The sequence below is a fragment of the Chamaea fasciata genome, unplaced genomic scaffold, assembly GCF_029207755.1.
Source record: "Chamaea fasciata isolate MVZ Bird 193981 ecotype frontalis unplaced genomic scaffold, bChaFas1.0.hap1 SCAF_25, whole genome shotgun sequence".
NCBI classification, from domain to species: domain Eukaryota; kingdom Metazoa; phylum Chordata; class Aves; order Passeriformes; family Sylviidae; genus Chamaea; species Chamaea fasciata.
Genome location: NW_027094110.1, coordinates 4894436 through 5021790, shown reverse-complemented (window position 1 = coordinate 5021790; position 127355 = coordinate 4894436). Strand labels below are relative to the sequence as shown.

The following is a 127355-nucleotide window of genomic DNA, read 5'->3' as shown; positions in this document are numbered from 1 at the left end:
TTAGGAATGGAAAGTGTTTGACCTTCCCTATTGTTTGGCTCCCGTGGGAAGCTGAGCAGGAGGAGGAACTCATCCAATTCCAGTCAGTGCAGCTTCTGCTGGACATCAGGAGGGTCGTGCCCTTGGATGATGTGAATACCCAGGCCCACTTTCTGTCCAGGAATGTCCAGGTCCTGAAATTGGTCCAAAATGGGAATTTTTGAAGAAGATTATCCAGCCCCTGGAGTCACGGACACTCACTCTGGCTTTGTCCATAGTTTGCCAGCCACAGGCAGCATCTCCAGCCTGAATCCAGCCCAAATCAGGAGACTTTTCATCCTGGTTTGGAAGATGCTGGATGTCTGTGCCAGCAGCAGACACGGCAAAGGAAGAGCAAAGGCAGGTGATTCACGGGTGCTTTGAGAAACAGCTCATCCCTGGAACTGCCTGTTCCCTGGTCAGGAGGGGCCAGAGGAATCTGCATCCCTGGGGGGAAATTTGTCACCTGGGCATCCCACAGTTCTCAAAGTGGCTTTTAAGGGACAGGGGAGATGGAAGGCCAAGGTCCATCTGGAGCTGGGATGTGGCTGATGCCTCCTGAGATGCTCCCAGCAGCTTCCCAGGGGGATCCTTGTTACTTCTGCAGGGTGTGGGTGGTTCTGGGGGAAAACGAGACCCAAGCTGGTGCCTCCTCTTCCTCAACCCTGCAGCTGCTCTGCTCGGAGATGCCTTGGCCAAGGCTGGGCCAGGAGAGGGCTGAGGGTCCCTGAGCCACGCCAGGGTCTGGAACTGGAGGAGGGAGTGAGGAGGTGGGATTGGAACCAAGATTCAGCCCCTGCAGGTGCAGGATTCTCGTGGGGCCCTTCAGTGAAGGCCTGAGGGCAGCAGCCAGGATGGTCTGGACTCGGAGAGACCCCAGCCCTGAAAAAGGGAATTTCCAGATCTTGATGCTGAAACTGAGCAATTGCTGCCGTTCAAATAAGATGAAATGGTAGAAAATGAAGGAAATTAAATAAAGAAAGATAAAATTAAGCAAACGAAATAAAAAAAGAAATTAGACAAGTAAGATTAAATGAAATAAATAACGTAATGGAATTAAATTTAATAAATAAAATAAACAGAATAAAATTAAATAAAAGATAAAAAACTTGGAGTGGAGCAGAACAGAACAGAACAGAATTAAAATAAAATAAAATAAAATAAAATAAAATAAAATAAAATAAAATAAAATAAAATAAAATAAAATAAAATAAAATAAAATAAAATAAAAGCAACCTGTTTCTAGCTTCCAGGGTGGTGGAACTACAAGGACCCAGGTCCATGGGGCAGAGGGAGAGGAGATCCCTTCCCCACGGCATCCCAAACCCCATCCCGTGTGGATGCTCCATGCAGCACCGTCCCTGCTGTCACCCTTAGAGCTGTTTTCTTTTGGTTTGTTATTTTGCTGATTTTTTTTCCCCCTCCTCTTTTTCCAGTTCTCCAGCAGCATCCCATCGCTCCCGGGAGGAGCGGGAGCCAGGCGGCTCCAGCGTTGGCATCGGGATCGCAGGTCCCGGCGTGCCCAGGACCAGCAGCACCCGCCCAGCGAGGGAAAAAGGCTCCGGGAAGATGGATTGGAGCCGGAGCGACGGACTGGAACCGGAGCTCCAATGGATTTGATGGAGTGGAGCCGGAGGCCGGCCGGCCGGAGGGGTGAGGACTCTGCCCCGGGAAGAGCCGGCTCACTTCCAGACTGAGTAAGCGGCTGCTCCTGCCAAACTCCAGCGCCGACGGCCGTGGTGGGAATTTCGGGGCTGCGAAGAGCGTCACTGGAGGTGGCGCACGGCCCCCGCGCGGGAGGTGTTTTAATGATTCCTTAATTAGGAAGCTGGGAGAGGCGCTGCCCAGATGTTGGCTCGGGATCCAGCGGTGGAGGCGGCCCCGGGGTCACTCGGCAGAGCCCGCCCAGGGACCGTGGGGTTTGTGGTGGCGGTGAGGATGAGGAGCAGCGCCGGGCAGTGTGTCTGGCCAAGCCACGCTGGCTGTTCCCAAATCCGTGCCGGGACCACCCGCCCGCGGCGTTCCTGGCCCGGGGAAGTGTCCGGGTGCATTGAGCTGAGCGGGAAGGTTGAGCGGGCACCCGGGATGGGCACGGCCAGGGGACACGAAGGGTTAAATCTCGCCGAATCCCGGGAGGAGCGGGCTCCTTTCCAGCCTGAGTAAACCCAGCACCCTGCCAAAGTCCTGCTCTGGGATCCAAACTCCTGGATTATTAACTGTAACCCGGGCAGGGTACTCGCCTTGAGGAGCGACACTCCTCAAAGTGTGCCTGAGCCATGGCCTGCAGGGACATGCAGCAGGGAATGCAGCAGGGAATGCAGCAGGGAATGCAGCCCAGCATCACCCAGCCTCGGGCCCCCAAATCCCTCAGGACCTGTCCTGAACACCACCCAGCTCTCGGGGTTCCAGCCTCTGCAGCTCCATCCAGCAGCTCCGGCATTTATTTACAAGCGGGGTGGGAGTTGTGCCTTTGCTTCCCTTTATTTTTAAACTTATTTATCTTTATTTTGGATTTCTGACTCATCTCCACCCGTTGCCGGGAGGAAACCAGAATCAAAAAGGTCCCAGATATCGTTTGTGTCAACTGAATAAAATCCTTCCCCAGAGAGGAAAGTCCACCAACAGCTCCAGGACCCAGAGCCATTTCTCCTTGCCCCAGTTTCATTCTTACGGAGCAGGAAAACTCCAGTTGTCCTCCTCTTTTCCAAACCGCAGCTGGTTCCCGGCTCTGCAAGCACAGAGCCAGGCCTGGAGCTCACAGAATGAGGGGGCAGAGAGGTGATGGGTGCCCCCCACTCCCTTGCACTCCCTGCCTGCCTTTGGGGTACCCAGTCCCATTCCCACGGGATGCTCTGTGGGGCTGCCAAGACAGGGGGGGATGCCAAGGGAGGGCTGGGTGTCCTGGAAGGTGTCACACAATGGGGCTGCCCTATTAATAAGGGTGCCTGGTTTAAATGGGTGCCCCGAAATGGGGGATGCCCCGTTAATGGGGGTGTCTTGGAGACTAGGGGGCACTCCAGAAGTGAGGCCCCACAATTAACGTGGCTGCCCCAGTAATGAGGGTGCCCCAGAGATGAGGGTACTCCATTAATAAGGACACCTTGAAAACCAGGGTACCCCAGAATTGAAGGTCCCCAATTCATGGTGCTGGCCCATTAATGAGGGTGCCCTGTTAATGAGGGTGTCATGGAGGTGGGATGCCCCTAAAAACAAGGGGGCCCCTTTAATGAGGGTGCCTGAAAGATGAGGGCATCCCAAGGAGGAGGTGCCTTATTAATGTGGATGCCCCGTTAATGAGGATGCCCTGAGACTGGGGTGTCCCATTAATGAGGGTGCCCCATTAACAAAGATGCTTTGGGATTGGGGCTGCTCCCCCCGGGGGAGGCTCCACGGGTGGAGGGGCAGGAGGCCAGAAGGTCCCGAGACCCCTGGCAGGTCCCAGGTCCCTCCTTCAGCCAAACATTCCAGGCCCAGCTGGAATGTGTGAAGATCGGGAGAAAACAAGCCAAAAGCAGCATCCTGGGGCTGTGAGGGTGGGCTGTGACTCTGGCACGTGAAGCACCTGCCTGGACACCTCCAAATCCAGCCCCTTCCTGGGGAAGAACACAAATTCATCCCCCTGGATCTGCTTTTCCCTTTCCAAGGGAGAAGTGCTTTGGTGATTCCTGGCTGTGTCCTGCCCAGCCACCCTGGGATCCCAGGAGCTGAGAGGATCCCGCTGCCAAGTGTTAGTCCTGATACCAGGGAGGACAGAATTGTCCCCCTAGCTCAGCAGGAAGGTTTTGGAGGCTGTTGGATTCTTACCCCAATCCTAATCCAAATCCCAGTTGTAATCCATCTCTCTACTGCAATGAGCTCAGGTCCTGCTCCTTCCCTGCACGTGGAGGACGCATCAGCTCATTCTCCTGCTCCTGGGTACGCATTAAATTTGTTCTTTTGTGAATCTGTATCCTGGGGGTGATCCTGCTGCCAATGTCTCCTGCTTTCCTGGGATTTGGCTTGTTTTTCCTCATGCCAAAGCAAAGGTGCCGCTTTGGGATCAGGTACCTCAGTGACACGAAGGGCTGCCAGGGAAGGGCTGTTGTGCAGCCAAACCACCCTGGGATGTCCTGGCTGGGAGAGCTGGTCCTGGGCAGCAGGAACTAGCAGCTCTGAGTGGTTTGGGTTTTTCCCAGGGGCTGGATCCCAGCTCATATCCTGCTTTTTCACAACTATTCCATCTGCTTGGGATAACCAAGAGGTCTCAGCTCCAAATCCCATGCTGGTCTCTGCTGCAGCCAGGTGGAAATTTTACATCCTGGGGTTGGAGGTGGGATCCAGCCCTAGAGTTGGAGCTGTGCTGCGTCCCTGGGGTGGGCTCCATTCCAGGCCTGTGCCCTTCTAAATATTTTCATTATTTTTAACTCCCATTTCCCTTCCTGGCCTGTATCCTGGTGGCTCCAGCCCTGGGGAGGGATGGGGATCCAGCCAACGGCTCTGACCCCTGGGGATATCACACAGGGGTGGGAGAAGGAGGATGTGGAAACCACAGACAGTTTTGATGTGTTTATGAGCCTGGGCACAACTTCCTCTGCCCGAGTTTCGCAGCGAAGGGCTCAAGCTCTCCACAGGCACCCAGGATGTGCAATGGGTGGGGGGTTGCAGCACCCGTGGGTGACAACCCCTACCATGACAAGGGCGGCTCTGCTGCTGGCACAAGGCAGAGGGGCATTTGGGGGGGCGGATTGCAGCTCTTCATGTCCATCCCCGCATCCTGGGGTGTGTGTGGGCTGGGAGGCTCGGCCGTCACCCCAGGGTGATGCTCTTGTGGAAAGGGTGAGTGGTGCTGGCCACGGGTCACACTCTCACCCCCAGGAAAAGCTCGGGCAAAAGTTATTCTCGAAAAAAAGCAGAGTTTCCTCTTTTCCTTCCTCGTCGCAGGCACGTGGTGGTGAGGTCATGGAGCACTGGGCTCGCCGCAGGACATGCCTCCGGCTCGGCGTAATCCCGTCCCCAGGGCCACAGCCGGTTCTGGCCAGTGCAGCGGGGGGAGTTTCGGGGCGCCACTGCCCCTCCAGCCCCACTTTCCTCCCGGTCAAGCCACCACATCCTGGGCCAGCCCTCGGGCTGCTGCCCTGCTCCCGCCGGCGTTCCCGGCGCGGTTTCAGCCTCCCAGAGGCGAACGCGGCTTTGCGCTGAAAATCAGCCCCAGATGTGGCGGAGCAGCCGCGGCTGGAGGGGCATGAGCGGGGATGGGCAGGGCTTGGGGACACGGGGACAGCAGAAGGGACCTGTTAGTGAGAGTCGGGAGCTCCTGGGGCTTTTATCCCACCTGCTGGGTGACAGTGTCCTCCCTGCAGGGCGGTGCCCCCAAGGAAGGGGTGACAGGGACACGCAGGGGCTCCGCAGCCATCGGGCCTGCTGTGTGGCGCAGCCTCAGAGGACATGGGGCAATTCCCACTGCCCAGTGCCATCCCGGGGCTGTTTTTTGGGAAGCGGGATCGCTTGCTGACAGGAGCCAGGTCCCCATTGCTGTGCCACCACCCTCCAGCAGGAGCTGAGCTGTCCCCGGTGGGTGGCACAGCCCAACCAAGGGGACATCGTGAATTTTAATAGCCCACCATTGCTCGGGGACCTCTCAGGCCCGAGGTCCCTGCCTGAGTGTGGGGCTGCTGGCCCTGCTTGGGGCTCTGGGGCGGGAACCACATGCTAATCAAAAGAGGATGGAAAACCCCTGTCTTTCCTTGGAAAAACCACACAGCTACGAGCAGCCCACTCCAGCTTCCAGACGTGGCAGGAGCAGCAGCCATGGGATGAAATTCTGCTGGATTATCCCTAATTACGAGTGCTGAAGTGGGAGTGGCAGCAGCAGATCCACCCTGCGGCAGGGCTGGGCGGGGCAGCGCTGTGGAGCCCCTTCCCCACGGCTGGCAAAGGGTCTGGGCTGGCATGGCTCTGCCTCACGCTTTCCTTGTTGAGCTGCGACTTGTCTGGCTCATCTTAGGCCCTACATTTGAACCTTTCCAAGATCCTTGGGGATCCTTGATTCATTACATTCCTCTGGGTGTGAGGAATAGTTCAGGGAGCTGCTGACTCTCCACGGCTTGGATGCCCTCAGCGCCCCAGCCCCAGTCCTGCATCCTCCCCCTGCCAGCACGTGGAAGATGCCCCATACTCAGGGTCCAGGTGAGGGGTCCCCTGGGCATTGCCCACTCTCTGGGGCCACAAGAGGTTTTTTTTATCATGTTTTTGTGCCCTTCAGCCTCTCTGGGCACCCTTTCCTCCCCGCTGGGATGGTGTGTTGCTCCGAGGATTCCGAGGGGCCGGAGGAGCCGTTCCGCCGGCAATCCCGGGGGCTGCAGGGCGGGATGATGGGCGGAGGTGCAGCAGCACATGCCAAGATGCATCAGCCTGTGTTTTTCTGGTGGTGGCTGAAGGTTGTTTGTGCTGTCCCGGAGATGATCCAATGCTCTTGGCGTAGGTGCAAGAGCGGCCTCCGGGCACACGCACTGCTATCAAACTGATGCCTCGGGAAGGCTGACCTGGAACAGAGACTGCACCGAGCCAGAGATTAAAGTGGGTGTTTATTGAAAGGTCTTTAGGGTACACCTTGGACAGGACAGGGCCCGACCAGGGCTACACCCAAGGTGGACTAAGAATGGTCACAAAATGGCTGGCCACTCACGAGATCTTACGCTTTTAGAAGTTTTGGTCCATTTGCATTATCGGGGTTTAATTGTCCAATTCCAGCTTCAGGTTGTGAAGTCTCACCCTTCTCATTCCTCCCTTCAGCCCACTGCTGTTTGTGCTTTTGGGCCTGAAAGTTGTCCTTGGTCTCCAGCAGGAAAAGGATTTGTTTTGTGTCCCTGCTCTATGCAGAGCTGAGTGACACTGACTGTGAGCTCAGAGCTGCACCCCTGGGCAGCACAGTCTGAAATATATAAAAGCTGAGACTTAAGCCATCAGGCCGGGAGCAGGGCGATCCTGGTTATCCTGGCACACCTCCTGCCCTAAACATGACTGCAGCACCCCCAAACCACTGTGGAACCCTATTTCTTACCAATTTTGCATGAGCAGAACTGTTCAGCAAACCTCAAGCCACCCCTTTGCAGCCACAGCACCAACGCTGCCCAGAGCTGGGCGGGGCTTTTGATCCCTGGATGAGCAGGGAACCCGCTCACCTGCTGGAAGGACCATTCCTTTTCTTGGTGAAAGGAGCAAATACACCAAAATTTGAGCCTCACATGCAAGAAGCTGGAGCCATTTCACCCATCCCTGCGATCTGCTCAGCTCCATTCTGGCACGGGACGGAATTGTGACGAGTGGGGGGAAGAGGATGGGGAATGTCCCCTGGGAGTGAAGATGAGGCCACTGGGATGGAGGCAGGGGCTCCTCATCCAGCTGTGACGGAGATGGGAAAGGCCAGATTTAGCCTCGGCGCTGGCCGGGAGCGTGGGAGCAGCAGGAGCAGCGGGAGCAGCGGGAGCAGCGGGAGCGAGATGCGGCTGCTGGATTTGCACTCGGAGATGCCGGCACAGCTCTGTCTGTGCTCCATCCTGATGTGTCCCTTCCCGTGATACTGATATTTGTATCACATTCATTTGGCTTTCCAGAGCCGAAAAGATGCTTTTAATAAAAGGGTTCCAGACCCTTCCCAAGTGCAGAGTTGAGCTGGAGAAGTGCGAGGCTGGAGAGAGCTTTGTGAGTCCCCAAACACCTCTTCACCCCCTAATCACCACCCTCCCCCCAGCAGCCTTTGCAAATTCAAAATCTCCTGTTTTCAGCCCAAAATGAACCACTTGGCCCCAGCCAGGGCTGCCAGCATAGCTGAGGGAGCAGCGTGTGTGTCCTGGGGCAGTGACAGCTCCCCCAGGAGCTCCATCGCTTCAAAAGCCAGCCTGAACTTCATCCCTGTGTTGGGAAAGGGATGGATCCAGGTATGGAGCAACTGCTGGCTCCCCTATGAGTTCCTGTCCTCCAAAAACCAACCTTAACTTCATCTCTCTCACGGGAACGGGATGAGTCCAGGTGTGCAGCCACAACCAGCTTCCTCAGAATCACCATCCCTCCAAAAACCTGCCTGAACTTCAATCCCTGCCATGGGAAAGGGCTGGATTCAGGTGAGCTCCCACAGCCAAGGCTTATCAGGGATAAACCACTCCTGGATCCTTGACCTGCCATCACATCCCACCTGCCAGGTAGGGCTTTGGCTCTCCAGGGCCATCCTGGAGCTCTTGGCAGGAGGGAGGAGGCAGCTCTGCGGTGCTAAAACCACTGCTGCTAATGAAAAACAGCCTCCAAGCAGCCAAACAGCTGATCCACGGCCGCGAGCTGAGTAATGCCTGGAATTCCTGGCAGGAGCTGCTTCCTTTTGGGAGGCGAGGGCTCCTTCCCCGGCAAGCAAGGCACTGCTGTCCCCCCCGTCCCCATTAGCCCCCAGCTGCCCTTCAGGGACCAGGGAATGGAATGATGGAGATCACACACTGCTGGGGGGCTGTCCAATCCTCTGTCTGTCTGTCCACCTTTGTCCCCCTCCATCCGCAGTGAGGAAGATGATGGGCCTGAGCCCCACCACGCCCTGTGAGAGCAGCCCTTGTTCCCCAGGGTGTCCCTTTGGCTGGCAGGGATGTCCCTTAGGGCTCGGGGTCCTCCAGATTTCGAGGATGGGGGCAAGCAGGGAAAGGAGCTCAGCAGCACCCGGGGCCGGATTCTGCTGTCGGGTGTGGAGCAAGATAAGGCCGTGACTCAACCTCAGCCCTCAGCCCTCAGCCCTCAGCCCTCAGCCTCAGCCTCAGCCCCACTTCCCCTCCTACCCAGCAAAGCCCCGCCGGCACCTGGGGACCGCGGGGTGCAGCCGGGCTGGGCCCCGCGTCTGGGTGTCCGTGGGACATCGGGGCCAGTGGCTGATGTAAACAGCTCCGGCTGCCGATAAACAACCGGCCCCGGTGGGAGCACAAACAGCTCCTCTGTTCTGGCTCTGGGCTCTCCCTGCGACGCCCCGGCAGCCGCTCCACGGCCCGGGCGGGATGGCTCCAAACACCCCCTCCAGACCCGTGTCGGGGGGTGGCACCGGGCTGCCACCCCATTAGCCTGCAGCCGGACATGTGTGGGGATCACATTCCCAGTTTGGGGGGTGAAAGGGGGATTTAGTCCCTCGGATACCTGCTGAGGTCAGGGACAGTGCTGGCTCTGCCCATCACACGATCTGATTGGGTTTGGCACGTTTGGATATCACCTTGTTCCTGGCCATGGTGACACACAGGAACCCCCCCAGCTGGTGCTGAGGCCTGGCTTCCCTTGGGGAATTCCCAGGCTGTTTCCCAAGCTGCCCCCACTTGTGCCCAGCAGCCCCCTGGACACCCCTGCCATGGGTCAGGACCCTCTTGGCTCCAGCCAGGCTGAGCTGAGGGTGCCAGGGCTGCCCCCGCACTGCTGTGCCCTGAGCTGTGGGCGATGCCAAGCAGGGAATGGGGAACACTGTGAGCTGTGGCCCCCAGCACCTTTGTTCAGGATACAGCGGGGATGCCGTGGAGTCCCTCGGAGCACAAGCACATGGACATTGCCACAGGGTGGGCACTGTCCTGTTGCCACCCTGAAACCACTGCTGGTGGCACCTCCTGCCCCTCTCCCCTGCATCTCCCCCAGAGTCTGTGGGTGCCGGTGGGCAGCTGCCTGGGAAGGGTTTTGGCTCTGGCTCCGGCCGCATTCCTCAGTGGAGGGAGGAGTGGAGCTGGAGCCTGACATGACTCAGCCACAGCCACGAGGGCTGGGGACATACCGGTGACCCACGTGCGGCTGTCACCCGTCCTTGGTCCCTCCTCACCACCTGGCACCCCCCCACCCCCGGGATGGGCGCCGCTCCCTGATACCAGGGCTGGGCTTCCTCTGTGCCCAAGGACCCCCGAACACGTGCTGGGGATGGTGGGAGGCCTCCCGAGAGCCTCTGTGGTTGAGGACAGCAGGACCCCGGGTTATGATAACTCTGAGAAGGGACTTTCTCCGCAGGCGCCGGACACAGCCTGACCCTGCGGTTCCCTCGCTCCCAGCCTGGCTGAATTCCCTGTGCCTGCATCCAGCCGTGCTCTGCTCCCGTGCGTGCTGACCCTGTGGCGAGGGGGCTGCTGCCAGGGGAACCCCGAGATTCCCCCGGTGATAGGAGCTGGGTGGGATGTTCCAGAGTGTCCCGGTGTGGAGCAAGCAGCACGAGAGGGATGGGGGAGAAGAAGGGAGGGATTTGCTGTGGGATGAAGGCTCCAGCCTCATCACGACATCCTGAGTCCTCCCCTCCCACTGGCAGAGGGCTAGGGGGAAGTGCCTTCCAACCCACATTCCTCCACTCCTGAAGGAACTGGCTCGGGACCTTCCCACGGGGATTTCCAGCCTGGGCACACATCGCTCCGGCTCGGATCGTGCTGGCAGCGTCCTGGCTCAGCTGCAGCACCCAGGAGACTGTGGGAGAGCATCCTGGCCCTATGGTGAATCACCGGGAAGGAACTGATTAAGACCTTGCAACACTTTCCTGCTGGAAATAACTTTCTCCAGAGAGGCAGCCCGAGGCTGGTCTTAAGATGCAGCTGGGGGGATTTGATGTGCTACAGGTTTTATCCCGGCTTTAGGGCTTACTGGCCAGAAAAAGCCTCCCAAAATGAGGGATCGATTGGGATGTGCTCTCACTCCCATGGGAAGGTGGGAAGAGAGGGAATTGCTGCAACAAGGGAACTGAGGTCCAGGGATGCTCTAACCTTGGCCACGGTGGACAAGTGGCTGCATGGGGGTGGTTCTGGTGTCTGCTCCAGGCCCTTCGGAACAGGAACCATTCTGCACTGCCTTACTCCAGCCCTGCATCCTCTGCGTTGGGACCAGCAGATGTGGGGACCCCCAGGATGCCCAGGAAGCCCCCCAGCCTCATCCCACCCTTCCCCCTTGGCTGACAGTGGCTGTGGGGGGAGAGGGGCAACTCCTGCACAGCACCAGCATGGTGACAATACCACTGGTCCCAGTTTGCAACTGGGAGAGGGACAACCGCCCCAAATTTTGCCTCCCCCAGTTTTTCCAGCTGCGGTGTGGGCACGGAGCTGCTGCCACCTCTGCCACCTACCACCAGCCCCGTTTCTGCCCTGTGACTCAGGGATTTCGGCAGGTTTGGGAAGGGAGGAGGGGCAAAAGCCACTTCCCTGCCAAAAAAAAAGAGGCGGATGCTGCTCTCGCCCTCTGTCATGCATGAGGCAGATTAATATTAACCCGTCCCTCCATCCTGCTGTCCCTCCGTCCTGCTCTCCTTCTGTCCCCCCGTCCTGCTGCCCCATAGCTTGTCCCATGACCCAGCATATGACACTTTTCTGGTCCCTTTAAAGCAGAGGGGAATGAGTGTGCAGGAGATGAGCAGCCCATGGGCTCAGCCGGTGTGAAAGGGCCTCACGCGCTGCCACGGGGTCCCCGTGAGTCACCCCCGGTGCTGGCGTCACCCGCTGTGTCCCTTGGTGTTCACCCTGGTGTCCTCCCCACCGTGGGGGCTGTGAGGCTCCCGGAAAAGCTTGTGATGAAAAATGCAGATAATGTCTCAGTGTTTTGGGGAGAGAGGGGTTATTTTGGGAGGATGGCTGGCTTGTAATCCAGCGCCCTCCCCCTCTGGCCCTGTCACCCTCAGCACCCTCAGATGTTTATCTGCTGCTGTTGCTAAGGGACGCTGTGGGTGACAAGACCTGTGGCACCCATGAGCTGGTGCAAATCTGATACTATCTGTCACTGCTGTCCCCAACTCCAGCTGGTTCCCAGCTTTTCCCCAGCTCCTCCACCAGGTCCCTGATTCCAGCTCTCCGCTACTGGGGTCAGCTCTCAGCTCCGAGAAAACCCCTCAGCAGCTTCTGCAACCCCAGCAGCGTTTCCGGCACTGGGGAGCAGATCCCGCCGGTCCATCGAAGCTCGGATGTGGTGGCTGTCACCCACACGTGGCCCCGCTGTCACCATCCCCTGTTGCAGCTGCATCCCACTGTGCTTGTGGAGCAGTTTGCTTTCTGTTTCCCGTCAGAATGCCGAGTGCTTGGCACTGCCATGGATCACCTCGTGGCCACTAATCACTTCCAGTCGCCTGGAAAAGAGACAGGCAGCCAAGAGGAAAATCCCAAAGCTGGGAATGGGGCTTGTTGCATGGCTCTGCTGGCCCTGGATCCAGCCCCTCACAGATCCCTGTGCACGGATCTACCCAGGCACTCACAGGTCCCTTCTGCACATCCTGCAAATGGATCTGCTTGTGCACATGTGCATCCATCTGTGCACAAATGCACCCATCCATGTACACGTGGATCCATCCATGTACCCATGGATCTGTCCATGCAAACATGGATCTGTCCATGCACATGGACCCACCCATGCACTCGGATCTGACTGTGCTCATGTGGGTCTGTCCATGCACACAGATTTGTCCATGTTTGTGCAGATCTAACATGCAGACATCTGTCCATACACATCCTTACAAATGCATCTGCCTGTGCAAATGTGAATCCATCCGTGCAGATGGATCTGTCCATGCACATGTGGGCTGATCAATGCTCATGGATCTGTCCGTGCACACCCTTGCTGGTGCATCCATCCCTGCATGCTCTGAGGGGTGTCCATCATACATGCTTGTCTGTGTGCGCGCCCAGGGATGAGCAAGCACACACATGTGCAAGGCCCAGAGCTCTGTGTGTGTGTGCACACACATGGACATGTCCTGAGGGGTGTCCATGCACATCCAGTGGGGTTGTGTGTCTGTCCACACGGACAAAAGTGCCCAGGGGTGCCCATACACATACACGAGGGTGTGTGTGCGCATGTGCACGCTCTGAGGGGTTCCTGTGTGTGCACACCTGCATATCTGTGTGTGTATGTGTGCTCAGCAGAGAGCACACACACACACATACGTGTGCCAGGCTCAGGGCTGTGTGTGTGCCCATGGCTACCAGTGCCCGGGGTGACCGTGGGCGTGCAGGGGTGGTGTGTGTCCCTGGCGTGTGCACACCTATGCAGACACGTGTGGATGTGCGTGCCCAGGCGCGTGTGCGCGGTAACGGGGCTCACACTCACGGTGCCCGAGCGCTGCCGAGCCGATCGATCCCAGCAGAGCCGACCCAATCCGATCGTACCCGAGCGGCTCCAGCCCGGCCCGAACGGTGCCGATTCCACCCCAGCGGTGCCGAGTCGAACCGACTGAACGACCCGAGCGGTGCCGATGGGACCCGAGCGGTGCACAAGGGAGCCACCGGTGCCGCCCGGTGCCGCCCGGTGCCCTCCCGGTGCCGGCCCGGCCCGGGCCCCGCGGGGCCTGGCCGCCCGCCAGCGCTTTCTCATAAACCACATGCTGCCGCGGCGCTATAAAGGGGAGCGCGGCCGCGGCGGCGGCTCAGCCCGGCCCCGCTCGGCCCCGCCGCTGCTGCCGTCTCGCCCGCTCCGCCCGGCCCTGCTCCCACGGCAGCCCCCATGCCCCACCTCGGAGCCAAGGTACGGCGGCCCCTCCCGCTACCCACGGCCGCGGAGACCCCCCTCAGCCCGGCGCCCGCTGCCACCTGTGCGGGATCCCCGCGGGAGCGGCAGCCCCGGTTGTCCCCGTGTCCCCGTGCTGGGTCCCTTCCTCGGGAAGTCCCGGCTCCCGGCGGGGGATGCTCCAGCCCCGCCTCGGTTGGCGGTGGCAGCCCCGGACCCGCGGGTTGAAGCCGCGGCTCCGGCCCCGGTTCCCGGCTCCGGCCCCGTTACGATTCCCGGATCCGGCGTGGGGAGGCCCCGGCTTCAGCCCCGGCCGGTCCCCGGCTGCAGCCCCGTTCCCGGCGGGGGGATGCTGCAGCCCCGGCTCCATTCCTGGACCTGCGCGATGAGGCTCCAACCTCGTCTCGGTCCTCGGTTCCAACCCCGGACCGGCGGGGTGAAGCCCCGTCCCGCTCCCCGGCTCCAGCCCCGTTCCCGCTTCCAGCCTCGGCTCCTGCCCCGTCCCCAGCCCGTTCCCGGCGGGGTGAGGCTCCGTTCAGCCGTGGCCACATCTCGGCGGTGGCCCGGGCGGCATCTTGGAGTTTCACAAGAGGGGAGGATTTCTGGACATCATCCAAGGGAAATTCCCCCCCACCCATCACCCAGGCACCCTCTCCCTGCCGGTGCTCCGGGAGACGGGGGTGCACACCCACCCGAGGGTCTCCTCCACCCCCACCTCGGCACTCTTGGCTCTGGGACAAGCCCCGTTTCTCACCGGGGTCCCGCCACGAATCGGGGCCTCCCCGCTTCTTTGCAGGGGGATTGGGAGGGAAATTTGGGACGAGGCCAGAGCTGCTGCATGGAAAGAGCCCGGCGGGTGCAGCTGGGGGGGTCTGGAGGGTGGGAAGAGGATTTTTGGGGATGGGTGGGTCAGTGTGTCAGATGGGCTCTGGAGAGCCAGGGCGGAGGAGGAGATTTGCAGGAGAGACGGAGAAATGGTGCGGGAGAGGGGAGAGAGGCTGGATCGGGAATGTGGAGGTGGCCAAGAGCCACATACAGGCTTGTGTCACCGGGCCCTGGGAAATTCCCTGATGACCTGGTGCTCCTAAAAATAGCAGGATGGGGATAGGCACGGGGTTGGAGGACCACAGTGGGATTATCCTGCTGGACCGTGGCCAAGCCCCGGCTACCACAGAGGTGGTCACGCCGGGGGGTGGTGGAGAGGGGCAGGGGGCTTGGCGTGTGTTTGGGTTATCCCTGCTTCAAACTTTTCCTGTGTCGTGCTCAGGTGTGTCTGCTCCGCTGCTCCCTGCTGTCGTCCCTCCTCCTCCTCCTCCTGCTCCGCATCCATGAGACGGAGCAGAACAGCTACTGCCAGCAGATCATCACAGAGAGGCACCTGGCCGAGCTGGAGGAGCTGGTGAGTGCCCTCCCGGGGCCGTGCGGTGGGATGGGGGCTCGTTTGGGGCCAGCTCACTGGATGGGCAGTTCCAGCCCTTATTTAGTGCTGAAATAAGGAAACGGGGTGATTTTCAGCTCCTCTGGTGAAGTGATGGTACCCGGGAGCTGAGCATCCATGGGCACGAGGGACGAGTGGGCGCCGGGGGGTGACACATGTTGCGCCTTTATCGAGGGTGGCCATGGAAAAGTGGCGACAGGAGGAACGAGAAAAGACGGAAGGAGGAGCGAGGCCGGGAAGGGGACAGGAGCGAGGCTGGCTGGGTGCAGGGGCGCTGGGGAAGCGGTGGAGGGGCCCGCGCTGCGGGCTGTGGTGCTTTCTGGGCGGCTGCGCAGGGGTTAAGCGGAGGAATCCGACTGCATTCCTGAGCCCAGCTGCTTGCCTGGAAGCTGGGCTGGCAACAGGACTGTGGGTGGGTGGCAGGCAGCGAGGGGGGCCCGGCCGGGCGACGGAGCCGACCGGGCTGAGCGATGGGGCCGTCATCCCGTGTGGCCCGTGGGCAGCTCCGGGTGCTGGCAGCCGCCCCGGAGCACGGCCACCCCTGGCCCCGCCGGATACAGCTGCCGGGGCCCTATCTCTCTCTCCGTGGCCCTTGGCTCACCTCCGAGCGGGGAATCACGCGGATGTTCAGGGGAGAAGAGGGAATCGGGGGCACGCAGGGATTTGCAGGGTTGTCGCAGATTAAATTCTGCCTGCGGCAAGAGGGGTGTGCGGGCGAGAGACGGGAACGGCGCCTCCGAGTCCCCGAGAGCTTCGCTCCGAGCTCTGTGTAACCGCCGCGTCCGGGCTCGCTTCACTTCTTCCTCTTTAACCACCGAGCTGCGGGGCAGGAGCCGCTCTGTGCGAGCTCGGCTTCCTCTGCCCGAGCCCTCTCCGCGCACCACATCCCTGGAGCCTTTGCTCTCCGCCCAGGGATTAAAATTGTGCCCGCGGCTGTGGGAGAAAGCGGATGGAGCAGGTTTGAATGGAAGATGTGGTGTTCCTGCCGGGGATTGTAGCCCTCTCCTCGCTGATGTAGGAGCTGGCCTTCGCTCCAGCGCCTGCAGGATAATGGAGCAATTGTTTCCGGGACGGCATCCCAGGCTAGGAGGAGAATTGCCGGCCGGCAATTCTGCCAGCCCTCGCCCTCCCAGCCTGGGATGACAGCCTGAAGGGACAGCACTTGGTTCGGGCGGGTTTTTACTGCCATTGGGAAGGGTCGTGGCATGGGCGGCCGGCAGCGCTGCGTGTGGGACCCCGGCGTTGTGTGATCCCGGGGAATGTGTGACCCTGGTGTCACGGCCACCTCCTGCACAGCAGGATGCTCTTTTGCAGCCTGGATTTAGAGGAGAGAGTGCTGCGGGGGAGACCCGAGGAGAATTAAGCAGGGCTGGGCTCTGCTGTGGCGCTGGCAGGAAGAGGAGGAGGAGGAGGAGGAAGAGAGGCGGGGTGGGAGCAGGCAGGGAAAGGCAGGAGCAGGTCTGTGGTTCGGGGAGTACAACATCCTGATGGGAGCAGGAATCCTGAGCTCATTCCCGCCACTGCATCGACCTTAGGGATGTGCCTGTGTGAGGAGGAGGAGTGTGGGATGAGATGAAGCAGGAATGGGAGCAAAGTCCTCGTAGCCCTGTGGATCTGGGGGTCTCAGACACCCCTTTGTGCCCAGAGCATGGCATGTCTGGGGCTGCTCAGCCCCAGTGCTGTCCCTGGGGATCTGGGGTGACATCCAGCTTTGTCCTTCCAGGCTGACACCCAGATGCAGCACCCGGGCAGAGTCTCCTTCAAGTTCATTGACAAGATGCAGTTGGTGAGTGGTTTCTTGCTGGGGACAGTAGGGGACGGGGAGCAGGGCAGGCTGGTGCATGGTGGGAGGTCCCCAGATCCCCAGTCTCCCCTCTTGTCTCCCTTTGCAGGAGACTACCCAGGAGGGACCCATCCTGCTTGGCCAGGTGGCTTCCAAGCCCCAGTTTGGGCATCCTGTGGGATTGTGAAAATAGCCCAAATCCAACCTACAGATGGCAGCCAGCCCCTGAACAAACTTTGTGCCTCTGTGCCTCAGTTTCCCCCAGGCAGAGCAGGATGCCCATCCAGTAACCGCTGCCACTTTTTGACGGGTCTGTGTCCTTGCAGAACGACTCTGTCTGCTATGTGAAAGCTGCCTTTCCCCTGATGGGCAAGATCCTGGAGCGAACAGAGTTCAAGGAGAACTCGTCCAACGCCCGGAAGATGCAGACGGTGCGCAGGATGTACAACCGCATCGACGAGAACGTGGACCCCTGCATCAGGGAGGAGGATGATGAGGAAAGAATGGTACAGTGTCCCCAGCCTCGTGGGGGTGTGGGCCTGGGACCTCATCCTGGAGTGAAATGGGGTGTCCAGAACATCCTGGGGTGGGTGCATGGGCAGGGCCATGCAGGAGAGCAGAGGTGGGGTGTGGATGGACACAGAGCCACAAGGAGCCAGCAAATCCTGCCTTGGGAGCACTGTGTTATCTATGGGGGTGACACTGGGTCACTCATGGAGCTGACGCTGAGCCTGGCACTTTCTCCAGCTCTCACAGATGTGCTTCAAGGAGTTCACCACCTCCCCCTACGAGATGCTGGTGCTGGTGAAGGATTTCTTCCAGGACATCAAGCGTCTGCTGCAGAACCAGGAGACTTTTGAGAAGGATTGCAGCCAAGTCTACCGCAGGGCCTGCCCGGGACCCAAGAAGGCTGGATCCTCACCAGGTGAGATGCCAAGGCTTGGCCTCTGCCCAGTAAACCTGTGCCAGTCTGGGGGGCTTGGGCTCGCCTGCATGGAGCACCTTAAGAGTCGTGTGTCTGTGGATGTGGCACGTGTCCACCTTGGTCCCTTTCCCTGTGTCGGCGAGCTCTGCATCAGTGTCAGGGCAGAAGGGGCTGGCTGCCGTTTGTAGGTGGGATTTGGGCTAAATCCTGCTGGAAGCAAGGCAAGGGAGAGATGCTGAGGGGGGACCAAGGAGGCATCAGGCTCGGCTCTGTCTCAAAGCCCTGATGCCAGGTGGAGCACAACACGGAGAAATGGAGGGACTGCTGTGCCACCAACACGCTGCATGACCTTGGCCGTGTCACTTCAGCTGCCTCGTGCCTCAGTTTCCCCTGGCCAAGCCTTCAGGGAGAGTGTTGCTGCCAGGGTGGAAGAGCCCTGTGTTGCCCGTGCTGTGTTTGCATGGAGGAGGTGTCTCGCTGCCATCCTCGTGTCGGAGCTGTGCCATGTCCTTGTGCCGTGGGGGACGTTAAACGTGGCTGTCTGGCTCCTGCAAGTTGTGAATAACCCACTGCCATCAGCTCAGGGGACCCGGAGACTCGGGTTTGCTTCGTCCCACCCGCTGCTTGTCACCTTCGTGCTGCCCTGCCTGCTCCTGCCTGTTCCCTGCCTCTCCCTTGCCCTCCCATTTTTTGAGGGGCTGTTTGACCCGCTTGCCTGGGGCTGCAGGAAGGGATGGGGGCAGTACCCCTGACCTCAGATCTGCTGCCTGTGCCCCTCTTGGAGGCTGGTGACCCCACGGCTGTCTCTTCTCTCTCCTTCTTTCAGGTGTGGGGACAGATCCTGACTGCAATTGCCTGTCCCCTGCCCTCCCTTCTGCCACCCAGCCCTCCCTCTCTGCTGCCACTGGCAGGGACATGGCACCCGCTAGCACCCAGGTCCCTTCCAGCCTCCTCCATGCCACCCTCGCTGACTTAGAGGCCCCATCTCAGCCCCCCAGTAGCACGGACGGGGGCTCAGGGACCGAGGAGGTCCTGGGTGCCGGGGTAGGTGACACAGCGCTGCCGTTGGCCCCCGGGATGAAGCAGACAGCTCCAGCCAGCAGTGCCGAAGCCCTCAAGGATCCGGCCGGGACGCTGAGCCTGGCACTGGGTGACATCCCCGTCCTCCGTGGGGATGGAGAGCTGGTGGAGTGGGGCACCGGCCACCTGCCACAGGATCCAGGCCAGCAGTGGGGAGGCTCCGTCCTCCCGGACCAGCCCGGCGGGCTCAGGACCACCCCTCCGACAGCATCGCCCAGCGCCGGCTCAACGGGCGGCGGAGCCAGGATCCGTCCCGCGGCGGCGCCGGAGCCCGTCACACAGCTCCGCTTCTCCAGGATGGCCCCAGAGCTGCCAGCCCCGGGCAGCCCCAGGGACAGGGCCAGGGCGTGGGGCTGGGGGCTGAGCCAGCTGCGGGGCCCCGAGGATGGCGGCGGGGCCGGCCCCAGCTTTGACTCTGGCTTTGTTCTGGGCGCAGAGCAGCGCAGGAAGGAGCCGCCCGTCAGGGAGGGCCGCCAGGAGCCCCTCATCTACATTACGGTGGCCAGTGTTGTGGCTGTCCTGCTGGCCACGGGAGGCCTGCTCTTCTACAAGTACAAATCCAGGGTAAGACCCCTGCCTCGTCTCCTCCCCGGGCACCAAGATTCTCTCCTGCCTCAGTTTCCCCACTTGTCTTTTGGCCAGTGTGGGTTGAGCCCCATTTTCCCCATAATTTTGAGGCTGGGGGGACAATTGGTGCTGTTGAGTATGGCGGGAGGATGTTGTTTGGGAGATTTGCCACCCTGCCGCTGCAGCCTCCTCCCCTTCCCCAGGGCTCATCTCCCCATTTCCCGCCCTCCACGCAGGTCCTGGAGCGGCCGCTGGAAGAGGGAGGCTGTGACCCCGAGGAGCCGGAGAGGAGGTGGGTGTGACAGCATCCTGCGTGGGGGGCTTTGGGGACCTCACCCTGCGTGACCCTGCTCTAAACCCCCCATCCTTCTGTCACAGGGCGCTGCAGGGAGCAAGGGAATGTTCAGAGCTGGAGACTCAGGATCTCTGAGGTGATCAGGGGCTGGGTGGGACCTTGAAGGGCTCCGGTCCAAACCGTGAGGACAATATTGTGTTCCTGGAGTGTGGGTGCTGACCTTGGCCATGGGCAGGGAAATTCTGGGTGGGAAGACACGGACAGGAGCAGGTCTGTGCCCCACCGCTGCCAGCATGTGGTTTCGCAGCTCGTTAATCCATTACTGGCACTTTCTTAATATACATAGTATTTTTTCCTGTGGTTTTCGTGTGTTTCTCCCCATGCTGCCCTCCCTGGCAGAGCCCCAGCTCCTGCTCATCTCTCTCCTCCTTTTCCCAGGGCCCCAGGCAGGATGTGAAGCTGCTCGGGGGATGGATCCGGATGGAAGAAGGGTTGGCACGTGCCAGCCTTGCCACGATCCTACCGTGATTCTGACACTCCCTCTTCCCTTGCCCCACGCCGGTGGCCAGAGACGGCAAAAAACTCCCTGGCAGGGACAAAAGGATGGGGGGATGTGCCCTGACTGGGACCCCTGGGCACCAGGAAGTGAAGGGCTGGAAGGTGTTGGGACCGTGACTGCGGCATTGCCGGGACGGCAGCAGTGGCTGATGTGACGCTGCGGTGCTGAGCAGGACGATGGAGACGCTGGATATGGGATGACAGATCCCGCTCGAACACGGCCAGCGCTGGATGGAGATGGAAGGGATTGGCTCCCCAAATCCTCTGGCTCTTCTCCCGTCGCAGCAGACTGGGTTTGGCACAGCTCCCATCGCCCCCTTCACCCTGCCTTTCCTGAGGCTTCAGCTGGAGCATCCTGAATTCTGGGAGGGCCAGTCCTGAGACGCCCAGCCCTGACTCGCAACTCAAACCCTCACACTGTGAATATTTAAAGCCACCCGTGCCCGTATCCCTGCATGGGGCTGGGTTTGGGGTGACCCTTGGCACCATTCCAGTCCCTCCCCATCCTCCTGTTGTTAGGGCTTGGTTGTTTTTTTTTTTAATAGAGTGGATGAAAGTCTTTATCCTGCACAAGCGTTCTCGGGGGGCTGTGTGCCCCTCGCAGGGTCCTCGCCGCGAGCTGGCCTCGCCGGGATTCCATTTCTTTGGTGACTGCGCTTTGGAGAAGGGAATAGGGCTGGGAAGGATGGGATCCACGTGGGTGCAAGAGCTGGAACGGCCCCAGCTGGGCACCCTGGGGCTTCTTGGCACAGCTCCACTCCTGGGCTTTGGGAAGGGTCCGGTTTGGGATGCACCAGCCCTGGAGATGCCCCAAAATCCAATGGCTCCTTCCAGCCCTGGATGAAGCGTGGCCCGCGCTGCTCTGGGAGTTTCAAGTATTATTTTTATATGAAGGATGAAAGTATGGACAAACCCAACTGTTTTTAAAGAAAGCATCACTATTAATTTGGGGGGTTTATATATATATATATATATATGTGTGTGTGTATTTATGACTGGCAGAAGGAGGGAAGGAGGGGGGATTCCTGGGCAAGGGACTGGTGTAAATGAGGATAAAAGCCCTGATGCAGCAGGAAGTCTGGGGCCAAACTCCTGGTGGTGTAGGTCACCAGTTTACACTGTGGAGGAGCTGCTCCTGGGGGAGAAAACTTGCCTTTACCCATGTTGGATTAATTTTGCCTTTTTTTTGTTGTTGTTGTTGTTTGGTTGGGTTTTTTTGTTGGTTTTGGGGTGGGTTTTTTTTTTTATACAATGAAATCCTGAGATATTTTATACAAAGGCATTTAAAAGTCTATTTAAAGAAAATAATGGAAAACAACCTGTATATTTAATATTATTAATAAACAGAGAAGTGTAACTTTGTGTAAGTCTGGGATGCAAGGGGGGGCTGGAGCTTGTGACTCCCCTGTCCCAGTCCTGGGGTCCCTGAGGGGGCTGACTCCTGGTGCTGTCACGCTGACCTGCTTCCCTGTGGATTCATGTGGCAGTTCATGGCCACTGGAATGAGGGCAGAGGGGTGCATCCACCCTTCCTGCTCCTGCCCACATCGCTGGGAACTCCAGGCACCAGCCCCCCAAAATCTGTGTGAACGGTTGGGAAGCAGCTGCTTAAAGCAAACACACTTAAGGCAAAGTTTCCTGGAGCACTTTGCTTAGAGTGACAGCACTGGAAGAGGCATTTCCTTCCCTTCAACTCCCCCGCTCCCCTTCCTTCTCTCCAGGATTAGGGCAGCCCCACATCCCGCTCCCCCTGCACAGATCCAGCATCTCCAGGGGGCTGCTAGGGGGGCTCCCACACTGTCCTGGCTCCCTACCAGCCGACGGGGTGTGCAGGGTGAGCAGCCCCATCGCTCATCCAAGGGGCTGGCAGGGGCAGGAGGGGATGCGGGAGCGTTTGGTGAATGCCGGGCTTGAGCTGCTGCCCTGTTTGCTGACAAACAGGATTCCTCGAGGGGAGCTGACTCAGCCCAGCCCTTCCTCTCCCCAGCAGCAGCCGGGGGTTTCCCAGGTCCACATCCCCTTCCCAGGGAAGTGGGACCTATAAATATCCTGCTGGATCTGTGCCACCATCATTATGGTCACATTTGGGGGGTATTTGAGGCCGGAGGCTGCTCTTAGGGGTGGGCACCGTGCCCGGGTTGGGGAGTGCTGAGGGCAGTGAGTCCCTGCCCTGCTCCAGGATGCTCCAGGATGCTCCAGGATGCTCCAAGCAGCTCCACAGCTGCACAAGAGAGGGTGACTGGAGCTGAATGATGGCAGCTTGAACCTATGGCAGAGGTGGGGGGCAGAGGTGGGAGCATCCCAGGCTGCTGGGGGGAGGGGAGGGTTATGAGGAACACCAGTATCCACCCCCTCTGTGCTTACACCCCACAGTCCCTCACCCCTGACTTTTTCTGGCTGCTCTGTGTGCTGTAAAAACACCTGGAAAATGCAGGAAGAAAGCCAAACTCTGTCTCCCTGCCCTCGGGTTTGGGCCAGGAAGCTCCCTCTGCTCCTCATGTTCCCAGCTGGTGGCCTTTTCCCCACCCTGTTACTGGCCTGTGTGAGAGCAGGGATGTGATTCCCTGTCCTGGACAGCCTCCACCCCCAGCCCCTGCAATCTGGGGGGGGGGGGGGGGGGGGGGGCAAAACCTGCTCTCAGCTCCCCACTCAGGAATCCCAAAGCTGGGAAGGACACGGAGCTACATCCCTGTCCCTCAGCACTTGTAGGGGAGGGTAGAAAAGAACCCCCCACTCCAGGACTGTATGGGGCACAGAGGGTGCTGGCACCCTGGGGTCCCTCCTGGGGTCCCAAATGGGTGTTTGTACTGCAAAAAGCTGCTTGGATGGGATGAGAACAGGGGATTTGAGGGGAAAGGATGGATGGTGAGAGGGGAAAGCAGCAGCAAGAGGCTCCTGGGACCTGAAGCACAGGCTGGCACGGTGTGGCACAGGCTATGGTCACCAGAACGCACACCGGGGTCCTGAGGGTCCCCACATCCCTGCTGCTTGTGGCATTGGCAGGGTTGGGACATCTCAGGCTCATCCTGCTGCCCCAAAACCTCCCAAGAACTCGGAGACACCACCAGATGTCCTGAGACCCCTCCCAAGAGCCCCCAGAGAGCTCTGCCAACCCTGGGAACCCTCCCCAGCGCGGCCGCGGGCACCGCAGAGCTGCTGACGGGGCAGAAGCAGCGGAAAGGCCCCGAGGCTGCGGCTCCTGGGGCACGGCGGGTCCAGGACACGGTTTTGGCCGAGGAACTGCTGCAGGATTTAGGTGGCCAGAGGCCGTTTTGTGGCCAGACAAAGTGATTTTGGTTAAAAAACCGTTATCTGCACTTTTCCCTGGGGTTTTAACCCACATACCGATGTTTTCCTGGCTTGTATTTTAAGGGAACGCCCCCGGGAAAAGTGAAGGCAGAACGAACGGGGCTCAGACCCCTGCCAGCTGCCTGGGGGGCGTTTGGGGATGGGGTCGGGGTGGCCCGGGATCGCAGCCCCGCCTTTCTGCCTGTCCTAGAATGGTCCCTAGAGGCCATGTGCGGACTATGTGGAGCTGGGGACCACGGTCCGTGGTGCGGATGGGGCCCCTTAGTGTCCCTGGCCCTGGGGACAGGTTGGTTGTGTCCCCGCCTGGAATGCAGACCCCAGTGCAGGAGGGTGCGGAGGAAGAGTGGGGGAGGGAGGAAGCCCTGGCCAGGCTCAGCACCCCCAAAAAGCGCTCGGCACCCCCACGCTGGGCTGGGGATGTGGGCGGGTGACCGGTGACCCGGCGGCTCCGCTCGCCTCGTTAATGGGTAATGAGGGCCGGGAGGGCACTGCCCTGACCCCGGGCTGGCGCTGAGGCGGGGCGGCGGTGCCAGCACGGCTGAGCCTGCCCGGCGTCCCCGGGAGCTGGCACCCGGGGCGGGTCAGACACCCCCGGGGCTGGACACACACACATCTGGGGCTGGACACACACACATCTGGGGCTGGACACACATCTGGGGCTGGACATACATCTGGGGCTGGACACACTGCCGGGGCTGGACACGCACACATCTGGGGCTGGACACACACACACATCTGGGGCTGGACACACATCTGGGGCTGGACACACTGCCGGGGCTGGACACGCACACATCTGGGGCTGGACACACACACATCTGGGGCTGGACACACACACATCTGGGGCTGGACACACTGCCGGGGCTGGACACACACACATCTGGGACTGGACACCCACACATCTGGGACCGGACACCCACATATCTGGGACCGGACACACACACATCTGGGGCTGGACACACACATCTGGGACCGGTCACACACACATCTGGGGCTGGACACATTGCCAGGGCTGGACACACACACATCTGGGGCTGGACACACACGCATCTGGGACCGGACACCCACACATCTGGGGCTGGACACGCACACATCTGGGGCCGGACACGCACACATCTGGGGCTGGACACACACATCTGGGACTGGACACACACCCAGGGCTCGTCTGGGGCTGGACACCCATAGAGAGCTGGACACCCACCCGAGGTCGGGCACTCACCTGGGTTTGGGAACCCACCCCTGATGGGGTATGGGGGCACCCGCTCCCCCTGCCCACCGTGGAGCTGCCTCCACCCCGTCCCCGATGCCATCCTGCCTCATTTGATTTTCTCCGTGATTTCTCCACTTCCTTGATGTTTTATTTTTTCACTGATTTACTTTGTACCCATGTTTTATTTAAACTATTTTCCTGGTTAATCGTATTTTTTCTCCTGCTTTACTTCTTACCTCTGAAAAAACACATTTTCTTACCCTGAAAACCCTCATTCTTTAGTTTCATAATTTATTTCCCAATTAATTAATCAATTAATTTAATTTATGTAACTTGTTTAGTTTCTATATTTATTTAGAAAAACACTATAAAAATTATTTAACTTATGTATTAAATCTATAGAATTAATTTATTTAACATATAATTTTATGCATAATACATATGTGCATAAAATTATTTATATAAATGTTATAGTTTTATAATCACTTAAAATATAAATGTATGTAACATTATATAACGTACTTATCTTACACATTTATATATGATTAATAATTAATGTATATTGTTGCTATTTAATATAGAAAATGAATCTTCATAATTATTTCATTTAGTCTGCGTATTAATACATATATACATATATGTATTAATATATATATTAATATATATAATATATATTAATATATATACATATATACATATACATATAATGCATATATAGACATTTTTATAAAATTTATTAAACTTTGGTATTATTATACATAATAATAATAATAATACAAGGAATTATAATCATGTAATTATATAAAAATTTATTTAAAATAAATTATAATTGAAATATAAATTATAACTTAAATATAATGATTTTAGTTAACTGGGATTTGGCCCGCGCGGAGGTTCCTGACCACGCCCCACTCCGACCACGCCCCACACTATGGTCACGCCTACACGCGTGACCCCGCCCCTGACGTGACCACGCCCCCGTTTCCGCCCCCTCCGCGCCGTCCCCTCTTTGTCCGCCAGGGGGCGCCCTGCCCGTCGCGCGCTCCCCCCCGGCGGCGCCGCGCGGCCTCAGCTGCCCGGCTGGTGCGCTGTGACGTCACCGCGACGTGACGTCACGAGACCCCGCCCCTGGCGCGGCGGCCGCAGACCCGCCGCAGCCAGCGCGCCGGCGGCGCCGCAGCGAGCGTGAGGGACCGGCGGGGCCGCGCCGGGCTAAACCCGCCCCGAGGGTTCCCCCCGTCCGCCCCGCCGTACCCTGTCCCGGTTTGTCCCGCCGGCGGCCGCGGCCCGCCCCGCGTTCCCCGCCGCATCAGGATGTCGGTGCCGGAGCCCGCCGGCGGCGAGGAGAAGCAGGCCAAGGAGGTGGAGGACGCCGAGAAATATTCCTTCATGGCCACCGTCACCAAGGCCCCCAAGAAGGTAGCGGGGCCGGCGGGGGACCGGCTCGGTGCGGGGGATCAGATCCCGGTTCGGGGAGCAGCCCCGGTTGTGGGGCGGACAGTTCGGGGAGCAGCTCCCGGCTGTGGGGCGGACAGTTCCGGGGAGCAGCTCCCGGCTGTGGGGCGGACAGTTCGGGGAGCAGCTCCCGGCTGTGGGGCGGACAGTTCGGGGAGCAGCTCCCGGCTGTGGGGCGGACAGTTCGGGGGAGCAGCTCCCGGCTGTGGGGCGGACAGTTCGGGGGAGCAGCTCCCGGCTGTGGGGCGGACAGTTCGGGGGAGCAGCTCCCGGCTGTGGGGCGGACAGTTCGGGGAGCAGCTCCCGGCTGTGGGGCGGACAGTTCGGGGGAGCAGCTCCCGGCTGTGGGGCGGACAGTTCGGGGGAGCAGCTCCCGGCTGTGGGGCGGACAGTTCGGGGAGCAGCTCCCGGCTGTGGGGCGGACAGTTCGGGGGAGCAGCTCCCGGCCGTGGGGGTGAGTCCCCGCTCTGGGGGCGGGAGGAGCCCCCGGTTGGGCGGACCAGCCCCGGTTGGAGTCGGGGATGCAGCCTGGGGGTCGGGAGCTGCCCTCGGCTCGGGGGAGAAGCCCTCGGTTGTGGAGCGGGGGGACCGTGACCTGGCTCTGGGACGAGCAGCCCCACAGATGGGGGGTTGTTCTGGGAAAGCTGCACCTGATCCAGTTTGGCGGTAACTGGGAAGCGGGGCTTGTCCCCATTTAGTGGTGGAGAGGGAAGTTGGTACCGGCGAGGGGGCTGGGCCGGGCTGGGGTGGCAGGTCCGAGCCAGGGAGCTGCTGGCCCGGTCTGGGGTGGGAGGGAAGGGCTCGGGTGCTGGGGACAGAGGGGTCTGTACTGGGGAACAGCCCTGGCCCGCCTGCGGGTGAGGGGAGGACCGGTACATGCAGGGCAGGTTCCGGGGGCTGGGGTCAGAGCAGGGGCCTCTGCTGTGGCATAGGAGTGCAGGGGGACAGGGCGACCCTGGGAAGGGGACAGGCAGGGTGGGGCCCGTGTGTGGGACTGTGGGGTGACAGGGCTTTATTCTGGGGGTAAAGCAGGGGAGACCTGTTACATGGGAAGAGCCAGAAGCAGCAACCTGGAATCCAGCTGTGAGTTACTCAGAAGGGTGCCCGAGAGATTTCAGTGTGTTGGGTTTTTTGGGGACAGGGGTTCTGTTGGAGGTGTGGGTGGGAGCACATTTGGGCTTGGGAACAGTCACCTCAGTACCCCTCCATCCTTGAAGGCCTCACGGGAGCTGTGAGATCTCCCAGTGCTGCTCCCACAACCCTGTGGGGTGATCAGAGGGCACTGAAGCACTGGCCTTGCCACTGTAGCAGGGTGCAGGGCCCCAGTGACCTGGGGAACGGGCCCTGTGCTCCGGGCTCAGTGCTGAAGTTTCAGTCCTGCCAGGGAGGCAGATCCGTGTTCCAGGCACTGCACAGATCTGTGCAGCTGAACATTGTGTTCCCCTCGGGGCTGCAGCCGGCTGGAAGCGGTGGATGCGAAGGCAGAGCAGGCACAGAGAATGGGAACATCCTCATTCTCCGGGGGAATCTCTCCTGCCTGCTCTGGCCATGGGTGGGATTGGGGTGCGTCTGACCCTTGGGGAAGGTCAGCTGGATTTAAGGCATCTTCTCTCCCAGGGAGCAGGGGTTGGAGACTTGGCTCTGTTTATCTGGGCTGTGGACATAGCCTGGAGGAAGGAGCAGAGGAATGTGGGGCTGGTATCTGCCTCTTCCAGCAGTGGCTCAGCACAGCTCGAACTCAGGGATTGTTTTTACCTTTTCGTAACCATCATCCCTGTCAGAGCGAACAGCACCAGGCTGCAGCCGACTGCTCCAAGGGGACAGCAGGCTGCTAATCCCAGAGCATCGCATGGAACCAAAATACCTGTGGTGAAAAGAAATCCATCGAGCATCCTCGGAGGCAAGTTTGCCAGCCTCTCAGAGGGATGAGATGATGTATCCCCAGAATTTTCTGCTGCAGACGTGGCTGGTTGTGCAGCTTGAAGAGCCTTGGTTGGACTCAGTGGCTGCTGCAGCTCTTCCTGGCTGGGTGAGGATATTGAAGGTGCCCAGAGCGACACACGACATTTGAGGCTGATAACATCAGAGATGGGAGCTCGCTGAGCTGAGCTCAGGGAACAAATTGCTCCGGGCTCCTGTTTTCCTTGCCTGGCTAGTTCCTGCAAATAGTGCTGGGGAATGGCAGAGGCCTTGGCAGGAGGATGAAGGGAGGGAGAATTGCTCTCCTGAGATAAGCTGTTGAGTGCCCCCAGCTCTGATGCCTCAGAGCAGGATTGCAATTAAACCATTAAAACGCCCTTCTGATTCCCTGCAAGTCGAAGTGACTTTTGTGCCAGCTGCCCTGGAGCTCCTGGCATGGTCAGAGGCCAGCAGATATGGTGGAGAGAGATGACTTACCAGCATGGAGGTGGGCAAGATGGTGCTGTGCTGCTGAAGCACATCCCTCCTGGGTTTTTGGGCTCCCTGAACTTTGCTGATGCAGTTTGCGTGAGGCGTTTGGAGATGGGGAGGGTGGGAACGTGGCCAGGCTCAGCGCAGGCTCCGTCTCTGTGAGTGGCTTTTCAGAGGAGCCTGGACTTGTGCTGGAGCTTGGGGAAAGTGCCAGTGTGAGCCCACCAGCATCCAGCTCAGGACCTGCAGGAGCATTTGGGATGCGACTGGACGCACGTTGGACCCATAGGTGCTGCTGAGAAGTTGGTGTCTCCTTGTTGGGGTCACCTGGAGCTGGGAGTCAGCCCCGGCATTGCTGTTTTCTCTCGTCAGGGACTTGTTTCAGGCGAAAAAGTGAAACAAGCAGGAGGTAAGAGATTAAATGTGATCAGCTCCGGGCTGAAGTAGGAGCTGAGTCAGTGGAGGTGGAAGGAGGAATGGGGATGTTTTCCCCCAAGAGCTGGGATTTCCTGGCTCTGCCAGAGCTCCCTGTTCACTGCAGTTTGTGGGGATTTGTCTGTCAGCATAATGACCCCAGTTTGGTCTGAGCAAGATGGTTCTTTGGCCAGGAGTGGTTTGCAGGCAGAGGTGAACGATGCTGAGCTTTGCGCCTTCTCCAGCCACCGCTGTGGTGTTACTGGGGAAGATTGGGAATGCTGAGGCTGGTGGCTTATCCGGGTTCAGCGAACATGGATGTGGAGATGATGACGGGAGAGCTCAAGGGCAGGTTGTGCTCCTCCAGATCCTTGTGTGCCATCACTGCTGCGTCTGGGCATCTGCTCTCCTGCCTCCCTGGAGACTGCAGGTGCCCTTGGCAGCCGTCGCTTTCCCAGTCCACGTCAGCCAGTCGGTGGAGCCTTAAACTCCCAGCCCAGCCGAGCTGGGGGTGCCCTGGAGTGGGAAGGACACGGCGAGCGGCACCGTGCTCGCGGCAGGGCAGGGGGCTCGGCACCGTCCCTGTCTGTCACCTCACCCCGCTTGTCCTTGTCCCGCTGGCATCGCTGTCTGCTGGGCCCCTCCACACCTGGGTGCTGGCAAGCAGATGGACCCTGCAGCCAGATCTTTCTCCTGCAGCATTCCCGGGCTCTGAGATGGGCTGAAGGCACCGGTTCGGTTCTGGGGAGGTGAGCTGGGTGCCCCTGGGGCCGCTGTGGGTGCGCTGGGGTGCTGCTGTGCCCTGCGGATGGATGCCGGCTCCGGCGGGATCCCGCGGGCTGTGGCAGGGAATGCTAATGCTGCGCTGCAGCTTTGCGGTGGCAGCCAGCCCGGTGCTGCCTGCTGTGGGGGTGGCAGAGATGGAGCAGGGAAAAGCTGGGGAGAGGGGGATGGAGCCTGTGGGGAGCTGCTGGCCCCTGGGGAGTGTCCTCTCTGGATCATCATTCCTGTCTGCAGTGGCCTGCGGACCGCTGACCTTGCTGCAGCCGGGTGCATCCCTGCCCTGCACAGCCTGTTCCCAAAGACCTGTTCCTGCCTCACTTGGCTGTCGTGACTTATCCCAGGTCCCTGCAGCTCTGCCAGGCCAGGTGATAAACTGCCTTCCCCTTCAGGCTGTCAGGGGGACGAGACTGCCCTTGTTTGTCCTGACAGAGCTCCTGTAGCCATTCGTTTTTCCTGTCCCTTTAATTTAATTCCTTGAAGTGGCTGCTCATAAATCCTCAGTGCCTTTGTGAGCCTGTCTGGGGCCATGGCTACCACCTCCTGTCCTGCTGTTCTGCAGGCACTGCGCACCTGGCTCTGCTCATTCCTTTGCCCAGATCTTCACTGCTTTGGTGCCTTGCTCTGTCGCTGCAGTTTTTCTTTCTCGTAATGAGGTGCCTGGGCTGGGATGAGTTGAACAACTCATTGTCCTCTGGAAGTCCTGAGATGAGTATGACCTTCCCTGGGGTGCATAAAAACCCTATTAAGTGGGGGGGAAAAAGCCCAGGGGTATTTGGAGTGGAGATGAATTACTGGGGCTTGAGGGCAGCCAGTTCACTCCTGGTGTTGTGTTAAATGGTAGAATCCTAATTTTTTTCTAAGTTGCTTTTGGGCCCATCGTGTTGTTTTGGTGTTTTGGACCCTGATGTCCAGAGGGGAGGCTTGTCCCAGTGCCCTGGCACTGGGCAAGGTCAGAAGACATTTAATTGATTTGTTGAACCAGAGAGGGGGAAGAAATGAGGTTTTGGGGATTTGATGGGCACAAACCTTCAAAATGATGTGCCAGAGCCTGTGGCTTTTGCTTACCCCCTTTCCTCCTGCATCCCTGAAGGAGGCTGGGTTTCCACTCTTATGTCAGTCCTTTGGAGATGGGAGAAGAGTTGGATATTCATTCTTCCCAGTCTTCAGAAGCATCTCTTGTCATCTTTTGATGGTGTGGGGGTGGAGACCACCCATCCTGGGACCCGCTTCCCATGTGAGCAGCCACGTCTGGAGTGTGGGAAGAGTGCTGGAGGCAGGGGCACAGTGTTTTGTTTTGACCTTCCCCAGAATGCCAGGTTATCATCTGCTGGAGACCGGCCTACCGCAATACTTTCTTTGGGAACAGTTTTCTCTGTGCTTTCCAGCCTGTGCAAGTGTTGGAGTGGGTTCCTGTGCTCCCTGCTAAATGTTGAGGCTGGGGTATTTTGCTCTGGAAATCAGGTTTTCAAGGTCAGGTTGGAGTTAATCCTTTGCAAGTGAAGATCCCGTCTGTGTTGCATCTCTGAGGAGTTGGTGAGTGCCTCATCTCAGATTTTGGAGCAGGAGATGTGGGGGACTTCAGCACTCAGCCTGAGGGATTTGCTTGTGCCTGGCTGTGTTTTATCACCAGGAGCTTCCTGTGGGTGACGGTCGCATTTGCAGAGGGCTCGTTATGTTTCCTGCTGAGCCCTTTGATCAGAGCTGCTTATCTGGGGCCTCTGGCTCACCTTCACTCAGCACACGGTGGTGACGTTCCAGGTGACTGTCCTGGGACGTGCTGGTGGCCCTGAGGGCCTGCAGTGCAAAGGACTTTGTGCCAGAACTTCTCCCAGAGTGAGACTTGGTGAAACCAAGCCTTGGATCTGTAAGGGGCTGGGAGAAGGGTCAGGGAGCCCCACCAAGGAGGAGCATCATGGTGCCACCTCAGCAGGTTGTGTAGAGCCCCTTCCCAGGGAACTGGGCAGGGCTTGGGCACCCTGAGCAGTGCTGGAATCCACTCTGCACCATCCCCCTCTGCCCACATCATCCCTGCAGGCTTCCTTGGTGTGGTGAGCCCTTGGGAATGGGTGCTCTGGGGCATCTTGGTTGATGGCCCAAAGATCCAAAGAGGAAGCTGCCGTTGTTTGGAAATGGTGTGGTTGGAAGGGACCTTAAAGATCACCCAGTTCCACCCCCTGCCATGGGCAGGGGCACCTTCCACTATCCCAGGTTGCTCCAAGCCCCGTCCAACCTGGCCTTGGACATTTCCAGATATGGGGCAGCCACAGCTTCTCTGGGCCCCCTGTGCCAGGCCCTCCCCGCTGTCACAGGGAAGAATTTGGGCAGGTTTTTTGGCAGCTGATCTCCCCCCAAGGGTTCTGTGCCCCTGAGAAAGCAGGATGCGGAAGCTGAGGCCAGTCCTGCCTTTCGGAGCTGCCCCCATTGCCCTGCTGAGTTGGGCTGCTTGAACTGTGAATTTTAATTACACTTTGGGATCAATACGGTGGCCTTGGTAACGAGCTTATTGCTGCTGCAGAATCTGTTTACTTCAGGTTGGTGACAGCCAAAGGACTGAGGTGGCCGAGGACATGATGTTCCAGCTCCTTGAACAGGCTCCATTGTAATTGGGGTGAGGCTCCCGCAGCCCTTGGAGTTGGGTGCAGCTTCCCCTTGGCTGCCCCCACAGACCTGGAGCTGGCTGGCAGCACCCGTTCCTGCCTGGCTGAGGAGCTGCCTGCCTTCAGGAGCCAGGGTTTGGGTGGGAGCTGCTGGAGCCTGGTTTATCTGTGTGGTGTGGGTGGAGGGGATCACTCCTTCCACCCTTTTGCAGTGAGAAGAAGTAGGCAGCCTGGAAAAGGAGGCTCCTTGGGGCTTTGCCTTCCTGAAATTCATGTTTTAGTGCCCTCCTTCCAGATGAGGGTGAGGTTCAGCCTGTGTCTGCTGTTTTGTGCCTCTCCTCCTGTCGCCTCCCAACTGGGAGCCCCAGATTTCACACATTCCTGCACTGTGGGGAGAGTTTTGCATCCAACCTGGGCATGTTTTGGAGCGAGAACATCTGGCTGATCCCTGTTGACCTTGGAGCTGTCAGCATCTTGCAGGCAGCAGAGTGTCTCCTACATCCCTTCTCCAAATATTCACTGAGCTTGCCGTCTCCACGAGGAAATCACTTTCATCCCTCCTGCCTCCTTTAAAAGAAAGGGGCTTCATGGAATCAGCCCTGCTTGCAGTTTTGCTCTGACATGAGTCACTGTCCAGGAGGGTGATGTTTGTCCGTCCTGGTGGTGATTCCTCAGACTCCTGAGCAGGGAGAGGCTCATGCTGAAGCCTGAGGTTTCTCCTGCTTTGCCCCTCGCCAGGGCTGAAGGTGGTCCATTGGTAAATGAGGAAGGGGCAGCTCTAGTGGAAATAGCACAGTGAGAGGCTTTGGGAGTCAGGACAGCAGGAGGATGGGTTCCCAGTTTTCCAGAATAGACTGCTTCTGTTTCCATGCTGATCCTGCGGGGTGTTTTTCCTTAAAGCTGTGACATAGGGATGCAGGGTCAGCTAAGGGTACCTGAGAGTACCTGGAGCCTCTCCTGGGATTTGCTGTTTTGGTTTTTTTGACAGAGCAGTAGAAGTCTTGGAATGCTGAGATTGCCCAAGGCAGTTTGTGGGGAGAAGAGGAGGCAGGTGGGGTGCCCAGAGTGCCAAGGGGAGTGATTCCTCCCCCAAAACACAGGGGTTGCTTTAGGATTACAGAGCAGAAGTTTGGGCTTCTCTATTTGGTTTTTTGGGTTTTTTGTGGTGAACCCTCCCTTCAAACCATGAGGTGTTGCTGAACGAGCCATTTGACAGTGCTTCCAAGTGTTCTCATGGTCTCATACAACTGTGCTTGGAGAGGCATTTTCTAATTAGTTTAAAAATTGATGCTAATTAGAGCTGATTCCCTCTCAGCTCTGACACACAAACACATTTCCATGGGCTCCCAGCTCTGCCAGCTGGCCTGTTGGAGGCCAGCAGTCCTTGGATTGCCCCATAAGCTGCTGGAAGTGATTTAACCCACAGTCCTGGAATAGGGGGATGGTTTGGGTTGGAAGGGTCCTTAAAGCTCACCCAGGTCCTCCCTCTGCCATGGCTCCCAATCCCCCTCCAGCCTGGCCTTGGACACTCCCAGGGATCCAGGGTCAGCCCCAGCTGCTCCAGGGCCTCAGCACCCTCACAGGGAAGGATTCCTTCCCAATATCCCATCCAACCCTGCCCTCTGGCAGTGGGAAGCAATTCCCTTTGTCCTTGCAAGGACATGACCTTGTCTTGCCTGTGCAGTTCTTCCAGCATGATAACTCCAATTCATACTAATTTTCCTACTGCCCAAACACGTGCTAGGCCGCAGGCTGGGTGGGCACTGGGGGTGAATCCCCAGGTGGGAAATCCGGGATGGCTTTAGACCAGTTGCTGTTTGCCTGTTCGTGGGGGTTATGGGGTTAACCTGTGAGACATGGCTGGAGTTCACTGCCCTTAGGGATCCCAGACATTGGACTTTTGCTGTTCCTGTCAGGAAGGAGATATCCCTCTGTGTTTCAGGAGATATCCCCGTCCATCAAAGCCGGGCCCAAAGACTTCGTCTCGATTCCTGCAGGCCAAGGACTAGATGTCTCCTTATCTGCTGGTGGGAAGTTTTCCCTCTGCTCCTGCTGGAGCACACCTTTGACCTCCAGGTGTTTATGAGGCAGGATTTATCCCCAGTTACTATTTAACACTCAAAATCACATTTCTTTTATTGAATCCTTCCTTCTGTTTATTTTTCCTTTAACTGGCATTTACGGTGATTCCCATCAGGATTGAAGTCCTGTGGTGATTTCCAGCCTATTAACCTTTGGAATGGGTCTCTTTCTTTCCTGGTGTTTTTTTTTTTTTTTTTTTTTTTTTCTCTTTCAAGTTTCGGGATTCATGTGGAAGTTCTTAATTCTCCTCTTGGAATCACAGAAAATTGGTTTGTTTGTTTTTTTGTTTGTTTGTTTGTTTTTTTCCCTCGGTGCTTTACCCAACCATCCTTTCCCTGGCAGTGGAGGATGGAGGTTGGGATCAGGGCTTGGCTGGTTTGCTTTGCCAGAACCTCAGTGCCCTTTTATTTCTTCACTGGGAGCAGTGTAAAGGTTTCCAGGCAGAGATTTGGCTGGGATTCCTGCACTGGGAGTTGGTGGGGAGAGAGTGCCAGGCAGCTCTGTGTCTCTAGAGAGAACAGCCTGCCCTGTGAACCCTCTGGGAGTGAGAGGTACAGACCCAGAAGCACCAAATTCCACATGGCTGTGCCTCCATTCACAGAGCAGCACCCTCGGGAAGCTCCTGCAGCTGCGATGTCTGAATGGAGCACTTGGGGTTTCTTCTAAAAGTTGGGGGAACCACCAGGAGAAAGTTCTCCTCTTGCAAAGGCCACACCTGGAGCAGAAGCAGGTCCTTTTTCCTGAGGGTTGTTCCACTTCCAGCTCTCACAGAGCCCTTGGTGCTCAGGCTGTGGAGGACCAGGAGATGCTTGCTGAGCAGCTCTCCTGCTCTTCCAGCATCCCTGTGGAATGAAGCAGTGGGCACTGCTGGGGAAAATGCCCCCTTCACCTGGCCCTGTGCTCTGGCTGGGGATTCATCTGCTGCTGGGAGGATTTGAACTGGGAAACTGGTGGTTCTTCCATGGGCTTGGCCGTAGTTTCATGTGAATTTGTGCAGCCCTTTGCCATCCAAGTTTGCACTGGCGTGCATGACCAGAGCTTGGAGGTGGGAAAATGGGATAGTTTGAGTCACAGGGCCAAATCTGCTTCCAAACCCTCCCCTCTGCAGTGGTTTGGGGATGAGGATGGGGAGTCGTCAGGGTGGGAATCTCACTGGTCCTGATTCCCCATCCCCCTTTTCCGAGTACCTCATTTTGCCCTTCCTTCTGTCCTTTAGGAGTGCTGTGATCCAGAAATACCCTTCCAGGCTGGATAAACTCACATGAAAAGAACCCTAAAACCATCCCTGTCTGCCTTGCTGATTCCCACCCCAAAAATCCGTGTCCTGTTGTATTGTGGAGCAGGAGCTCTGTCCCCCTGTGTGTCCCCTGTTTCCAGCCTCATGTCTAGACACTGTCCTGTGGGAACAGGGGCTGGCTCTTCCAGCCTGGAAGCGGAGCAGAGGGGGCCTGAGGACAGGGCAGCCACGTCCTCTAAACAAACCCAGAGCCCTGGCATGGCCACAGTGGGCATGGGGCCAGCTCCAGAGGCCAGCACAGGGACACACACTGGGAGCACTGGGAACCTGCAGCCACTGGGTTTGGGATGGTCTCAGGGAAGCAGGAGCTCTTTTCTCCTGGTCAGGAAGCTTGGGGTCCCCTCTAGGATCTGGGTGGCTCTGAAAACACCTTGGAAGAGTTCTGTCCCTTCCCTGAGGAGGTGGCTCAAGCAGAGCTGCTTCTCTCTTCTTTTTAACCTGGAATGAAGAGCACTGGTTTGTCTGACTTTTTTCCCCTCTGCTGATGAGGCTGAAGGGCCTCATTCCCTGGGATGCCTCTGCCCTCCCTGGATGCTGTGTTGAGTTGCTTCTGCAAATCAGTGGATTGAAACAAGTTGTCCTTTAGGAATGCCTGACCCAGCTCCTCCTCGGGGAAAACCAGTAGCTTTCTGTCCTTCTGCAGATAAGGAATCCTTGGAGACTGAACCCTGAAGGTGCCCATCTCCAGGTGGGTGAAACCCAGCCCTCCTCTGAGCTGCTGCTCCTGTCTCATGTGGGAGCAGGGCTGGTGAGGAGGAAGATGCTTGTTTGAGCTGTAAAACATTCCTTGTCTGGCTGAATTTCCAGGAATTACAAAGAAATGATAAACTTAAAGGACAGGTCATGCCAGGGCTGCCTTGGCAGCGTGGGCATCCAGCAGTGCCCTCCCAGCCTCTGCCAGGGAGTTTTTGTTTGAGAGAACGTATTAAATAACGGGAACTGGCCACACTGAATAGTCCTGATCCCTGCTGCTGGTTTTCTGCAGCCAAAGGAAAGGTCCCAGGACTCTGGATCCTTCCAGGCTTTCTCCTGGGAGGACAGAAATGGGTTGCAGAGACTTTTCTGCTTTAGAGGTGGTTGTGTGACTGTAGGAATGTGCTCTCCTCCCATTTTGCTGTTTCTCCCTGGGCAACTGTGCTGTGTCCTCACATCCACGGATGTCAGACTCAGAAGTCTGGAGGGTTTTAGATGGTTCACTGCTCCCTGCTTATCTTGGGTGATGTGTGGAGCCTGCTCCTGTCCTCCCTCCACTTATCCAGGACAGAAGTGGTTGGGAGAACACTTTTCCCACGGCTGCGCGTGTGCCGACGATCACGTTGTCCCTAATAATAACTAATAATAGTAAAAAAAGGATTGCTGAAGCAAACCTGGGGGTGCTAGGAGTAGAGCCTGGAGCTGCTTCCCATGTCCTTTCCCCTGTGGAGCCTGTGCATTGATGAGCCATGTCAGCTGTGAGTTGGTGGATGCTTTCCAAAATCTCTGTTCTTCCACAACCTGCTCCTGCTCTCCCCCAGGGCTGCATGGGATGCAATCAGGGATGTGTAGCACAGCAAAGGAGCTTAAGCGACCTCTCTGGAGCTGTTCTGGGAATGGAAGAAGTGGTAAAATGAAAAGTGGGATTGTCCTGTGTGAGAGGGACATGCTGGACTTGTCTGTGCCTGGGGTAAATCCAGCTCCATCTACAACTGCCTCTCTCTGGAGTCAGGCAGTGGAATTTTCTTACTCTGTCAGCTCCAAAAGCTGCTCTCCTGGCTGACCACTGGGAATGTGCTTGGGATCAGCCATGGAGGATGGCACAGCCTGCAGTCATGAGCTGCCAGTTTGTTGAGATGGTTCCAATCCAGACCTGCAATCTGTTTGCCCTCCCTGTGTCACAATAATTAAACAAATGAGGCTGTGTGTGCTGGGGACACTTGAGCTGCTGGGTTTGGCTCTGCCCTGCCAGTGCTCTCACTGGATTTATCCTTATAACCTGGAGAGAAGCTTGTTCAGGCTGATACTCCAGCTTCCTGCTGGTTTGGGATGCTCTAGGCAGTGTGGCCAAACAGGGTGGACGGTGCTCCCTCAGCTCCAGCTCCAGCCGTGGAAAGGGTGGTTTGAACATGAGCAGCTGTTGTTGGGCAGTGTCAGATCTGTCTGGGAATGGGCACAGTGGCAGTAGATTTCCCACAGGGAGAAAATGCCCTCGTGGCTTGGCTGGTGTGACCGGGAGCAGGCAGTGCCCGACAATGCTCTGGTAGAACTTGGCAGAAGATGGTGGATCCTGCTGTTTTCCTGCAGAACACATCCCCACATCCCTGCTGTTCCAAGTGAGGAGCTGCTCATTTGGCCCCTTAGGTCTCCAGCCCCATCTCCTCCTTCTCCAGGGCAGTGGTGCTGAAAACCCCTGGCTTCATTCCCGTGCAGGGAAATGGGTGCTGCCTTGTTTTCCCTCCTTGATGATGAATTTCTGGGATGAAAAAATATTTTCCTTGCTCTTAAACCCTTGCGCTCCACCCGGCTGGAAAAGCCGCTTCCAGCGGGATGAGGTTTGGGATGCGACTCGTGGCCGTGCTCTTGGGAGCTGAACTGCCCCAGGGTGCTGACCCGCAGCCCCCGGCCGGGAATGCCATGACAGGCAGAGGGATTAGGAGATTTTCTCTGTCTCCTTAATGCAGCTCGAGCGCCTGGCACGTGGGGAGCACTGGTCACGCACCTCTGCTCCAGTGCCTTGCCCGACCTCCCTCGGCTCCCGCCTCGCGCTGCCGGACACTGCGGTAATTTCCCGGGCTCCGAGGGGTTGGATGTTCCCACGGTTCCTTGGATTTGGGGGCTCTTCATGGTGTTTGATGATAATTTTAGCCAGGGCAGATTTTGCTAAGCTGGGGAGTTCAGCTGAGCCCTGGTAAAGCCACGGTAGGGATTACTGGGGTAATTCAGCACTTGGTTTGTTTCGCACTTGCTTTTTCTCTCCCCTTGGATTCGATCCCCTTATTCCCGTGTTTCTAGATCTGCTGTTTCTCTTGCAGCGTGGGGTTGTGCCTCAGAGCTGGCTCAGCACTCACAGCTGGAGCCCTGAAGGGGAGGTGGATTGTGGTGTGGGACTGGGCAGTGCAGCATCCCTCCATCCCTTCCTCTCCCACGGCATCCCAAAGGAGCTGTGCTCCATGAGACCATCCAGGCAGCACATTTCCCTGAAGGCAATTGCCTTGTCCTGGAGCTCACACATCCTGGATGCTGCAAGCCAGGACAGACCTGCACCCTGGGCTGGAGCACTGCACCTTATGTTTTTTTTTTCCTCCTGGGTCACCTTTTCCCTGGAAACCTTTCCCTGAGATACAGAAAATTCCTCAGCTAACACTTTAAGCTGTTCTAATGCCAGCAGCTGTTTTATGCGGAATGATTTTTATACCCTCTGGTTTGATGAGCTGCCAGAGGAAGAGCTTGATGTGAAGGCGTGGAAATCTTGTGTCCTGAAATTGCTGATACTTTTTCCTCCTTAGCAATACAGCAGCATGGAAGCAGCACAAGCCTATCCCAGGCTGTGTGGGGAAGATTGATCCAAGCAATAGACCTTGAACAGATTCCAGCAACATCATTCCTTGTAGGGAAACCTGCCAGCCCCTGCCACACGCCCTGAGCACAATGCTGGCACCTTGCTTGGAAGTGCTTCTGCCCCTCTTCTCCCTGGAATCACCTTTCCTGTGGGGATGGGGGTTGTGGTGGCCTCTGGATCCTCCCTCCGCTCTTCCCTGGGGGTGGAGGTTTCAATGCCCTCCAGGTCTTCCCTCTGATTTCCCATGGGGATGAGGGTTGTAGTCTCCTCCACATCCTCCCTCTGCTCTCCTGTGGGGATAGGGTTGTGATGCCCTCTGGATCCTGCCCTCCACAACCTCCCTCTGCTCTCCCGTGGGGATGGAGGTTGTGGTGCCCTCTGGATCCTCCCTCTGCACCAAATGACCTCCAACAATTGCAAAACCAAACCTTCTGTCTCCATTTATCATTCCTATTCCTTCCACTAATACAAACTAAAGTAGTTCACATCAGAATCCAGCTGGAGTCTGCTGGGAAGTCTGGTTGGGGGAGCAGATACTGGGCTGTGATGTGTCCAGGATGGAGGAGCTGGCTGGAAACCTTGCAGCAGCAGCAGCACCCACAGGAATGCCTGGGATGCTTGGCTGGGTGTGGTAATGGTTCTGATCTGTGCCAGTCAGTTCCTGGAAGGGATGCTGGAGTCCCACATCGTCTCTCCTGGCCTCCCTTGGAGAGAGCCATGGCTTTCATGCCCCCTTGTCCCTTCCCAAGTGGAATAACATGCTGGTTTTGGACCATCTGCTGGGATTCTGTAGAACTGTTACCTTTTCCAGCCCAAAAAGCTGTACTGGTGCTGCAGCCAACCCAGCTCCAGCTTGTGCAGATTCCTCCTTTCTGGAATGGATCATTTCAACTAAATAGTTTCATTCTTCTCCCCTCCAAAGGCAGTTTCATGCATCAAAGCTTTCAGGGAGCTTTTGGGATGGCCGTGGCACGGGAAACCCCTCCTTGAGGCTGCTCTGGGCTGTCTCTTTCCATCATCTTGATTTCTCCAGGACTCCTCTTGAGGTCCCCTGGGTCTGGGGAATGCTTTGTTAATCCCACTCCCTGCCATGACGTCTCATCCCTGTTAAATGGCAAAATTAAATCCTGCAGCGACGTGATCTGAGCGAAGGGGCCGTGCTGGGGCTCTTTGTCAGGGTCTCCTGCATGGCAGCGGGGAGGGGGCTGCAGGCTGGATTTGCTGGTGCTTTCCCTAATTCCCTTTCATCTCTCCTTTCCCTGGCAGGAGCAGCAATAAAGCCCTTGGCTGGATGCTCGCTTGGGGCGAGAGCAGCAGCTGAGCAGTTTTGGGTTATTTTTCCTCTCTTTTTGGCCCAACACAGTTGAATTTGATGATCTGGTGGAAGGTGCTGGAGCCTTGAGTTGCCTCTGGCTGAGAGAGGTGGCTGTTTTGGGGGTTCTCTTCCAATGGAAACATCTTGTCCTGCAGAGGAGGCTGAAAGCCAATGCAATGTCAACTTCTTTTTGTTGAAATGTTCTCTCTTGCTGAGGCTTTTTCCTGTGCTTTTAGTGTCAGTTTTGGAAGGATGAGTGGTGTTTTTAACCTGCGGGATGCTCTGCTCCTGGGAAAGAGCCTGGAAGCACCAGGGATCTGTTGGGACCACCCCAGCTTTCTTGCTGCGGCATTTTTGGGCAGAAATCTGCCAGGATTGGTTGGGGCTGGGGGAGCAGGAGCTCTGCCTCCACATGGGATGTGGGTTGTACAAGAAGTGTGATTCGTGAAAGAGCCTTAGGGAGCTGGGAGTGGGTTAACGGGGATGTTTCAGGGTGGTCTTTTTATCTTCAGGTGTTGTGACAAAGACCTGGTGGCAGTTGTTCAGGTAGAGGAAGGGATTTAATTTTTGCCATCTGTAGCCTCGTATTTGGTGATGTTAACTTTTGTGGACTGAAGGGATCTGTGTGTCCCTGTAGCTCGGGGATGTGTCATGCCCTAAGGATCACCTCCTGATTTAGCACTTCTTTCCTTTGCTCCCAGCAAATCCAATTTGCAGATGACATGCAGGAGTTCACCAAATTCCCGACCAAGACGGGCCGTCGGTCCCTGTCCCGCTCCATCTCCCAGTCTTCCACCGACAGCTACAGCTCTGGTAGGTGCCAGGTCCTGTCCTCGTGTGTTCCTCTCCCAAACCCAGGGCGGGTGCTGCAGTGAATGTGCTGCTCACACCCTGTGGCAGGATTTGTGCTGCTGTGTGCACTTGGATGCTGAGGGAATGATTCCAGGCGTTCCCGAAGCTCAGGCATTGATTGCCAGTTGATGATCCTGTCACCTCTAGGTTGTTTTAGAGAGAAAGTGCAAAATTCCTTCAGGGTGTTGGCTTTCCTTAGGAGATTGGTAGTTTGAGCCAGGAGTGAAAGCTGGGAAAGGAAACAGAGCAGAAACCTGAAGGGTAGCAGGTTCCTGGGTTCATAAGGCCTGGCATAACACTCATTCCTCTTCTGGTTTAGCTGCCTCGTACACAGACAGCTCTGATGACGAGGTGTCCCCCCGAGAGAAACAGCAAACCAACTCCAAGGGCAGCAGCAATTTCTGTGTGAAGAACATCAAACAGGCAGAGTTTGGGCGCCGGGAGATTGAGATCGCCGAGCAAGGTACGAAGTGGAGTGTGGACCTTCTGGGGCTTGGGGCAGCTTCTGGACACCAGGAGCTGAGGAGTGGCAGTTCCCACTCCTGCTGCAGCCTTGGATATCCTGTTTTCCCTCCCAGATCAGTTAGGGAAGAGCAAGATGTGCCAGCAAACTGATGCTGTGTCCCTTCCCTTTTCTAGCAGGAGCACAGCTCTTGCAGGGTTTAATGTTTTGTTGGCTTTGGATGGACAAGGATCTTGTAACACCTTCAGAGACGTGAAAGCTGAAAATCCCAGCCCCTTCCTCTGGGGGTGACAGGAAGCTGAATTACCATTTCCAGTGTGGTGATTTGATAACTCTCCTCTCCTTTTAGAAGGGGAAGATAATCCAGGCACATTTAGAGCAGCTCTTCTGAGATGTGGCAGCTCTGTTTTCAAGTTCAGGTGCTTCACCTGCTGCCACAGGGCTGGTGACTGTCCTTAGGAGCCTTCTCCAGGCAGTGCCAGTCCCAGACCCCTCCTTGCCTCTCTCCTTGTCCCTTGGTCAGGTGACAAATGATCGTGGTGTTTTGGTCCTGTTTTGCACAGACCTGCCAGGCCAGGGCTGAGGAGTTTTCTCCCTGCCTGTGTAACAGCTACAGCAGAAATTTTGGGGCTGGAGGTATCCTGGGAGGCCCTGAAAGGAGGGGAGCTGTGGAAGAGAGGGGACCTCATGGACTGAACCCGCATTAAAACCTCTCTTCCTTTTGCAGACATGTCTGCTCTGATTTCGCTCAGGAAACGAGCCCAGGGGGAGAAGCCTTTGGCTGGAGCTAAAATCGTGGGCTGTACCCACATCACAGCACAGACTGCCGTGAGTGGCTGCTTATCTGGGGGCCTGGGGTGGGACATCAGCTTTTCCCTGGGGAAGAAAGTTCTTTATCTCTCCGGAGTGGGAGAAGGCACGTTCAGTAGAGTCTGGAAGCATTTTGGAAAGGTTGTGCTGGTGGCATTTCCCCAGGGCAGCGTTTGGTTCCTGTGCCCATCACTGCTGCCTGAGGCCTGCCCTTGTGCTGGGGGCATCCCTGTCCCCCAGGGCAACACTGATCCCTGGGTTATCCCTGACCCCCGGGACATCCCTGACCCTGGGATTATCCCTGACCCCCAGGGCAACACTGACCCTGGGGCATCCTTGACCTTCGGGGTCCTCCCTGACCCCCGGGGTCCTCCCTGACCCCCGGGGTTATCCCTGACCCCCGGGTTATCCCTGACCCCCGGGGTCCTCCCTGACCCCCGGGTCCTCCCTGACCCCCCGGGGTCCTCCCTGACCCCCGGGGTCCTCCCTGACCCCCCGGGGTCATCCCTGACCCCCCAGGTCATCCCTGACCCCCGGGTCATCCCTGACCCCCCGGGTCATCCCTGACCCCCCGGGTTATCCCTGACCCCCAGGGTTATCCCTGACCCCCGGGTCCTCCCTGACCCCCCGGGGTTATCCCTGACCCCTGGGTCATCCCTGACCCGGGCCGTGCCCTGTCCCCAGGTGCTGATCGAGACGCTGTGTGCGCTGGGGGCGCAGTGCCGCTGGTCCGCCTGCAACATCTACTCCACCCAGAACGAAGTGGCCGCCGCCTTGGCCGAGGCTGGTGAGTGCGGCCCGGCCCGGGCAGCCCCTCCTGCCTCCCTGGCCTCATCCCCGGGGAAATCTTCTAGGGAACTGCACATTTCATTTGTATCTATTTCGATTTATATTTATGTATGTTTTATTCTATATTTATACATTTAAAATATTTAATATAATAATATAATAATAGAAATTAAAATATTTATTACAATATATAATAATAAAATAATAGAGATTATAATATAAATTTAAGTATATATAATAGTATAAATTTTATGTTATAAAATTGTCATTTATATTTAGAAGCATTTTATACTAGGTATGTATATATATACACATTAACATAAAATATACAACATAAACATATGGATACACATATAGATATTTATAAAATGCATGTAGATATATTTTATATAGAATATAAATATACACATTAACATAAAATGTACAATATAAACATATGAATACATGTATAGGTATTTATAAAATGCATATAAATGCATTCTATAAAGAATAACATAAAATGGATATTATATATAAAAGAATAAAAGAAATAGGAATAAATATAAAATTATAAAAAATAAAATATATTTTAATTTTATATTTAACCATGTTTTTAAAATTATATTTTATTTGTTTTTATACTTTTTTTGTTAGTAGTATTGTTTTCTTATTATTTATTTATTATTATTTATTTTTTGGGTTTTTTTGCAGATTTTTTTAGATTTTTTTTGTTTTTTCCCCACTTTAGGGAATTAGTATTTTTGGGGAATATCTTCTAGGGAGGGATGGCCAGGTCTGATCCTGGTGTGGGCTGTGATGAGATCTCTGCATGGCCCCTTGGCTCTTGTGTCCGTGTGTTTGTGGAGTTGGCCAAGCAGGAGAGAGCTCTGCCAAGCCCAGCAAACTCCAAGGATGCTCCGGTTCTTTCAGGTGTTGCTGTGTTTGCCTGGAAAGGGGAGTCAGAGGATGATTTCTGGTGGTGCATTGACCGCTGTGTTAACGTAGATGGCTGGCAGGCCAACATGGTGAGGAGCCTTCTCCAGCCCTTCCTCTTCCTCCTTTCCACCCTGGGGCTGTTCCTGGGAACCTGCTGGCCTCGAAAGGGCCTCAGACCCCCATTAAAGGGAGGCTCTTGGAGAGCGGCAGCTGGAGATGAGCTGGGAACAGCCATGGGAATGTCAGGAGCTGCAGAGATGATGTCCAGAGTTGGCACATCCCTATGGCACGGGAACAGCTCCTGGTGGAGTCGCCACAAGCCAAGAAATGGCTTCTGTTTCCCCCTGCAGGAACTGCCCCAACCACTCCTTTCTCAGCACAGATCCCTCTCCCTCCCGAGGCTGGGATCATAGTGGGGACCTTTCCCTTGTCAAAGCCAGTATCCCCCCTTGGTGCGTAGTCTGGGGTCACCAGTGATGTGTCTGTGGGCCATGACACCTCCCACAGCCTCTCCTCTCCCATTTGCTTTCAGGGCATGAATGTTGTGGCGTCCTGAGCTCAGCCTAGTTAGTTAGTGCTGCCTGTGGTCACCTTTCCAGGCTGCAGAGCAATAGCAGAGGCAGGAAATCCTGTTAGGATCCAGCAGCTCCACACAGGGGTAAGGAATTTCAGTGTTTTGGAGGAGACCCTGAGTTGCAGGCACTTAGGGGAACCCAGGAGTCCTGGCCCCCAGGCCTCTGCCCAAACAGCCCCTCCAGCAGTGCCTCAAGATGCTCCTCCAAATCATTTTCCCCATCCTGTCCTCAGCCAGTGTGTTTCCCAGTGGGAGGCCTGACTGCTCCCTGTTCTTCCTGTGCCCGTTCCATAGATCCTGGATGATGGTGGGGACCTGACCCACTGGGTTTATAAGAAATACCCCAGCGTGTTCAAGAAGATCCGGGGGATTGTGGAGGAGAGCGTGACCGGCGTGCACAGGTGGGAGCTTTGGGAAGGCAGAGCCAGAGATCTCAGGGAGTTGCTGCTGTGTGCTCTGACCTGCCTCTGCCCTCTCCCAGGCTGTACCAGCTCTCCAAGGCTGGGAAGCTCTGTGTCCCAGCCATGAACGTGAATGACTCCGTCACCAAGCAGAAGTTTGATAACCTGTACTGCTGCCGGGAATCCATCCTGGATGGGTGAGTCCAGCTCTTTTCCCCACTGGCACTTCCACACGGGTGGGTTTGGCTCCGGCTGCTCTGAAGCAGAGATCAGGCTCTGCTGCTTTGACCTGGTTTTGGGCTTGACTGATCCCAACACAGGTCTCTCTCTGTCCCCCAGCCTGAAGAGGACCACGGATGTGATGTTTGGAGGGAAGCAAGTGGTGGTTTGTGGTTATGGGGAGGTGAGTTCTGTGAGCTGTGCTGGCCTCCCCCAAGCTCAGCATCCTGCAATCCCCTGTGCAAAGGCCAGTCGCCCTTGCTCTGAGGAGTAGATCCAACCTGGTGAGCGGTAACCAGGGAAATCTTGCTGGAATCTGCTGGGAGGATGGAGATCAAGAATCAGATTTCCCACTTTGCTGCAAATGAACTGGGCTGCACAGCTGACAGTTGCTGGGAACACTGGCCTGAATTATAACTACCCACGGGTGCTCCCATCTGCTGTCCCTGGCCCAGGTTCAGCATCCAGCCTGGCTGTCACTGAGCGGGGCAGGCGGCTTCTCCCTGGGAATAATACTCTGGCAGAGGGAAATTGTATCATGAACCTGTAACTGATTCTACCCTGGAAGAGCTGGAGCTGGGGGCTGCCACCTTCCCTCCATCTGTGCATGTCCCTGTGGGTGTTTATCTTCCAGTACTGTGCAGGGACTGGCAGGAGCTGCAAAGGCTCTTCCCAGCAGGAATTTGCTCCCTAATTCATCTAGGCACCAGTGGAGCCCAGCTTTGCTTGACCAAGAGACTGTGCTGGCTCTCACCGAGCACGCTGGGCTGGTGCCTGATTCTCCAAGCAGGAGTTGTGCTGGGTGTTGTCTCCAGGGTCTGTCCCAAGCTTTACTGGACTTCTTCACTACAGGAAAGTCAGAAAACCGCAGACTTCCAACCCGTATTTGGCTTGGAAGGGAGCTTCAAGCTCATCCAGTTCCACTCCCTGCCATGGACAGGGACACCTTCCACCAGACCAGGTTGCTCCAAACCCCATCCAAACTTGGACACTTCCAGGGATGGGGAGCCACGGCTTTTCTGAGAAGTCCATTCCAGTGCCTCATCACCCCCACAGGGAACAATTCCTTCCCACTATCCCATCTAACCCTGCTCTCTGGCAGTGGGAAGTCATTCCCCCTTGTCCTGTCCCTCCATCCCTTGTCCACAGTCCCTCTTCAGCTCTCCAGGAGCCCCTTTAGGCACTGGAAGTGGCTCTAAGGTCTTGCTGTAGCCTGCTCTCCTCCAAGAGAGTAGAACACCCTTAGCTCTCCCAGACTGTTCACCCTGAAGGGTTTCCCCTTTGGATGTGAGTTGAGTCCCAGCTGGTCCTGCCTGGGTGTGCTCAGTAGACCCGAGGTTGGAGCTGGGTGATAAATGAGGGTCTCTCTGGAAATGTTTTTGGTCCAGCACGATACTGGTCACAAAATGGGGCTGAGTAGAGTCGATGCAGCAGAGCCAGGTGTTGGTGTGGGTTGGTGATGTGGAGAGCTGGACTTTGTTTTCATTTTCTACTGAGAAGAGGGAACAAGTCCAAGATGCTGTTGCGGGAGCCCTGTGCTCCCTATGCTGATGTGGGCAGCATGGGATGGAGGATCTGCCCTGTGAGGAGTGCAGGATGGCTCTGAAATCCTGTAGCTTAAAGGCAAGGGGGCAGTGTGTGCTCCTCTAGTCTGTCTTTAATTCCTGCTTGGAGAGAAGCTCCTGCAGTGCTGGAGCTGCACAAACTGTGAGAGTGTTGGGTTGGGAAAGCTCCTGCTGTGGATATTTCCAGATGGGGCAGCCACAGCTTCTCTGGACAGCCTGTGCCCCTTCCACAGGGGAGAATTCCTTCCCAATATCCTGTCTAATCCTGCCTTCTGGCAGTGGGAAGCTGGTGGCCTTGGAGGGGGAGCTGGGCTTGTGGCAGTTGTGCCATTCACCAGGTAGATCCTGAGCTGCTCCTGGCCTTGGGCAGGTGGCTGGGATGAGGATCTTCCAGCCTAGGATGGGTTGGGCTGTTCAGGGCAGGGACTGTAGCACTGGTGTGTCTGTCCCACCTCACTGGGATCCTTTTGCCTCGGCAGGTGGGGAAGGGATGCTGTGCTGCCCTGAAAGCCCTGGGAGCCATCGTGTACGTCACGGAGATTGACCCCATCTGCGCTCTCCAAGCCTGGTAAGGTGTTCCCATCTGCGTGGGACTGTCTCTGCTCTTCCAAAGCCTGCCAGAGGCTAGAGTGAAGCCAGGGCGATCTGTGGCTCATTTTGGAGAACATGCACCTTGTTGGGGTGCATGGGATAGGGAAGGGCTCAGGCAGGTTTCAGGGATGGGCTACTGGGCAGAAGGTGTTCACTGGCTGGTTTGGGGAGGCTGCTCAAGCTTCTATGCCACACATTCCTGGCTCATCCAACATTTCCAAGAGTGGGTTGGACATCCGAACTCTTGCACAGCCCTCCCTCGTGGCACCGGTGTCCCTGGAGGAGTAGAGGAGAACCTGGGCTGCTGCCAGAGCAGTTTGAAGCTGCTGAGATCCCTCATGGTCTGGGGCAGAGAAGGAACAAGCTTCTCCTTCTCATCATGGTCCCTACTCCCCTTTTTTTGCCAGCATGGATGGATTTCGGGTGGTGAAGCTGAGCGAAGTAATCCGTCAGGTGGATGTCGTCATCACCTGCACAGGTAGGGATAGACAAGGTTGGAGCAGGCTGAGGAGCATCATTCCCAAGTGGGGTCTCAAGGCAGCTGGGAATGGAGGGCATTTCACTGCTCTGTGCTCCTAATTTTCCACAGTAGCTGGCCTCTGCCAGGAGCTTTTCCTCCTGATTTGCTATTTGCCCACAGACCTGGCCCAGAGCAGAGGGACATCTTGGCCACGTGTTCTCAGGGTATTTTGGGATCTCCTAGAGCCTGGTTAATTCAATTCATGGGAGCAAAGATCAAAGATTTGGGCACCGAACAGGCTCCCCAGGGAATGGTCACAGTCCCAGTCCTGCCAGAGCTTAAGGGATGTTTGGACAATGCTCTCAGGCACAGGGTGGGATTGTTGAAAGTGTCCTATGCAAGGTCCAGGAGTTGGACTTGATGACTCTTGTGGATCCCTTCCAGCTCAGGATATTCCATGACAGCACTTGTCCCTCATGTTCTCTGCTGTCACAGCCAGAAGGGCTCATGTCCCGGGGGAGTTCATCTGATGTTGCTCCAAGCTGAGCTTCTCTGACTCAAATTCAGGGAAGGAGAAACCAGAAGGGTTGTGTTCGCACTGCTGTGGGATCAGCTGTGCCCTCTGTGCCTGCAGGGAACAAGAACGTGGTGACCAGGGAGCACCTGGACCGGATGAAGAACAGCTGCATCGTGTGCAACATGGGCCACTCCAACACCGAGATTGACGTGGTGAGTGCCGGCCCCTCCGGCCGTGTGTGCCTGCCTGAGCCCAGCCTGAGCCCAGCCTGAGCCCAGCCTGAGCCCAGCCTCTCCCTCTTCCCCTTGCAGACCAGCCTGCGTACGCCGGAGCTCACCTGGGAGCGGGTGCGCTCCCAAGTGGACCACGTCATCTGGCCGGACGGGAAGCGGGTGGTGCTGCTGGCCGAGGTGTGTGTGGAGAGCTGGCCCACGTGATGCTTTGGGCCTTCCTCAGGAAATCACAGATTTAGCCAGGTGGAAAAGTGCTGGGAGGAGCTTCAGGGCTCAAAAAAGGGGTTTTTGATTTATTTGATTTGTTTTATTTTATTTTTTATTTCCTTTTCTTGAGGGTGCGTGTGTCATATCCCACATGCAGCCACAGAGGTGCCATCTGGCTCCGTTCTTCCGTGCTGAGATTCATCCCACTCAGGCAAACCCCATCTGTGCAGGGTTTCCCAGGTGCTGGGTGGCTCCTCTTCCCACAGGAGCTGTTCTGGCAGGAGGAGGGATTGGCTTTTCTAGGGTCCAAAACATTCCCCTGCCTTGAAATGAAGGGTTAAAGTGGAAACTGGAGCAGACTTGAAATGCTCTGGTTCTCTGTGCCCCTGTTCCCTGGTCCCCTGTGCAGGGAGGGGTGGAGGTGAAGCCCATCTGGGAACTCAGTTTGGTTTGGATTTGGGAGCATGTCCAGCTCTGTGCTGACTCCTGCTTTCTCCCAGGGCCGTCTGCTCAACCTAAGCTGCTCCACAGTTCCCACCTTCGTTCTCTCCATCACAGCCACCACGCAGGTCCGTACATGGGTGGGGCCCTGCACGAGCCTCGGGGGTGGGGATGGTTTGGAAGGAGCTGGGAACACGCTGGGATTGGTCCTTGAGGTGGCACCACTGCCAGAAATACCATTTAGTCTGGGCTGGAATTACTGCTGGCGTGGACCCAGTGTTTTGGGTACAGCAGGTTTTGGGAGGGCTTTTAAATAAGTGGTTTTATGGCACAGATCCTGCTGGGCTGAAAGAAAGGTTTAAGCTTCCCCCAGGCAGGTTAGAGCCCTCCTAGGACAGATTTGAGACCCCCTAGCATGGGTTTAACCTTCCCCAGCACAGGTTTAAGCCCCTCTAGCACGGATTTAAGCTCTCCCAGCTTTGGTTTAAGCCCACCCGGCACAGGTTTGAGCTTACCTCAAAGCAAGGCTTTGTTTGGGCTGGGAACACAGAGGGGGCTGGTGGCACTGGTGCTCACGGGGAAGGACAGCCAGACTGACAGTGGGGAATTGGCTTATCCTCACTCCTGTAAGCCCAAGTGGACAGGGAACAGGCCTGTGTTTTAGACTTGGTTCCCAGCACTGGAAGCCAGCACTCTGGGGATGCAGTTTCATCTGTCCTGAAGGAATGACCCTGGTTTTTGGATGCTGCCAGTTTCTGAGGAGCAGCCCCTCCACAGCCCACCACAGCAGCTTGCTGGTTTAAAAGGAGATGAGCTGCTAACCCTAAACCATCTTTGTGTTTTTCCCTGGGGTGTTGAGCCCAGGTGCTGCAAACCAGCTGGGAGGCATCTGATCCCTGATCTCTGATCCCTCCAGTGGGATTATGGAGACCCGGACAGGGATATACCCGGGGTGGGAGCCTTTCCCTCAAGGCATGTTGGAAATGGCTGCACTGTCCCTTCAGCTCCCAGATCCTATTCTGGCTCTGTGAGCTTTGTGCTGCCCAAGCTGGTGGCCGTTCCTGACTGTTCCCAGCTTGTCCCTGTGCTCTCCACAGGCTCTGGCTCTGATTGAGCTCTACAATGCTCCTGAGGGCCGGTACAAGCAGGACGTTTACCTGCTGCCAAAGAAGATGGGTGAGTGAAGGAACTGACTTTTCCCTGGGGAATCCGTGTGCCAGCAGTGTCAGGCGAGCTCAAACCTGGGCTGGGAAATGCTTCCAGAGGGACTGTGAGTTCAGGGAAATCACCAGAGGCAGTGACCTTAAAATACATGGGGGTTATTTATTTTCATTAGTGTTCTGCAGCCGGGGAGGCATCCCACATGCTGCAGCCTCCCTTCTCTGGGGTTTTCCGTGCCCTCCTTGTGCCTTTAGGGGCACATCCAGCCCAGGCTTGGCCTCAGCTCTGCTTTGGGTGATGGTGAACCTGGGCTGCTGCCCAGCCAGACCTCGCAATCATCACCTCCCCATGTTCTGGTGGGGGACGTGGACCCCCTGATTCCGTTTTCCCTGTTCCATTCCCAGATGAGTATGTGGCCAGTTTGCACCTGCCATCGTTCGACGCCCACCTGACGGAGCTGACGGACGACCAGGCCAAATACCTGGGACTCAACAAAAATGGGCCTTTCAAACCCAACTACTACAGGTGAGAACTGCTGGGCCAGGAGCTCCCAGCTCCCCCTTGGTTTGGAGTTCTGCCTCCAGCTCTAGGGTCTCCGACAGCAGAAGGATGTGGAGCTGCTAGAGCGTGTCCAAAGGAGGCCACGGAGGTGCTTTGAGGGCTGGAGCCCTTCTGGGAGAGCTGGAAGGTTCCCAAGGCAGCTTAGAGCCCTTTCCAGTGCCTAAAGGGGCTCCAGGAGAGGGACTTTGGACAAGGAGCTGGAGGGACAGGACAAGGGGGGTTGGCTTCCCACTGCCAGAGGACAGGGTTAGATGGGATAGTGGGAAGGAATTGTTCCCTGGGAGGGTGGGGAGACCCTGGCACAGGGGGCCCAGAGCAGCTGTGGCTGCCCCTGGATCCCTGGAGGTGTCCAAGGCCAGGCTGGACAGGGCTTGGAGCAACCTGGGCTAGTGGAAGGGTCCCTGCCTGTGGAATGAGATAAGCTTTCAAGTCCCTGCAGCCCGGTCTGGAATCCCATGCCTGGGGGATCCCCTTGCTCTGGCACAGCAGCACCTCCCATGTCCCTCACTGTCCCATCTTTCTCTCCTAGATACTGACGGGACCATTTCCATGAAGGACCAGACCACACAAGGCAACATTTGAGAGATTATTTTTAAAAATAATTCTTGTTTTGGTTTACCTTTTTTTTTTTTTTCTTTCTTTTCTTAACCACCATCAGAACCTGTTTTTACATTTTATCTGTGATTTTAAGGTCAGGTTTTCTTTTCTCCCCCTTTTCCACGACTGCATCCCTGTCTGATCTTGCCAGACAATCTGGGATTTGCTTCTTGCTTTCATGTGGCTGAAGCCGCTGATTCCCAGCCCTGGCTCCAGGAGGGGCTTTCCCTTCCCTGCTGTGCCAAGGGCACTTCATTCCTGCAGCAATGGTTCATTTTGGCTTTTATTTTGTATTTTTTCCCACCTTTCCAGCCCACGTCGGTCTCAGCCGGGCTCCCTGCGGATCCGGAGATGCTCTTCTACTTTATCTTCTATTTCTTTGTGTGGATTATCTGCAACTTCTAAATTGCCTTAAAGAGCCCAGTTTTAGCTGCTAGATCCCTGCTCCGGGTGCTTCCTGGGAGCAGAGTGGCCTGCGGGACACCTGGCAAAGGGGGTGACTGTGCCCAAGCCCGGCCCAGGGCCCTGCGCTGAGGTGGCCCAGGTTTGGTGGCCACTGGCCTGGGTTTGCTGGCCACCTGGGTCCAGGGGAGTTCAGTGTTTCAGGGTGCTAATCTGAATCCGGATGGGGGTCGCTTTCCCAGCATTATCCTCATCTCTCCTTGTTTTTTTTTTTAGCCAAACTGCACCTTAATTGAGTTTTAGACATTTTTTTTTTTCCGTTTGTTTGTTTTTTTCTTCCTCTTTTCCTTTCTGATCCTTACAGAGATGTTTTAAAGAGGAAGCACTCTTTAAAGGACGTGGCCGCCTTCCCATCTCCCCCTGGGAAGTGCTGGGTGGTGTTGAGGGTGTCTGGGGTGGGTTTTGGGGGTGTTTTCACTATTTCTTTTTTGAGCTGGATGCAGAGATGAGCCTTCCCCATACCCCAGCCTGGCCCTTCTGCTCCCTGTTTCTGTTTTCCTCACCCTCTCATGTGTCCCAGCTGCTCCCATCACCTCCTCCGTGCCCAGCCTGCTGACATTTCCCTTTCCCAGCTTGTGCTGGGGTGTGGGGAAGCTCCTTCCAACCCACTGAGGTTCCTCTTGGCTTTTTTTCATCCTTCCCAAATCTCCTGTTCCTTTCCCCCCACCCAAGGGAGGGAAGGAGCAGCTGGCACCTCCCAGCTCGTGGAGCTGCTCCTTCCCCCCTTTGCAGGGATCCACCCGCCTGGGTCCTTCCAGGGGAATTTGCAGGTCTGGGAGTGCAAAGCTCCTTGGGGAGCCGGGAGATGGGAGGGGTGCTGAGATCATCCCCCTCTCCTCCCCTCTTCCGTGTCCTCTGACTGTTCCCCTCTCCCACCCTGCCTGATCTCCTGGACGCTCGCTCCGTAGATTTTGGGGATCAGCTGCCTCACTCCCCTGCAGATCCCGGGGATCACCTGGGCCCCCTCCACCATCCCCCAGACCTCCCTGTGGACGGCTTAGCGAGCTGGGATGGGCGTTCGTGGGAAGGATGGGGAGCATCCCCCCTTCCCTGTGAGCCCCCCGCGTCCCGGGGGTCCCGGCCCCCCGTTCCCGCCCATCCCGGCTGGAATCTCGGCGCGAGGGCTCCGGGTCTGGAAAAGCCACGTGGGGGGAGCCTGCGGGTGATGGCAGCGGCAGCGTTGGGCCGGGAGCGAGAGGTTTATTTTGTATATGAATGATTTTTAATGAATGCAATATTAATCCTTGCAGATGAGCAATAAATCATTAAAGTCTAATTAAACTATTAGGAAAAAAGGAACTTCTTTTGCTTGTGGGTGGTTTCTTTGGCGCCTTGGGGGACTTGGGAGTTCTTTCTGAGCCCAAGGGCGGGGCTGGAATCTCCCTTTGGCCACCTCGGGGCGGGGATTGGGTCCCGCCAGGATTTTCTGAGCGTTGCCACAACTCTGGATTTTGGGGTCTCACCCTCTTTTAAAACCCCCCCTTAGCTTGGGGTTTAAACCCTGTCAGGTTCGTCAGTCGGGGTCCGACCCCCTTCTGAGCCCCACCACGTCCCCCTCTTTGGGGTCAGAGTCCCCCCAGCCCCTTCACTGGGCCATTCCTTTGTTCCGGGCCCTGCAATTTGGGATCTGCCTGTTCCTGCCACTCTCAACATGGCAGCCTCCGGTGCCCGGGACCGCCCTGGGGTGAGGGCGGAAGTGCCACACCCAGCATGGCCGCGCCCGAGACCGCGCCGCACCCAAGATGGCCGAGCGGGGGCGGAGCCCGCCGCCCGGCCGTGTGTGGCGCCGTCCGTGGCCACCGGGGGCGGGCGGCGCCGGCCGTGACGCGGCCGCCACGGCGGAGCGGCGGCACCGGCGGGCGGAGCTGCATCGCACCCACCGGAGACACCGGCGCTCCCTCAGGTGCCACTCCCAACATGGCGGCGGCGCTGCCCCGGCTCTCCCTGCCGCTCCCGCGAGAGGAGGGGGTGAGTCCTCGCGAGAGCTCGGCGCGGCGGAGCGGCCGACATGGAGCCGAGTGGCGGCCCCGGGCCGGGCCCTGTCCCGGTCCCGGGGAACAACAAGGGCCGCGGTGGGGCGGCCGCGCCCGGGAGGGGCCGCGACTTGGCCCGGCCGCCGCGCAAGGACTCCGAGGTCAGCGCCGCCGGGAGCGGGGCGGCCTTCCCGGGCGGGGCGGGCCGCGCCGGGCCTCGTCCCGGGCCTGCCCATGGGTGCCGGTGCCCGGGGGCGGTGCCCGGTGGTGCCGGTGTTCGTGGATCCCTGTGGGTATCGGTGTCCAGGGGCGCCAGTGTCCGGCTCTCCCAGCCCTGCTGGGCACCGCCTTCCCCGGGACCGGCCCGGGACCAGCCCGTCCGCGGCTCTGCTGCTCCAGCCGTGGTCCCGGGGCCGGCCCTGCAGCGGCCGCTCCCTCGGTCCCGGTTCCCTGGCGCAGTGCCCCGGGCTGCGGAGCCGAGAGGCCTCTCCCTGCCCGGCCTGCCCGGACCCTGCCTGGGCTCGGTCGGGGCCGGTTTCCCCTCCATCCATCCCTTCCCCAGGCCCGGCCGGCTGTGACCGGGCTGGGCCGCGGGGGTGGCTCTGTCCGCCGGCCCCGAACGGAGTGACAGGGCCGGCCCGGGGCTCTCACGGCCCGTGCGGGGGTTTCTCGGTGTTACCGGTCGGTACCAGCCCAGGGTGGGGTGTCGGGTCCGGCTGCCGTGCTCGGACCGGGGATGGATCCAGCGAGAGGTGACCAACCCCCCCCAGGGACACCCCGCCGTGCTGGGCTCACCCCGAGCCTGGGGGGAGTCAGAAGGGTTGTGTGGAGCTGAGGTATCCCGGGGCTTTTCCAAAGCTTTTAGTTCCTGGGATGGCCGCAGAGCCGTTTGCACCCAGGGGTTCCTCGGAAAGGTCCCAGGAATGCCAGGGGAGGGATGTGAGGGGGAATCTTGGGGTCCTGGGGTGCTGGCAGGGCTCCCAGCAGAGCAGAGCCAGCACGAGGCAGGGCTTGGAGCTGCCCCTCTCAGAGTCCTGGAATTCGGGATTGTTCTGATGTGGATCTGCTCCTCTGTCAGGAGTGGAGGCCCCCAAATTTAGGAGAGCTCTGCTGTGGATTTGCAGCTCGTGTCGGGGAGTGCCCCAAAATTTGTGTGGATTTGGTTCTGGGTGTGCCCCTTCTTCAGGAATATGTGCCCCAAAATAAGGGAATGTTCTGCTGTGGCTCTGCTCCTCACCCAGGGGTGGGTGTCCCTGCCCTATGGTCAGGAATTTGTGTCCCAAAAATCTGCTCAGGGTCTGCCCCTCACTCAGAAGTGGGTGCCCCAAAATTTGGGTGAGTTCTGGTGTGGATCTGCCCCTCACTCAGGAGTGGGTGTCCCAAAATTTGGGATGGTTCTTGTATGGGTTTGCCCTTCACTCAGGAGTGGGTGAGGATTCTGTTCTGGATCCTCCCCGTGCTCAGGAGTGGGAGCCTCATAATTCAGGAGAGTTCTGGCGTGGATTTGCCCCATGCTCAGGATCCCAAAATGCGTGAGGGTCTTGCTGTGCGTCTGCCCCACTCAGGGCTGGGTGCCCTGAAATGTTGTGGGTCGATGTCCATGACTTCTGTAAAGGGAGCTGATATTTTGTTCTCTTAAGGTTCTCCTGGATGTTTTTGCAGCCTCTCCAAAGCTGTTTGGAGTTGTTTCATCCTCTCTAATCCCATCTGCTGGGATGGCACAGGGGGATAGCCCAAATTTTCCCAATTTTGTGCAGAGTGGGTGAGCTCTGAGAGCTCCCTGATCTCCCAGACCCCTCTCCCTGTCTCCTGCCGTGTTTTTGTTGTGCCTTGGGGGCTCCCCCCGTGCTCTGGGGGTGCTGCAGTGGCTCCACGTGGCACAGCCATGGAGACGCAGGAGGTGGGCTGGAGTTGCCTCGGTAACGTTTGTGCTGCTGCAGGAATGTTTTTGGTCCCTAAAGCAGGAAAACCAGCCCTGGATTTGCAGGAGGATGAGGTGAATTGTGAGTGTTCTCGGGGGTTTTGGTTTTCCTGAAATGGGATGTAATGGAATTGATTTTTCCCCCCCCGTGTTTTCAGGGCTATTCGGAGTCGCCAGACCTGGAGTTTGAGTATGCAGACACGGATAAATGGACAGCAGAGCTGTCGGGTAAGGAATTCTTCTGTGATGGATCAATTAATCAGCCGTGATTTCCTCTCCTGGTAGAATTGAAGGAACTCTGTCAGTTCCAGTATCGCTTTATTATTATATTTAAACGCTGCATTGATGTTAAAAGGGACAGAATATGTGTAATTAATATTTTTGGCCTTTATTACGTTTTGATATTTTGGCTAAAACTGCAGTTCCCAGGACTGAATTGCAGCTTGGTGCAGGCTTTTGGAGCTTCTCCTCTTTTGGCAGAGCTGTACAGCTACACGGAGGGACCAGAGTTCCTGCTCAACCGAAAATGCTTTGAGGAGGACTTCAGGATCCACAGTAAGAGCCTTTTTCTGGACTCTTCTCCCCCTGGGGAGGGACAGGGATTTCTCTTCCTGGAGAAGAGGAGCCTGATGCTGGAGCTCACTGGGGTCTGCAGCTGCTCCCGAAGGCCAGCTCCAATCTCTGCTCCCTGTGAGCAGGGACAGGAGTCAAGGGAATGGAGCTGTGTCAGGGGAGGGTCAGCCTGGATATCAGGGAAAGGTTCTTCCCCCAGAGGGTGCTGGGCACTGCCCAGGCTCCCCAGGGAATGGGCACGGCCCCGAGGCTGCCAGAGCTCCAGGAGCCTTTGGACAGCGCTCTCAGGTGTTGGATTATACCCTTTTCTGACCCATCGATGGGTCAACTAAGAGGCATTTTAAAACCTTTTCTTCTATTTTCAGTCTCATGTGAAGGGTGAGACAGTACAGATGTTATAATTCCAAATCAGAAGCCAAACTGTTTCATAATTACGATCCATTACCAGCATTTCTTGGCCTATCGGCGTTTGCCACTCAATGCCGTTAATGTCTCAAAGCCAATCTTCTAAAACTACCCTTCGTGGGTCTCTACAAAATTCTCTGCAAATCCATTTTCCACACTCAGGGACCCGGTAAGATTTTGGGATGTCCTGGGCGGGGCCAGGAGGTGGCCTCTATGATCCTTGGGGGACATTCCATGATGCCATGACTGATCTAATCACCCGCCAGACGGTTCAGACATCCCTGAGCCGCCACACACCCCGGGAGTCCTTCCCCCAGCAGCGCCACGTTCCCTGGCTCCGTTGGCCGAGTCGCCGTGAGCGTGGCCAAAGCCGTGCCTTGGTTTGCAGTGAGGGACAAGAAGTGGCCGGAGCTGGAGCGGACGCAGCACCGCACCCACGCCATGCGCCTGCTGGACGGGCTGGAGGTGACGGCGCGCGAGAAGAGGCTGCGCGTGGCCCGCGCCATCCTCTACGTGGCACAAGGTGACACCCGCCTCTGCCCCCCTGCTCAGCCCGTAGAACGGGTTATAGTGCGATGTAGTTAGTCTATATGTGATATATACATTGTACAATATGGGAATGGATTGTAGGATAGTTAATTTTATAGTGATAGTTATATAGTGATAGATAGTTATATTGTGATATTGTGCCTCTGCCCCACTGCTCAGCCCATAAAACAGGTTATAGTGGGATGTAGTTAGTCTATATATGTTATATATATTGTACAATATAGTAGGGGATTATGTTGGGATAGTTAATTTTTTAGTGATAGTTATATGGTGATAGTTATAGTGATAGTTAGATAGTAATAAATAGATATAGTGATAGATAGTTGTACTGTGGTACTGTGCCTCTGCCCCGGGTCAGCCCCACTGCTCAGCCCATGAAATGGGTTATGTTGGGATGTAGTTAGTATATATATGGTATGTATATTGTGCAATATAGTAATGGATTATGTTGGGATAGTTAATTTTATAGTGATAGATAGTTATAGTGATAGTTATATTGTGATACTGTGCCTCTGCCCCGGGTCTGCCCCACTGCTCAGCCCGTGAAATGGGTTATGTTGGGATGTAGTTAGTCTAGATATGTTATATGTATTGTACAGTATAGGAATGGATTATATTGGGAGAGTTAATTTTATGGTGATAGCTATATAGTGATAGTTATAGTGATAGTTATATTGTGATATTGTGCCTCTGCCCCTGGTCTGCCCCGCTGCTCAGTCCATAAAACAGGTTATATTGTGATTTAGTTAATCTATATATATTATATATGTTGTACAATATAGTAATGGATTATATTGTGATAGTTAATTTTATGATGATAGATAGTTGTAGTGATAGATAGTTGTATTGTGATATTGTGCCTCTGCCCCTTGTCTGCCCCACTAAGGCCATAAAACAGGTTATATTGTGATTTAGTTAATATATTTAAGTTTATATTATATATATTGTACAATATAGTAAGGGATTATGTTGTGATAGTTAATTTTATAGTGATAGATAGTTACAGTGATAGTTATATAGTGATATATATGTGTTAGATAGATATAAGTATATATGATATATCATACAATATAGCTATACAATTAGATATACAATTGTATGTGCTATGTTGTGTAGATTATCTGTTTTGCATATAGTGCGTTTTATATCTTATATATATTTAATGCATTAGATATAGTATGTTGACTATATGATATACATGTAATATATAGTTTTGTACTATATATAGTATAATAGATATTGTATTATATAACATATGTGTTGTAGATGGTATTGTACTGTGTATTGCATATAGTATACATATTATAATTATATATTTGATGTATATATTATATAGTGGAGACATAGTAAATATAGTCTCATATATAATACATATACTATACATGTAATTATATATTTTGATGTATGTAGTAATTTTATGTATATACTGTAAAGGTGAGACAGTACAATATAATTTCATATGTATAGTATATACATAAAAATATTTAATTATAATAAGTATACTACAAGTAATACATAATACAATATAATCTACAATACATATTATATGTAATATACTGTATATTATATATTAAAGATATTACATGTTGTGTCATAGATATAATACATTGTGTATATATTTAGACATTATATAATAAATGCTATATTTATTTTATATATTACAGAGATTATATAGTCTATATTATTCATATTATGTATTGTAAATTATACACAATATGTTATATATTGTATGTAATATATCAATATATAATATAATTAATATATACGATAATTACTAATTATTTTAATTCATAATTTGAAGAATTTTCATTCCTTGGGGATTTCACTGGCCTGATATGTCTGGAACAAAGCTGAATCTCATGGGCCCGGATAGTTTAGAGCAGTTGGGCCCCAAATTAGTCTGATTTCCCTGTGTTACCCCAGTTCTGCAGACCTGGAATGCAGGTTACCCAAATGCAGAGTTCCATGCTCTGCATCCCAGTTTCTCCTCAGTTTGAGGGGTGTGTTTTCCACAGGAATGCTGTGGTACTGTGGGAGCTGGGATCAGCAGGGTCTCTTTGCAGGCACCTTCGGGGAGTGCAGCTCCGAGGCCGAGGTGCAGGCCTGGATGAGGTACAACATCTTCCTCCTGCTGGAAGTGGGAACCTTCAACGCCTTGGTGGAGCTGCTGAACATGGAGATTGAGTGAGTACTGCAGGAAAACACTTCAGGAGGGCCTCTGGAGCTCCTTGGTAGGAGCTTTTCTGCTTTATGGCACAAAAGCTTATGGTACAAAAGCTTGCCTATCCATCTGTTCCTAATCTGATTCCCGCATCCACCAGTGACTCCTGCTGTCCTGGGTGGATGTGTAATGTAGGATTATAGCTGATTTCTCCTGAAATTCCTGATGAGTCAAAGTCCCTGGCAGCAAACAGGCAGCTCTGCTCCTCCTCCTGCAGCTGCGCTGGGAGCAGGGAGTTCATGGCAGCAGTGTCTGTCTCAGGGTTTGGAGCCAGGGAGTTCATGGCAGCAGTGTCTGTCTCAGGGTTTGGAGCCAGGGAGTTCATGGCAGCAGTGTCTGTCTCAGGGTTTGGAGCTGGCACAGGAAGTGCCCATGGCAGAGTTTGAATTCCCCCAAATTCCCTCTGAGCTGTTCTCCCTCTGCAGCAACAGCGCAGCCTGTTCCAGTGCCGTGAGGAAACCGGCCATTTCCCTGGCTGACAGCACCGACCTCAGGTATGGAGTGGGAATGGAGGGAACAGGAGGGGGGCCAGGGTTTTCTGGGAGCTTTGGGAGGCTGAGACAGGCACTTGAAGGGGTCCCAGAGCTGTCCCAGCTCTGAGTTTCCATGGGTGTCTGTCGTGCTCAGCCTGCACAGCAGGGATGGCACAGATTGGGAATATGAAAGCAGTCATTTGGGAAAGCAGATATTTTTCCTGTTTGGACTTGCAGAGACTTTTTCCCCCAGTGCCCGTGTGCTGGTGTGGAGCAGGTACATGAATTCTGGATGTGGTCTGGGTTGCTCCAGCTTCTCCCTGAGCCCTGGGTGCTGACAGTGCTTCCATAACTGCTCCCAGCCCCCGGGATTCAGCTGCCCTGGTTCTTGCAGGGTGCTGCTGAACATCATGTACCTGATTGTGGAGACTGTGCGCCAGGAGGCCGAGGGGGACAAGCCCGAGTGGAAGAGCATGAGGCAAACCTTCCGAGCGGAGCTGGGTGAGGAGCAGGAGCTGGGATGGAGCTGCCAGGGCTGCAGACAGTGATGTGGGATTTGGCTCTCAGAGTTGGATAATAGCGGCTGGCAGCACTGGGTTGGTTTCTGCTCAGCTTGTGGGCAGAGGGAAGTGAGCAGAGGAAGCCATCCAGCCTTTGCTGCTGCTGGGTGTTCTCTCCTGGGAAAACCCCAGAATACTGGAGTTGTTGTTTCCTCTCAATATAGAGGTAAGAAATTACGGAGTTTATGAGGCCTTGGAAGGGGAGAGGGAGCTGTCTGGGGTGAGGTGAGGATCTTGGAGCTGATGGGGAGGAGGGTGCAGGAGCTGGTGATGCTGGTGATTGGGGTGAGACCAGGAATGAGGAATTCCTGGCTAATGGTGCTGTGTGGTTGCAGGAGCCCCCCTGTACAACAATGAACCCTTCTCTGTCATGCTCTTTGGGATGGTGACCAAATTCTGCAGTGGCCATGCTCCGCATTTCCCCATGAAGAAGGTGCTGCTTCTGCTCTGGAAGACTGTGCTGGTAAGGAGAGGCTGTGGGGTGTGGGATGTGTAGTTTGATACTTTGCAGAGGAGGGAATTCTGCCCTCGGAGTTGGCTGTAATTGCTCCATTCTTTTGTTCTGGTGTTCAGTTTTCCTTTAAACCCAGTGGCAGGTTTTCCCCCATAGGGAAGCATTGGATATTGGTGTCTGGAGCTGGATGCCAAGGATAGACCCAAAGCAAGGTCCCTGGCTGGGGAAAGGAAAGCTCTGAATGCTGCAGTTGTGGATGCCTGGGCATCCTCCTGTCCCTCCTGCCTCTTCCAATGACAAGAGGAGCACAGGACAGGCAACTCCTACTTGAAACCCTGGGGAAGGATTTGGGCCCCTCAGGACGAGAGAGACTTTGAGGGGCTGGAGCGTGTCCAGGGAAGGGAACTTTGCTGGGGAAGGGTCTGGAGTGGCTGAGGGAGCTGGGGAAGGGGCTCAGCCTGGAGAAAAGTAGGCTCAAGGGGGATCTTCTGGCTCTGCACAACTCTCTGACAGGAGGAGGCAGCCAGGTTGGGGTCAGGCTCTGGTCCCAGGGAACAAGGGACAGGGCAAGAGGAAGTAACATCAAGCTGTGCCAGGGGAGGCTTAGATTGGATATTGGGAAATTTCTTTTCATGGAAAGAGTGGTCAGGCACTGGCACAGGCTGCCCAGGACAGTGTTGGAGTAACCATCCCCAGGGGCATTTAAAGGACACGTAGCTGTGGCACCTGGGGACATGGATTAGTGGTGGCCTTGGCAGTGCTGGAGGGGCAGTTGGACTCGATGATCTCAGGGGGCTTTTCCAGCCTGAATGGTTCTGTGACCCTGCTAGGTGGGTTTGGGAAGGGCAGGTGTAGATGCCCCTGGAGCCCCCCGTGCTCAGCACGCCGTGGTGTCCCTTGCAGTGCACCCTGGGAGGGTTTGAGGAGCTGCAGAGCATGAAGGCAGAGAAGAGGGAGATGCTGGGGCTGCCGCCACTGCCCGAGGACAGCATCCAGGTGATCCGCAACATGCGGGCGGCCTCCCCGCCCGCCTCCGCCTCCGACCTCATCGAGCAGCAGCAGAAACGCGGCCGGAGGGACCACAAGGTGGGAACAGGGGCACTGGGGAGGGCACTGCCAGGCTCTGGGCTTGGTTTTGGGATATTCCCTTCCCTCTCTCCCCGCTCCAGGCCCTCATTAAGCAGGATAACCTCGATGCCTTCAACGAGCGGGATCCGTACAAAGCTGACGATTCCCGTGAGGAAGAAGAGGAAAATGATGATGACAACAGCCTGGAGGGAGAGACCTTCCCCCTGGAACGGGATGAAGTGATGCCCCCCCCAACCCAGCACCCTCCCAGCGACCGCATCACCTGCCCCAAGGGGCTGCCCTGGGCCCCCAAGGTCCGGTGAGTCCTGGGGGCTCCGTGTTTGGAGAACTGGAGCAGGGTCAGGGAAGCAGAGGCTGTTGGATGGTGGGAATCTCAGCAGGGATGCAGAGAAGGTGTTTGGGATGGGGTGGTCACTTTGGTGGCTGTTTACTTGTGGGGCTGGCTGGGTGCCCTTTAGCTGACCACAAGGCTTTTCCCTGTGCCTGGCTGGGCGTCTTCCAGATGCTCAGGAAGATGTGACTCTTCCTTTCTCTCTTTGCTGCAGAGAGAAGGACATTGAGATGTTCCTGGAATCCAGCCGCAGCAAATTCATCGGCTACACGCTGGGCAGGTGAGTGCAGAGCCAGCCCAGCGCTGCCATCATGAGGGGCCTGTGGTGGAGGCCAGTTTGGGGGCTGCTTTTGTCTCTACGTGGCAGCCGGGAAGGCCTTGTCTGGCTGGTCTGTGGCTTTATCCCTGGGTGGTCTCTGCCCCACCCCTGGGTGCTCAGCCCTGCTCCCAGCCTGGCTCTTTCCCTCCTGCAGTGACACCAACACCGTGGTGGGCTTGCCCAGGCCCATCCATGAGAGCATCCGCACCCTGAAGCTGGTGAGTTAAGGAATTCCTCCAGCCCCTGCTGCTCTATGGGTGCCCCTTGCCCATCTCCCTGCTCCCATCACAGCTCAGAGTGGATTTTCCTGTCCATTTTCCCCTTCTTCCACCCAGTGATGGGAGAGCAGCCTTAAGCTTTCATCTCATCCTGGACTCACAGGTTGTCTGAGCCCCTTCCTTAGGGGGCTCCGTCCCTTCCTTAGGAGGATTCATCCCTTCCTTAGGGGGCTCTATCCCTTCCTTAAAGGGTTTTATCCCTTTCTTCATGTCTTCATCCCTTTCCTACTGGCCTTGTCCCACACCCAAGCCCAGCAGCTCCCACCCTGCACATCCGCACAGGTCACCCCTGGGACAGGGATCCAGGAGGGATGGAACAGGAGGGTGGGGGCAGGCTGGGGCAGGGGTCAGCACTGGGGGACCGTGGTGACCCTGCCCTGTCCCCCTGCAGCACAAGTACACGTCCATTGCTGAGGTGCAGGTGCACATGGAAGAAGAGTACCTGCGCTCCCCGCTCTCCGGAGTGAGTGTGGGATTGGGCTGGGATGGACATCCTGGGCTGGGAGCTGGGGGCACTTGGTCCTTGCCAGGTTTTTTGGCAGGGCTGAGGGGTTTGTTTTGCTGGGGAGGGGTTTCTCTGGGGCAGAGGGGCTTGGGGCAGGAGTTTGGGGGTATCCTGCCCTTGGGTCCGTGCTCCGTGGTGCTGGTGGCAGATCCTGGGATGAGGTTTTCTGGTCTCTCCTGGCACCAGGGGGAAGAGGAAGTGGAGCAAGTCCCTGCTGAGATCCTGTACCAGGGCCTGCTGCCCAGCCTGCCCCAGTACATGGTGAGCTGGGGAGCACTGGGATCCCCTGGATCAGTCCCTTTCCAGTGATGCATCCCAAGATTTCACCCCCTGCCCCTGCTCTGTTCCTCCCTCCTGCAGTTGGGGAAAGGGTGTGTGGGCAGTCCCCTGCAGCTCCCATTCCCCCTCCATCTCTCCCTTCTTCCCAGATTGCTCTTCTGAAGATCCTCCTGGCTGCAGCCCCCACCTCCAAAGCCAAGACAGACTCCATCAACATCCTGGCAGATGTCCTGCCCGAGGAGATGCCGTGAGTGGCCGTGGAGCAGAGGAGCTGGCTGGGGCTGGGAAGGGAAGGAGGGAGCTGGGGGACTGACCTGCTGGGGGCTGGGGCTCCTTGGGGGATGTCACCCTGCTCCGCCCTGGATTGCACCCTGCAGGAACTGGGAGGGGCAGACCCTGCCCCAGCCCAAGGACTGTGGAATCATGGAATGTTTTGGGTGGTAAGGGACCTGAAAGCTCATCCAGTTCCAGCCCCTGCCATTGGCAGGGACACGTTCCACTAGACCAAGTCGGACTTGGACACTCCAGGGCTGGGGCAGCCACAGCTTCCCTGGACAACCCGTGCCACCCTGGGAGGGAAGAATTCCCCTGATACAACCCCTGTGTCCTCAGGACCACTGTGCTGCAGAGCATGAAGCTGGGCGTGGATGTCAATCGGCACAAGGAGATCATTGTCAAGGCCATCTCTGCCGTGCTGCTCCTCCTGCTCAAACACTTCAAGCTCAACCACATCTACCAGGTGAGGTGGGCTGAGGTCCAGCCGTGCCCGTGGGTCTTTGGGCATGGCAGGACCCTGAGTGGGTCCCTGTTCACCCACGTTTCTCCTCCCCAGTTTGAGTACATGGCCCAGCACCTGGTCTTTGCCAACTGCATCCCGCTCATCCTCAAGTTCTTCAACCAGAACATCATGTCCTACATCACTGCCAAGAACAGGTGAGGGAGGAGGCTGCCCACCTGCGTTTCTGGGGGATGTGGGGAGGGGTCCCTGTTTCTTTGGCCCCTCTGCAGTCCCTCCCTGGCTCAGGCTGACCTGGGAAGTTCCCACCACAGCCCATCTGCAGTGGGTGGGAAGTGGGGCTGCGTTGCAGTCTGGGGGAACAGCACGAGCGCCCCTGTCCTTCCTGCAGCATCTCCGTGCTGGACTATCCCTACTGTGTTGTGCACGAGCTGCCGGAACTGACGGCAGAGAGCCTGGTGAGTCCTCCTGCTGACACTCCTGGCACCTGAGGGACTTCCCAGGGGAATTTGGGATGCAGGGAGGTAGCAGGGCTCCAGCACACAGCCCTTGCACCCTCACGTCTCCTGTGCTCGGCCCCTGGTGCCACTGGAATTTTGGGGAGGAGGATGGGGATGGCAGGTGTTGGCTGGGGTGGAATGTATCCAGAGAAGGGAATGGAGCTGGGGAAGGGGCTGGAGCTCCAGAAGTGGCTGAGGGAGCTGGGAAAGGGGCTCAGCCTGGAGAAAAGAAGGCTCAAGGGGGATCTTCTGGCTCTGCACAACTCCCTGACAGGAGGAGGCAGTCAGGTGAGGATCAGGTTCTGGTCCCAGGGAACAAGGGACAGGGCAAGAGAAAATGGCCTCAAGCTGTGCCAGAGGAAGTTCAGGTTGGATATTGGAGAAGATATTTCATTTATGAAAAGGATGGTCAGGCACTGGTACAGGCTGGCCTGGGCAGTGTTGGAGTCACCATCTCTGGAAGTGTTCAAAAAATGTGTGGGTGTGGATGTGGCACTTGGGGACAGGGATTACTGGTGGCCTTGGCAGTGCTGGGGGAACAGTTGGGCTTGATGACCTCAGAGGGCTTTTCCAATCTTAACAATTCCGTGACTGGACGATTCCATGCCCACGTGCTGTGCTGTGCCCTTTGGACGTGGCTCCTCAGATCACCACAGCCTCTCCCCATCCCCAGTCCAATCCCTTGCCTGACCCTGCGTCTCCTTCCCCACAGGAAGCTGGAGACAACAACCAGTTCTGCTGGCGGAACCTCTTCTCCTGCATAAACCTCCTGCGCATCCTGAACAAGCTGACCAAGTGGAAGCATTCCCGCACCATGGTGAGCGCTGGCGGTGTTCAGGCTGGGAATGTTCTGGAGCTCAGCCCGGCCAGCCACCTGCACTGGGGATAACTTGGGACGACCCAGTGCTTGGTGGGGAGTGAGGAGCGAGCAGGGGAGCGGAGGAGGGATTGGCACAGGAATCCATCCCAGCTGGGATCGGGGGCTGTTCTGGCAGATGCTGGTGGTGTTCAAGTCGGCGCCGATCCTGAAGCGGGCCCTGAAGGTGAAGCAGGCCATGATGCAGCTCTACGTGCTGAAGCTGCTCAAGGTGCAGACCAAGTACCTGGGCCGGCAGTGGAGGAAGAGCAACATGAAAACCATGTCAGCCATTTACCAGAAAGTGCGGCACCGCCTCAACGACGACTGGGCCTATGGCAATGGTACATCCTGGCATTCCCGGCACTCCCAGCCCTCCCTAGTTTTCCCGGCATTCCCAGCCGTCCTGCTCCAGGCTCTGTGCCCCGAGTTCACCCTGTGCTGCCTGGGGCTTGGGCAGGTGCACTGGGTTGGCCTTGGTGGGCCTTGGCTGGTTGGGCTCGACCAGGTGCCCACCAGGCTGCTCTGTCATTCCCTTTCCCAGCTGGACAGGGCAGAGAAAACCAGATGGGAAATAACTTGTAGGTTGAGATAAGGTAGTTTAGTACAGCAGGAGCAGAAAGATACCGGTTTGTTCTCTACTTCCCATCAGCATGGGATGTTCAGCCACTTCTGGGAAGCTGGGCTCCAGCACGTGGAGTGCTGCTCTGGGAGGCACATGTTTTAAATAACAAATGCCCCATCATTCCTCCTCCTTTCCTTGGCTTTTATAGCTGATCCGACATCACTGAGTCTGGAATATTCCCTTGGCTAATTTGGGTCAGCTGGCCTGTGTCCCCTCCCAGGATCTTGCCTGCTTCCATGGACTTGATGGGGTGGGAGTGTTGGGAGATAGTGCTGGTGCTGTGCCTGTGGTGGTGGAGCTGTTGGTGGCTCCAGGCTCTTTGCTTTGTTGGAAGTACCTACAAAGACCTTTCCCAGGTGTGAGGGGCCTGGGGGTGTAGGGCTTGTTGGGAGGAGGGAGAACCAAAGGATATTCCCGACCTAGGACATCATGCTCAGAATATAAAGTGCAGGGGAAAAAGGAGGAGCTGGGGGATGTTGGGAGTGACGCTGTTTGTTGTCCAAATCACCGTTCCCTGGGATGGGGCCCCGTTCTCCTGAAGGTGCTGAACACCTGCCTGCTTGTGGGAAGCAGGAAATTATTTCCTTGTTTTTCTTTCCTTGTGTGCACAGCTTTTGTTTTCTTTATTCAGCTGCCTTCATCCTAACCCACCACTTTTCCAGCTTTTACCCTCGTGGTTCTTTGCTCTGGCTGGTGGGGGAATGAGCAAGCGGCTGCCTTAGGCTCAGTCTGGCTGGGGTTAAACCACACCACCGAGGGGTTTGGGCTGGCTGAGGGGTCCCCAGCTCCTCCCTGACCCATCTCATCCCTGTTCCCAGACCTGGACGCCCGTCCGTGGGATTTCCAGGCGGAGGAGTGTGCCCTGCGTGCCAGCATCGAGCGCTTCAACTCGCGGCGCTACGACCGCGCCCACGGCAACCCCGACTTCCTGCCGGTGGACAACTGCCTGCAGAGCGTGCTGGGCCAGCGCGTGGACCTGCCCGAGGATTTCCAGGTCAACTACGACCTGTGGCTGGAGAGGGAGGTCTTCTCCCGGCCCATCTCCTGGGAGGAGCTGCTGCAGTGATGGACACGGGGAGGCAGGATGGGTTGCTTGGAGAGCTCGAGGCTGAGCTGCTGCCACGGGGCAGGGCAGCGAGGTTTTGGGGGGGGGTCTGTGGGTGGCTGCACTGTTGTGGTGGGCTTGGGAAGAGGATGGAGCTGGGGGATCCTCGCTGAGACCACATCCTGCCCCTCTGCCTCTGTCCAGGCTCGTCCCAAAGCTAGGGGGTTTCCTGTTGGGTGGGGGATCTCTGCCCACCCCATGCAATGCTTTCAGAGGCACCACCCTGCTCGTGCCCCCCCAGCCAGGAAGGGGGAGCGGGTGGCAGTGTGGCAGTGGGGTCTTTGGGTGGGACACCAGGCTGGCCCTGCCCAGCCCCTCTGGGGGGTTGTGGGGGCTTGAGGGGCCAGGGCAGCCTCCCCTCGGCCCACGAGGGGTGCAGGAGCTGTACATATATTATATATATTTGGTGATACCTCTGCCCTGAGCGTGGCTGGGCTCTGTCCGTGTCCCTGTCTCTCCTGCCTGGAGCTGGGCTGGGATGAGAGTTCCTCATCCTGTGTCCTTGTCCCCGCTCGTCCCTCAAACCCCAGCGGGGTGCATGGCCCCTCACCAGAAGGTTTAGTCTTATCTTGCACCCAGGTCTGTTGGTTTGGGGGGGCTGGTGGCCTGGGGGGGAGCAGGTTCTTGAAGGCATTTGCCTGTCCCATTTGCTGAACCCGCCCCCAGCTCCGTCCCGGGATTTCTGACAGCAGTGTGGTGTTAACACTCGGATTTTCTTTGGTCCCTGCTCCCAGGAGGATCCTGTCACCAAATCCTGCCATAGCTCAGCCTTGCACATTGCCTGGCCTCAGTTTCCCTGGCAGAGGGGCAGCAGCAGCCCTGGGGATGAAATCCGGGGGAATTCCCCCTGATGTGAGGCAGGGATTTGCAGGGATGGCTGTGGGCAGAGGGAGCCTGGGACAATCCCAGTTCCACCCCATCACGTGCTGGGATTCTGAGCCTGTGGAGCTCCAGGAGTGAATCCAGCTGTGGGGATGCTCAGCCCCAGGCCTGGAAGCAGCAAACTCAGCCTTATGAGACATCAGAGAAGTTCTGTGGGCTCAGCATCGATGGTAACATGTCCTTAATTCCTGCCTGGAGCTGTCCCCATCCTGCCCTCTTCCCCCTCAGCCAGGGCTGACATGGAGCCCCAGGTCCCTCTGGATTCCCAGTGCTGCACCCTGACCTCGTCCCCTGTGGGCAGCACAGAGGTCTGGATGTGCCCCCAGGGTCCTGCAGGGCTGCACCCACCCCTGGCACCCCCCTGGGTGCCTCCAGCACCATCCTGCCCCCCAAACCCCTTTCCCAGTGCCAGAACAGGCCTGAGGAGCCCCTTGGGAGTCTCCATCCTCAGCCCCCCTGGCTTTATGGGGCTGCTGGAGCCGTAATTAACTTATGAAAAATGTGGTTTATTGTTTCGAAACGAATAACAAGGTCCCCGCCGGTGGGAGGGGGTGTGAGATGTCCTGGGTGGGGTGGGCAGCCCCGGGCTGCCTGCTGGGGGCACCCACTGTGCCAGGCTGTGCCCAGGGCGCCAAGCTCGGCTGAAAACCTTGGCCTTTGGCCCCCGTGGGGCTGGAACAGCAGGTTTGGTGCCTCCCCGAGGGGATCCGGGTGCCCCACAGGGGTGTCCCCCCATCAGAGCTGGGGCAGGGGGGCATTGCAGGGTTTGCAGGGAGGGGGGCTTGGCCCGAGAGGGTCCCTGGGGGTGTGCCAGCATCTCCTGGTGCTGGGGTGAGCAGGGTTGTTCCTGGCTTCATTTTTTGGTGTTTCCCTGCAGTGGGGGAGGTCACAGTGGGTGACCTCAACGGGGTGCCCCCCTCCCCCAAGACTGGCCTTGCAGGTACCACCAGTAACATGCAGACCCCTGCAAAATGCAGAACCGCACCCCAAATCGAGCAGTTGTGCCCCCAACACCCCACCTGGAGCGCCTGGGAGGGCTCCCACTTGCTAGCGTTAAAACACCTTCCTGAGGGGTAACAGCATCCCTTTAATTTGGGATGCTTTATCCTTGTAGTCTCCTCCTCACGGATTTGTTGCCCATGCCAGGGGGCTCCAGGAGCTGTGCCAGGGCCTGATTTCCCCTCCAGGAGGGAGCAGAAGGAGCTGCGATGCTCTGGGGGGGCTTTGGGGCTCCTTGGCCCTGTCCCCAGTAACCCCCGAGCACCAGCAGCTGTCCCAGCCCAGTCTTCCCAGTCTGGCACTGGGAGAGGAACAGCCCAGTTTCTGCCATTGCGGGTGGCACTGGGCAGGGGGTGAGCGGCCAAATTCCAGCTGGGGAGGGGAGAATCGGCCCCGAAAGTCCCCTGCCCTGGTGCTCCCCCAGGGGCACGGTCCCCTCGCAGCCACACCCACGGCTGGCAGTGCCCGGGGCGGGGGGAAACCCTCGGGAATCTCCGTCAATCCCCCGTCGCTGAAGGTGCTGGAAGGGCTCAGGGATTTGGGGCAGCCGTTTCTGGGGCCCCGAGCTGCCAGTGCCAGCCCCGCTGGGGCAGCCTGGGTTTGGGGGCTCCTCTTTTTCCTCCCCGCAGCCCCCCTTTGGCCCCCTCTCAGCGGGGCTGGAGGGGCAGCGGCATCGTGGCGGGTGCGGGAAAGCTCGGGGTGTGCAGAGAGGGGGTGAAGGTGTCCCCACCACCCTGACCCCGCTCCGGGGTGCGGGGTGGGTGGGGGATACGCTCCGGGGGGGTGAGGGCTCCGTGTCCATCCCGCGGGGGGATCATGTGGCCCAATTCAGGAGGCTCCCGGCCCCCTCTTTGCTCTTCATCCTCAGTGGCATCAGGGTGGGCGCCTTGTAGTCGTGTTGGGGAGGCGGCTCGAACGGGTGGGGGGCCAGGGCCGGGGGGGGCAGCCCGTGCAGGGAGTAGAGGCTGTTGATGCCGGGATGGGGGCCCGGGGAAGCGGGAATGCCCACGAAGCCGTTGCTGGGAGCGGGGGGGAACGGGGACATGCAGGGGGCCGGGATGCTCTCGGGGGGCAGCAGCCCCGGGGGGCTCCCAGGGCTCGGCCACAGGTTGTTCTGCAGCTGAAATAACAACAGCAACAACAACAAAAACCCAAAATGAAGGTGGGGACATTACACCCCGCTCAGTTTCCCCCCATTCTGCGTTAGATCCCGCTCCCCCCTTCAGGATTCCTCTTATCCCACCTATGATCCCTCTCTCCCCTGTTGGATTCCCTTCATCCCCCCTTCCAATCCCCCCCACCCACAGGGTGCAAAGGGAGCGATGCCTTCGCTCTATTTTCTGCCCTGGGGGGGGGGGGGGGGGTTTGAATCCTGGTTGAAATATTCCCCCCGGGAGAGTCTGGCTTCAGGGATGTGGGTGAAGCTGAGTTTTAAACTATTTTTATGCTTTTCAGTTCTGGGGGGGCAAAGTTTTGCAGAAAAGGGGGGACAGGAAGCACCGATAGATGTGGGAGAGCCGAAGGGGATCCTCCGGAGAAACACCCCAGAACCTGCCCCAGAGGGCGTGTTCCCGTGGGAGATGGAGTGCGACATTGAGCAGCATCTTCTGCATGTGGCAAAATGTCATCCTCCCTCCTCTCCATCCCGGGCCGCGCTCTTCCCAAGGGTGGGTGCAGCCGTGGGGGAGGAGGGGCAGGAATGGGTGACGTGGGGCACCCACAGGTGCGGTGGGACGGGACCCCTCCCCTGGGAGCGGGGGGACACGGGGCTGGAGCAGCTCCCGTGCCGTCTCTCACCTCCTGGATTTTCCCGTAACGTTCCCGTTTCCGCCACTTGGCCCGGCGGTTCTGGAACCAAACCTGGGGGATGGAGGAGGGGGCTGAGGTGCGGGGACCCTTCCCCTGCCCACTGCAGCCTCCCGCCGAGGTCCGCGCTCGTCCCCTGCAGGAAGAGGGGCCGGACACGGTGCCCCAGCATCCCGGAGAGCCGGAGCCGAGCAAAGGAAGCTGCTCTGTGCTCTGTTGGAGCCCTGCCCTTTACCAACAGCAGGAATGTCTTGTCCCGCACCAAAAACGATCCGTCCTGCTCCGTGCACGATCCTTTCCCCTCCCTGGTGCTTCTGGGACTTGTTTATGCCAGATTTTGCTGCAGAATGAGGTTCTTTGGGTGCTGATGTCTCATCTGCATGTTCCCCCCCCCACCCCGTGCTGGGGTGGAGACTGGTGCTCCCTGGGGCGGGGACAACTCCAGCAGCCCCTCCCGGAGAGGAGGATGCGCTACCGGGATCCTTGGCCTGAGGCTCTGGTGGCTCCGGGTGGTTTCATCTCAGTCCACCCCAAATCTGGGTTCGGACGCTCGGGTGGGCGCTGGGTGGGTGCAGGCTCGGGGGACACTTCCCCTGCCTGTGCCTTGTCCCCATTCCTGCTCCTGGGGGTGGCAGCTCCCAGCGGGTGCTCCCCGCTCACTTCCTTACCCTGCACCCTCATTTCCTCCCTGCTGGGAGCACCCTCCAGCCGCAGCCTCACACCGCACGGAGACACCTCTGGAAGCAGCTCCCTGCGATGCCGCTGGAGGCGGGGAGTGAGGGTCGGTGCCGTCCCGCCTCACCTCCCAGGACGTGCCACCCCAGCCCCATCCGCGCTGAGCTCCCGGGGATTCCTCTCCTGAGCCGGGGAGGGTGGCTGGGAATGATGGATGCACGGGGGGATCACCATTAGGGCATTCTGGGGGGTTGGTTGACACCGACCTCCCAAATTTTTGACTCTTTCCCCCCTTTGGGTGCTTGTCCGGGGGGGAATGCAGAGGGTTCGGAGGCAACCAACACCCACACCATGGCAGTGGACGCATGGGCTGAGATTTTCCATCTGGGATTTAACACACTTCGTGGGAAAACCAGCTTCCATCTCTTACAGACGGGGGAGCCCCCCCTCTCCTGGCAGCCCCAGGGTGTCCCTGCCCATCCCTCCGTGCCCGTACCTGCACCCTGGCCTCGGTCAGGTCTGTGCGCAGTGCCAGCTGCTCCCGGGCATAGACGTCGGGATAATGAGTCTTCTGGAAAACCTTCTCCAGCTCCTCCAGCTGGAACGTGCTGAAGGTCGTCCTGTTCCTCCTCTTCTTGCTCTTGCTCTTGCCCAGGGGCTCGGGGAGCTCGGGGATCCCGTGGTCCCGGAGGCTGCCCAGGGGTGCTGCCAGTGGGCACCCCAAATCCTCCGGGGCTTTTGGGGGCACCCTGCAGGCTGCAGGAATTGCCTGGAACCCACCTTTGCAGCCCTTCTCACCTGGTGGGGGACAGACACAGGACCAGGGGGTGTTAGCAGTGCCAAGGAAGCCCAGAACTGCCCAGCCCATATCCCGGGGGATGCTGAGGTACTGCCCCAGCACAGAGGGCTCAGCATGGACACACAGCAGGCAGATCCATCCCTGAGGAGGGCAAGATCCGTGCTCGCTGTGGGCAGGAAAAGCTGCTGCAGGGTGGGGAAAGCCTGGCTGGAGCAGCGGGTGCTCAGGGTCCCCCTGGGATGCTGTGACTGGGCAGGGAGGGGGCAGAGGAGGTGGGTGCAGGGTTTTTGCTGAGAGTTTTGCTCCACTCTCCTCATCCCTCTCCTCCCACTCCCTTCCCGCACAGGCTGGTGCCTCTGCCCGGCTCAGAGCCCGGAACAGCCACAGGGCCGCCAGTGACCCCAAACCCACCCCGGCTCTGGGCCGTATCCAGACCCTGCGCCCCAGATAATTCAGGGGGAGCTCTGTGCCCCTGAGCCAGCACTTCCCTGGAGCTGCAGCTCCCAGGAAAACACTTGGAAAGGAGTAAAAAATACTACCCTGCTTTGTTTTTTTCTTTTCTGAAGAAGAGCTCCCTGTCCTCACCCTCCTCTGGCACCAGAGCAAGAAATCTGGGGGCTCCCCCCTTCCCTTCAACACTGCTGCATCACTGGGACAGATGATGGAATGGGATCAAGGAGGAAAATCCCTGCCAGGCATTTTGGGGGCCACCTCTGTCCCCCAGGAGTGTTGTTTGTCCCCACATGGGGACACACAGAGCTTGGCAGCTCCAAATGATTCTGGTGCTGTTGGGACCCCAATAGGCTGAGCCAGGGAAAAGAGAAGTGAGCGGGGAATTAGCAGACGGGGAGGGGTGAAAGTGAAAAAGAAGGACTTAGATAACACCCAAAATCCTCCATCTTGACTCACATACATCACTATATACTAAAATCACAAATCTAAGTTTCCAAAATTCCAATACCTTGGAATTCCCCGTCTGCTGAGGGGACACAGGAAGTGTCACCTGGGAAGGGACAACCTAAAATTCCTGGGTTTGCCCTGATCGCACCCCAGTCACCGGCTCCAGAGATCCGTGGTTTCTGCAGGTGGGGACTGCTGGCTCCCTTGGAGGGGCAGGATCAGGCCCACGGCGAGGAGGAGGAAATTCCTCCTTTGGGATGAATCCTCCTTCCCAGCCCATTAACCACCACATCCCAACGGAGTGGGGAAATGGGGTCCCCATCCCCAGCGGGGCTCTGCACCCCCAAACCAGCCCCCAGCACGGCCTTTTCCGGCCTTTCGGTTTTGATTTTTGGTTGTTTTCTAATTAAGGCAATTTGGGGGCTATGGAGCCGCCAAGCCCAGATCCAGCTGCTTTGAATTAATGAGAAATTGTATTTTGGGGGAGGTTTGGGGGGCGATTGCTCCTCGCCCCTCTCAGCACCGACCTGTCTGGTCATGGATAAGGGCAAAGGAATGAGGCCAAATTGCCGTTTCCTCCCTGCTTTGGCCTCCAAAGGGCTCAGCTGCTGGGCCGGAGGGTTTGAATAATTCAAAACCAAATCTCCCCATAGAGCAGACCCAAATATAACCAAAATTAAGGGAAAAAAAGAAAAAAACCCAGAATAAAACTCTGTCACATAAAGCATCGAGTTTGGGTTTTTTCCTCCCCTTTTTTCAAAAGCAACGCGGTGCATTTCCGAGTGACCCGTGGGTTTTGGCGTTGGAGACAAATAAATAAATATCCAGAAAGAAGGGAAAGGCAGGAAGGAGCGGGACACAGGCACGGAGCTAAACAAACACAGCGGCACAGGGGGACAAAGGGAAGATACAGATATTTTTCCTCCACTCCTTCCTAAACTGACACCCCCCTAAAGATTTGGCGGCGCTGGGGAAGGCGGCAGCTGGGAAACAGCTGCACAATTCCTGGGATAATGGGGAGGGGAAGGAACTCAGAAGGATCATTAGTGAAGGGATGGGGGCATGGAAAGGACTCCCAGGAACCGGGGGAAACACCCGTGGAACGGCAGCATCCCCCCGCCGCAGCTGGAGCAGGTAAGCGCCGCGGCGGGGACGCTCCCGGCTTTCCCTGACGGCTTTTCCCGGCTGTTCCCGGGGCTTTTTCTACCTGTTCCCCGAGGCGCCTTTGCCGGGTCCCACCTGGTTCCCACTGCCCCCGCGGCGCTGCCTTTTGCTTCTTCTATTAAAGCAGAAGTGGGGGGATGATATTAAAGCGAAAGCGGGAGTCCCGGAGGAGCCCCCGACGGGCCCGGCTGGGAAAGCGCAAAGGAACGGCGGGAGAAGCCCGGGAACGAGCCTGGTCCTGTCCGAGCCCGGACACGGCTGCGGAGCCCCGGGACGTGCGGGCCAAGGGGAACCGGCTGCTCTGGAGCTCCCGAGATGGTACCGGGGAGAACCGGGAGCGCCGGAGCCCGGAGTCGGGTACCGAGGAACGAGAGCGTTATCGCCCCGCAGCGAGGCACCGCGGAGTCCCAGGGAACCGGGAGCCCCGGACCCCCGGGCACGGGGAGCTGCCAGCCCCGCAGTCCGGCCTCCCGATCCCCGGGCCCGTCCGTGCGGCCGCCCCGCGGTTACTGCCGCCGGTCCTGCCCGGTGGGCTCCGGGGAGCGCGGCCCTTCTCCGTCCCCAGGAACGGGGACCCGCCGTTCCCCACCCCGGGCCGGTCCCCGCCGTCGCGGCTGCGGGGCCGGGTCTCTCCCGCCGCCTTTTCTCCCGGTTCCCCCCTTGTTTCTGGAGAACGGAACCATCCCCGAGACCCCGGTGTCTGTCGCGACACAGTCCCAGCTTCCGACGCTCGGCAGCTGCGGCCCCGGCTCCCGTCGGGGGACGCCCCGGTGGTCCCCCACGGGGCCATATCGCGACATTGGCCGCGTCGGAGAAGCCCGGGAGAGCGTGTCGGCGAAATGACGCTCTTGGGGGGGTCAGGGATGGGGCTCCGGCAGAACCCGAGGCCGCGGGGCAGAGAGGGGGGGAAGAGAAGCAGAAGGGGCCGGGAGGGGTCGGCGGCCCCGCTCCCCCATCCACCCGCCGCTCCCCTGGTACCTGCAGCCCCGGCCGGGTACGGGGGCTTCCCATGCACGGCCACGGCGGGGGGGCCCGGGCTGCCGACCCGCAGGTACCGGGGCTCTGCCCGGAGCGGCGGGCAGCGGCCGGGGCGGGGGCTGAGCGGCGGCGGCCGCCGGTGGGGCCCCGGTGCACCGAGCGCGAAGGCGGTGGGAGGCCGGGGGAGTCCCGGGGGACCCCCGGCCCGGCGAGGCGGGGGGAAGGCCGGGCAGCCCGGTGTCTCCATGGCTCAGGTTGGAGGGGACGGGGATGGTCCGGGGAGCGGATTTTGTGCGGGGGACCGGGAGGAGGGGGACGGGGGGGGCATGGGGAGGGAGGGATCGGCCCGCAGCCCCCCCAGCCCCCACACCCCCACCCGCCCCCCCAGTCCACAGCCAGTCACGTGCGTCCTCCCAGCCGCTCCGTTAACCCTCTAATCCCAAATCCTGCCCCGCCGGGGACACTTTCCCGAGTGGGTCAGTTCCCTTCGTCCTCAAGGCAGGGGCCGCGGGGGGAGCCGTGCTCCCCTCTCCCAGCGTCTCCCAGCTACAGGAAATGCTCAGGGCACTTCTTTGATTCCAAACTTCATCCCCCACTGCTGGTAGCAGCAAGAAATACCAGGCAGGGGAGAAACTTCCATTTCCCTGCCACTCTCTGGGTTCATTTTCCCCTTCACGAGCTCCACAGAGCCCGTTTGTGGCCCTTCCCTCCCCAAAGCCCTGAGGCCCGGGACAAGTTGGTTCAGGGATGGTGGCGACCCTGGGACGAGGGATGCAGGGACAATGGTGACCCCAGGCCGTGGGATCCAGGACCCCGCAGTGTCCCTGCTGCAGGCCGTGCTGTGGGTGCTGCTTGCTCCCAGCCCCGAGGGGATCCTGTCCTGCTCCCCACGTGTCCCTCTCGACGCCTCCACACCCCAGGGTTTGGATCCCCTCATCCTGAGCCTGGCTTTGGCCCCAGGCACTGGTGTGGGACAAAGTGGATCAGAGCTTGCCTCGACCTCTTTATTTCCCCTTTTTCCATCATTTTGCTCCTCTGCTCCCCAGGGCTGGGAGAGGATACAGCTTTGGGGGTGTTTGTGCGCAAAATGAGGGGAAAGATCTGGAGTTCAAAGGCTTGGAGACGGCCCTGAGAACTAAGTGGAGATGTGGGCTGAGGGAGGAAGTTTTACCCCTGCATTTGCTGTTTTTCCCTGTGCACACTTCGAGTTCATTCTTGGGCTTTACTCCTTGCTCCAGGTCCATGAAAAAAATAACCTGCAGGTGTGGGGGTTGAAGGGAGGGGATGAGCTGCATGTGAGCAGCAAAAAGAGGTGGAGAGGAGCCCGGCAGATCCCAGATGTGTGATGTTAGAGAGCGGAACAAGGGGATAACACCCACTATAAATAACATTATCGCTTTTATTGGCGGTGCCGGTGCAGGACTTTGTTACCCAGGCACAGAGAAAATGTGGAACCGCAAGGAAAAATCTCATTTCAAAGAGTTTGCGATATAAATATGTCACCTCTGTGTCTTGGCAGGGGTTGAGGATTGATGCGTTGTTTGGTCACTGGAAACACTGCTGTTACTGCAGGAGTGGTGGATTCGTGGTGTAAATCACGGCTGGATTTTCCAGCCCCTGCCCAGGGAAACTGAGAGAAAACGCCGTGGGTTGTGATCCTGGGCTCAAAATCCTTCTTTCAGAATCCTGTGAGGGGCTGGCTCTGCACAGAGGGGTCTGAGCCTGCCATGCTCCCTCCTTGCCCACCCTTTCAATGCCCACGATGCTCCCCGTGCATGCCCCAGCCCTCCCTGATCCTTTCCCTCTGCAGCAGCTGGAACTGCCGGGATTTCCCCTGCTCGACTGTCCACAGCTCGCAGGATGCTGTAAATTATGGGCCAACAGGGGCTGGGAGGCCTCTGGCTCACAACAGGTCATTAAATATTATTAAACATAACATAACTCCTGGAAAGGCTGATTAGTTTTAAGGTTGCTCTCCCAGTTTTACTGCTGGCATTTAAAGGAGTTTAATAGCAGAGGGATGAGTCTCTCCCCGTGTCCCGGGATACTCGGGCTGGTTTAGGATATGCTGGTTTTCCAGCAATCGCTGGGACCCTGCTGGGCAAGGGGAGAGGTCTTGGGCAGGTGGGATTTGGGGTGTTTGGAGCTGAAGGCAGCATGAGGTCTGTGAGATTTCGGGGCGTTTGAGTTGGTTCCTGGAGCTGCCGAGGAATTTGGTTCTTCCAGTGGGCAGGGATGAGGACCAGGACCCCCGGGATCTCCTTCTGAGCCTGCCACCAACCCTCTGCCCTGTTCTTTCCCGTGTGCAGGGCCAGAGCAGGGTGCCTCGTCCTCCTGGATTTGGGAATGTGTGTGTTGGGTGCTTTGGGATCAGGGAAAAGGCAGAGAAGTGGCTGCCCCATGCTGGGGCGCAGTGTGGGACTGACTGGAGTGGGGGAGTCCCTGTGCTGCTCCTGACACTCGCTGCGGTTCATTTTCCACGGATCAGCTTATTTTTGGGCAGAGAATGATCCCGCCAGCTTGAAAAGCTTCCAGGAGAAACTTTTCACAATGTCACATTGTCCGACTCCATCTCCGTAGGGGGAAGAGCTGCTGGGTCCGCTCTTGGGTTGAAATGACCTTTTTGTGGCCCATTTTTAAATGGATCTTCCACCAAATGAGCCTCACCAGAGAGCCACCAGGAGTGGCAGGAGGACTCTGACGGGATCCTCTGTAGGAAAAGGCTGGTTTTGCTTTGTCTCTGGCTTGCTGGGAGGATTTTTTTCCTTTCTCTTCACATCCCATTTGCTTTCCCGTCCGTCTCCAGCCGTCCCAGAGCTGCCTCTCCTCCCCTGGGACAGCGGGATGTCGAAGAAGAGCCCTGCAGGGGGCCGGGAGGGTTTGCAGAGCTCTGTGGTTTGTAGGAACATCCCTTCACAGCCAAGACTTTGCAGCATTACCCAGAGCCTTGGGAATGCTGGCGGGGGCTGGAGCAGTGCCTGGGGCACAGGGAATGGGCTTCTCCTTCCCCAGGGCCACATTTTCCCTCCCAGCCTGAGGGTCAGGCAGTGTGGATGAGGACCAGCAGCTGACATCCAGGTCCAGGTCCAGCTTTTCCTCAAGGGCACTTGGGTTTTATTATTTTTGGCAGTTTGGGAAGAAAGCCCATTCCTGGGAGCCTGTGGAGGGAAAGCTATGGATTCCTCTGGAGGGAGGGAGGCAGCTCAGCTCAGCTCAGCTCAGCTCAGCTCAGCGTGGCTGTGGCACAGGAGCTCCAGGGTCATGGCAGGAGGGACAGTCTGGGGACAACTGTCCAATGGGTGACCAGGCACTGACAGCCTCTCCTGCCTGCAGCATTCCCGGCTCTCTCGGGTGTTTCCTGACCGAGCTTGGAGCAGGGTTTGAAGGATGATCCCCAGCTCTGCTGCTCCTCTCAATCCCAGGCAAAAAAATTCCTGTTTCCTCTCAGCCTGGGGAAGCACCAGAAGGATCTGGAAGAGCGAAACAAAGGCCATTCCCTCTGTCCTTTAAGAGACGGACATTTTGGGGACGCCCCCGGGGTCCTTCCCCTGCCTGAGGAAGGTGTGGGATTCAGCCAGGATTCAGCGGGCCACACTCCTGCTCTCCTGCTGGTCCTTCCCCTGCTCCCCGAGGGATCCATCCCAGGGAGATCCATCCCAGGGAGATCCATCCCTGGGGGCATGCAGCCCCCGGGGGTGCCAGGGGGATCCTCTGCTTTGTCCGGGCACATCCCTGCCCCTCCCATCCCGGCCCCAGGCACTGGAGGGAATCTCTGCCCTTCCTTAGGTTTGGTTTTCCCTAAACCTGCAGCCTCACCCTCGGTCTTTGTCCGTCTGCTCATCCCTCTCCGCCTCCCAAATATCCCCAAACCCTCTGATTCCTCATGTCCAACTCACTGCAGAGCTTCATCCCCAGCTACCCTTGGATTTTGTTCAGGAATGTGCACACTGGTGGCAGGAAAAATTACTTAATTCCCCCGGGGAAATAATAAAGTAATTTTTATAAATATTTTATATAGAGAGAAATAAAAATCCCTTGCTGGTCACAGGCCTGTTTTGTGTGAGGGAGTGGGAGCTGGAAGCAGAAACCCATCGGGATCAGGGAGCCGGGGCTGGGTTTGTTGTTTTCCGAGGCTGACGATGCAGGGAATGATCCTGACTCCAGAACTCACAAAAGCCAAAATACAAACACGAATATCCACCCGCGTGGAATCACGATGCCCCTGGGTCACACACGTGTTTTACAGGCATGTGAATAGATTTAGAGATGGAATTTTGACATAAATTAGATATTAATATCATGTTATAAAACACATTAATACAGTATAGTAATATTAATAATACCATGTATTAATATTAGCTATAATGGTATATATTTGATATAGATCTGTGTAGATTTCATATTATTATACATACATATATCAGTATAAATACTGGTTTATGTTGCATTAATTATAAAAAAATTATGCAATATTCTATTATATAAATATTTAATATTTTTCTATCCCGGGAAATATTTAAGGCCAGGCTGGACAGAGCTTGGAGCAACCTGGGATAACGGAAGGTGTCCCTGCCATGGCAGGAGGTGGAGTGAGATGAGCTTTAAACCATCCCATGATTCCATAATTCTGTAATTCCATATTAATAAATGCATAATTATACAGAATAATATTTAAGTACTAACTCATATTTATATAAATATTTATTTATTTATATTTATAGTTATTCTGACATATTCCCCAAGAAGTCAATCCTATGCAAATATAATTATAATTTTGCCCCCAAACCAGTGTATTTCCATGTTAGTTCATGTTACAGCACCCGGACACTAAAATCAGGGAATTTCACGTCCGGATGAAAGGAAGATGAGGATGAGCATGTGGAAATCACATGCAAAGAACAGCATAAATCCCTAAATTTGTATAAATGCATGATGATTGTGTAGTTTATACGTACAAAGCACGTGGCTGCAGCAAGGAGGGATAACAGATGGACACTGAGCACTGGCAAGGAGGGAAATTTTCCAGGAAAACGGTGAATTTTGTAACAATTCAATTTTTAGCAGTTTTCCTTCGTTGCTTTCTGTGCTGTTGAAAGCTCGATGTTCCTGTTTTGGTCCCGGTGCTGGCTCCGGAGCAGCTTTCGGTGTCAAACCGTGCCGTGAATGAACGATGGCAGGAACAATCGAGGGACCGAATCCCGTGAAAACAAACGGCAGGGACGGGATTCACCCCGGCGGGAACGCCGAGCTCGGCGCTTTCGTTTTCTGCCGCATTTCAAGGAGTCCTCCTTTGATTTTCGAGGACTTTTCCTTTATATTTCAAGGAGAAAGATTCGGAGGAAATCAAAGAAAATACAATAAAAATTAACATTATTTTAGCCCGATTCAAACCAGTATCAAAACAAACTTTTTTTTTTCTTTTTTTTGGCCGCTGCTGGATAAAATTCCAAGCTTTTATAAATTAATGTAGCGGCCTTTCGAGGAGCTGCAGGAATAAAAGAGTTTAAATCCCTTGGGCTGCTTTAAAAGATGATCCGGCTCCCTCCTTGCAGTCAGAGAATTCCACCCCTGGATAATTTGGGTCGGTAAACTCAGTTTTACACCGGGAAGCAGAGGGGACTCCGTGGATCCCTTCTCCCATCGCCATCCCGATGCTGTGCTGGATTTTCGCTTTAATAAGGAAAGATTTGTGCTTCACCCCTGTGGGGAATTTCCAGGCTGCTTTGGGAAAGTATTTCAGGATGGTAAATTCAGGCTTGTTTTCCTTCCAGCTGCTCCAAAAATATATATTATATATATAAAAATAAAAGGGTGGAAGTGAAGCCTGGAAGCGGCCGCGAGCCGAGCCGGCAGTGGGTGGGATTCAGCAGGGATGCTGGGCTGGGAGAGTATTTATGCCTTTAATCCCAGTAAAAGCTGTGGAACTGGGAGCAAAATGGTTCTTTTGACTCCTAAAAAACCGGATAGTGCTTGGGAAATCAGGAGAACAACAAAGGATTAAAGGGAATTTATTCCATCCATGATTGAAAGGAATTCATTGCAATATTTGCTCTGCTGGGACGTGGTAGGATTTGAATCCTTTTGAGTTTAATTTTAACCTGTTATGAGTTGTAAGTCTCACACGTTGGTGTTAAATGAGTGGGATCACTTTGGATTTAAGGTCTACAGAACCAGGAGCAGGATGTGGCCTCTGGATTAACGCGGCAGCTGGAGAAATGGGTGTAAATCAGAGTAATTTGGGTGTTATGTGGATTAATGCTTCCTATAGGATGTACAACAGCCTGGCTTGGGGGAATTAATTCCCGCAGACTGGGGGAGAATTTATTCCCTGAGGGGAATAAATTAATTTATAATTAATAAATCAACTTATTCCCATCATTAGTGCAGGGCTGGGCTGAGCCTCTTGCTCTGGGCTCCATTATTCTGGGTTTCCTTGCGATTACCCTGGGCAGAGTTTATCTGGAAAATGGCTGGAAAATGGTGGAAATGGGGGAAAAAAACAAAAGGGGAGGTGATGATTTGGGAGGGCTGGGGGAAGTTCAGCTCCTGGCTGAAAAGGACTGAAACAACCCCGTGCTGCCGGGAGGGATCAGGAATAAATCCGAGCCGTTCCAGAAATCAGCTTTGTAGGAGCAAACACGTCTGGCTCCAGCCTCCCCTGCTGGTTTGGGGTCCGTGGAGCCGGGGGTTCAGCACCCCCTGACCCCACCTGTGGGGGAGCAGGACCTGCCCCGTGCCTGGGGATATTCCAGGGTGATTCCCCCACCTCCGGGGCTCCTTTTCCCCGGAGTCGATGCCGTGCTGTGCCGGGGATGCCGAACGGCTCCGCCGAGGGCCCCAACCCCAACCCAGCCACCACCGAGGAAAAACCCAATTCCCCCTGAGATTTGCAGAGCTGGACAAAGCCCTTCCCCTCCCCGGGGGATTGATGGATTTATTCACCCCGTTCCCTAATGAGCCACTTCCAGATCCCAGTAAATTATACGCACCGGGACGGATGAAATCTTGCTCCATAAATCAGATCTGAGGCTGACAAGCTCTGCCTGCATCATTATCCCGGCGAGTTCCGAAGATCCCAGGTAACGCTGCCTCCTTTGCAAATCCCAATAAATCTGGGAGTAATCATTCCTGACAGAGAGGCAGCAAAAGCACCGGAAAACATTTCCTTCCCTTAAAAATGTAAGTGGAAAATTTATTGCAAGTAAAGAAAAAGTTTTCTCTGGAAAGTCTGTAACAAACGGCAACGTGAGGAGCTCCCCGGGGCCAAGCTGGTGAGATTGGCGTCACCGTGGGATTCCTGGGATGAATTCGCAGCAGCTCCTAAAAATTCAGGAAGATTTTTTTCTTGGGGTGAAACAAGAGGGAAGAAATTTAGCCGAGTGTCTCCAAGTGTGTCCCGAAAGGACAGTGGAGCCGGCGCTCTGCGCTCTGCTGCCTTCTGGTTTGTGTTTAGCCCTTGGAAAAAAAAAAAAAATCCCCCCCTGCACACCTCCTTTTTCCTAGAGGGAAGATTGATTTTATTAACCGGCCGACACCTGAAAGTAATCGGGATTTTTTTGGTGGCGGGGGAAGGAGCCGTCCCGGGGCTCTGCAGGGGCAGAGCTGCGTTTTCCCACTGCTCTTGCTTCCAGTCAGCCGTGGCATGGAGCACACCCGGATTCCCCGTCACTTCAGGCTGGTGGGTGGGTGGTGGGTGCTGGATGTGTCTTTATCCTCACGGCCCCATCATGGAGTCAACACCAGGGGGAAAAACGCTCCTCTTTCCAAGGGGAAACTGAGGCACGTGGCTGTGGCACGGGTGTTAGGGGTTGCAAATAACCCCTCAGTTCTCCCTTGGCTGGTTTATTGGTGGATTGGGAATGTTTGGCTGGCTTTACACCTGGAGGAAAACAGGGAAAGGGGAGGTTGACCCCAAGGAACCCCTTTAAGCATCCCAGGGAGTGTTTCCCCCCCTTCCCATATGCTTCCCACTCCTCCCAGCTTTGCTGAGCACTCCGCTTTCCCCACAGGCACATCAGCAGGAGCTCTTGTTTTTCCATAACAGGATTGTTCACATCAGGACTTCAAGGGATCAGGCTGGTGGCGATGCCTGTGCCTGTCAGGATGGATGGGAGGTGACAGCACTGAGAGCACCACGGGAGCTGTGCAAAATGCAGGTGGGCTGCCAGGGGCTCCTCCTTCCCACGGACTGGTCTCACCTGCCCCAGATCCCAGCGTGGACGGGTCGGCTCTGCCAAGGTGGGTGAGGGCCAGGGAAGAGCAGGAAGGAGCAGGGGAAGGGGGGACTGAAGTGTCCAACCACACAGAGCACTGGATGGATGGATGGATGGATGGATGGATGGATGGATGGATGGATGGATGGATGGATGGATGGATGGAAAGAGGGGGATGAAGGCTGTGAACAAGACAGGGTTGGGCAAGAGCTGAGCTCAGAAGCATTTCAGCTTTGCTGGGTCTGAGGATGGTTCTGCTCTGAGTTATTTGGGTTGAAGGCATCGTGTGCAGAACTTGTCCCTCAGGACTGGCCAAGCTCAGGAGGCCTTGGTCCTGCAAAGCCAACACTGCTTCTGGCCCTCTCAGGGGGAACTGAGCCCAGCCAGCTCCGTGTTCCTGCAGAGCCCTGGAGGAGTCCCCAGATCCAGCAGGGATCCTCATCCGTGTCCATGGATGAGCCAAACCAAACCCAGCAGTGCTGGGAGGGACCTAGAACAGGCCCAGAGAGAAGAGTGGCCACCCCTGGGGACAACTCTGTACCTGCAGTGCCCAAGTCCACGTTGGGCCGTGGTGTCCCCAGGGCTCGGTGTCCCACCATCCCTGCACAGATGGGTCTGGGGGCTGCCTTCCCCTGCCCGGCCTGGCTGCAGGGACAGCCAGAATTCCTGACTCCTGGCTTTCTCTCCACACCTTCTGCCACCAGTGCCTCGTCTCCACATCCCGGTGCCCCCCTGCTCTGTCCCCGCCGTGACCCCCCTGACCCGACCCAAAGGTTTCCTTCGCTTCCTCCGTGCTCGGCCAAGGCTGATAAGGGGAACCAGAAACAGCTTTGACCTTTCAACCACAAATCCCCCTGCGAGGAGCCCGAGCTGTTCCGCGTCTCAAAGGCTCCTTGATGGGAAACAAAACCCCTGTGCTGCTGAACTCGTAAGGAATTTCACCCCCCAAAAGCCTCTAAAAGCACCCAAAGAAAGGCCCCCCCGAGGAGCGTGGGGTGGGTTTAACCCTGCTGAGGAGCGGGGCCAGCACGTGGCGTGTGTGAGAGGGGCCGTGGGCTGATCCGTTGTCTGGAGTGTTGGTGTTGTGCTGCCTTCCCTTTTCCTTCCCACCTCTCCTTCCCTTCGGGCTGCTGTGCTCACCCCTGGACACCCACTGATGGGGAACAAAGGTTTTGGGGACATTTGGCACTTCCTTTGCTCTTCTCTGAGAGTGAAGAGAGTTCAATGATGCCGAGGCCTTTACCTCTGCCAGCCGCAGGCCTGGGGACAGACAGACCCCTCGGTGTCCCTACCCAAGGCGTAGAGGTGGAGCCAGGTGATCTTTGATGTCCCTTCCAACCCCAACCACGGTGTGATTCTGTCATTTCAGCAGATACACAACGTGCCTACGGAAGCAAAGTTCCTTCCTCTCTTTCTTTCCCATCCCAAAGCGGCACGGTCCAGCCCCGGGACATTCCCTGCTCCCTGCTCACACCCTCCGGATCACGCTGTGAGAGGAAGGTGATGGCTGGAGGTGTTGGAGCTCCTTAATTGCTTTGAGCAAGCTAATTGGTAGAAACACAACAGCAGGAGACGTGGTGGCTCGGCAAAGGGGTTGTGCTCCCTCCGAGGGGATCGGGCAGCGTTCCCATGTCCCAGAGGATGTTTGGCCCTTGCAAAGTGGATTGGGGCTCTTGGGACCACGTACCCCTCACTCGGTGTGGGTGTGGGCCGTGTGTGAGCCCCTGGGGTGGGGGAGAACTGCGTGCCCTGAAGCTTTCCCCAAACACACGCCGTTGGGATTCCATGACTTGATCTTTTTCCAGGGTGTTTATCAAGAGCAACCCCACGGGGTTGTCGCAGGTGGTGGAAAGCCCGAAACCGACAGGATCAGGCCCTAAACACCAGCAGGTTCCCTATATTGCCTCTGTTACTAACTCTGTGTTTTCCCTGCTCTTGCTTAACCCCATTAATGTGATCTGAGCTGGTTCAAAGCCTCCGGAGCAGCGGGAGGGAAAGCTCCGAGCAATAAGCGGAGGCGACCTCTGCCAAATTGGAGCAAGACTTGCCTTCCTCCTGCTGCCCAAACAGCCCACAGCATTTTCCCATTAAACCTCGGTGCCCAGAGTTATTGGGGAAGAAGAAAGAGCCAAGACCAGCCCTTCCTGCATGGAACCAGGGTGAAAATCCTCTGGATCTGGGGGTGAGGACTCAGCAGCCAAGCCTATGCCTGGGAGAGGATGCTCCTGGAGGGATTGCTTAGAGAACCCAGATCCCAGGGTGTGAAGCCTATTGAAGGTTGTCAGCTCAGGTAACTTGGGGGAAATTGAGTGTTTTAGAGAGGTGGGTCTGGGAAAAAAAATTACTCTGTGGTCTGGGCACCACGTTCCTCACGGGAAATGGGCAGAATGGGCCATTCCGGGTGAAAAGTGTTGATTTGTGATTTTCCTTTTTGTTGCTGCTCCTTCTGAGCATCTTCAGTGGGGGCTCCCTAGCCCAGCTCGGGGTGCAGTACCCAAAATCTGGGGGAGGAGCTGGAACAGGGACCCACGTGGTGGGGGGAGCTGGGGACGGAGCCCCTCGTGTGGGCACTCAGGAGGGACACAGGACTCTGGGTTTGGGGTCTTGGGGGATCCTGTGGGGTGAGGGGGGCTCTGTAACAGGTGTTTTCATTGGGGCAGAGGTTCTCAGAGCACAGACACTAAATTTTAGCCTTTAGGGAGCACCGTGTTTGGCCCTGACACCGCTAATTCGGGTAACAGAGATCCCAGCACATCTGCTCCGGGGCTGATGGGATTACTCCATGAGCAGGATCTGACCTGCACCAACAACCCTCCTTCCCTCCCAGCAGCATCTCTGCCTGGCCCCCCATCCTCCCCTGCTGCCGGGGTTTTCTCCTGGCCCTCTTTTCGGGAGGACATTGCCTGGGGAAGAGGAAGCAGAGTCCCCCCCTGCTGCCGGGGCCACGTGTGATGCTGGGATGGGGTTTAATGGGTCCCAGGCGCGGCTCCCGCTGCCCCTTCCCTTCAGCTCAGGGGAGAACTTAATCCGACAACCTTGCCCGGGGCATGAGCTCAGCGAGGCTTTCCCGGCGCTGCTCCCCCTTCCTCTGCCGCCCGAGGAGTCACGGCTGTTAGGGCAGCAGAACATCCCAGTGTGTGCCCGCGCTCCCCGAGGGGCTGGGGAGGGTTATCCCGTCCTCTCAGCCCGGCTGGAGCCACGCCTGGGGACGGGGAAAAGGATAAAGTTGCACGAGGAAGGTTAATCGGCAGCAGGAGTGAGGAGGTTGCTGCAGCATCTTTGTTCTGCTCTCCGTCCCTGGGGCACTGCCCAGCAGGGGCGGGGTGCTGGCAGTGGATGCTCAGGAGGGGATTTTGGAGCAATGCCCTCACGCCTGCCCTGCAGAGCATCCCCTGGGAACGCTCTCCTGAGGAGGAGGGCGCTGGGATGGCTCTGTGTCCTTCCAGCTCGCAGTAATTTCCTTAACCCCTTTAATCCAGTGGAGGCTCCACACCAGGATCCGGTGGCCCTGTGGAGGCTGTAGGGTCTCCCAGGCTGAGATCCATTCCAGCAGGGCTGGCTCCCAGCCCAGCCCGTTCCCTGGATTCACCCATTCCCTTTTTCCCATGAAAACAACCAGCTCCAAATTTTGCTGTCTTCACAGCTCACAGCTGGGCAGGTATTTCCTAGGAAGGAGGGAAGGTTCTGTCCAGCCCCAAAAGGGGGATTTGCCCTCCCTGGGTGGGAGAGAGAGCGTTTGCTACAGGAAGAACAATTCACCTGGAATCAGGAGCCGTGAACCGCTGTGAGATCCTTCACCCCACTGCCTTTGCTTCCTGCTGGGACACCCCCACCTTGATGGGCCTCCACGTGCTGCAGCCCCCTCCTCCCGTGGGGAGCCCCATCCCAAAGCCTGGCTCTTTGCTCCTCACCGCACTGTTGGCTCTGGGATGGTGCTTTTTTTTCATAGGCTCCTCCTGGCACCGAGGGAATGCGGGAGGGAACCTGGAGGCAGAGCCCAGTTTGTTGTTTTAATAAACATGGAGCAGACAGATCCTGTGGGGAGCAGCTCTCTCTGGAGGGGCTGGATGGGCTGGAGACACCCCAACAGAAGGGGCTCAACTCCATCCTGAGGCGCTGCCACCCCCTGGCTCCTGGAAAGTTGCTGTTCCTCCTGCTTGGTTCTTGGGTCAGAACAGAGGATATGGGGCTGTGGCTTTGGGGGTTCTTTTCTTGGATGCTCTTACAAACATCTTTCCTTCCTTTCTGTCATAGCAGCCTGGAGAAGAGGATGAGGATGAGGATTTCTCCCGGCCACAGCTCCAGAGCCCAGCAGAGGCTCATGTTCTCCCCACTACCCTTTTCCGTGTGCCCATCCCAGGAGCTGTGTGCTGATGGCAGAAGGGAGGAGGTGAGTTCTGTGCCCTTCCCAAACCAGCAATGCCTGGGGTAACCCCCACAATCCCCCTCTGGAGTGCACCCCAATATGTCCTGCCCAGGTGGGTGACCCCAGAGGGACCTGGGCTCTGTGGCTGTCCTGGCAGCCGCTGATCCAACCTCCCAACCCCATCCCGGCTCCCAGGGCCTCCCATCAGCCCCAATTTCCTGCAGAGCCCGGTGATAAGAGGCTGATCCTCAGCCGTGGAAATCCGATGCCCCAGTGTCAGGGAACACGGGTCCTGGGGGACTGTGGAAATCCGGCTGAGAATGAGCAGATCTCGCTGCTTTCCCTCCTTCCCATCGCAAAAAAAAATCCCTTTGGAGGGTGGATGGGATCTTAGCGCAGCTCACCGGTCTTGTCCTGGGCTTCATCCCCCTGATCTGTGCTGGCAGTGCTGGGTTCTGTGGGTTAAAACTTCCAGGTGCACCAGCACCCACTGGAGCACCCCCAAAATCACTGGGTGCTCACTGTGAATTGTCAGCTCTTCTTTTAGGCTTTGCTGTGGTTGCTGAATCCCAGGGACTCGTGGATGCTGTCTGGGAAGGTGCGGGTCAGGGCTGTTCCCATCCCTCTTCTCCCTTCTTTTGGGGTCTGGGTGTTCAAAAGGAGGAAGTGAACCCCAAAATCTCTCTCCCAAGCTGGTCTGGGGGCACCTGCTGGGCAGGTGGTGGGTGCTGTGGGTTTTCCTGATGAAGGGACTGGTGGGATACTGGTTTCACTGGACTTGGAGGGGATGTCTCTTATCACAGCAGCCCTGCAGCAGTGCTCTCTGCCCAGCAAGGACCGCGGTAATTCCAGCTCATTTATTGCCCTGTTTTCTTAACCTGGGTGTCCTCTGCCATCCCTCTGCTCTGCTGGCCCTGGGGACTTTGTCCTCCCAGCTAGTCTTGAATTCGGGGTGGATTTCTCACTTTTCAGGTGTCCCCGGGCATCCCAAGCAGGAATTTCAGCCTCCAGCTGCACATCCCAGACCTGACCACATTGGGGTGAAACCAGCTCCAAATTTTGCTGTCTCTTTCCCAAGCAGGAATTGATTCAGCTCCAGGACTGCTGGTCCTGGAGGGCAGAGGGAAGGTCCTGAGGTAAGAGAACCAGACCTCTCTGCAAATCTACTCTGTAAATCCCGAGCTGATCCGCGCCCAGAAATTATAGTAATTTCATGGAGCCGATTTCTAGATTGGTTCATCCCTGTGCAAGCCGCTGCAAACGATTGAACTAAACTGATTTTCTTTGTGAATTCCCTGTTTGGGAGTGCCGGAATCCCCTGCTCTGGGGGACTCAGTTTAATTGTCCTGGGGTGGTTGTTCCCGTGTGGTTGTGCCAGGGTTAAAGAGCTGGGTTCCATCCAGAGGAACTCCAGGGTTTGTCTTGTCTCTCTCCTTCATAGCTTGGAGAACCTGGTGTCCCTGCGCTTGGCCCTATCCCCATTCCGAGGGGTCTGCACAAGGTCTGGAGGGTTATTTGCAGCCCCGGGATATTTGGGATATTTGGGATCTGCATCCCGCTGGTGCTGCCGCCCGACAGAGCCCGGACGTGGGCAGGGCACGTGAGCCCAGAACCGAGCCCGCTGCGGGAGAAACCCTGGCTGAGCAGCCAAAATCCTCCGTTTGTCCGCCCGAATAAAGCCTCAGGCGGACAACCGGCGGTATCCAGGGCAACGGCGATGCCTCGGAGCTCGGCCGCGCCGGGATCGCAGCTGGGATCCCTGGGATCAGCCCCGGGCTGGGCTGGGCGAGGCTCGGAGGGTCTCCCGAGGCCGCGGCCGCCCCCCGAGCCGCACCGAGATGCTCCGCTGCCATCTAGTGACAACGGGCCGGGACACGGGCGGCTGCTGCCACCGCCTGAGCCCCGCCGGCCCCTCCCGGCGTGTGCCGCCCCCGGAGATGCCCGGGGGAGCGGAATGCTCCCTCCGTGGGAAATGGGGTTTCTCCGTCACAGTTCATTCCTTCCCTGCAGGGGCAGAGCGCGGCCCCAGCTCTGAGTGTCCAAACACAACCTAAACATCTCCAATCTGTTAAATCTTAAAAGCTGGGGGCTTTTTCCCCCAAAGGAACTGAGGGGAACGAGGTGTCTGTGCAGCTCCGGCTGTAAGCATCCTATTTCCTCCAGCACCTCGGACAACCAGAGCATCCCTCCTCCTCCCGCCTCCCTCATCAGCACAGTTAAATTATTTAATGCCTTTAACATAATTAACACGTTGCAATCTTAAACTGCGAGCAGCTGTCCAGCCCTGCAATTTCTCCTTCCAGCTGCCCATTAATGCCTCCCTCCGGGCGATTATAAAGCAGGAAAACGCCACAAATCCCAGCCCCGCGCTGGAGGAAAAGGAAGGAGCAGGGCAGGGGACTTGTGTGCATTAACATAACTCATCCACCGCAATCCCCGACTGCTCGGAGGCTGCCTGAATCCCGCATTTCTCCTGGTAATGCGCCCACAGCGGCTGTCGGTGCAAAGGTGTGTGTGAGGCTGGAGTGCTGCCCCGTTCCCTGGTTTTTGGAGGTGAATTATTTTTTTGCACTCTCTCACTCCTCGGTTTTCCACGAAATCACCGCAGTCGCGTGAGGATGACACTGATACGCCTCCGACCTGTAATTACCTTTGCATATGCTAATTGTGTAATTCGGAGAGGCAATCACGCGGCGAAGGGGGTTGGGCTGGGTCGCTGGGATCGCTGTCCCGAGCTGGCTCTGCCCCAGACCCCTCACTGGCCCTGGGGTACATCAGGCAGCCGTGCCCTCTGCTTTTCCCATCACCTTTTAGCGCTCAAATGTCCGACCCGGGGGTTTTATCCCGGCAGCGGTGGCTCCCTCGGGAATACCGGCCTGTTTCCAGCCGCACGTGTGCCTCCTTTCCCGGCAGGATTCCCGTGCCGGGTCAGACACGGCTCCCGTGGGCTCGTGGGTTTGTGGAGGTATGTTCCAGCCTGACCCTGCCCCCCGGGATCCATGCTGGATAAATCTTCCTGGGGTGCTGGAAAAAGGAGCGTGAAGTTCCGAGGGGAAGGATGAGGCAGGGAGGGGAGGGCTGGGAGCAGGATTAGATCCAAGATTAAGGATCTGACTTCTTCCCCTCACAGCTTTTTCCTGCTGGCGCTCTCAGCTGATTGTATTGAGCTGCTGGGTGAGTGATCTCTTTGGATGTCTTTTCCTAGTTTTGCCTGGGAGTCCTTCAGGCAGGTTTTTATTTTGGTCCTGCGGGCTCACCCCAAACACAGGACACTTTATTCACCTCCACATCCCCCTTCAACTGCTTTTGGACTCTCACCTCCACTGGTGCCCACAGGTCCATCCCCATCTTGTGGCTTTATTGGGATAATTTTCCCCACTGGGATTTACAAGCAGCTCAGAGACTGAGCACTAACAGAAGCCCAAGCAGCTCCTCACACCTGACACCCAGCACTGGGTGAGTGCAGCTCTTTGGAGCTTTGGATTCCAGCATCAGACTTTCCTAAGGAGGGAATTTAAATGGCAGGCACGGCGCATTTGTTCTGCTGGCAGCTCTGATCCTGTTTGTAAACACTCCGGTGAGGGATGTGCAGCTCTGCTGCTTGTCCCAACCCCTGGGCTCCCCAGCCAGATCCCTCCTGCCAGCTCACACCTCTGATGTGTGGAGAACGGCTGCCTGTTCCCCTCTGAACCCCAACCACAGAAGTTTTGCAGGATGCTGATGCCTTAAGTCTCAGCTTTCATGTATTTCAGGCTCTGTGCTGCCCAGGGGTGCAGCTCTGAGCTCACAGTCAGTGTCACTCAGCTCGGCACAGAGCAGGGACACAAAACAAATCCTTTTCCTGCTGGAGACCAAGAACAACTTTCAGGCCCAAAAGCACGAACAAGGCTTTGAAGGGAGGAACAAAAAGGATGAGACCTCACAACCTGAAGCTGTAATTAAACCCCAATATGCAAATGGACCAAAACTTCTAAAAGTGTGAGACCTCGTGACCTGTGTTCCATTTTGTGACCATTCTTAGTCCACCTTGGGTGTAGCCCTGGTCGGGCCCTGTCCTGCCCAAGGTGTACCCTAAAGACCTTTCAATAAACACCCACTTTATTCACTGGCTCTGTGCAGTCTCTGTTTCAGGTCAGCCTTCCCGAGGCGTCAATAGAAGTTGTCCCCTGTGACAGGACACCACAGACAGCTCAGGATTCCCAGTGGTCCCAGTGTGGAGCACTGGAATCCCCCCTCAGGGCCGCCCTGCAAACCCCCACGGGTGCCAGGAGCTGCCAGGAGCTGGGGTCCACAGCTCATGTTGGCTTTTCCTGGTGTGTGTGGGGACACGTGGTGCAGCATTGTCTCTGCATTTCCCTCCCTGCTGTGCACAGCAATTAACAGGCTCTGGTTAATGGGATCCATGATGGTGGCTGGCAGCTCCAGCCCAGCCCAGGAAGGGTTGGGGGGTCCTGAGAGCTCCCTAAAGCCCGGCTCTAAATCAACTCCAGCCCCTGGGAGAGTGGGTGCTCCATGGTGTGAATCCACCCACGGCTTTTTGCATGTGTGCTGAAGGAATAATTAACACCTCGGGTTCCTCCCAGCCCCAACAAGGGATAAAAGGGCAGCGGGGAGAACAGTGGCTCAATGTTACTGTTCGTGTTATGCTAGGGCCGACACAAACACCTCCTGGGCTGCAGCCCGTGTGATGTGGGGGACCCCCAAACCCACCCGGAGTGGGGCAGCCTGGCAGGGAGTGGTGCTGGTCCCCCAGTGGGAGACCTCACACTCAGGAGGGATACCCAAAACTTTATTTTATTTTATATTTTGATTTTCATTCCTGCTCCCGCCCATTGGCAAAGGTGATTTAGGGCTCGGGGAAAGCAATGCTGCAGGAATGGGGACCCTGGGTGAGAGTTTTAGGGGGCCACAGGTGTGAGAGCAGCAATGGGGGGCACAAGGGAGGCGTTGGGAATGCTGATGGATAAGAGAAAGCTGCTGGGAAGGGCAGAGGGGTATTTATATCCTGGAGCAGAGCTCGGCAGCCCCAGGCGCGCGTCAAGCGCTCGGATTGAGGCATCCTTAAGAAGCTGCGCGGCATCGGGCATCTGCCTGGTTAAGTGAACCTCCCAGCTGCTCCGAGCAGCTTTCCCTTCCCCGGCTCCAGCGCGGCTCTGCCGGCGGCGGCTGCCGGAGCTTCCCGGGCCCCGGGGGCGGTTCGGGGTCGGAGCCATCCCTGCCAGACGCCGCTCGCCCGGCCCGGCCCCGCCGAGCGCGGCTCTGCCGTCGCCCCGGGGCTGCTCCGAGGCCGGGGCTCGCCCTGCCGCATTCCCGAGTGTTCCCTGTGGCCCAGGCTGGGGCCGGGGACCGGTTCCCCTCAGCGGCAGCTCCTGCGGAAGAGCCGAGGCAGCGGAGCTGAAGCGAGCCCGAGCAATTAAAAGCACCAGCAGCAGATGGTCGGTGCCGTCTGTCTCCTCGCCGCCGCCCCCTCGCTCTTCCTCTCCTCACTCTCTCTGCCGACTCCTTTCATTCGTCTATTTTGCTGATTTATTCCCCCCAGGACTTCCCAGCCAAGCAGGACCCCCACATTCTCCTGCACCCCCAGCCCCAGTTTCCACGTGGTGTGCCGTGCAAAGGCAACGCTTCAGCTGCCGAGGATTTGAGATGAGGACACAGCTCCGGACGAGGGGAAACTGAGGCATGGAGGAGGCCGGGACCTGCTGCTTCCACCCGACCTTCCTCTCCCAGCTGCAGCGATGCTGCCGCGTGTTTTGTGTCCTTGGCTCCAGCTCTGGGCGTCTTTTCGAAGGAGCTGTAAATTCTAGGTACCAAAGAGAAGGGAAGGTTAAAGCATCCATAAAATCAGCCTGATTGAATGATTTATCCCGGAGTTTGCATCCTCAAACTCTTCCCTTGGCTCCCAGCCCGCCTCCCCGGATCCTGGACTGTACTCGGCCCCGGGGGTTAAATTTCCAGCTGGGGCAGCCGAAACGGAGCCCCGGGTCTCTGAAAAGGCCAGGGGCTCTGCAAGCCCCCCTCCCAAACACGGACTCCCCTGTGCCCCGCTGTGCTCGGGCACCGCCCGTGGCCGCATTCCTCCGCGGTCCCTTTCTCAGCGGCGGTGGCCCCGCCACTGAGCCGAGGTCGAGCCCTGCAGCGGGGACGATCCCGGCCTCAGAGAGCCGCATTGTTTTATTCGGGGGGGTTGATTTCTCCGGTTGTTTGTCTCTTTGGCGTTGCCAGTTTTGTTGGATGCCCGGAGTTCCTCGCGGGTGGCAGCGTTGATCCCGACGCGGACAATGGAGCGTGCTGCTGTCCTGGCAGCGGCTCCCTGCGCCCAGGGGAAGGGATGGGGAGCGACACGCCGGTGCTGTCTGGAGGGTTTCCCACTAAAGGCTGAGCTGGGGGGGTGTTTCCACTGGAAGGTGCCTCGGGAGGGCTCTGAACGGCCGGGTTTGAGGTGCTCGTGCTGGGGGATGCCCTTGGAGGGGGTAGGAGGGTGGTCCCAGCGGCGACCCTGAAGCTGTAAGGGCTCTTGGATAGGGAGTAAAGTCCTGAGTAAATCCTGCCCTGATCCCATCAAGTGTCGCCTGATCTCAGCGCTGGCTCCGGCTTCCCTCGGCTCCAGGTGGTGCTGGAGCCCCAGGGGAAGGGATGGGGCACGGCAGAGGAACCAGCTCGGAGAGCTCTGGGGGGCGGGGGAAAGAGGAGAGACCACAAACAGGGGAGGATGGAGCAGATACAAACCAGACCCTGAACCACAGCCAGCCCTGCTCTTCCCGGTTGGCTTGGGAGCACCTCCCGTCACATCTCCCCTCAGCCGAGCCGCCTCCCGCTGTCACCCCCGGCCGGGGATGGAAACGTCCCTCTCTCAGCTCCTCGCAAAGCTGCAGGAAACCTCGCCTGGCCCGAAAAATCCCCCCGTCCTGACGCTTTGCAAAGCTGCCTCGGTGCAGGATGCTCAAGGCACGATCCGGTGTGAGCGGGGCGGGCGGCGCGGCTCAGCGGGACACACAGAGCTCATCCCGCGAGATGCTGCTCAGGCAGGAACGCTGCTCAAAGCTCTCCCGAGTCTGAGTCCCTCTCCTGGTCCTGTTGTAGGCGGGCTGGGGCTGTGTGCCGGACGGGAGAGAAGAATCAGCCCCGGGGCTGACGAGGGGAGATGCCTTGGCTGCTGCCAGCCGTGCTGGGGAGCCTCTCTTCCCGCTGGAAGGGAGCGCAGCGGGGAGGGTGAGGAGGATGGCATCCAGGCTCTTCTCTCCAGCAGCGCTCCACATTCCTTGGGGTTTTTTCTGTCCTTAAAGCTCGTTGAGGAGCTTGGAGGGTTGAGGGGCACCAAGGAGGGAGGGGAGGGCAGGGTAGCTCATCCCAACCCGCCTGTCTTCACGTGGGTGATTGTTTCCAGCCGAATTGCTGCGATGGGATTTTTTATTTTCTTCTTTTTATCAGCTGCTTTAGTCCTGCCAGTGACCTCTCCCAGCCCTGAGCCCTCCTGGGCTTTGCCCCTGTGCCTGTCCAGCTCGGGTGGGGACTGGATCACAGGCTGAGGCATTCAACTACAGAACAGAATTCTGTTCCCTGTGGAAACACCTGGCCGGGTGACAGCCAGAGGATCCAAACAGAAAAGCCTGGGCTGTGCCCAGTTCAGGGTAAGGAAACAGCTCCTTGGCCAGATGTTTTGGGTTTATTTCAGATCAGGGGTGCTCTCAGGGCACTGAAGGGTGGGTTTGTGCTGTGTGGGAGTCAGTGGGCATTCCTCCAGCATCTCCTGGCTTTGGGGACATCCAAGGAAGGACAAAGGGCACCTGTGAGCCTGGTGTTGGCTCTGAGATCCAGCGGGGTGTGCTGAGACAGAGGCACAGGTGAGAATTCCCAGGAGGAGGCAAAAGCAGGCTGGATCATTGCCCTCTGCTGCTCTCCATCAGGCACGGCTCAGCCCAGACTGCTGGGTCAGGGCTGGTGCGAGGCTCGGGTGAAGGTCTCTGGGAACACGGCGGGAGTTTTTTGGATGAGCCGTGTGTGCTGCGCTCAGTCTGTGCTGTGCTGCAGCGCTGCCAAGCCCTGCCCAGCCACCAGAACCAGCTCAGAGGCCGTGCAGCTCTGTCCCTGCCCAGGTCCTTTGTCTCAGGTGGCTGGAGGGGCTCCAGCCTGGAACACGAGGGATTTGGAGGCTTGATGTTGATTTGGGGCAGGATGCAGCACTTCATTTGGCACAGGAGTGCAGCTGGGGTGGAGAGGGTGGGACATTTGAGATGATGGGGCTTTTCGAGGTAGTCTCTTGGGACACAGGAAGGATTTTTCATTTGTGCCAAGCTCCAAAAAGAAGCAGGGAGCAGGATGAGCTCGCCATCCTGCGTGGATCCATCCCTGTTGCCTTGCTCCCCACACCCACCCTGCGGGGCTGTTGGAGCAATCCTGCCCCAGCCTGACTGCCAGGTGAGCTGGGCATCTCACAGCCTGGGATTTTTCCCACCTTCTCCTTGTTCTCTCCAGGAGCATCATTAATATCACCTCCCTGCTCCTCAGCTCTGCTCAGCTGCTGAGGGGTGACCTGGCTGTGGGGAGGCTGCAGGGAACGGGAGAAATTCAGGCCAGGGTAGCTCCAGGCCTGGTGGGGGGAAGCTGAAAGGGAGATTTGGGAACGGTTTTGCCTGGAAACTGATAGAAAGTAGCATCCTGGGGAAGAAGGTGTGACATCAAATGCAGCACTTAAAATATACCCAGGGCAAAATCACATGGCAGCCGGTGAAACAGGAGCCAGGAGCACGAGCCCCATGGGAGCCTCGGGGATCCAGCCTCCTGCTGAAGCTGCTTCCCAGCCCTTGCCGAGACCAGGGAGCTGCTCTGCCGGGCTGGGGAGAGCGGGGAGGGCTGGGGACAGCGGGGAGGCCTGGGGACAGCAGGGAGGCCTGGGGACAGCAGGGAGGGCTGGGGACTGCAGGGAGGGCTGGGGACTGCAGGGAGGGCTGGGGACAGCAGGGAGGGCTGGGGACTGCAGGGAGGGCTGGGGACTGCAGGGAGGGCTGGGGACAGCAGGGAGGGCTGGGGACAGCAGGGAGGGCTGGGGACTGCAGGGAGGGCTGGGGACAGAGGGTAGGGCTGGGGACAGCAGGGAGGGCTGGGGACTGCAGGTGGCTGCCTGGTTGCCATCTGCTCCCAGCAGCCGGGGCTGTGGCTGCATGGCCCTGAGGCGTTTTTTGGGTGACTTCTCTTGGAAGCAGCTACTGGTGGGGACTGTGGACGGTGCTTGGCTGCTTCTCGTTAGCTGGGTAGAAAATTGTGCTGGGTGCCAAGCTGCTGAGGGTCACGTCCCCAGAGGGACAGGGATGGCGAGCAGCTCGGAAGGGTTGGCTCAGGAGCCCAAGACAGGCTTTTTCCACACAGAAGATGCAGGTTGGGGTGAAAATCCTCGGGTTTTGGCACTTTGAGCCCTGTTGAGCCCACCAGGCAGGTTTGCACAGTCAGGGCGAGCACTGCAGGAACAAGCCGAGTGCTGGTTTGGGCAGCACCAGACAAAAGCAGAGCAAACTCCCTCCCTGCAGGGCTGTGTCCTCCCTTCGGGCCTTGGGGAGGGGACACAAGTCCCACCCAGAGAAACTGGCCCCAAGTCAGGCTGAGATCTCTCTTTACTCCTCCAGGAATCAGCAGCACAGTCAGCAGTGCTTGTGCAAGGAGATCTGAGGCTGAGCAGCCTTTGAAAGGGTTTTATTTTCGTTTCCAAGGACAAAATGTCCAAGGGCCACGCAGCTCCCCAGAGTGGGTCCAGGCACTGAGGCTGCCCCAGATCCCAGCTGTGGGGCAGAGAGGGTTGGATCCAGCTGTGACAGAGGGATTTGGGGGTCTATCCCACTGGAAACCCTCCAGGGAGATGGAGCTGGCTCAGATGGGCCCTGCAGACAGCGAGGGGCATCACCGGAGGTCTGGTGTGGGGAAAAATATCATCCAAGCTACAGGAAAAACCTTAAAAAACTCTCTGACATCACCCAAGTCCCTTTCAAAAATGCATCCAGGCCACCAAAACCACCTGGAAATGCAGTGACAGCCTGAGCTGGAGTGATGCCACCCAGCCCTGGTGCTCCTGAACTCGCCCTGTTGCACAGCATTGCCTCGGTTGCGTCTGCCCCACCAGCAGCTTGGCATGTAAAGAAAATTAAGACCAGAACTCTGGAGCAGCAGCTCTTTAAAGCATGTCCCACTGCTTGGAGCCCTTCCAGGGGCCATGGGACATGGTTCTCATTCCTCTGCCCGGGCTGGGGTTTATTATTTCTCCCTCTATTGTGCAGAGTCCCCTTTATTCCCTCCATGCCTGTCCCCCGGGGCTGAGGGAAGCCAGTGTGGTTTTCTTGTGCTCAGACATGGCTTGCTGCCTCCTCCCCACCACCCTTTTGTCTTTCAGACATGATCTGTGATCTCTAGACCAAAAATAGATGATTCCTGCTCCATCCAGCACTGGAGGCCAACAGCCAACAGGTGAGTGCATGGAGGGGCACTGGGCTGGGCTAATTAGAATCCCTGATAAAGGAAGATGATGCTTTTAGAGGTCATTTCCTCTGTGATTCCTGATGTTTCCAGCCGGGGCTGTCTGACATCAACCCCTTTCTGGGGGACACGCTGCCCTGTGCTGTTGTCATCTCACTCTTGAGTGACCCAAGAGGTTTGGGAGCCCTTGGAAGTGCCACCAGGTCTGTGTGTGCTCGACGGTCACAGGCTCAAGTTGTCCCCAAGGAAGGGGCATCTCTGTGATGGGGAAGGCAAATCCAAGGGGAATGCCCTGCTTGGGATCCCAGCCACGCTGCAGCCTCTCCCACCCTTGGGCGCATCTCTTTGCCTCATGGGATGAGAGAAACATCCTGGCAGGGAGAGCTGGGATTCGGATTCTTGGGTGGAAAATGCTCCCTAAGAGCCAGAAATTCCTCTGCTCTGAGTCAGGCTGGGCTCTCCTTTCCCCGGGTCTGCTCCTTTCCCTCCTTGTTTGCAGCGCCGGCCCCGAATGAGCCACGACAGGCCCTGGCTTTGCAGGCAAATACGTATTTAGAAACCAGAGGGCTTTATCCCCTGCAATTATTATCACTTGAATGTAGGTCGGCTTGACAGCTTAGGTGGAAAATCATCTTCGGAGAGTTCCGGCGCTCCGCACTCACTGTCCTGTTAATCCCCACCCTGTTCCCACTCGGTTTTGGGGGAGAAAGCTGCGTTCAGGAGCTGTTTCGCCAGCGGAGGAGGCACTAAGCTGGATTATAAAGGCGGCCGTCTCCTCCCAAAGGCACAGGAGGGGGCTGGGGGTAGATGAGACGGGAAGAGCAGCTCCCTCCTGGTGCTCCGAAAGGCCCGGGGAGAGATTCATTCATCCCTGTGCTCCTCGAAGGTGTCCATTCATGCCTGGTTTCTGTCCATCGCGGTTTGACTGTCTGTCCCTCTCTCCCTCCCTCCCCGCAGCTCTGCCTGGCTGCGGCGTGTTTGGAGGCGCCGGCTGCGCCGCATCCCTCCCGGGAGGCACGGCTCCCTCCTCGCCCGCTCCATCCCCGCTCCCTCCGAACCTCCCCGCTGTATTTTTCCTCCCGAAATCACAACTTTCGTCCTTTAAAAAGCCTCCCCACGCGCCGGACCCCCCTCCCCTGGCCCAGCCCTATGAATGAATGGCTGGTGGCCCCGTGATGCCATTTCCATGGTGACAGATGGCAGCGGGAAATGCGGGGATCAGGGTCACATGAGAGCAGCGGTAAATTCAGGCAGTTATTTATAGGCTGCTGCTCCAGCGTTTATGGAAATGCGTCTGCCTTCGACCGTGGTATCAGCCCTTCGCCGGCTCTCCGGGGCACTGCTCTTCCAGGAGAGACATTACTCATGCTCTGCTTTAATCCAGACTGTTCCTGCTGCTCAGGCTGGTGTCGGAAAAGTACCGGGCAGAGGGTCTGGTTTGTTTTTTTTCCTGGGCCTGAATCTCTCTGAATCAGCCTCAGCCAAATGCAGCCGGAACCTTCCCGCACCTGCCCGTGGCATCTCCTGTGCAGGTGGCTGCAGCGTGACAGCCTGGGCCAGAACATGAAGCTTTGGTCCTGAAAATGTTTGTGGCAGAGCCCAAATCCAGCTTTGCCTCATCTGGTTTCAGCTATGATACACCTGTGAGCGTTTCCATGCCTCAGTTTACCCACCAGCAGCACACCTTGGTGATGTGTGGTGAACCAAATTTTAAACCCACAGGGGAGGATTTGTGACACCTCGAGGTGTCGCTGAGGCAGCCCTCCCCATCTCCAGTGGGGTTATCCCTGCTCCCTGATGAGATGTGCAGGAGCAGGGAGCTGAATGGCTGGTTCAGCCCCTCCCTCATCAGGATCCTTGATTTCTCTTTGCTTAAGACCCCCTAATCAGGTCACCCGATCTTCTTTCGGTTAATCTGGGTGCGCAGACTGTGCTGCTGCTGGCACTTGCAGCCCATGGGATCTGCAGCTCCCCTTTCCCAGCCCTCCAAGCTCAGGCCCATCATGGAGACGGGCTGGATGCAACAAAAATCCCTTTCCTCAGAAATTAGAGTCAGGGAACCATGGAGTGGTTTGGGTTGGAGGGATGAAGGTTTAATGATGGCTTAAAGCCCATCCAGTCCCACCCCTGCCATAGCAGGGACACCTTCCACTATCCCAGGGTGCTCCAAGCCCCATCCAGCCTGGCCTTGGACACTTCTGGGGATCCAGGGGCAGCCACAGCTTCTCTGGGCCCCCTGTGCCAGGTTCCCACCTCCCTGTCCCCTGCGTGTCCCCACTGAGGTCCTGGCTGTCTGTCCTGTCCAAGTCTCCCTTTCCCAGCCTGGGCATCTCATCCTTGGCTTCCGTGTTTGCTTCCCCACCAGCCAAAGGGCTGTTCCACAGGGATGGCTGTGCCAAAGGCCTCATTCCAAACACAGGAAGCACCAAGTCTTTGGAGAGGTCAGGAGGACTGACCACAGGCCAGAGCAGCCCCTGGCAGTTGTTGACCACATCCCACCTCCCCCAGGCTGGTTTGCATCATCCATCACCCCCGGACCACACGGAGATGTTGCTGCCAGCTGAGCAGACAGAGCACACACCGTGGATTTTGCTCCGGGAGGGTGCTTTGATTTTTAAGTGGTGAGTGTGATGGGTTGATTCCCTTTCCAATGCTGAGCTGCCTTCCCCACGGCCAGGCCGGGAAAGGCACAGGTAATGGAGTGTGGCCTCGTTCCTTCCCGGGGGAGGAGGCAGAGTTATGGCCATCGGAGCTGGCCCAGCTCCCGAGGACCCGGGAGAATTGATCGTTCTGTGCCTAATAGGCTGGAAAGGGAAATGGGTCCAAAGGCCAGGAATGTGTATAAACACTGCGAGCCAGGAGCTGAGGGAGCGGGGTTTGAGGCCGGAGGTTTGGACCCTCTGGAGTTTGTCTCTTCCAAACGTGTTTTTCCTCCTCTCGGGGTTTCTCTCTGGGTGCTGCTACCAGCATCCCCCTGCACCAGAAATGTCCTGGTTGGGAAAATGCATCCAGGCTCCATTGCTGGGGGTTGGATGAGCTCAGTGTGTGTCTTCAGGACCAGGAGACTTTTCCATGAGGTGCTGAACCACAAATGAACCCCTCCGAAAACTTTTTCCCTCTTTTCCCTGCAATGAGCCAAGCCAACAGCCCTGTGCTTTTCCTGGTTAATCTGATCAGAGGTTTTCTGAGGGCAGCACTGAGGGAAGGCTGAGCCCTCCAGGTGTCCTGGGCTCTTCTCCCCACACCGAGAAGCTGTAGGAAATCGGGCCTAAAAAGCTGGATTTGGGGTTTGCTCACCCTCGAGCTCTTTGTGCAAGGTATTTGTTCAGATTGAACGTGCTGCTCTATCCCATGTCCTGCTGGCAAGGAAAGTGGCGTCCTTTTACCTGAAGAATTTTATCTGTTACAGGTGGGTTAAAGGTGGAGACCTCAGAGCAGCCTTCCAGGAGCTGAAGGTGCCAACAGGGGAGCCAGAGCAGGACTATTCCTCAGAAATTGGAGTGAAAGGACAAGGGGGAATGGGTTTGCACTGAAAGAAAGGGAATTTTGGTTAGATATTAGAAAAAAATTCTTCCCTGTGAAGATGGGCAGGCCCTGGCACAGGGTGCCCAGAGAAGCTGTGGCTGCCCCTGGATCCCTGGAAATGTCCAAGGCCAGGCTGGATGGGGCTTGGAGCCACCTGGGATAGTGGAAGGTGTCCCCCAGGGTGGGGGTGAAATGGGATGGGCTTGAAGGTCTCTTCCAACTTAAATCATTCTATAAAAATTGCAAATATCTCGAATATCTCAAAGCTGGCTGACACCCCAGCTCGGCCCACTCTGGTCAGTGCTGCTCCTGGGCTCCTCTGGCAGAAGGGAACTGGCGTGGCCAGAGATGTGATGCCATCTGAGCCCAGTGCTGACTCTGGCGTCCCCGAGTGTCACAGGGCTCAGGACCAGCACTGAGCATCCTCACGCTGGAGGGGCAGGTTATGGATTCACACCTGAGTGAGGGGGAGCAGAATTTGGGGCCTGGCCACTCCTCCTGCCTCCCTCCCGTGTGGTCCCAGCCAAAGAAAGTCCTCTGAAATACCAAATAATAAAAGAGATATGCAATAATAACAAATTATTATGTTCAAATAATGACACAGAGCGGGTTTAGATGAGATTTTAGGAAAAAATCCTTCCCTGTGAGGGTGGGGAGGCCCTGGCACAGGGTGCCCAGAGCAGCTGTGGCTGCCTCTGGATCCCTGGAAGTGTCCAAGGCTAGGTTGGACACTGGGGCTTGGAGCAGCCTGGGACAGTGGCAGTGTCCCCGACCATGGCAGGGGTTGGGACAAGGTGGTCATCAAAGTCCCTTCCAATGCAAACCATCCTACAAGTCTCTGATAATAAATCAGGGGACAGAGGTGACCAAACCCCCCAAACGCTCCCTCCCCCAGGGGAGGCAGCAGCCGGGAGGGCACCCCATGCCATTTAATTTAATTAAATTTAATTGGGCACCTTTAGGGGCATTTTAAGGGGGTTTTATTTTCCCCACAGCAAAACCAAACCCACCCCTTGTGTCAGGACTGGATGCTACTTTTTTTTTGAACGCGAGTGCCTCCCTCGGAGCAGGGGGGGTGGCCCGGCACCCCAGCTTTGACGCGGAGCCCTGGTGACTCAAGCCTGCGTCAGGGGCTGCGTGTCCCTTCGCGTTGATTTTTTTTTTTTAATTTTTTTTTTTTTTTAATTTCTTTTCCCTTTCTTTCTTTATTTCCCGGGAGCCGAGCGGAGTTACCTCCCTCCAGCGGAGGAGAGCGGGGCCGGGCGAGCCCAGCGCGCATCCACCGGGCGGTGGCGGGGCGGGGAGGGGGGAGACCCGGAGCGGAGCCTCCGGTACCGCGGAGCTTCACCGCGGAGCCGTCCCCGGGCACTGCTCGCCTTTCCCGGCCGCTGCTGCTCCCTTTTGCCCGGCTCCCTGCAGCACCGGCAGCCTCGCACCGGCCCCGCCGCCGCCCGGGCTCGCCGCCCCTCACCGGAGCGGGGGGAACCGGGGTGATTTCTGTCGGGAATTTGCGCCGTTTCCTCCGGGACCGAGCCAGTTTCTCCTGGAATCGGGTCGGTTTCGTCCTCCCAGGGAGCCGCCGCAGCGCCGAGGTAAGGATGCTCCCCCCGATCCCCGCTCCGGGGTCGCGGGGCCGGGGGTCTCCCCACCTCGCCCCGGTGGCTGCGGGATCTGGGGGCCCCCTCTCCACCGGGGTCCTTGGAGGGGGAAGATGCTCAGGGCCAGGGTGAGGTTAATGGAGGGGACAGCCCAGCCTGGAGGCGTCAGGCGTGGCCCTCAGGGTGGTGGCATCCGGGGCTGGGGGGGACATTTAGAGGCAGCAGACGGCTGAAGCCACTCCAGGGGGTGGGGGGTCACCGCCGGGGGTGGCACTGGGCTCCTGCCCGGCTCCTGCTGCCGGGGGACTCATCCCGTGTGAGGATGGGTGGAAATGCAGCCTCCAGGTTGACCTTGACAATAACATTGGGAGAGGAGAAGGCGTTCGGCTGCGATGAATATTCCAGCCCTGGCCCCCGGAGTGGTGGTGGGGGGTTTTGCCCCTTCTTTTATTTTTTGCTGCTCCCTGAGTGTGGATGGTTGTGTTTGAGGTGGAAAATGGGGCTCGGGGTCCTGTTTTTTGTGAAATCCCCAGTGTTTGATGTGGGGAGCCCTTGGCCCCCTCCATGCATTTATTGCACTGCTGGATACACCCAAAGGTGTGTTTTTTGGGCTGGCCTCTTGGCCAGGTCCAGATTTCCATCACCCCGGGAATGTGGGGCTCAAACCAGCTGAGAAATCTGCTCCCAGCTATTTGTAGAGGACCCAGAAGGTGAAATCCTGCTTCCTGGATCACGCCTTGTGTCTGAAGCACCTGAGGTTTGAATCCATCAAGAGCTGATGTAACTATTTCTGGTCTTGGTAGGGAAAAAAACCTGGAGCACCGCAGCAGCTGAGCTATTCTGGGCAGGGCGGAGAGTTCCTTGTGAATATTTCTCCAGAGGTGTCAGGACTAGGTCAAGGAACCTGGCTGGGGGTGTGACTGCTCCAAGGGAAATAAAATGTGGGTCTGAGCTGTCCACTGGGATGACCTGGAGATGGCTCTGCTAAAATCAGTCGGAATAAAAGGGTTCAGTTGAAATCTGGAGTGACTCCGCTGCTAATTCAGGCTTGCACAGAGCAGGGAATCTGGAGTTCCACCAGAGCTGGAGTCATGAGGACCAAATTTTCCCCGAATTGGATGCTGACCTGTGCAGGTTCAGGCCAAACCGTCACCATGGGAGGAGAGGCCCTGCTTTTACCCTGGGCCGGGTTTGGATTTGTTTGTTTACAAACGTGGCAGCAGCTTCATGAATTACAACAGGGGAAAGCAGCACTTACGGCGCGGGTTGGATGCTGCCCTTTCGCTGCTTTTTGGGGTAAATCTTGGCGGGTTTGGGGTTCGGTCAGTCACCTCTGGCTGCAGTGGGTGAGTTACAACGGATGGCTGAGGTCTAAGCGGGAAACAATCATCTGGTGAATCAAACCGAGCCCTGAAGGGATCATATGATGGTTGGCTGTGCTCTGGTGTCACGTTATTGCAGCTGTGCGTGTTTCCGTGCTCCCAAACGAGACGTGAAAGGAGCCCCAAGCCGATGAATCAACGGGCTCATACGCTTCGTGACAAACCCGAGTGCCAGGGCTGCTCCTCCACCCCTGCCCATCTCATGACCCACCCGCAAAGGGGCCCTTTCCGGAGGCTTCTTGGCACCTTCTGGGGACAGAAGTCACTGTGATGTCCCAGCCGTGTCCCTCTGAGGTGGGACCGGGGTGGAGCAGGGGGCTGGTGCAGCCCCGGCTCTGCTCTCCCGTGGAGGGATTGGGGGTTATTTATAACACCTGGGCGCCGGAGAAAGCCACTGCGGTGGGTGGAAGACAGAAGCGGGGGCAGCTCTGATTCATCTGCTCTCCTGTGTCACGATGCTAAAGCGGGACGGAGCTCGCACGGGAAGGACGAGGAGCGGCTCCGGCCCCTCCCGGGGAAACGCCGGCTGCGTGTCAGCCCCAGCCGGCCTCGGTCCTGGGAAGCTTCTCGCAGGTGTCCCCGCGCTCTCTCACCTTCTCACGCTGACCCCAGCTGAAGTCTGTGCCTCGCCAGGGGTGGGTGTGAGCCCTGGTGGCATTGAGTCACCCTGTGTCCTTTCCGCTGGGGGGTGGGAGCTGGGTGATAATTAGCAGGGCGTGTTTTAACGAGGGGGGGAATGGGAGCAGCCCTGATGAGCCCAGATGGCAAAACCCTTCCCTATGGAGCCAGAGGCCGAGCAGGGAGGAGCAGATTGAAGATGAAGGTGTCTTGGACCAGCCTTGGCTGGTGGGAAAGAGAGGTTTGTGTAGCAGAGGCTGTGGGAAGGTCCTTGGAGCAGGGCAGGGGTGATCGGAGCTGCAAAAACTCTGCCTTGGGTGAAAATCCCTTCCTGGGGCTTTGAGGGGAAGTTTGGATGCTGCTGGGAGGGTCCTGCCCTTGGTTTCCTGTGGCTTGGAAGAGTGGGATGCTTCCCAAAGGACCAGCCCTGCCAGGCCAACCCCCATCCCACCACAGAGGCTCTCCCGACCTCAGAAAGCAGCAGGAGGGGGCCTGGAACTGCTTTTCTCACGCCTTGGGCTCAAAGTGGGATGTGCACCCAGGTGTCCTTCCCTTGGCCATTGGCTGCGCAGCACAGAGGGACGACGAGAGGGATCCGTGCTCCTTCCCTCCACTGCTGCTTCCTGGGTGACCTTGGATCTGTCCCTTCTCCTCCCTGCTCCAGCCTGCCCCGAGCAGCCTGGCCCTGGGTGCAGGAATTCCCCGGCTCTGTGCGTGTCAGGGAGGATGAGGAGCTGCAAATTGATGCTCAGGTCTCCGAGCCCGAAGCTGGGAGTAGATTTCCACCTCCTGAAACCCCTCGGTTCCTCTGTTCCCACAGCTCCCTCATTTCCCTGCTCTGTGACCTTGATGGGGTGAGCTGGACCTTCCCGGGCCTGGTGAGCTGGCTGCTTCTCCAGGAACATCATTCCCCTCTTCTTTAGCAGCTGTGGGGGATTTCTGTGAAAGCTGAAGGGGGAGAAACGGTAATGGTGGGGCAGGGAGGAACCAGCAGAGTCCCCAGGGGTTGAAATGCTAATTTTTAATTCACCCAATCTCACCCTGTGGCTTTTCCTGCCTCAGTTTCTTCTTTCTGGACCCAAACAAGGGATAAATGTAGAATTCGGACACAGGAGAGGAGAAATTCCCCTGCACCCCATCATTCGGACCCAGAACACGTTTGCTGCCGGTGGCTGCTCTCCTTGGGTTCTGCTGTAAATCCCCATGTCCTCCCTGCCTTCCCCTGCACGCCCAGGCCCAGCTGAAAGCTTTGCTGACACAGTTCCAGCCTGTTTATTGCTCCCCAGCTGCCTTCCCAGGAAAGCAAGGATGGGCTGAGGCAGGACACGTGGCTCGGAGCCTCCCTCCTCCCCGACCCCTTCGTGGTGCTGTTGGCAGGGCTGGGGGATGTGGGGGGTCCTCACTCACCCCAAACAGCAGCTTTTCCCCAGCGGCTGCTTTTGGGATTGCTGGGAGCCTCCGAGCAGGGATTAAACCCCCTGGGTGTAACAAGGCAGGAGATTCTCCACCCCTGCCCTTTCCCTGCTGGGCTGAATCCAGTTTGTCCCGTGGCAAAACAATTCCACGTGCCTTGGATCCGCTGCAGTGGTGGCTCCCACGCCAGTCCGAAGGGGTTTGGGGTGACCCTGGGTCACCTGGACAGGAGGACATGGACGGGGCACTGTCCCTTTGTGCAGGAAGGAGCCCTGGGCTCAGCCCACGGGTCTGGCCTGGCCACAGGGCTCAGGGAATGGTGGTTGCTGTCTGAGGAGTTAAATATGAAGGTGTCCGCTGGCACCAGGGAGGTGGGAATCCTGTCCAAGGACACACCCAGGCACATGGAGCAGGACGAGGTGAGCTGTCCCAGGTGTCTCCCCTCACAACCCCTGTTCAGAGACACCAGCACTGCCCACAGCACAAACTGCCCAGGTGGGTGGCACCAGCACTGGCTGTACCTGGGCAAAGCTGTGGGTGCAAAGGCAGCGCGGGTCTGGCAGCATGAGTGAGGTCCTTGCAAGCCATGGGCTCTGAAAGACCCTAATCTGTCTTCTAAAGAGAGAGAGAAAAAAAATGCACATTTAAGAAAATTAAGGTCATGGGGACTAAGTAAACAAGCTGAATCTCCATCTGTCGGTGACAAGGGTTTTCTATCTCTTTCCAGCCCGGAAAGCTCCTGGTTGTCAGCTGATCTGCCTTGTCTTTCTCACAGGGTGGTTGTTATTTTTGGCAGATGAATTTTTGATTAAATTCCCCTCTCAACCAACGAAATACCTTCCTCAGAAGGATTTGGACTGTGCTTTTTCATCTGAGGGCGCAGACCTTGGGGCTGATGCAGAAGGCTGGGGAAATTACCAGGAAGAGCCCTGCTGCCCTGGCTTTCCCTGGATGCAGGGACTGACAGTGTTCCCGGGCTGTGTGGGTTGGTGCCTTGGTGCAGGTTCTGGCTGGGCTTGTCTCCCAGTTCCGGCAGGGATGGGGATGGTGAGGGCTGCGTGTGCTCACGGACTCGCTGCTGGGAATGATTCCTCTCTCCTTCAGGCCTGGATCCCTGCCAGGCAACACCACCATGCCCAGGCTGGGGCTGAGCCATTGGGAGACAGCAGGAACTCCCCAAAGCAGCCACGGGGATTGTGCCAGAGCCATTCCAGGATCAAGAGTTGGATCCTTGCTATGGTTTTCCCCTCTAGTTTAGCTTGGGCACATCTCCCACGGGCAGGAAGGTTTGTACCTCTGTCCTTCACCTTCATGCCAGTGTTTAGAGAGCCCTTCCCTGTGCCATTAAAGCAGCCAAGCAGCCCTGCTGGTTCCCCAAATCCTTTGGGAATGTTGCTGTCTGGAGTGTCCTCCAAGGCTCTGAGCGCCTCTGGGGCTCTGTAGGTGCTGGAAGGACCCTGCTCCTCCAGGACCTGTGTCCTGGGGCCTCTCAGCTCCTCAGAACAGCTCAGGGGGGACCTAAACTGAGGAGAGGAAGAGGTCGAGATCCAGAGGGATGTTGTGGGGTCCGTCCTGACTTCGTGGGGCTGGCCTGGCTCAGCACAACCTGCCCCGGAGCTGGGCAGCTCTGCGGGGTTGGGGTGTCCCAGGAGAGCTCTTTGGGTGCCCTCACCGTAGGCTGCTGAACTCTGGGGGCTTGGCCAGTACACCCTGGACCTTCTTGGCTCTCTCCCTAACCCCAAGAGATCCTTTACCCCCGAGGCCGAGTCCTGCTGGAGCTCTGAGTCGCTCTGAAGGAGCTGCTGAGCACACAGCGGGCAGCAAGGCACCCGCGGGTGATTCACCCGGGTCTGCAGGAATCCACACAGAGCCTGACCCAAACCCGATGGAAATCCTGCGCTCCCCTGGATGAGGCCCTTCCCCGTGCCCTGTGTGCCCATCCCCAGCCCGGCCGGGGCTGCTCCAGCCGCGGGCAGCCACGTGTCGGTAATTGCCACGATCGAGCGGTGAGCGGTTTATGTGAATGAGCCCTCGTTAGGAAATTAAACATCGCTGGCCTGGGCTTGGAAAAAAAAAAAAAACAAAAAACTAACTCAAGCGGCTTCTCCGGAGGAGCCGGATCCAGGAAAGATGTGGAGCCGAGATGGTTGCCTGGAAACGGATGCAGCCGACAGTTGAAAATAGATTTTTTATTTTCTTATAGGAACAGGGCCTGGCAAAGGGGGAACTTCCGTCAGGGGTGAGAAAACACCGAGGTGAGGGTGGGTGAGGGGGAGGTTTCCTGCTCCCGGAGCTTTGCACCTGGGCTAGGACACCGTGCCTAGGGTGGGGATGGGCTCTGCTGCCTGGGCTGAGCCCACTGCCCTGAAAAGGCTTGGAGCTGTGGGCTGAATTGGGTTAAAAATGCTCAAAGGAAAGAAGAGCTGGGCATGGCTCTGGAAAAGGCCCCAGGGTGGGAGGAGGTGTCGGTGCTGCCCAGCTGGGGTGGGTCAGGCCTCGGAGCACAGCACCATCGCCCTGCCACGGCCCCGCCGCCCCCGGGTGTCCCCCGGGAGCAGAGATGGGAAGGACGGGAGAGAAGGAGGTGTAGCTCTGCAGGAGGGTCACTTTTCCAAGCTGAGGGCTTTGTTGTGAGAGTTCTGTGTTCTCTCCCCAGCGGATGCAGCACCGGGGTCCAGTCCGGGGTGGGAAGAGCCCATCTGACCCCAGTTCTCCCAGTATGGAGAGGAGGGACATGGTGCTTTCCCACTCTGGGGATCCCCAGCCCAGTGGAGCAGATTTTCACGATGTCACCAAGATTTATGAAGCGGGAGGAATCTGCAGGGCTGGGCTGGGTTCTGGGCACCTCCTGAGGAGCTTCCGAGCAGGATCTTTCCTCCTGGCCCACGCTGAAGGCTGGGAAAGTGGAGGGGCCTGGGTTGACGGCTTTGCCCTGGCTGCTGCTGCTTTTGCAGCCATTATCTGTTGTAAAGCTGCCTGGGGAGATTCAGCATCAGGCTCCAAGGCTTTTAAGTCACTCCTGATAACTTCCTGGGATGCAGAGATGGCCTGCGCACTTGTCACTGTCCCCTGAGTGCTTCTGAGCTGTCGTGGAGCGAAGCCTGGGCTGTGCTGATAGTCAGAAGGGGAAGGAGCAGGACAGGGGGGGCAGAGTCTTGACCAGGGCTGGATTTGATGTCAGGCCTTGTGAGGTTCTGCTGCTGGGCTGGAGGTGTTAGAGGGGAGAAGAGGTGTCACAGCAATGTCACTGGCTCCATCACCTCTCACTGTCCCCTGGAGCCCAGGGAAATTCCACTCTCTGGGACACAGGAGCCTCTTCTCCATGAATGGCAGCAGCTGTGGCTGCCCCTGGATCCCTGGAAGTGTCCAAGGCCAGGTTGGACAGGGCCTGGAGCAGCCTGGTCTATGGAAGGTGTCCCTGCCCATGGCATGGGTGGGGTTGGATGAGCTTTAAGGTCCCTTCCCACCCAAACCATCCTGGCATTCCGTAATTCTCAAGCAGAACATTGCTCCTGGTCCATCATTCCTGGAGGAGGAGACCCTCCAGGTTCAGATGAAGGTCCCCAGGACATGGGACACCCTTGTCTCCTGGTGCTGCTGCTGCCACCAGGTCACCTGGGGATAAGACAAAACCGGCTGACCCCAGGTGACCCCTTCCCCACCCAGGTCCTGCTGATGAAGAGGAGGTGAGGCCCGAGCTGTAGCTCACTCTCCGTGCTGTTCCCTGTGGGACCTTCATCCTCTTCCCGCCCCCATCCCGGCCCCGGGGCCGCCTGGAGCCGTCCCCATGCCCAAGAACAGCAAGGTGACGCAGCGGGAGCACAGCAGCGAGCATGTCACCGAGTCGGTGGCCGACCTGCTGGCCCACCAGGAGCCCGTGGACTACAAACGCAGCGTCCTCAACGTGACAGGAGAGGCCTGGGACAAGCAGAAGGAGGGAGATGAGGACCTGGATGCGGAGAACCGGCCGGCCTGGAACAGCAAGCTGCAGTACATCCTGGCCCAGATCGGCTACTCCGTGGGGCTGGGCAACGTCTGGCGCTTCCCCTACCTCTGCCAGAAGAATGGAGGAGGTGAGAGATGGGGCAGGGATGGGGGCAGCCCTTGGGGAAGGGGGTGACACCCAATCCTGCTTTGCTGCATGTTGGGGTGCGGATGCTGGGTGAGGACGGGGGTAATTTGGGCTCTCAAATGGGTTATTTGGGCTCTAAAGTGTGCTGTTTGGGCTCTGAAGTGGGAAGGGGCTGCCAGAAGCTGTGCTGAGATGTGGAGATCTCCAGGAGGGCCTCTTCCTAAAGGTGGCCCACATGCCTGCTCCAAAGTCATGGTGAATCCTGGGTTGGGAGCCGGGATTTCTGGCTGCACCCCCTGATTCCTCCTGGGGCAATTTGGAAAATCGGGTTAAAAAGGGAGGAGAGAGTCCCTCCATTTTCCTGGGTCCTTGAAGCCACATTTTGTGGTTCCATCCCATTCCCAAATCCTCCTTCCAGCCAGCCCATTCTCTCATCCCACTCCACGCCTCCTGCTTGGGCTTCCAAGCGCAGCCCAGAGGGGCCGGGTCTTTCCCAGCTGTGCTGAGCCCCACCACCCTTCAATGCACTGATGAGAGAGTGTGTTCCTCATCATTAATCCAAACCCAGCCCCTTCCCAGCCACGTTGGAGGCAGCCTGGACCAGCCCAGAGCTCTCCGTGTTCCCAGAGCTGCATCCTCTGCCGTGGCCCCAGCCCTGCAGCTGCCGAACCTGCAACGCTCTCAATAATTCAAACATCTCGTGTCATCGTCAGGATGAGTCATTCCGCCTAACACAGACCTGTGCAGTCAGCACTCCCCTCCCGGGGCTGCTCACCCCCCATTCCCTTCCCTTCCCGTCCGGGATGGAGCGGGCCGTGCCTGGCTCCTGCATCCCATCCAGGGCCCTGCTTTGGCTCCAGCTCGGCTGGGTTTTGGCACAGCACGGCTCTGCGCGGTGTGTCCACCCCCAGCTCAGGGCTGGGAGAGGTCAGTACAGCCCCTCTGGCTTCATTACACAGCTGTGCACAGCTGCCCTCCGATTGCCATGGAAGTTTCCCCCGTTAAATGAGATTTAGAAGCAGTTCAGACCCAGAGATTGGAGAACCAGCATCCTTCTTCCCCACAGGGATTAACCCAGCTGTGCCTCAGTTTCCCCATGGCCACAGCAATCCTTAATTAACCGTAATTGGCACAATCAATGAAAAATCCTTATCTTACACTGAGCTCCCTGCTGTGCTGGGTATCTGGGGGGGCTTTGGCCTCAGCTGTGCAGGTGCTGGGCTATCAAGGTGCAACTGGTATTCCCAGGTTCGGATTCCTCCTGGTGTGTTCCTCAAATCCGGGGCTGAACTTGCAGTCTGTATGTGGGGAGCAATGAAGAAGTGGTTTCTGGACACAAGACCAGATGGGATGTGGAATGGGGATGGGAACTGAGGCAGCACAGCCCTGACACTGCTGCAGCAGAGGAGATGAACGATGGGATTGTGGTGGGATCCAGGGACACTGAGCCAGGCAGGGACTGAGACAAGCAGCTGCTTGTAGGAGCTGCTTGCTGTGAGAGAACATCTTTCTGCAGCAGCACTTAAACTAAAAGGTTTTTACAAGCTGCCCCAAGCATTTGCCACCACTCCATGGAAGGGGAAACTGAGGCACAGATCTGGGAACTGGCGTGAGCAGCAAATTGCTGGGCTTTGCAGTGCTTTTTCTTTTGCCCACGTGGCATCATCTGTGTGTCCCGTGGGGCAGACACCGATTCTCTGCCTTTTCCTCCTGCCATGTCCAACCCTTCCAGCTGGGATTCCCACCAGGCCGTGAGGCTGCTGCCAGGCAGCATGCAGGAGTTTGGGAGGGATGGACAGACCATTCCTGGTTGCTCTGAGCAGCTCCAGGATGTGATGGTGGCGGCTGCTTTTCCTCCTGCTCCCCGAGCAGGTGTCTGCGGGGGAGAGCGGCGGCAGGCTGGTAGCAGGATGGGCTGGAGCCAAATTCCCAGGACTCAGAGTGCTGGGAGCCAGCAGGGGCTGGCAGTGCTGCCCTGGTGCTGCACAGGCAGGAGCTGCTGTGCACCTTTCCAGGCATCACCGGAAGAAAATCTCCAGTACTGGACAAGTTTGCATCGGAATCTGTCCATCACATCCACCTATTTGCAGGCTGAGATACCCGGGGGAGTGCTGCAGAGACGGGATGCTCGTGATCCTTCCTGAATTTCCCTGAGCTCCAGCTCTGCTCTCTGCCTCTCCTTTTACCCTCCCAATCACCCTGCCCTGCTGCACCTCAATTTCTCTCCCTACCCACATTTTTAACACACCATCCCCAACCATGCCAGGGCTGATCTGCTGTGCAGAGTCCCTGCTTGGGGCAGCACCCCCTGCCCCAGGTCCTGCCTGGTGCCACGAGTGGTGGCTGTCACTGGGGCGTCAATCCAGGTGGGAATTTTGGTTGTCTTTGGACCGTCTGCTACCCTGCAGGAGCCAGGCACGTTCTCCTGAGCCCATTCCTCAGCTCCTGGCAGGAGCTGGTGTGGTTCCTCAGCCGGGAGCTGCAGTGAATCATCTCATCCTTTATGGCCATCGGTTCTGCTTCGGGAGCCACCGGCTCCTCTCCAGCCACACAGACATTGACCGAGTTTTAATCGGAGTTGTTCCTGCTCCTCACGCCGTGCAGGGTGGCACGTGGCACGGTGCTGCTGGGAGTGTGGGATGTGCAGGAGGTGTGTTGGGACAGGGGGCTTGGCTGTGCCTGGGGGAACAGGACGGCTCCTGTGGGTCTGAGGTGGCCGTGGGATGGGGCACAGGTTCACCGGGGAGGTGGGTGTTGGTGGCTCTGGGGAACCAGTGGGATGAATGCTGTGTCCCCTGGGATGCTCACACCCGCTCCACAGTTGGGGCCACCTTTCCACACCCAGAATAAGATCAAAAGAGGGTGTAGGGAAGAGGTTTAGTTCAACTGACACGTGCAGCCAGGGCTCAGCCACACCAGCAGAGAATCCCTCTGAGCTCCAGCGTTTCACAGTCCTCGGGAATGTGACTGTGTCCCCAGGGCTCAGCTTATGGAGGTGGCTCCTTGCACGTGGAGATTTGTCTGTGTGGATTCAGGGAGTTCCTGGGGGTCTTGGGGTCTATCCCACACCATCCACACTGGCAGGGGATGCTGCACCCTTTCTTTCCACACGTGTGTTTGCTCCTCTCCACAGCTTCTCCTCTGGCCAAGCTCTGATCTGCATTCCTGGATCCCAGAATCATGGAAACATTTAGGTTGGAAAAGCCCTCTAAGATCATTGAGTCCAACCACTAACCCAGCACAAGGCCACCACTAGCCCATGTCCCCAAGTGGCACACCCACACAGTTATTAAACCCTGCAGGGATGGGGATTCCCCTGCTGCCCTGGACAGCCTGACCATCCTTTCCATGAAGAAATTTGTCCTAATGTCCAATGTAAGCCTCCCCTGGTACAACTTGAGGCTGTTTGCAAATGAACTGATGGACCAGGCAGAGCCTGTCTAGCTTGGTTTGGAAAGACAGGTGTCTGCCAGGGAGAGCCGGAGCCTCCCTTGGAATGGAGAATGTAAACCCCCTCCCTCCAAATTATTATAAGTTTGAAATAAAGGGACTTTCAGGAAAAGATATGGGAACAGGAATAACAGTTCTTTACTAGGAATATTAAAAATAAAAATGTAGTAGTACAAAAAAGCAAACAAACAAAAAAGAAAAACACTGACAGAGTCAGAACAGAACCCTGACCCCTGCTGGTCAGGGTATTGGGAGCAGTCCAGTCAAGTCCTCCTGGAGTGACAGATGTGGTTCTGTTGGAGCAGAGATGATCCTGTAGAAGGGTCCAGTGGTGATGAGATGGGTCAGTTCTTCCTCCGGGAATCCAGTGCAAACAGGCTGCCCTGGTGTTCTGGATCTCAGGTTTTATCCAGGTAGGAATGCTGGGCTCCTCCCCCTGGGTGGAGCATCTCCCAATGGGATGATGGAATTGTATCAGCCCTGCAGTGAGCCTCGATGGCCCATTAACAGCAGATATGCCCTGGAGGGAGGATGGTCCTGGAGAAGATAAAGAAAAATCATCTCCCCAGCCAGCTTCAACAGCTGGCAATAGAATACACACCGCTGGTTACAGCAACCCAGGACACTGTCCCAGCTCTGCCCTGCTTGTCCATCCACGTCCATCTGTCCCTGGCGGCAGACAACCCCATCTGTGGGATTGTCTTTGCTCAGGCAGGCAGGGAGATCTATAATGACCTTTCTGTCCCCTTCCAGGTGCCTACCTGGTCCCATACCTGGTCCTGCTCATCATCATCGGGCTGCCCCTGTTCTTCCTGGAGCTGGCAGTGGGGCAGCGGATCCGCCGGGGCAGCATCGGCGTCTGGAATTACATCTGTCCCCGCCTGGGGGGCATCGGCTATGCCAGCTGCCTCGTGAGTGCCCCCGGGGGACCCTGCAGCCCCACCGCGGGGTGGGCGGGATGGGGCAAACCTCCAGGAGCCCCATGGGGAGGTTCAAGAGGTCAAGGGGTGTTTTTGCAGCTCCACTCATGGCTCCAGGGCTGGTTTGGGAACGGGTCTGATCCCGGCAGCTCCGCTTCCTGCGCAGCAGGAGGCGCCCCGGGAACAGTGTCCCTGCCCTGTGGTTTGATGCCATGTCCTCCTCCTTCCATCCCCCCCAGGTCTGTTTTTTTGTTGGTCTCTACTACAACGTCATCATCGGCTGGAGCATCTTTTACTTCTTCAAGTCCTTCCAGTACCCCCTGCCCTGGAGCGAGTGCCCCATCGTGAAGAACGGCTCCATGGCTGGTGAGGGACGGGGGAGCTGGGCTGGGAGGGAGCAGTTCCCAGGGAAAGGGGGCTCTGGGACACCCTGGGACTCATCACCACCCCCAACAGAAGGTGGGGCCACAGGAGGTAGTAGTGTCTCCTGGGCCACTGGATCCTCTCTGGTCCAGCTGCCCTGACCGTATGGAGAGCTTCCCTTGGGTTGGATGAGTCTCCCACACTCTCTCCCTCCACTGACGGGGTTTGATGCCAGTTTGGGAATCCAGAGTCCCCACTGACGGGATTTTTGGGCTGTCCCAGTGCTTGAGGCCAGGATCCGACCCAGGCCCATGGAGAGAGCAGTGAGAGTCAGGCAGGGGCTGCTCCACTGCCTGACTGACACATGGGTGGAGCTAACGGTGTTTAATAACATCTGAGCATCAACTTGGGACCCTCTGAGAGGTTTTATAGCAAATGAAAATGTTTCTCCCCCTGTTCACCGTCTCATTTTCACCTGGCAATGGTTCTATGTCCTGTCTCTTCTTTTCCCTGCTAAGAATGAGCCCCATTAATTTCTGCGCCTCAGTTTCCAGAGGTGTCTCCCTTCCCTGGCTGGCTCCAGTGGGTCTTTGACATTTGATTCACCCAGGAGACAGCAGATGACTCTCCCCCTCATGCTCTGCTGCCTCTGCTCTGTTGCAGTTGTGGAGACTGAATGTGAGAGGAGCTCAGCCACCACCTACTTCTGGTACCGGGAGACCCTGGACATCTCCAACTCCATCTCGGAGAGCGGGGGGCTGAACTGGAAGATGACCCTGTGTCTGCTGGTGGCCTGGAGCCTCGTTGGCTTGGCCATGATCAAAGGCATCCAGTCCTCGGGGAAGGTGGGTGTTGGTGGCCACCTGAGCCAGCCTGGGCTCTGTCCTGGAAGCAGGAACCTGCCTGGGCCACACTCTCCTGCCCTGCTCTGGGGTACCAGTGGGATGAATGCTGGGTTCCCTGGGATGCTCACAAAGTTGGGGTCACTCTCCAGAGGGATCCAGAATAAAATCAAAAGAGGGTGTAGGGAAGAGGTCTAGTTCAACTGACACGTGCAGCCAGGGCTCAGCCACACCAGCACAGAGAGTCCCTCTGAGCTCCAGCGCTTCACAGAATCACAGACTCAATTAAGTTGGAAAAGGCCTTCAAGGTGATCAAGTCCAACCTGTGACCCAACACCACCCTGTCACCCAGGCCATGGCACTGAGTGCCACATCCAGGCTTGCCTTAATCAACTCCAGGGAGAGCAGCTCCACCACCTCCCAGGGCAGCCCATTCCAATGCCCAATCACTCATTCTGTGAAGAAATTCTTCCTAATATCCAGCCCAAACTGCCCTTGCACAGCTTGAGGCTGTGTCCTCTTGTCCTGTCGCTGGGAGCAGAGCCTGACCCTCACCTGGCTGCACCCTCCTGTCAGGGAGTTGCGCAGAGTGATGAGGTCTCCCCTGAGCCTCCTCTTCTCCAGGATAAACATCCCCAGCTCCCTCAGCCGCTCCTCACAGGACTTGTGCTCCAGACCCCTCACCAGCCTTGCTGCTCTTCTCTGGACACACCCCAGCACCTCAACATCCTTCCTAAATTGGGGGCCCAGAACTGGACGCAGCACTCGAGATGCTGCCGAGCACAGGGGAGGAATCACTGCCCTGCTCCTGCTCCCACACCATTCCTGATCCAGGCCAGGAGCCATTGGCCTTCTTGGCCACCTGGGCACACCTGGGCTCATGTCCAGATGCTGTCACTCAGCGCCCCCAGGCCCCTTTCTGCCTGGGCACTGTCCAGACACCTGTACCACCCCGCCCCGAGGGCTCCCACAGTTCATCCCTGGGGAGCCAACCCCATCCTGGGGAGGGAAATGCTCTCTCCTCCCCGCTGTGAGCTGTCTGTAGCTTGGGTGGGAGGGTGGCCGGGCCCAGGAATTGAGGCTATGCTGTGTTCGTCCCTCTTGCTCCAGGTGATGTACTTCAGCTCCCTCTTCCCATACCTGGTGCTCGTTTGCTTCTTGGTGCGAGGCCTTCTGCTGCGTGGGGCAGTGGATGGGATCATGCACATGTTCACACCCAAGGTGAGAGTTCCAAGCCAGCGGACTCCAGTCAGGTTCCCCTCCTGGCTGGTCATCCCCTATTTTCCCTTATTCTCTTATTATTCCCCTTATTTTCCTCCCCACCCCAAAAATCAGAGTACCAGCCCCAAACTTGGGGGATCTTGATAGATCATCAGGATGTGGAGCCACTCCCAAAATTCAGGACAGCCACGAGCCTCACACACTCACCATCCTCAGCTACCCAGATGCCAGGGTGGGGGGCACAGAGGTGCCCAAGGGAATACATAAAGATTTAATGGAGAGATGCTGGCTGGCAGCAAAACCTCTGCTGGTGGTGTGCACTTATTAATTAACCAGATAATTAATTAATTAAGCAGAGATGTAGATGAATCAGCTCAGCCGGCGAGGCTGTTACAAGACATTAATTATGGTCCCTTGATGAATGATGCTGGGAGGCCTCCAGGCTGCGGCTCTGGCTCCCAAGAGAGGGGGAATGTGGCTGGGGGGGATCAGGAGCTAAAACAACCCCCCAGCCAGGATTTCAGTGCTCCAGGTGCCCTGGAAGCAGGAGGTGGCAGGGGGAGGATGGAGACCCAACTCTGGGCCTGCAGTGGTTCCCTAGGCCGGGGGGACACGGACTGGGAAGCTGCACAGGGAGAGGTGGAACCCCGAGTTAGGCGTCTGGGGGAGCAGACAGAGATGTGGTCAGGTCAGACCTTGTGTCCTGACCTCTCCGTGCCTCAGTTTCGCCCTCTGCGTGAATGAGGAGAAGGAGCTGTGACTGCTGGGCGAAGCCAGACCTGGCAGATCATGGAATCCATGGCAGATTCCATGGCAGATCATGGAATCACAGAGTGGTTTGGGTTGGAAGGGGCCTTAGAGACCATTTCCTTCCACCGCCACACCAAAGCAGCCCACCGCTGCTCCAAAACCAACTCAGCCCTTCTAATGTAGCTCTGGGATGGGTTGTGGGGCCACCAGTCCACCTAACTTCTTCTCCTGTCTTCCTTCCAAGCTGGACAAGATGCTGGACCCCCAGGTGTGGCGAGAAGCAGCCACACAGGTTTTCTTCGCCTTGGGCCTGGGTTTTGGGGGGGTCATTGCCTTCTCCAGCTACAACAAGCAGGACAACAACTGCCACTTCGATGCCACCCTTGTCTCCTTCATCAACTTCTTCACATCCGTGCTGGCCACCCTGGTTGTGTTTGCTGTGCTGGGCTTCAAGGCCAACATCATGAACGAGAAATGCGTGGTGGAGTAAGATTTGCTTTTTCTCTGTTTGGGGTGGGCAGGGCTTTGCTGCTGCCAGTTGTGGTGGGTCTGGAGGCAGAAAAGTGCTCTGGAGCTGGATGATCCCGGGGTTTGGTGGACCCAGGTTCCTGATGGTCAGAACCTGGATTTCCGGAGATGCATCACTGTAGCTGAGGGAGTTGGACATTCAGCTCCTCCAACCTAAAATCCAGCCCCAAGACGGGCTCTTAATCTGCAGATTGAGTGTGAATCCAACGTGTCTCAGGTGCCCTGCATCACCTGAGAGACTCTGCTCTCCCTCAGGAACGCTGAGAAGATCTTGGGCTACCTGAACACCAATGTGCTGAGCCATGACCTCATCCCACCCCACGTGAACTTCTCCCACCTCACTGCCAAAGACTACAACGAGATGTACAGGGTGATCATGACGGTGAAGGAAGGGCACTTCAAAGAGCTGGGTCTGGATGCCTGCCTGCTGGAGGATGAGCTCAACAAGGTACCTGGTGGCACTCCTGGGGGGATCAGCAGGTCACTTGCCCCATTGCCTCTCCCTGTGTCAATCCTTGGCACTTGGATCTGGAAAAACAACTTTTAGAGACCCTGCAGGGATGGGGAATCCAAGTCCCTGTGGCTTTACCCAGCAAGCAGGGGTCCTCCTGGGGTGGGAGAAGCTCTGTCCAGTACAAGTCTAGCAGGGTGATCACCTGTTTGTCTCCAGTACCAGACTGGGATTTCCTTTCCTTGAGGAGGGTTTGGTGAGGGAGACCTAAGACATCAGGAGCTCAAAATCTGTGTCCCTGACAAGTCTCTTCTCATCTTTTGGTCCTCTCCCCACCTCAACAGTCGGTGCAAGGGACTGGCCTGGCCTTCATTGCCTTCACAGAAGCCATGACCCACTTCCCAGCCTCGCCCTTCTGGTCCGTCATGTTCTTCCTGATGCTGATCAACCTGGGCTTGGGGAGCATGATCGGGACCATGTCAGGCATCACCACGCCCATCATCGACACCTTCAAGGTGCGGAAGGAAGTGTTCACAGGTGAGGTCTCTTCTCCTGCAACCTCCTTGGGAAGGGCTGGGGGGTCTCCATTGCCTTGAAGGGTTACTCCAGGAGAGTGTGGACATAGCAGGGGGTGAAGTGGGCCATGCACATGCAGGGAATGGACCTTGTGGAGGTCCTGGTGTTCCTCAGGGTCCTCTGCTGACCGTGCTAATGCAGGGAATGGACCTTGTGGAGGTCCTGGTGTTCCTCAGGGACCTCTGCTGACCAGGCCCATTTGCTCCCCACAGTCGGTTGCTGCATCTTCGCCTTCGTAGTGGGGCTGATCTTTGTGCAGCGTTCTGGAAACTACTTTGTCACCATGTTTGACGATTACTCAGCCACACTGCCGCTCACCGTCGTGGTCATCCTGGAGAACATCGCCGTGGCCTGGATTTACGGCACCAAGAAGTAAGGAATTTCTACAGCAAAAGGAATCATTGTGCTGTGACTCCTGACTGAAAACCCTCCTTCCACCTTTTTTCCTGTATGGCTTTTTTCTCCAGGGGAAAATGCTCCAAGGGCAGTTACAGAGGCAGGAATTTGGTTCACTTTGATCCTCCTGCCCTGCCCTGGTCTGAGGCAGCCCCAGGGGTGGGTCCTTCTCGTGGGTGTCTCCTGTTGGTTGTGATGCTCAGTTCCTTGTGATGACCGTTTTTTTCTGAGGTTTCCAGGTCCTTCTGGAAGGGGAGGCTGCTCCCCACAGTGCTTCTTGTTCAGAGGCTGTCCAGAGCAAAGGCAGCTCTGGGTAACACTCAGATGGTCTGGTCCTGAGGAGTTTTCCCACAAGTTTTTCAGGCTTGTGGGATGCAGAAATGGCCAGCTGTGCTCTTCTTCAGGCTCTACCTTGAGCATCAATGGGGTTCCTGGGAGGTTGTTTCTCACTCAGAGGTGGGGGATATCACAATTCCACGTCTCTCCTCGGCAGGTTCATGCAGGAGCTGACGGAGATGCTGGGGTTCCGGCCCTACCAGTTCTACTACTACACCTGGAAGTACGTGTCTCCCATCTGCATGGCCGTGCTCATGACCGCCAGCATCATCCAGCTGGGAGTCAGCCCCCCCGGATACAGCGCATGGATCAGAGAGGAGGTGAGCACGGCTCCTTCCCGTTCCCCACCCATGCCCCAGCGCAGCGGGGGCAGCTCAGAGCTGCAGACCCCTCTGTTCATCCCAGCTCTGCTCATTGCTCCTTCCTCTCCTGCTGGGTGACATTCCTGTCCTGCTCATCCCCTGGGAGCAGTCAGGTTTGTTCACGCTGCCCGGATATCTCCAGCCAGCTCTGCCCATGGGCTGAAGCTTGTGTTGGTTTTGGTTGGCTCCCCAGCTCCACGCTGTGCCCAGCATCCTGTGTGAGGATCCTCTTCCTCGACCTGAGCCCGCCTTCCTGTGGCGTCCCTGAGCCCGGCAGGAGGCAGCAGGAGCTGTCTGGCACTTTGGAGATGTTGTACCTGCTGGGCACCACCACTGCTGCTGCAACAGCCCTGTGACGTTCCTATCTGTCTCTTCCAGGCTGCCGAAAAGTTCCTGTTCTACCCAACCTGGGCCATGGCCATCCTCATCTCCCTGATCATCCTGGCATCCCTCCCTCTGCCCCTGGTCTTCATCCTCCGGCAGTTCCACCTCGTGTCCGACGGCTCCAACGCCCTCTCTGTCACCTACAAGAAGGGCCGGATGATGAAGGACATCTCCAACCTGGAGGACAACGACGAGACCCGCTTCATCCTGAGCAAGGTGCCCAGCGAGACGCCGTCCCCCATGCCCACGCACCGCTCCTACCTGGGCCCCGGCAGCAACTCCCCCATGGAGATGAGCAGTGCTCCCAACGGACGATACGGGAGCGGGTACCTCCTGGCCAGCACCCCCGAATCTGAACTGTGATGGTTGCCTGCCCACCACCCCCGCCGGGAGAGGAGGGCACTGGGGAGTGGATCCTGGCTGTCCAGGCAACGGGAAAATTAATCACTAAGGAAGACGAAGAAGAAACCCCTCTTAAAATCGTAAGCGAAGCAGCAATTTCTAAGATGACGTCGGGAAGAAGGGATTGCAGGAGGGGCAGGACTCCTCTGACAACCCTCGCTGGGAAGGCAGGACCCCTGGACTCACCTCCGGGGAAGGGAGGAGGAGTAAGAGACGCTGCAATATCTTTCTGAGAGCTGTTCTCATGCAGCTCAAATCTGAAGCAAAGAATCTCTTTTCTAAGCAGCTGATGGTTGGAACAAGGACCTGGCAGCAGGTGGGAAGCCAATCATACTTCCTCCTGCCACCCAGTGCTCTTCCCTCCCCGTCTGTTGTCCTTTAGCCGGGAGGAGTCATGGCCTTATTCCAACGAGCACAATTAATCATCGATGTTCATAGCACAAAAAGGTGCTGTTGTTGTCACCATCGTTGTTGTTGTTGTATCTCCTGTAGGTTTTTATAGCTGTGGACACACCCAAATAACCCCCCAAATTCTGACCAGGGTTGGCAGGGAGCAGCCCGGGGCTGGCTGAGATGTTGGGGTGTGTGAGACAGGGCGTGGTGCATCCCTGGAATCTTTGTTGCCACCAGCAAAGGGACGGTGGCTGGGAGTTGTTTGGAGGCACGGAGATGTCACAGCCACGGGATGGAGTGGCTGGGATGCTCCGTGGGTTGGTGTGATGGTGCTGAGTGGCAGGAGGAGCCCTGAGGTGACAGTGGTTTGGGGGTGTGAGCCTGTGTGGGGTCTGGCTGGGGTTGCCAGGATGAGGGGCAGGAGTGCTCTCCTGGAATTACTCCTGACGTGTGGGACGCTCTGCTGAACCAAAATCCCTGGCATGGCAATCATCTCCTCTCGGTCCTCTCTTTAGATGTCCCAGAGGGACAGAGCTGTGGGACATCCAGTCCTACCACACTCCTGGTTCAGCTCTCAGGAATCCACCCCCTGACTTCCCTCCCTTGCCCCCCGCCCCTGAGGTGAGCTGGGCAGTGGTTCTCTCTGGATGTGCCTCCTCCTTTCTCCTCGTGTCCCTTCCGAGCCAGGGGTTTGGCGTTGCCTCCTGGCACACCCCGCAGGAGCTCAGCAGCCTTTGGAGGGGGGTGACCAGCTCCTGGGAGCCACAGGCATCCGAGGAGCCACAGCTCTTGGGGGCCAGTGCCGGGTGCCACGTCCCCACTAGCTCTTGATCCAGGCTGGGGAGCCCTTGTGAGGGTCCCGGGGCCTCTACTGTGCCCATCCATGTTTTTGGGGGATCAGACTTGATGTGACCTGATGTTGTTTCTGGCCAGGCTGTCTAGGAAAGGGTGGGACCTTCTAGCTCTGAGTGTCTCCTGCTGGGACTGAGGTTACATGTAGGATTCATTTTCCTGAATCCTACATGTAACCAAGCACTTCTGCCAAGACTATCAGGATACCCTGGCGTCATCCCCCTTTTCCTTGGGGACACAGAAGCAGCAACGTGCTTGCACATTCTCTCCCCTCTGTTGCCTCCCAAGGCTGGGGGAGCTCCCCATCCTGGGCCCTGCTGGGCCTGGGTTGTGCATGAAGATCTTTCAGGCTGCTCTCAAGGCCACGTTTGTGGGGGCTGGTTCATGACCTTTCCCTCCTCTGTTTTCCTGTCAGTTTGCTTCTCTTTCACCTTGGTTCTCCCTTTGGCTGGAGGTGAAGGCAGAAAGCAGCTGGTCCATTCACCACACCCCTGACTTTCAGCATCCCTGGGGCCAGGAGGTTCCCACAGCGACATCTCTTGTGAGTGTGATCCTTCATTCACAGTCTTCTCCATGGACTTGGCTGGTGACCTGGAGACTCTTCCTGGACAATTAGCTCAAGCCCTTCATTAACTGTTTTTCTGGGGTGGAAGATGGAGGGGTGGACTGAACCCAAGCAGCTCAGTGATGGTTCCGAGAGGCACCAGATCTGTGACTCAGGATCAGCCACGTTCCTCCAGAAGTTCCCCCTTCCTCGTCCCCTCCCATGTCTTTCTCCTTCCTCTGCCCATGCGAGAGGGACACAGAATTGTCCCCATGGCATCATCTCTGGAAGGGAGAAGCCCAAATCCGCCGGCATTTTCGGCAACACGCTCCCTCCCATTTCTTATGGGGCCCATCCTCCCCTGACCAGCAGAACAGAGGATGAGTCAAACCACTGCCCAGCATCACCTCCCCAACTCCCCCGAGCCCGGGGGCCGGGTTCCCACCGTAGCTCCCATGGAGTTAATGGAGCAGGACACCTCCCACAGCCCAAACGCTCAGTCCCGTGTGCTCCCATGGCACGATGCTCCTTGAACCCTGGGGGGAAGGATCCGGCTCTCCATCTCTCCCACCCCCCTTCCCAAACCAGCCAGGGAAGCACTTGCTTTCCTCTCTTCTTCTTGCAGCACCAATAGGAGGCAAAGTCAATAAGGAGGTAACAAAGAAGCTATATTATATATATATATAAAATATATACAGAGAGAGGAGATGGAATAATAACCTAGAGATTCTCTATTTCTATTGTATATTTATTCTGTAAATGTCACTGTAAATGCTGTTAAATGACAAATCGTATTCTGAAGTGGCCCATGACCTATTTTCATTCCCAGTGCTGTACAGATCAATTCTCATTCTATAGCAGGGCATATTTTTACCTTTTTATTTCTCGTGCGTGGTGGGTGCACGTCCCCTTCTCCCCCCCCAGCCTCAGGGTGCCCAGCTGCCCTGGGCATCCAGCAGAGAGGAGGAGGAGGAGGAGGAGGAAGAGTGACCACACCTTTCCTTTTATCTGTGGAAATACCGTATTTTGTCGTGGCATTTGCTCGGTGTTAGACACGGGGTGTTGTGGGGGGAGTGTGTGTGTGTGTGTTAGGTTTTAGGAGATCCGTGTTGTCGCCGTGGGAGCGTGCGCGTGTCCGTCCGTGCGTGGGGTGTGCGCGTGTCCGTGTGCGTGGGTGGCTTTAGGATTCACTGCTGGCTCTACTCGCTCACTTTTCGGAGCCTGCCTGGGGGTTTCTCCCGCTCGCCGGGGCAGGTTCTCCCTCCACACGCCTTCTCGGGGTCCCAGGCTGTGGATCGGGCTGACCCCCAGTGGCTTTTAGCCCTAGGAATCACTTCTTTTCCTCTTTTTCTGCACAGAGGCACAGGGAATAGCTGCTAGTTGTGAGCACAGGCACTTTTCTGTTTTCCTTCAGGCAGTGGGACAAAGAGGGGGGAACCACTGCCGATACCCCTGTCCCCCCACATCAGCTCCTCGATGGGCTCCCAGCCCAGATCCTGCTGCTCAGAGCAGTGTGGTGTCCCTGACTGGGGGCCGAGGAGGTGCTGGGTAGGTCAGGAGGGGTCCAAACCCCGTTCCCTCTCCATGGGGAAGGTGTTCAGTGGGTCTGGAGAGGGCGAGAAGGAGCTTGCTGGAGGGGCACACCCTGTGGCGCTGGAGCTGCAGGTCCAGCCTGTCGGGCTGCAGTTGGGGTGCTGTTCCCCAGCATCGGCCTCTGCTGCAGGGACCTTGACCCCGGGGCAAGGCAGAGGGGATGACTGGAGCTGGGTGCCCAGGGTGCTCCAGGGCTCATTCCCCTCAATCCCTTCAAAACAGCCTCTTCCTCACCTCTCAGCTCCTGCCCAGACCCTGACAGGTCACATTAAGCCCCAGCACCTCCCAGAAGCAGCTCCCACTGCCTTCGAATGGCCCCCACCCTTCCCGAGCGCGGGTCCCGCTGGCAGGAGCGGGGAGCGGGGCCGGGTGGCCTTGGTGGCCGGCAGGGACGTGGCACAGCCGCGGCAACACGCAGGATGCGGCTGCTTCCCCTGGGACAAGCACAACACCGGCGAAACCCTCCTGTACAGGTAAAGCACAGAGCTCGTAGTGACGCGTCCCGTGTCCCCTCGTAGCCGCAGTAGTTCCCACGTGTGCCGGGCGGGGCCGGGCTGCGCCGCCCGGGCTCCTCGGCCATCGAGAGAAACCCTGTAAGAGCTGTATCAGAGTCTGATTAAAAGTCTCTTCTTACCAAACCTCTCCTCACCGAGTCTCTTCTGTGCCTCTGTTTCCTTTCCTTGGGTGGGCTTTGGGGTCTCTCGGAGGTTTAGGGTGGAAGAGACATAAAGCAAAGAGCCCACGGCTGTCGAGGTCTGTCCTTCCCTATCCTGTCCCACTGTTGTCCTTCTGTCTCCCCTCATCCCTTCCTCCACCCTGCAGCAGCCTCTGCGCGGGCCTTGCTCAGAGGGAGCTGTCTGTAGGTGCTTCAGGAGTGTCGTGGGGGCTGTTTTCCATCCTGGGCCGGTTTAACCAGCCCACCCTGGCTTTCCAGGGCGCAGGGACTGGTACAACGCAGTCTGCTCCTCTGCACAACGCCCTGCTGGCAGTGCTGGTGGCTAATCCTGAGTGCTGGGAGTCTGGAGACCCTTCCTGGAGAAGGACCAAGGGTTTCCAGCAATCCCAGAAGACTCTGACTGCTGGGAA

The 127355-nt window shown here is 57.1% G+C and overlaps 5 protein-coding genes and 1 long non-coding RNA gene across 12 annotated transcripts; 5 read left to right on the top strand and 1 right to left on the bottom strand.

The window, feature by feature from the left end:
* Positions 1–13396: 13396 nt before the first annotated feature.
* CSF1 (colony stimulating factor 1) lies at positions 13397–21472 on the top strand. Of its 3 annotated transcripts, none has more exons than XM_066204000.1 (9): positions 13397–13476; positions 14726–14857; positions 16620–16682; positions 17006–17185; positions 17427–17604; positions 18431–19248; positions 19488–19543; positions 19630–19682; positions 19985–21472. In XM_066204000.1, exons 1-8 carry the CDS (start codon positions 13456–13458, stop codon positions 19679–19681), a joined length of 1500 nt encoding a protein of 499 aa, XP_066060097.1. In that variant the 5' UTR covers positions 13397–13455; the 3' UTR covers position 19682; positions 19985–21472. The 3 variants fall into 3 exon arrangements, with proteins under 3 accessions (XP_066060097.1, XP_066060100.1, XP_066060099.1); XM_066204003.1 differs by having other exon boundaries at positions 19121–19248; positions 19985–21469; XM_066204002.1 differs by lacking the exon at positions 16620–16682.
* Positions 21473–25740: 4268 nt separating this feature from the next.
* Positions 25741–53601, top strand: AHCYL1 (adenosylhomocysteinase like 1). 3 transcript variants are annotated; one of them, XM_066203856.1, is made up of 17 exons: positions 25741–26038; positions 41190–41301; positions 41660–41803; positions 42531–42631; positions 43298–43400; positions 44312–44406; positions 45186–45292; positions 45373–45489; positions 45632–45695; positions 47556–47644; positions 48075–48145; positions 48762–48856; positions 48956–49054; positions 49585–49653; positions 50623–50701; positions 51091–51211; positions 51777–53601. In XM_066203856.1, exons 1-17 carry the CDS (start codon positions 25934–25936, stop codon positions 51781–51783), a joined length of 1578 nt encoding a protein of 525 aa, XP_066059953.1. In that variant the 5' UTR covers positions 25741–25933; the 3' UTR covers positions 51784–53601. The 3 variants fall into 3 exon arrangements, with proteins under 3 accessions (XP_066059953.1, XP_066059954.1, XP_066059955.1); XM_066203858.1 differs by lacking the exon at positions 25741–26038 and adding an exon at positions 28741–28874; XM_066203857.1 differs by lacking the exon at positions 51777–53601 and having other exon boundaries at positions 51091–51215.
* Positions 53602–54016: 415 nt separating this feature from the next.
* Positions 54017–68475, top strand: STRIP1 (striatin interacting protein 1). Of its 3 annotated transcripts, none has more exons than XM_066203930.1 (21): positions 54017–54274; positions 56359–56428; positions 56681–56755; positions 57567–57701; positions 59791–59911; positions 60374–60442; positions 60816–60922; positions 61317–61444; positions 62339–62521; positions 62605–62822; positions 63070–63135; positions 63329–63392; positions 63844–63915; positions 64144–64218; positions 64386–64483; positions 64849–64975; positions 65069–65169; positions 65364–65430; positions 66185–66289; positions 66468–66672; positions 67772–68475. In XM_066203930.1, the coding sequence occupies exons 1-21, from the start codon at positions 54017–54019 to the stop codon at positions 68017–68019; spliced, it is 2592 nt and encodes an 863-aa protein (XP_066060027.1). In that variant the 3' UTR covers positions 68020–68475. The 3 variants fall into 3 exon arrangements, with proteins under 3 accessions (XP_066060027.1, XP_066060029.1, XP_066060030.1); XM_066203932.1 differs by lacking the exon at positions 54017–54274 and adding an exon at positions 54301–54440; XM_066203933.1 differs by lacking the exon at positions 54017–54274 and adding an exon at positions 55689–56275.
* Positions 68476–70474: 1999 nt separating this feature from the next.
* ALX3 (ALX homeobox 3) lies at positions 70475–76508 on the bottom strand. The gene is made up of 4 exons (XM_066204152.1): positions 76262–76508; positions 72917–73218; positions 71737–71799; positions 70475–71059 (listed from the first exon to the last, which is right to left on the bottom strand). Exons 1-4 carry the CDS (start codon positions 76506–76508, stop codon positions 70754–70756), a joined length of 918 nt encoding a protein of 305 aa, XP_066060249.1. The 3' UTR covers positions 70475–70753.
* Positions 76509–91701: 15193 nt separating this feature from the next.
* LOC136301204 (uncharacterized) lies at positions 91702–93032 on the top strand. Its single transcript, XR_010723811.1, has 3 exons — positions 91702–91805; positions 91971–92014; positions 92960–93032. It is a non-coding gene; the product is annotated as an uncharacterized lncRNA (long non-coding RNA).
* An 11200-nt stretch (positions 93033–104232) lies between these two features.
* Positions 104233–126897, top strand: SLC6A17 (solute carrier family 6 member 17). Its single transcript, XM_066203977.1, has 12 exons — positions 104233–104415; positions 111501–111907; positions 116110–116267; positions 116516–116642; positions 117303–117484; positions 118592–118702; positions 119697–119938; positions 120236–120428; positions 120776–120968; positions 121220–121379; positions 121897–122059; positions 122480–126897. The coding sequence occupies exons 2-12, from the start codon at positions 111622–111624 to the stop codon at positions 122846–122848; spliced, it is 2184 nt and encodes a 727-aa protein (XP_066060074.1). The 5' UTR covers positions 104233–104415; positions 111501–111621; the 3' UTR covers positions 122849–126897.
* The last annotated feature ends 458 nt before the right edge of the window (positions 126898–127355 follow it).

Coding starts and splice junctions, on each gene's coding strand:
- CSF1 (XM_066204000.1), top strand. CDS start 13,456: ATGCCCCACCTCGGAGCCAAG. Junction 17,605..18,430: donor GAAGGCTGGATCCTCACCAG/GTGAGATGCCAA, acceptor TCCTTCTTTCAG/GTGTGGGGACAGATCCTGAC. Junction 19,249..19,487: donor TCTACAAGTACAAATCCAGG/GTAAGACCCCTG, acceptor CCCTCCACGCAG/GTCCTGGAGCGGCCGCTGGA.
- AHCYL1 (XM_066203856.1), top strand. CDS start 25,934: ATGTCGGTGCCGGAGCCCGCCGGCGGCGAGGAGAAGCAGGCCAAGGAG. Junction 45,293..45,372: donor AGCGTGACCGGCGTGCACAG/GTGGGAGCTTTG, acceptor GCCCTCTCCCAG/GCTGTACCAGCTCTCCAAGG. Junction 50,702..51,090: donor CCTGCTGCCAAAGAAGATGG/GTGAGTGAAGGA, acceptor TTCCATTCCCAG/ATGAGTATGTGGCCAGTTTG.
- STRIP1 (XM_066203930.1), top strand. CDS start 54,017: ATGGCCGCGCCCGAGACCGCGCCGCACCCAAGATGGCCGAGCGGGGGC. Junction 56,429..56,680: donor ATGGACAGCAGAGCTGTCGG/GTAAGGAATTCT, acceptor CTCTTTTGGCAG/AGCTGTACAGCTACACGGAG. Junction 64,976..65,068: donor AGCTCAACCACATCTACCAG/GTGAGGTGGGCT, acceptor TCTCCTCCCCAG/TTTGAGTACATGGCCCAGCA.
- ALX3 (XM_066204152.1), bottom strand. CDS start 76,508: ATGGAGACACCGGGCTGCCCGGCCTTCCCCCCGCCTCGCCGGGCCGGG. Junction 73,219..76,261: donor GTACCCGGCCGGGGCTGCAG/GTACCAGGGGAG, acceptor GTCCCCCACCAG/GTGAGAAGGGCTGCAAAGGT. Junction 71,800..72,916: donor TGACCGAGGCCAGGGTGCAG/GTACGGGCACGG, acceptor TCCATCCCCCAG/GTTTGGTTCCAGAACCGCCG.
- SLC6A17 (XM_066203977.1), top strand. CDS start 111,622: ATGCCCAAGAACAGCAAGGTGACGCAGCGGGAGCACAGCAGCGAGCAT. Junction 116,643..117,302: donor GAAGAACGGCTCCATGGCTG/GTGAGGGACGGG, acceptor GCTCTGTTGCAG/TTGTGGAGACTGAATGTGAG. Junction 119,939..120,235: donor AACGAGAAATGCGTGGTGGA/GTAAGATTTGCT, acceptor GCTCTCCCTCAG/GAACGCTGAGAAGATCTTGG.